The 121,896-nt window shown below is 33.1% G+C and overlaps 3 protein-coding genes and 1 pseudogene across 4 annotated transcripts; 2 read left to right on the top strand and 2 right to left on the bottom strand.

Annotated features, from left to right (window-relative positions):
- Positions 1-2,943: 2,943 nt before the first annotated feature.
- Positions 2,944-52,942, bottom strand: LOC129234553 (myotubularin-related protein 9-like). 2 transcript variants are annotated; one of them, XM_054868570.1, is made up of 13 exons: positions 52,890-52,942; positions 46,779-46,928; positions 45,626-45,785; positions 36,261-36,412; positions 33,653-33,781; positions 32,046-32,202; positions 31,769-31,873; positions 28,120-28,245; positions 23,693-23,940; positions 9,587-9,671; positions 8,957-9,026; positions 5,553-5,780; positions 2,944-3,222 (listed from the first exon to the last, which is right to left on the bottom strand). In XM_054868570.1, exons 2-13 carry the CDS (start codon positions 46,920-46,922, stop codon positions 3,135-3,137), a joined length of 1,692 nt encoding a protein of 563 aa, XP_054724545.1. In that variant the 5' UTR covers positions 46,923-46,928; positions 52,890-52,942; the 3' UTR covers positions 2,944-3,134. The 2 variants fall into 2 exon arrangements, with proteins under 2 accessions (XP_054724545.1, XP_054724546.1); XM_054868571.1 differs by lacking the exon at positions 52,890-52,942 and adding an exon at positions 52,481-52,653.
- Positions 52,943-61,189: 8,247 nt separating this feature from the next.
- LOC129229389 (procathepsin L-like) lies at positions 61,190-71,754 on the top strand (annotated as a pseudogene).
- An 8,881-nt stretch (positions 71,755-80,635) lies between these two features.
- On the top strand, positions 80,636-93,290 carry LOC129229398 (procathepsin L-like). Its single transcript, XM_054863700.1, has 9 exons — positions 80,636-80,729; positions 81,967-82,077; positions 84,525-84,674; positions 85,603-85,758; positions 86,589-86,712; positions 87,376-87,476; positions 90,691-90,851; positions 91,285-91,395; positions 92,981-93,290. Exons 2-9 carry the CDS (start codon positions 81,967-81,969, stop codon positions 93,078-93,080), a joined length of 1,014 nt encoding a protein of 337 aa, XP_054719675.1. The 5' UTR covers positions 80,636-80,729; the 3' UTR covers positions 93,081-93,290.
- Positions 93,291-95,523: 2,233 nt separating this feature from the next.
- Positions 95,524-100,943, bottom strand: LOC129234359 (uncharacterized). Its single transcript, XM_054868353.1, has 2 exons — positions 100,300-100,943; positions 95,524-95,782 (listed from the first exon to the last, which is right to left on the bottom strand). Exons 1-2 carry the CDS (start codon positions 100,941-100,943, stop codon positions 95,524-95,526), a joined length of 903 nt encoding a protein of 300 aa, XP_054724328.1.
- Between the last annotated feature and the right edge of the window lie 20,953 nt (positions 100,944-121,896).

The raw sequence follows: 121,896 nt of genomic DNA, 5'->3' as shown, positions 1-121,896 counted from the left end.
CATCCATCAGTTTCTGGCTTTGGTTGTATGTAGCACATCAGAAATTTGTTTGCGACCAGATGTTCAATTACAATTTTTACTTGTTAATGTCCCCTCTAACTCCCTTCAAAATTTGGCTGCACATTTTGCAATCACTCTATATACAGAAACTTTTAATTTATATTTATATAATGCAGAGCTGCCAATGTGGCAAGTTGAACATACATTAGTACAGTTAGTTTCAAAAAATTGTGCAATTAAAAAATTGGTATAGTTAAAAAGTATTTGAATAATGTTATTAAAATATTGAATACATCAGAACAGAAAAAAAAAACTCTCCTTTCCTCCCCCTCCCTCTAAAATTAATTAATTAATTAAGGGCATTTCCTCAGAGCAGGAATTAGTAACTGGAGAAACAAATTCAATCATTGGCTTAGGAAAAGCTCAGGCAAAGATCCAAAGTCCCGTGGTTCGACTACGACGAATGGGGGGCCATCTTTTATGTGAAACTAGTGAAAGAAACCAGATTTCCTCCAATACTTTACTTTAAAACATATCATGTGATTTAGAATAATTAGTTCAAGAACTAAAAGCTTCACTCTCTCTACCTTTTGACACTTTTCGATGGACACTTCTAATGATGACTACCAAGTCGTTTTAAACATTTAAGTAGTCTGAGGTAACAGATTATCCTTCAAGAGCGGTTTTAATTTCTCATACAAAACAGAAAACAAAATTAGATCCTTTCCTGAACTTAATTATGAACTAAAAGTCCATTGAATAAGATTCTAATAACGCTTAGATGCCTATTTTGATTTCCACATAGAAATTTTATTCAGAAATAAATTACTGAGAAATTCAGGACAGAGTTGGATGGTGTTTGAAAGTCTAGCACTTGCGTTTTGAGTTTGTGGTGTAGTTTCTTTTAAGCTGTTAATAACTCAAAAATAGTATAAAAAGCTGGCGAAGATACAGTATCTTACTTTTGACAAACTTTTATCACAAAATAATGTCAACTGATGATAACTTGAAGCCTTATAACTAGGTCTATTCTTTTATCTCGAAGTTTTTATAGGACCCCAACCTCTTGAGAAGGCTGTGGAAAATTCCCATTACTTGAACTACCTATAACTCGAAGGTTTTAAGGCGATCCCTTGGGACTTTGAGCTATCGCAGCAATCGGGGTGTTAACTGTATATGAAAGATTTAATAGTAGAAATGCCCAAAAGATTATGAATATGAGCAATCTTTTGCACAATAGTGTCACCAAATCAAAAGTTAAACATTGGACAATTTGAAAGCTCTGCACAATTTATCCATATTTTCAGCAATGCTGGTTTTTATAAATTTTAATAAACAACTTACACATTTAAACAACCACTTTAATCACATTTCAAAATTGTAAATGAGTTACTCTATAATGCCATAATTATCTTGAATAATGTAAATAATACATAAATCCTTAATCATCTGCATATGTAACACAAATTAAATACTTTTCATATCAAAAGCTGTACATTTTTATACTTAAAACAAATTGTTTACTTTTCTCTATACTTAGTATTCACAAAACATTTTGAAAGCTCATTTTTTTAAAAAATTAACCAATAAGTTGTGAGATGTAAACTTGTGTAAGGGCGCCCATATAGGGAGGCAAGGAGGGGTTGAGCCCCCTTTTGAAATTAGAACTTTGATTTTAGTACTTTTTTCTTTGAAAAAATGTAAAAACATTTCTTCTCCAGCCGTTAATGAATAAGTTATTAAAAATGGCAAATTTTAATGACTCTAATCTGTCCTGAAATCGGTTTCCACGTGGAAAATATCCAGCTAAACCACGATGAAAATATTTGAGCTCCCCTTTTCAACTTTGCATATGGGCGCCCATGAACTTGTGTCTGGGTTTTTAAAACCAAATATGATTTCAGTCTTGGTAATAGCAGAACTGAGGTTGCTTCCGTACCCAATGGCAAAAATTCATCAATGGGACTCATGCAGTCCCTTCATTTCATGTTTTTCAGGGAGAGTCCAAGGGTATCTGCTCAATGTATACTAAGCAGAGAAATAACAGAAACCAAGCACACATAAATGCAAATACATTTATTCCTCACAGCCAGGGGGGAGAGGGGGACAAATGCATCCTAGCCCTTCAAATGATGGACGGGCCTGTGTCAGGTCTGCCATTTTGAAATTTTCTGGGGGGGGGCAAAGGGTATGAATTCAATGCATATTTTAGGAAACAATTCAAAACACAAGCAAGATGCATAATCACGCCATATTTTTTAAATTCAGGGGGGGGGGGAATTCCCACCCCCAAATTCCAGGCTTGGCCTAGACTCATGCTCTTTTTGAAATAACTATCTCAAATGAACTAGGGCTTTTCTTTAGATAATGAAATTAATTACATATTCAGTAAATGTTTCACGTACAAGGAATATTTCGAAATGAAGTGTCAGATATATTTGATACAAAAGCAAGTGCTCCTCCACTGTCCCACCACCAAAAAAAAAAAAAAATCTCATCAAGAGTGCCAAATCAAATAGTTTCTGCCATCCAGACACCACTGGCATATCACAAGTCATGTTGCTTTAAATCATAAGTTTCATAGCAGACTGCTTTGGCCAAGTCATATGAAAAGTTTAAGATTTATCAACAATGAAAAGATTTTGTTTTTCGCTTGTTCTTGTTTGTCCTGTTTCCCTCTGTTGTTTCATTGAATATGGTACCTCTTCTGTGTGGTGACTGTGAAGTGAGGAGAGAGGCACTTAGGCTAATGGATTCCCTCAAGCAACATGTTTTTATAGTCCTAATTTAGGTTTTCTGTGCTAAGGAGATATGAGCAACCTTTATTTCAATAACATTTCAGTCTGAAAACCTAATGCACTAAATGCGAGTACAACTCATAAATTATCTCCACACATAGTAAAATTACTCAAGGCAATTAAGAACACAAGACTCAAAGAAGAACAATAATCATAAGTTCTGAAGAAAATACGGCAGACAAGACAAAATATCATTAAAAAAATAAATAAACAAATCTAATGCATAATGTAAAAGTAATTATAATTTTCAATTTATTCTTTTTTATTTACATCTTTAAAAACATAACAATACAAAAAACGGAATACATTTAAATCGAGATTAATAAACGAGTCACATCAACAAGAGTCTAAAGAAAGCAAATCTACTTCAGGAGGATTTATAATACCAGCCAATTCAGCTTCTCTCTCCAACTCCAGCAATGTCCTAACATAAAAGAATACCATGAGTGTCAATGCATATGATTTTATTTAATTTTATTTATTTAATTTATTCATGTATTCTCTCGAACATATATGATAAATTCGTGACCATCGACAGTAAATGAGAGCTACCAAAATATTTTAAACTTGATTTTATAAAAATAAATATATTTTTTTTAAAAAGGGGGGTAATGAATCACTCATCCTAAACATAATTTGGCAAGTAAAGTATTATGCAACACTGAACAAAACAAATACAATACAAGAAATCATTACAAAAAATAAATGAACATTTAAAAGTAAATGATAATCTATATATATAAAGGAGACGGGGTTTGTTTCTTTCTTTGTTTGTACCCGATGGCCAGAAGACACCATAGCACCTACAGCCATGAAACTTGGCACAAAACTTCGAACGTACCCTGGGCCCGTGCACCTCAAAGCTGAAATTCTAAATTTTGAATTAGTTTTTTTTGTAATTAACTAATGAAGCTAAATTTCGGCTAATTAGGGGGTTAAAAATTCCTCCACCCCCAAACATTATATATTGTTGGAAAGGGTTTTCCTTCCCAAACAAGATGATGTTTGTTCCATTTTTCTCAATTAATTATAACAGGAGATATAAGCGATTCTAATTGAGCCAATTTTCAAGTCTTCTCTTTCGAGAAATTGCTGTAACAGTAGGTGCACTTTCCAGACAATTTTCAACTATAACACTAGGTCCATTTTCCAGACAATTTTTCAATTACTTTCTTTTTAAACATTTTGGAGGAAGTTGCCTTTGTTGCTTATGAATATTTTACTGTTATTACATTATTTTAAACTCATTGTGCATATGTTAATTGATTTTTTTTAAATTAGCAAGTCGCTTGGCGAATTTGCCGATGAATTATGGAGTTTTTTACATTTGAAAACTACTGGAAATGTAATTTTGATGTAATTTGTTTTTCCTTCATTAAATGGATTTTCTTTAAGTTTTTAGCACAGGCATCGCTGTGTGGGTACTGCGAATCAATAATATATAAGGATATAATTGTTTGTCAATTCTTTTGTGACAAACTTTTCTGTGATGAGCACTTGATGATGTGTGCTTTTGTGCTCAATTCTGTACCCAGAAAAAATGATATAACTATTTTCCTTTCACCCAAATTCTTTTTTATTTTACCCCCCCCCCCTGAACATTTTTGGAAAATGGATTATGTTCCCTTTTAATGAATTAGCCCTCATTTGGTTAACGGCTTTCACAAAACAAATTCTTATATGCACTCCGACACACCTACTCTTAACTCAATTAGCCAAAATCAAAAACACTTGCAAATTAAGAGCACACAACCTATTAACACTAGAAAGATGGAGGGGACTAGGGTGGCCCCTACCTATTTTGTTGTTTAATAAATATAATACAAACTGAACACAATGGAATGTTTAGATTTTTCGTAGCCTGACCCTATTTGAGGGATAATTTAAACATTTAATCATTAAAATCATAGCAGCATAAATAGTGAACTTCATACCTAGAAAGACAGAATGAGCCATAGTGATCCATAAGGTATTTTACAGCAAAAGCAGATAAATACAAAAGCAGCTTCCTTTCGGCAGCTCTATGTAATATGAAAAAGTGCTATTCAATCAAGTTTCTCCTTGAGCATCACGTTTTTTCAGCCAGTTTTAGTTTTCAAATTTACACACTACCCACCAGCTGAACACTAGTGATTGCTCTTCAAAACAGAAGCACATTTTACGCTTTGCCATACAGAAATGACACTACAGTACATTGTTATGTACTCATTTTTCATTTAAGCATATGAGAAGATGTGTCAGATATGTGGGCTCACTAAGGAAGAATTTTTTTAAGAACTCACTCAAAAACTTAACAAGGGACCAAACTGTCCCTTTCTCTAGTGTAAAAAAACATTCCCCACTGTATTCAAGGATTTTCAAATAAAAATGTACTCTTAACCCATTTCTGTCCATACCCCTCAAAATCACAGGCTGAGGTTTCATTTCCTATTTCTTGTGCTCATATTTCTGGGCTAGAGTGGACAAAGTTTAAGCTAAAAGGATTTCCAAAAACCATAAATGAATACATTTATTGTACAAACATCTTTACTGATATAATTTTCTTGAATAAAAAAGATAGGCACTTATATGAGCGTTTCCTTGAAAATAATATCCTAAGGTGTTAAAACTAAAGATTCATCAAATTTGAGCAACATATTACATTTCTTCAAAATTTTCAAAAAACAACATAACAATGTAAAAACAGTAATTCTACTCAGTTTGAACAGCCTAAACAAAGTATTAGTATAATCTGACTATAACATAAAGATTTACCTCCTCAGTTTAGCAGTCCTAGACTGCAGTTCTTTTTCCTTTTCCCTAATTTCAGCAATTGTAGTCCATGCTTCAAGTTGCGGCTTTTGGTCAACAACCCATCTCAAATACATTCCACTCCACAACACAACACTTTGAGGTGCCACAGTTGGCCATATGACACTATTATTTGGTTCATACATTGGATTTAAGTAGGTTAGAAGAACATTACTTCGATTAAGCATAGACCTGCAACAAAAATTAACCAACAGTTCCACAAAGATGAACTTGCAATTTGGAAAGTAAACATGCAAGAAAATAAATGGTACTGTGCAGGCTTGGAGTTAATTATGAGAAATTGTAATCAATTATGATTATAATTACAAGCATGAAAAATAGGAGATAATGGTTATAATCCTCTGCTAAAAAGTAATTACGATTACAGCAAATGATTGCAGTTGATAAAAATGTAATTGATTACAATTATTGTTCGCTGATTACGATTTTGATTAGGATTATAGACTTGTGATACATACTCATATTTGCTGTAACAATATCATAATAAAAACTTCGGGTTTTCTTAAAATATTGTAGAGATGATTTCAATGATGATTGCTACTATTGTGTCCAAATAACTTGAAAATTTTTACCATTATTATTTATTTATTTTGAATTATGACGTTGTTGCAGGAAAAGAGCAAAATATGAAAGATGGGCAGATCTAGATTCATTAATAACACTTCATTTCCTCATACTTAGAGATTTCTATAGGAGAATATTGTTTGAAAATCTTTGACTATTATAAAGAAAAATAATACGTAAATGGGTCTTGGTATAAATAATCAAAAAAATTATTTACTGTGATAGTTCAAACATTATTAATCACAAATAACCAAGAATAAATTCTCGCATATTAATTTCCTCATAATCATAGCTATCTACTATAGAGAAAAAAAAAGTAAAATTAAAATCACGCATTCTTAAACATGGAATGTATTTTGCAGTATTTACAAATGAATCATAAGTTTGGTGTACATTACACAACATTAAAAATTAAAAGACCAACGCATATTTTGGTCAAAGTTTTTAAAAAAAAATTACAAATCACGTAGTTTATTTACCTAATGTATCAGTAACAACAATTATAGAAGCAGGACAAGTAGGTTTTAAGAAAATCATTATGTTTTCCACTGTAGAAATTATTTCTCTAGGTTTAATGCATTTAGGAATATAAAAAAATCATTTTAATTAAAAGCCTCAGTACAAACTTAGATGAAAATACTCTTTTAACATATTTTAATAATAAAGACTCATAAAAATTTAATGTTTATTGACTCGTCCACAGTTCATACATGAGACTTCTTTTATTATACTGAGATTTAAAAAAAAATTTTTTGAAAGATGAAAATTTGGCATTATTTTTTTTTTTTAAACAAGCAGAGTTACATGAATGTTTTCGGTTTTCATAATTTGATACATTTTCTTTTCTTACTCTGACTGCATTGTCCATCGGGGATTCAAAAAGTGAGCAGGTATAAGCCCAATTCTATACCTATTCTAAGTGTTCTTGTACTTCTTTAGTGATTTTTTTTTCTCTTGACATTTAAATGTTCTAGTGTTAAAACATTTTCACATTATGCATCGTTTCAATGGTACATAATATCTACTTGGATTTTTTTTCATGCAATTTTAGAAAAACTTAGTTGTTCTGCCTTGTATATTTATATACCTAATAGAAAAGCTGCATAGATTTAAATAAGAAAAAGGAAAAAAAAAAACTATTTAGCAAACCTTATTATTATATTATTCCATTAACTTAAAAAATATAAGTTTCTAAATTTATTAAATCTGTAATTTATCTATAAAGCTTTACTTGTTACTTTGCACTAATTAGATTTTACTCTTGCAATAATATGTAAAATTTATGAAAACATTTGGGGAAACAATGAAATTTTTCAAAAAAAAAAAAAAAAAAACACTTGGTTTAAACCATGGCATGGTTTAAAATGACCTGATTTAAACCAAACAACCCTGTTTGTGACAGGCCCCAAAATTTCTGTGCACGCCCCCACCTGCAAGTATATTAGACCAGGGCAGATAATTTAAAATCACAGAAAAATTAAATACAGAATTCTGACACTGTGAAAAGGTCTTAAATCTTGTATAAATAAAGGAAAAAATTCGTGCTTCAGTGAATTCGTTAGGTAAGGGCGAAAGGATGGATTTTAGGGGTTGAAAAATTTTTCTTCTCATTTACGGCAAAACTATTGGTTTTATCAAAAAAAGTTAAATGTAAAAGTTGTAGATAATAAAAAAAAACCTAAAACATTTACATTTAAATTTATTTAAAACACTGAAGATTATTGACTTGAAGCTAATAATCTTTAACTAAAAAAATAAGGAAAAAATGAAAATCAAAAAAGGACATTTTTTAGTTATTTCCGTTTTTGGAATAATTTTTCCACGGAAACATTTTTTTTCACCATATGAAAGTTGACCTTTCAACGAATAAAAAGATCACTACTAAAGTTGAGTTAACTGAGGTTTCAACGTAGAAAAATTTGATTGAATATTAGGTCCATTTTTTGATTAAAAATTAAAATCAAATCAAAAAATTAATATTTTTTTCAGAAAAATTCCTGTTTATTTAAGATCCTAAAAGCAAACTTTCCACCAAATTTCATGCAATTCGGACTATTTTTTGTAACAGAAAAAAATCCAAAAACGAAAAATCGTTTTGTTTTTTATTTTTTATTTTTCTCCGAGAAGTTCAACTTTTTTAAAATTAATTTTAATCTAACAGTTATAGATTTTTTATTATCTACAACTTTTACACTTAACTTTTTTTGATAAAACCAATAGTTTTGCCGTAAATGAAAAAAACCATTTTTCAGCCCCTAAAATCCACCCCTTTCACCCTTACTTAATGAATTCGCTAAAGCAGAATTTTTTCCCTTTATTTATACAAAATTTAATACCCTTTCACGGTGTCAGAATCGTGTATTTAATTTATTTCACTTTTTGCTGTTTTTGAGCGCTTCTGCCCTGGTCTATATGTAATTCATAACAAATAATTATAATTTTTTCATAACAGAGATTTTTTTTTGTTTTTTTTTTTGTTTTTCAAACCACTACCAAGACATTAAAAAAAAAGGAATGGAAGACAATGATGAGTACTTTGCACTGTGTCCTTTCCCCAATAAAAGAAAACAAAATAATTACCTGTTTCATTGAAAACTAAGATACAGCATATGTAATGCACATTTCTGTACTCATAATTATAACAACAGAGCACAATTTTTAATTATAAAAAATATTTAAATAGACACCTTAAGAAATTGAAACTAAACAAGCACAAATAATTTAACCAAGTACACCAAAAAATATTTTACTTTTTTTTTTCAATATAAGCAAAGTGTACATACCATAAGGATACCGTCTTTTTTGATAATTTTAAATCATGCCTATCTTTATCACAGTTACCAAGGAATGTTCCTAGAAATGTTGGAAAAGAAATGAGATAATTCATTGGGCATTTAAAAGTCTAAATGTTTTCTGTTAACCTTTTTTTAATATGAACTAAGCATTTACATAAACATAAAATACGCGATAACAGAAAGTGAGATGACTTTTTTCTTCTTAAACTACTGTTGAGCAAGTCACCTTAATTTTTTTTACAGAATCAGCAAACTTGTTTTAGAATAAACATATGAGGAGAAACAAAGGGATTTAAGTGGTAAAATTAAGTGGTAAACAAATGGTAGATGAACCTCTCCTCTGTCTTAGAGCAAGAGAAAGTACAAGTAGCTCTGGTAAGTTCTCTTATATAGCATGATTTAGAAAAAAAAAATTTTTGATGAAAGCCTACCTAGGACCTTATCTTTAAACATGTTTTACTCAAAATTTAAAAATGTGCACTTACATCCCTTTGCTTCTCACTGCCTCATATGATCATAGCATTTGTTAGCTGAAGCTTATTCCAATGAGAAATAAAAATTGAGGCATGAGATTACTTCAACAAAATGCAAAAGAAATGTAACCACTTGATAACTTACCAAATTGAGATGCATAAGAATGTTCGAAGAGAGTGATAAGAAACTGTTCATTAAACTCAAAGGAACATGGAAATTGTTGATGAATCTAAAAATAAAGGACATAGGGTTATTTTTATAAAAAGAGCTATGCATCATGTGTCAAAATTTTCATGCTAACATAAACTAAATATAATTACAGTGCAATCAGTTGGTATAGTTAGGGTTTTATTGGACTCTTGGAAAATGAGCAAAATCGATTACAATAGAACAGCGGTTCCCAAACTTTTTTCCCTGGCGAACCCCTTCTAAAATCCAGAAGAGGTTGGCGAACCCCTTGCGTAGTAATAGGCAAAAAAAGAAAATACACACTATAAAATTCGGTAGATTTTTTTTTTTTTTTCAGTTTGATGTTGCTCATCACCTCATAACAAGAACAAACACATAACGGCAAACTATAGAGGTACAAACATGGCTACAAACTAAAATGATAGCTCTGTTTTCTAAGGCAAAATTCCACAAAAAAGAAACCCAATTAAAGCCTGAGTACTTTGAAAAAACTCTTAAAATGGGATATTTGTGTAACAAAGAAGTTAAGTTCAAAGTTTAGCTCAATTGTCTGAGTTTTAGTCGTGCATTAAGTTCAGTATTTAAGTTGGTTCTGTATTTATCTCTAAAAATGTTGAAAATTCTTCTTCACATAAAAACGTTTTAAAAATAATTTTAAGTTTACTTATTACAATCGCACTTCGCGCATTTTCGCATAAGACAAGAGTAGTGTTCGCCGCACTAAAATGATAAGTTAACTAAACATCAAAAATTAACTAAAGATATTTCATATGCTCGGACATGCACTATGTAATGTTTCCATCAATTTTTAACTGAATTTTCTGGTCAAAAGCTAAAGAGAAACCAAATCACCAGGCTTCAATTCTATCATTCTCAATGAAAGCATGCGCCTCGTAATGACAGACTTAATTCTTAGAAAGTAAAATATGCCAGCCAATATGCTAACATTTTCGTGCAGAATGTATCGAATGTTTGAGAGACAACTGAATAAATGTTGAACATAAAACCGCTTGACCTTAAGACTTTACAACAAACAAGTATCCTAAAATTCCGCCATTATAATATTATTTTCGCGAACCCCCTTTAAATCCCTCACGAACCCCCAGGGGTTCGCGAACCACCGGTTGGGAACCGCTGCAATAGAAGGAACTATTCCATCTGATGCCCTGACCTTTTCAATTACAGAACAAAAACTAAAGGCTAACTCATATTAAAATTTATCTTTATCAGAACATATGACAACACATACTCTAAACAAGACGGTGTACAAGTATTTTCAGTTAATACGAACAAAACCAAATACTCATTAACAAGAGAACTTATACAACTCTTGAACTCATATGCCCCCTTCATTTTATCTCACAAATCATCTAAATGGAATGAAAAGATCTAAAACTAAAACATTGAAATAATGTAAACTCTTACCCCACTGACCCTAATTTTTTTATCTGAAAATCAAAGTTAGGAGAATTGAAATCGAAACTCATTCAAAAACTTATGTATGCTCAGAACTGTTAAGGCTGCTCTTCAGTGGAGAAGAAAAACGATCTCGCTTGAAAATGGGCTTTTTCTTTAAACGAAAGCAGCGTTCATCAGTGAAGTGATTGACGCTTCAACAACCAATAGAACGAACGGTGACCGATGGAAGTGTGGATCATGTGACCTGTCACATTTTGCAGGGGGACAGACCGGACGCTACCCCTGCTGTGCAGAGTAGTCGAAGGAGGTAATAGCTGACGGCGAAATGAAACCGCAGCTTTTTACAGATCCTTCCAAGGAAATTCTACTTCTTTCCCTCTTGAGTCTTGACTACATAGGTAAAAGAAAAATAACTAAATGTAAAAGGTGCGGCATTTTACATTGCCGCGCATTTTGCAATCCTGCTTGTGATATTAATTTATTTGTATTCGCACTAAAATTAATTTTTGAAACGAAGATTTTTTTCCTCATTAATACGGTTCCAGATCTCATCTAGGAAAAATTAACGAATGAATATTTGCAATAAATAAATTTATAAATTCGTTTTATTTTTAGAAAAATGTTCGTTATTGAAAATTGATGATTTCAAAAAAGGAAGGAAAAAAAAAGATAGCCTGCACGACCACACTGAATTTTAACGAAATGACTCCAAATTCTAACTAAAAAAAATTATTTAAAAATGGATGATCCTACTTGATATACTTGAAAAATCGAGTGCCGAATAAAAGTGGGGACCAAAAATACTAGTTATCGGTTGGCGAAATTGTTTCGCTTCCGCTGCCTGTTTGCCACTCTCCCCAACCTCATCCGAGTTGCCAGAAAACATTCTTCATAAAAATAAAACTAGATCCTCTTTGCATAGTAAATACTTGATTGTACAATAAACAATAATGCCTTTAATTAGTTGCATTTACCTTTATTTGAACTGATAATATTTATATTTTAGTGCTAAATTAAATACTACTTTGTTGGTTAGTTACAAATGCAGTGGCGACTAGAAAAAATGTGGCTACTATAATTGCTTTTTCTCACCACTGGTGACCAGAAAATTCCTCCAATCTTTATCTTTGAATCCTTTTCTTTTTGAAAAAATATTTATTTATTTATCTAATTACTATATGCAGATGGGAAGGCTACGATAGCATATCTCAAGGGGTTGTTATGGTGAAAGTTCTTTCAAATTGAGCATAACAACGGCAAAGTCGCGGACGGCTACGGATAAGGATTTCCTGAATTTGAAAAATTAAAGATTTTTCTGTGATCTTTGTTTGTATGCAGGGGTGCTCACCCTGCTCCAAGCTCAAAGGCAAAAATCACCCCTTCCCCCCACTCTCAATGTTTGTAAACTATCTTACAATGAAGTTTTGGAATAAAGCTAAACCTAGCACTTTTAGAGTCTCAAATTCCCAGTTACTAAATTCGGCAAAATACATGAGGTATTACATACACTATATGACCAAAAGTATTGGGACACTTTTGAAAATTCACAATTTTACGGATTTCTCGAGAAATAAAAGACCAATTGCTCTCTACTCTAATTTTTTTCACATGAAAAGTATACTCCAGACGTCAAATCCAATAACAATTAAGTCTGCTATTCATTTAGGGGACTAGCAACAAATAATCCGTTCTTATCATGAATCACTCTGTAACGATGGCAGGAAAGTGTTGCCAGTTTGCTAACGATCCCTTAAGATTCGTCGCCTATCCTAGAATTATAGAAATTCGGCTCATTAGATCGCTGATAACTTTTTAAATTTTAAAGAAATTGCGGTGGAATTTTTTTCATGGATTGTAGCATGTATCTGAGCTTTGGATTATGAACGTTATAAATTGCTATCCTTCGTAGATGCGCAGATGCGCAGTGAAAAATTAATAGCTTTAATTGTTCATATTAATTTTCAATATTTTAACTTCAAATTTTATTATTATGTTTCTCTAAAATGCTGTCAAATATTTTAAAAGTTTAGTAGCGTTTGACGAAATACTCTGCGTAATATGAGTCGAAAACCTTCAAAAAAATTTTGCATTTTTGAGAGAAATGCTTATATTTCCATGGGTATAAGACATACTTTCACAAAAATATAAAAATAAGTTTTTGATAGATTTTTAACTCATTTCAGAAAATTATATATATATATACAGAATATATATATATATATATATATATATATATATATATATATATATATATATATATATATATATATATATATATATATATATAAAGTTCCTAAGGAATCAACTTGCTCAGACTTATCTGAGCATTTAAAACCAATAAACCAAGCAATTGGTAGGTGCGAGGGTCTCTGCAAGTGTCAAATGTAGGTGCTGGGCAGCCTCAAGACAAATAATCAGAACAGAAAAAAATGTCTTCTAAGCCATAATTTAAATCAAGAGGGATGAAAAGTATTCTTAATCTAAAATCATGAATTTTAAATTGCCTTTTGCAGCTAATTTTACCTTCAAGCTTTGAGATGTTGTTTACAATGTAATTCATTTTCATGCTTTGATGATGTAACAAAGACAAGCATATTTTCTTTCCCAAGTTTGTACCAGGGTATTAGTTATAAGCTAAAAAATATTAGGTTTTTTTGTCAGCAATGTTTACTAGCAGTAACTGATGTAAGTACTCTTCATGTGTGAGTTAAATAATAAATAATTAGAGTAAAACAAACAAACTAGAGTAAGAGCTCTAGTAGTCGGCCATGTAAAACAGCGATTGCTGTTTTTTGTCAAGCTATAAGTTTTAGCAATCAGTACATCAACAAAAACATTGTAAGGCTTTAGTCTATACCTTTCTGATAATGATTCACTTAATTGTTTCAGAAATAAAAACATTTTTATTTTAAAAGCTAACCTAAAGTACAAGAAAATGCTCCAGTAGTCTGCTATTCGGAACTCCAGCGCTCGAATACGCTACCTTGCAGTGATTTACAAAACTGCAAATGAAACTAAAACACCGCCACGTTGCATTCCACGTGTGTGTGTTTACGTAAACACAGGCAGTTTGTTCTGAGTATTTATTAACGCAATCGATGTGTCTTAGTTTGCTTTCAGCTACAGAAATTAATTTGTCCCTTAGTAGTATTCTCGAGCTTCTCAAAATAATGTTAGTTTTCCTTATTTCTTTCAAAAAAGTATTAAATGGTGGAAGCATAAACAAGAAAACTCTGGATTAACAAAATTGGATAACGTTATACCAGGTAAAACTTTTTATTGTTTTGTATGAATTTGTAAGAATATGAGTTTTTTTTAATCTTAAATTAATTTAACTAATCATATTTTACAGCAGCATTTAGTTGGAATGGACAGTATGCAAAATATTTTCTTGAATTTATTATCGTAGAACAAAATGAAAAATGTTTAACCGAGAAAGAATTTACTTTATTCCTTTTATTCTCAGCTGAAAGGTTTCGCCAAATTTGTTTAGGGTTATAGTGTTAGTATTGTGCGAGCAAAGTAGCCTTGGCGAGATTTCGCGTTTTTAGTTAAACCATTTTTAATTTTTATCATGAGTGGAATAAAATGATAGTAAGATTACAGAATTCGATAAGTAAAAAGAAATAATGGTCAAGCAACTGAAAAGAAAACTACAGTAGAGAACCAATTATCCGGGAAGTTCGGGACCATAGCTATCCCGGATAGCTGAATTTCCCGGTTTTCTGGATCGCTAAAAAGAGTTTTTGGCCGATTGTTTATAATACTTAAATTACTATAATAAATAGTAATATGTATTAAAATAAGAAGAAAACAGTTCAGAAATGCTTATCAATATCGAAACATTAAAAACTACTAATGAAAGAATAATTTAAACACCAAAAACTTAAGTAATTTAATAAGACCTGAGACCCTCACACTCATTTTAAAAGGAAAGAAAAACACCAATTTTCGATGTTTTAAAATGAAAGAGAATGAAGGGAAGGGCAATAAACAAGTTTTTGAACGTAAATGTGCGATTCTTCTACTATAGTGTATAAGAGATTTTTTTTTTCATGAACGGTTTTTTTTTCTTTTTTTTTTCACTTTTTTGTAAAGGTTTGGTGTTAGCGATTATTGATAACTACTGCTTTTGCATTAAGTTAACACCAATTGAAATTTAATTTATGTGTCCCTGCAGCCTTATTACAGTCTTGCGTTTAACGATTTCTAGATTCCACCATCAACTATCCGGAAAATTCGAGAATCGCGGCGTTTCACGCGCTTTAGCGACGTCACTTCCGCTCTAAACGGTTTTAATTAAAGGTCATTCAATAAAATATTGGATTATAATGTGACAATATTCATTTCTTTAGTTTTTAGTTGGAATAAAACAAAAAAATTTCAGACTTACGTTTGTACTTTTTAGTTCAAGGAAATATTCCGAGTTATAGATGAGTAATATGGTATTATTAAGAAACTGCTCATTTTCTTTTGGGTATTTCAAAAAAAAAAAAAAAAGCTTAGTTTTTCGAAAATTGCCAAAAATACGTATTTTTAAAAAATGGAGGGAAAATCAGCAAAAGGTTGCCGGTTTTCTGGTTTCTCGGTTTTTTGGTTCCCGGATAAAAGGTTCTGCACTGTACCACCATATATAAACTGTGAGTACACATTTTATTTATTTTTTTCTGAGTGAATTTGAATAAACATCAGTTTTTCAATTCGATGAAAAAAAAAACGAACTTAACAACATTGACTGGACACTTTTCCTTAATCTAATTCCACATAAATGATTTAAATAACCTTTGTTACTACAGTATCCTACTGAAATAGACAGTATGCAAATAAATTTTCTTGAAAATATTTATCGCAGAACAGATTGAAAAATCCAGAAAGAACATTAAGAATTTGAACAATAAAAAATAAAAGTTCGCCAAAAATCTGTTTATAGGGTTATGGTTTTAAAATTGTGTGAAAGAATAATGTATCTTGACAAGATTTCGCATATCAGGTAAATAATTTCCCTGACGAATGAATTAAATGCATGATTTCTTTGGATGTCCAATCATATAGTCATAGAAATAAATTATCTAGTGTTAAACGTTACTCTTGACAGTCTGCCACGTATGTGCACTATGTGACAAAAATGTCAACAAATGCCGGAAATGTCACGAAACTGAACTTAATATGTACTAATGTATAGAAAAAACGGTACAAAATGAAAATGCCGTTCGAAGCGAACCAAAAATTTATGAATTCTGAATTCAACATCGTGAAAATGGCTGCTTCAGAACAACTTACTGTGTGTTCTGCATTAATTGTTTACTTTCGTAATACTTTTTGGTTTCTAATCTCTTTCTATATGGGTCAGAATAACCAAAGGACTTTGAAAAATCTTTTCAAATGAAATAAAGCGAAAAAATCATACATACGAACAAAAATCACAACACTTTTAGCATTTTCTTCGTTACCACATGCGTTTGTTTTAGTTTTTAAGTCGGCCATTAGACAGTGACTGCAGTGCCCCCTATAGTTCGTTGGAGTTGCGAATAGACATCCAGTTTTCGGCCATGTATAAGCCCAGTAATTCGGCCGTTTCATTTTCATTGATCTAATGTAGTGGTTGGAAAAACTTTTTTTTTTGTAGCGAACTACAACTACAACTACTTTATTACAAATGTAGTTAACTACAACTACTTTTTTCAAAATGTAGCAACTACAAACTACTTTTGAAAAGTAGTCGTTACTTTGCTACTTTTTAAAAAATAAATAAATAAAAAGCATACACTTGCACATCGTCTCAGGATGGAACGAAAAAATTGAAAAACTGGTTTGGATTAATAAATTGGCTCATTTTGAAAATGGAATATTACTAAGAATTGTTTACTGTTTCATTCCTTCACTGAGCCAATTTGTCATTCCAAACATGTTTTCCACCTCTGCGCTGGGATGATGAGTGCTAATAAGCATGAAACAGCAGTCCTCAGCTGGAATTGACTGAGCTGGCGGTCTATTTCATGTATTTTTTACGATTTTTACTAGAGTCGCTGCAAGAAAGGATTTAAATAGTTGAAAGAATTCAACCTTCAAGTTTTTAATCCTTCTCTGGCAGTGAATATTTCATTTAAGAAGTGCAACTCGGCTACTTGAAAATGTAAATAGTAGGTACAGACATAATTTGATTAAAACTTTCTATATACCTACATATGTGTACACAAAATTGATTTAGATGGTGAAAAACATCTTTTAAACAAAAGAGAAAAACTTTAATTTTCATGATAGGAGTTAATTTTACAGGCACTTATATTTTGTAGGTACTAGTAAAAAGATTTCGAGTTTCAAGCTAGGGCCTGGATACCATCTCCTTTCTTATGTTACTGATAAAATTAAATAAGAGCATTTTTCAATTTTAAAAATGACTTTGAAAACTTACAATGTTTAATAATTGACTTTTACCATGTCGATACATCAACACTCAAATAGTAAAAAAGAAAAAATTTCAAAAATATCCCAAACGGTACGAGTATTTGTAATCGAATGTTAATAAATATCTGAAATATGAAACATAACTAAAAATGCTTACTTTGCTTCAATGTGCAAGTGTCGACTAAAATGGCTAACTAGCGAGCTTTTCTCGAGTAACCAATTTTGGAGCTAACGCGAATTCCTCATCCCGTAACACGACAATTTTCGGAAGGGAATCACAAGGCTTAGGTATCACCTCCTTTATTGGGTACTAAATATTAGTTTCATGAATGGACTTGTCTTTTAGCATCACTGAAAGCAAAAGTACCCTACACTGTACTAATCGAAACATTGCTCTGTTAATTTTCAAAACACCACTCTGCATCGTTTTCATTCTAAATATGAAGTTGATGAAACATTATTTCACATAAGCGGGCTGTTTATCTTAAGCTTTAAAAGGAATAATAGAAAGTTTCTGACAACTAAAGAAATTTAAAGATTTTCGATATTCTTGAACAACTAAAAAGTGTGTTGAATATAATTACTGTATCTACTGTACAGTACTATAGTAGTGCTGCATTTGATTATTGCTACATACTATACGTACCATACTGTTTCATTTTATGCCATTCTCTCTCATTGATTTTGTGCACCTTAACCATATTTTTATTCAATAACACAGCTTCTTTTTAACTACAGTAAAATTTCTGTTCTCTACCATTAAATTCGGAAGAATGAAGTTAAGAAATGTGGGTTAAAATAGTTTGAGGGGGTGTTTACAAATGTCTAAAATAATTGGTATGTTCGTAAAAAAAAATCGTATAGATACTCTTCTCCTCAACGCAAAATTTCAAACTAAGTAGGGACTTTTGAAACACATCCCTTGCGTAAGTTGAGATTCAACTGTAAATGCGAATGACATTCATACCTTTTTGCTAAACGAGCAAATTTTGCATGAAACGGAAACATTTATGTTTTTCTACATTTCTATGACACTGTAATATTTATTGTTAGACAGCCGGGGCAGTTCAGTGTCATCCTCTTCCATAACATTTACAGTAGCTTCCATATTAGGAGGATACAGGCTCAATAATCTCATTAAAATCCAAAATGTTCATCCACGGGACATTCTCTGCTGACAGAAAACACAAACAGGATACTAATTGGCAGTTATCGCTAATTCTTTTCTTTCTAAGCAATGCTCTATTGAAGGCAAATGTTGGGGAAATGTGAATGTTTCGATGCCAAACACACTAATGGCATCTAACAGATAGAACATATGGCATCAAAATATGTCTGATGTCAGCTCGTATTTTTCAGAGTTTTGGGAATCTGATTAGTTCAAGTTTTACACGCGTAAGACTTGCACGAGTCAGATAGTTTGAATCCTCGTTTTATTTATTTACTTTTTTTTTTTTTTTTGCCTTTATTTAAAAGTAGTTTTCAGAAATCGCTACAAACTCCATTTTTTGTAGCATGCTACACTACAAACTACTAAAAATGTAGCTACTACAGTAGCGTCGCTACTTGTAGCAAGCTACTTTCAACCACTGCTTTTATGGAATATGAGCAGTGGCCTATATATGTTTTTATTTTGGAGGGGGCCCAAACAACTAAGATTAGCTCCCCCCCCCCCCACTTTTTTTTCTTTTCTTTTGTAATTTCAATTTTTTTGAGGGAGAAGTAACAGTGCCTTGATCTTCTCATTTTTTTGAAGCAGGGAAAGGACTTCATTCATACTGTCAAGTCCTCTTCATGCTGTCATACAATTGCGCAACCAAAAAATAGTTTTAGGAAGGCACTCTTAAAAAATTCTTACACTCTTTAAAAGTAGGTCCGGGGTCCTCCAACGGAATTTTTTTGGAATTGTGGTAATGCTATGAGAGAAAAACTTTGGGGGGGGGGGGGGGGGGTTGCAGAAATTTTAAGAAATTGAAATCTTTAAAATGCCATTATAGGCCATATTTGTTCACGTTAGTGCAATGAGAAGAACGGGACTTTCTGAAGTTGCCCCTGATTGATTTTTTTTAAAAAATGGAGCAAAATCCATCACCCCTCCTCCCAATTTTTGGAAATTGAAGTTCTAAAAACGCAGTTTCTAACTTCGATGATTTTACGGGCAGGGCGGTTCTGGGGCACTCCGCAAAAAAGCAATTAAAGTCCTGAAAAACGAAGTTTTGAAGAGATATTCTTACGGGAGCAGTCAGTCCCTCGTCCGAAATTTTTTTGTAACTGAATTCTTAAAAGCGCGACAGTGGACCATACTTGGTAATGTTTGGGTTTCGGTCATTTTTTGAAATTGAAGCTCCATAAAAGCAATCTTAAACGATTTTCGATGCTTTCAGAAGGCAATTTGTTAGGTAATTGTCTCCTGGAATTTTTTCAACATTAAAGCCCTGAAAACGAGGTTTGAGAAGCTCTTTAAGTTGTTTTAGTGGGTGAAAGGATCTTGCGAAGTGAAGCCTTTTGAAGACTTTTTTATTTTTAGACGGATTAGGGGGGGGAGGGAAATGGGGCGGAAGGGGTAAAAGAGAAATAAGAATGTTGGACGTAATTACCTGATCAATAGTCAGTAACTTTTGAAATTTTTATTTTAAGGTTCTTTTCAAAAGTAATTCAGATTTTTTCCTCTACATCAGGCAATCTTTGGAAAGGAACAGTTTGAGAATCCTTCCCTGAAAGGTAAAACGCAATTTCAGGTCATCTTGGCAACGTTTGAGGTAAAGAGCGGTTTTAGGGATCTTCCTCCAAAACTTTTCAAAATTGAAATCTTAAAGGCAAAAATTTTAGTCTATTTTTGGAATTAACCTTAGTGAATAGGGGTTGGTTTGGGGATCCTTCTCCAGAAATGTCCGAAAAATGCATAAATAAATGCATTTTCAGAACATCAATTTCCATTATTAGTACTTCAACCAAACAATTAAAACTTCTTTTAAATTTCTTGCAGCGGACTTGCAGCTTCTTGAGAGTTAAGAAGAGAAAATTTTTGAAGAGCCTTCTGTTTAGACTGATGAGGAAGAAAAAAATGGGGGAGAGGAGAGGGGAGAAAGGGAACGGAACTTACTTCGCTAAGCAATAAACTGCATCTGTGAAAAACATTTTAATTTAAAGACTTCTTTTTGAAAGTAATGAGATTTTTGACCAACATTATTTGCTTTACTTTCTGTTAAAATAACTTCGCTTTTCCAAGACGAGATTTTTTCTTGAGTAAGGAGTACAGGTCAAACTTTGTGGCACCTTTTGAAGAATTTGAATTTTCTCACTGCAGAATTTTCTCACGGCATATTAATCTAGTTTTATATACATACTAACGATACCCGCACGGCTTTGCCTGTAGTAGAAAAATTAAAAGGTAATTCCGTTCGTCTGTATATTTACAAATAATGAATGATGAATTTCTCTCCAATTTGCCATGTTAATTTGCTCGCAATGTTACAGTTCCACGTAATGATAATTTGGTAATTTACTCGTCGATGCTAGGATAATTTGCTCGGTAAAATGTTCTTAAAAGGGAATAGAAAAAGAACAAAACTGCATTTTCGAAAAATCACTTCGAGGTGCACACCCCCATGCTATACACTAATTTTGTGCCAAATTTCATGAAAATGTGCTATGCTCGTCACAGACATCCAGACAGAGATCAAGACTTTCAGCTTTATTATTTGCAATAATAATAATAAAGATTACCATGGACCCCCTCATCTCTTCCTGCGGCACCCAGTTCAGAAATCTCTGATCTAACGTATTGTGATTATTATCACTATCATATTTATTTATTTATTTTCGTAGTTAAAACTTTAAAAATTGTTTGTGAGCCACTAAAACCAAAAATAGCTACCTTTACCTTACTTTTTTTTCCAGATTTTGGAGGGGGCCGGGGCCCCCTCAGCCCCTCTCTTATATAGGCCCTTGGATATGAGTAAATAAATTTAAACAAAACTTAAAGCAAAACTTACAGCACAGCATTGTGCACACAAAATTAATTATTCCAATAATTGCGAAAAAATTCTGCATTCTTGATGCCTTCGTAACATTTATATTTATATTATTTTTCAATTTGCAACCAGTTTGGATATGCATCACATGCAATATTTTGTTCAATTATTTATCTTCTACATCACTTACTAATGTAGTATCATATACTGCAAAAATAGAAATTAAAAAATGGAAAAGACCCAGGTTTTTTGGGAAAGGAATTTTGAAAACATGAGAATGTAGATTCGCCCTCCCCGCTCCTAGTGTAAAAAGTTTTAACTGTGTATGCTAAAATAAAGACTGAATAAAAGAGTTCATAAAATTCATGATCGAAAAAGAGTGAATTAATGATCAATACAATTGACACTTGTTTGGTCCATGTACATTAGAAAGAAACTTCAACATACGGAACATAAAATTAAAACTGTAGTTTTGGAAACAATTTCACCTCAAAACAAAGCAAGTAAAAATCCGTTCAAAAAGTCCTTAAAAGATTGGCAATTGTAGGCACATCTAAAACAAAATTTATTAGAAAAAGGTACTTTGTTTGTGAACAAACAGGAGTAAGATGAATTATGTTGGCAGGTCCATATTTTAATGTTCTCGGGGGAGGGGGGGAGCAAAGAGTATGAATTCAATGTATTTTATAAGAAAAAAGCATCAAAATAAAAGCAAAAATGCCTATTTAAATTATGTTTTGAAAATACAGAGGGTCAATTGCTCCCCCCCCCCACTTATGGTCCAGATGACTGGTCTATATGTGGATACATTGAAATTGAGAAATGGGGGATGTCATGAAGATAAGTTTACAGCTTTCAACAAGAACATTAGTAAACATTGAATAAACTACAATAGAGTGGATAGCAACGTAATGCAACTTTTAAAGAATGTTATTTTAAAACATATTGGGCATACTTTTGAACAAGAAGTAAATTTTGATTTCCTTGTAAAGAAAACCCAATTTATTAAATATTTGGTTAGAAGCAGTAATAAGAAGTGGTACCAACATTTGGAATAATTAGTCTAAATGGAATACAGGTATCTTGAACCTTTGGTGAAGCAAGTAGTTTAGCAAAATGAGCAATGATTTGAGCTAATGTAACTATTGAAGTATTACATCTTAATTCTTAACACTGGGAATGTTTATTCATTGCCTATTAAATACTAACTGCAATCAGATCCTTTCTTTTTTATCAATTTCATCAACATGTCATGACTTGACTTTTAAAAAACCCCGATAAATTACCATTTGGTAATAACAAGTTGAGTATTAGGACTTATATTCTAAACGCAAAGACGAACTGAATTCACAACATATTTTCAACCCTGTTTTAGAGAATTCTAAACTAAAATCAACATTAGAAGCGGTAAAATGATGAAACAACTCTTTCTGTCAAAAAAAAAGCTAAGGCACAAAATTTAAACATTTTCTTTTGAACAAATAGCTTTAGAAAGGAAATTTTTACTCAAAACAGCTAAACTGCTGCTGCATCAATACTTTATTTTAATTACTATTTGATGAACATTAGAAAATCAAATGGAAGTACGCAGTCGACTATTGGGTAGATCAACCAAACTGTATAGAACCAGTAGTCAATCTGCCATGGATGATTATCGGAAATGCATAAGAATTCAGTACCCAGTGGTCGGCCACCCCTCTAAAAATAATCGAGTTGAAGAAGAAGTTTATTTTTTAATTGAAATGTTATGTTATACAATCTATTAAAACATAAGTAAAAGGAAATTTACAATAGACCTGAAAAAGGAAGGGTACTTAACATTTAAAGATGATATGTCTTCTTAACAAAGAAATAAGCAGAATCGTCAACTAGGATGATGGGCACACCATTTAAAATAAAATGACTCATTATTACTTAATAAAAAATATTTACAACTTTATTGTCATCGAATGACAATTGCGGACTGGTAAAAGAATGTGGGAATGCATCATATCCGATTTTGAGTTATATATATTCTATTTAGAAGCAGTTTTATGTCCTTGTGGCCGACTAGTGGAGCTCTTACCCTATATAAAAGAACTATCCAGAAACTATAATGAAACTACTATATGCAAGAAATGCATTATTTATGTTGAATCCTATTGTATTGTATACAAAAGAAGTGCATTCAATATCATTAATAACATATCTTGTGCTTAAATATAAAGCAAGCTGAATCTATAAACACAAATTACATGCCAAATTTAATCAAAAATCAAGATACCTGGTGTACACAATCAAGAAACATTAAGAAAGTAGGACTCTGATCTCTGCTTCTTGAATTAGCAGAAGCATATGCACCACATTGGCACCTTGTACTGAAGGGATGTCCGGCTTGAAGAAATTCTCTTTCTATAAGTGCCTCAAATCCATGAACAGTACGACAGTCAGGGTTCAAAATTATTTGCGTTAAAGCACACACAGTTAAAGTGGCATCTGTACCCTCAGCTCCATGAACAAGGACAGATGAGCCTATCATAATATTAATGAGTTAATCAAAATATTTTAACTAGTGCTGTGATAGTTAAAAGTTAAAATAATTGGTACAGAGACAAGATCAACACAAAAAAGAATTATCAGATGAAAAAACAGATGCAATATCACATTTCAAAAGATCAAATTCTCATGCTCCACAACATAGCTATAAGACTGATGGAAATGCATGCCTAAATGAATCATAGCATGCCTTAATACAATGTTGCTGAAATTCCTTTGAATAAGGGCTAGTATTTTTTGTTAACTTTTTAAGACAGCCCTCATCTATTTAAAGAAGCAGTTATCATATTTTCTAACTTTTGAGAAAACAATCTATATATAAAGTACTTGCAAGGGGTGTGGTATGCTTTATCTACAGTTTGCGTGTGGAACGCTTCTGCAAAAACAGTAAGGCTTAGAAGCATGAAATTAGGTATAGGGGATACCGGGGCAAGATGACTATGTTAACAATTCTCCTTGTTTATTAATTTATTTTTAAGGGTAGTAAAATTAATTTTACATGAGCTGTTAGAGTAGTCTTTTGTAGTATTAAATTTATTACTATTTAATTTTTCGAACGAAAATAATGAAGGATATTTTTATTTTTTCATAACCTTAACAAATAGTCATCTTGCTCCATAACTGGGGCAAGATGACTTTCACGTTGGGGCAAGATGACAACACTGAAAAAGGTTGAACATATTTTGTGTTTTGAATATGTTACCTAGTTTAACAAATGATAACTGTGTTTGTACATTTTACAAAGTATCCAATTAAGCGTAATACATTATAGAGTAATGTTGAAGTATTAAGCTGTGCAGCAAACAATCTATACATATAATAAAATAAGATGTTTGTGTGTGTGTGTGTGTGTGGCGCGCTTCCCGGGAAAACTGTAAGGCCTAGAAAGATGAAATTTGGTATACTGGTGCAGCTTTTGCTGAAGATGTGCACCTCGGGCTTCGATTTTTTATATTTTAATTAGAAAAAAGTTATTTAATGTTTTATGTGTTTTTTTGCACTTTTTAGTACTTTTTACCTCAGACCCCAAACTAATCGCACCACACAAGTATTTTTTGTACTATAGTATAGGAAAATTAATTTTAAATATGATGAATGAAAAAATTTTGAAGATAGAGCAATTTTTGTATTTTTTATAAATTTGAAAAAACCTTTATTTCGCATTTTTTTCTGGGTTTAGTTTTTTTCGAAACCCATCCTTCAAAAAGTATTGAGCCCTCAATTCCAAAATTTTAGTTGGTAATAGTAAAAACATTCCGCCCCCTTCAGAAGAAAAAAGTTTTTAAAAATACGCAAAAGTTTTTTTTTTTACAATTTTTTAAATGCAGAACAGGACGCGACCTGTAAGCATTGCCGGCTGAGTTCCGCACTTCCTCATCACGTGACCTAACTGAAATCGTTTGCTTTCTCTTCACTTTTTTTTTGTTAACGTTCAGCGATTTCATATCTTTATTTTTCCAACTTTTTTTTTCTGAACTGTTTGCTATATTTATTTTTGGTCAAATATTTTTGCGCATTTTAATTCAATAAAAGTGGTGATTTTTTTATCATTTGCAAGCGCTGCTTTTTGCACACTACAGGGAACATAGAGCCTTTTTTCTTTGCGTGTAATTTTAAGTAAATGAATAAAGACCGCGCTTTTTTGCATGATTTTTGTAGGGATTGGTGGTTATGTTTGATAGATAGAGAGATGATATTAAGTGGGCAAAAAATGTTTTTTTTTACATAGAAAGGATTGTTAATTACTATCAGAGGTAGATATGCATGGATCGTATAGATAGATAGTTAGAGAGAAAGAAAGGTGGACAAATATAGAGGTGGATACAGTAGATGGACAGTAAGAAATAGAGGAACTTCAACGGGGGATCAATAGTCCCCCACCCACACACAAACACACACCATGACTTTGAAAAAACAATGCTTTCACATAAAAGTGGAAATGCTTTTTGTTATTTTCCGACAAAATTTGCATGAAGAGTATGCCCTTTGTGCCTCCCCTCCCCCCTTAAATTTTAAGTAAATAAATAAAGCCCCCGGTTTTTTGCATGATTTTTGTAGGGATTGGTGGTTATGTTTGATAGATAGAGAGATGATATTAAATGGGCAAAAAATGTTTTTTTTTTACATAGAAAGGATTGTTAATTACTATCAGAGGTAGATATGCATGGATCGTATAGATAGATAGTTAGAGAGAATGAAAGGTGGACAAATATAGAGGTGGATACAGTAGATGGACAGTAAGAAATGGAGGAACTTCAACGGGGGATCAATCCCCCACCCACACACAAACACACACCATGACTTTGAAAAAACAATGCTTTCACATAAAAGTGGAAATGCTTTTTGTTATTTTCCGACAAAATTTGCATGAAGAGTATGCCCTTTGTGCCTCCCTTCCCCCCTTAAAAATATGCCAAAGGACATAACAGGAGGTTGATCTAGAAAATACTTTATTCAACACAAAATTTATTTAAGCAGCCGCCGATGGCGGCAACCTTGGCGTAAAAAGGCGAATGATAATTTTGATGTATAGAGAAAAAGATTGATTAATAACATTGACAATTTTTTTAAGCAACCACCGAAAAAGTCAACATTGGCGTAAAAAGGCGAATGATAATATTGATATATAGAGAAAACCATTGATAAATACCGTCGCTAAATTGTGTACGCAGCCGCTGAAGGCGGCAATCCTGGCGCAAAAGGCGAATTGCGTAAAAAGGTGGACCAGCTGGTCGCCGAAGGCGGCTAGTAGACACAAATAAAAATGCTATTTTCATAAGTGGAACATTCCTCATGCCTCCATTCTTGGCTTTTACAGCACTGGATCCATTCTTCTGTTAGATGGTTGCAATATTCCTCTGGATAAGCAGGGCATATTATAACATCATCCTTTAAAGTTGCTGCAACTGGATTGCTTGACTTGATTTGTATAGATTTGGATCTACAGGAACTTAGATTGAGTTTTCTACTCCTTTTTAGCTTCACGAGCTTATTTTCCCTATTTTTTTTTTTTTTAAATATTCCTTTTTTCCCCTTCTGCTTTGCTCCTTGTTCTGACATTTCCTTGATAGGTGTGTTTGTAAAAATGTTTGAGCTCAGTTTTCTGCTTTTCCCCTTTTTTCCCCTCACATTGTGTTGCTGGCAATGCATTGAAATCAGAAACATTAGCAGCCTTCTTTGGTGCAGCAGCGGAATCAGCATTTGCCACAAGCTCTGCTTTGTTTGGAGGGTTTATATGTTGACTACCAAGGTCTGAGGATTAGCACTCATATTCTCAGTTTCATCATCAACAAGCTTGTCATCTTACCCCGCGTTTTAGCTCGTCATCGTGCCCCAAACTGCCTATTTGAACAGATTCTTCTCCATTGCCATAAAGGAAGGCGATTAATTGACATTTATTGATGGTAATAGGTGGTATTTGAACTAAGTTACTTATAAATACTAAAGAGGCATGGGAAATTTTAACTGTATCTGTAGTAGAGCTTATTTACATATGCATAAAAGTTATAACGGGGCAACGATAAACAATCAGAGCTTTAGAATTAACACAAATATGGCAATTTTAGCATCTCTATACTATTTCTGAGCGGACAGCAGATAGGAGAGCCAGTAGTATCCAGTTGATGCTGTTATCGAATGGGAAACGGAAAAATTAAGGCATTCGTCATCTTGCCCCAGTCTCCCCTACGGATGTAGGTTTTGATGGTGGTTTGAACAAGTTATATATTTTATGAACTAAATATTTCCGAAGTAAAATCTTTAATCTTTAAAAAAGGAAATTCAGAGTCAAAAAATAAATAAATTAATAAATAAAGAGGGGGAGAATGCTGTTTTGTTCATAAATAACTGTCACAGGAAATTTACAAAATGTTTCAATGGTATGATATCTTATAAACTGAAAAAGAGAGTAACGGAAACCAATCTATCAGTTTAATATTTCACGCTCTTGCTGATTATGAACCAATACTGCAGATTAATCGGTGCATCCCTAATTTTCACTCAAGATGTGCCTTTCATTCATCATATGATTAGTCCTCTCAAGTATTTGTTTTTTGCAAGAGTAAAGGCCAAAGTGAAATGAAAGAAAAAGCAACATTAAAAGCAAGCTAATAATGTACACTAAAAATCAATTAACTTAAACAATGTTAAACTTACTATCTTGCTCTAAACACTGAGCAACTAAACAAGCACACGTTAACACATCCTTCACATTAGTCAGCCACCCAGATGATTCCAAACGAGAAAGCCACTTATCCACACTACAGGAGTTATCATTGCAAGCTGCATAGAAAGAAAAGATTTACATTATAAAATTTTCACATTAATAAGTTTATGCATTATTGATTAAATTCAAAACCCTGATATGACAATGGATAAGCAGAACAGAATGAATGTTGAAGGTACAGCTAGCATGAGTAGGAGTTAACCCCGCCAGCCCCTAGTTTTAAACCATATTGCCAATCCTAGAGTGTACCATATAAAATCCGTTTGACCAAACCTTATTCTAACAGGAGAAAATTCTAGATGTGTTAGGGCATGTGGCTAATGTTATTAATTATCATTAATGAAACAAAATGACCATTAGATCAGACATTATACAATTTTTAAAAGAAGTTATTCTTATGTAATGTTCATCGATTGAAATTCAATGGAGAGATTTTGAGCCCCTCCCAATACATTCAAAAAATATTGCTGAAAATGACAGATGCTAGTAACTGAACTTAAAATGATGCAATTATTTTTTAAGTTAAATAAGCTTTAGAGATTTCAGAAAGACTTAAAGAAAATGAACAAGCATATTACTCTAATCAAAAGAGTAATCACTTTTCCCTCAAAACATTTTAAACTACAAAAAACTCCTCAAAGCATAATGCAAACAAAATATTTTTACCAGAAAATACTATTTGAAAAAAGTAATGAAAGAATAATTTTAAAAAATGAGAACAGCTTCAAGGCGTGTCACACTTCTAAGAATGAATTGAAAATATAATTAACACAAATGGTCAAAAAAAAAAAAAAAAAAAAATCAAGATGGTCATCAAGTCTTTTGCTGATAGTAAGAATTTGTTGTACAAAAACTAAAACAATTTGGGACTACCTTGTTTAAATACAGAGGCAGATTTACAAGACTGGGGACCCTTTACAGATGAACCGAAATATCTAAATATTGCTCATATGCCTTTTTGGATCCCCTTTGGGGTCCCTCCCTATTGCAACATGGTAAATTTGCTACTGTACAAATATACATTAAAACCATTTATGAAGTCTTTAAGAAAACTACTCACATTAATAAATTTCATTGTGAGCACGCCAGGGAATTTGAAGAATTTCAAGGTAGCTCTCTAATTTTCACCACATACTGTTCCAAAAGGCAGATTGTCATTCAACTGATATTATTCTTCTAGTTTTTCTATTGAGAGTACATAGGGTACAGAGTGGTTACAGCACTAGTTCAAGACACTAGAACATTCAAGGTCTCTAGGATACTCACATTGAAATTTATTGACACAGGGGGTAAAACTGTTTGGAGGGACAAAAATACTGACTTTATTCACCAAAATTTATAAAACACTGACCAATACTGACTAATAACTGACCAAATACTGACCAAAATTTAAACACTTAACAAACTTTGGCGTAACAAAAAAGAGTATCATACTTAGTGAAATAGATGCTAGTTTTATTTGTTATGTGCAGCTTGAAAGTTGCAAGTTTAATTCATTCACTGAATAATGAATAAAACTTTTTGAAACTAGGAAAATAAATTGAAAGATCTTCTAACTGGTCAATATATTATTAAATGATTAAGAGCAGTGTTTAATTACAATTTTTTTCTTTGAGAACTCACTGGAAAACACAACTTTAAGAAAAAATTCTAATATCAGGAAATACAAAGTGAAAAAAAATCTATCAATTGTACGTTTAACCCTGTTAACTTTTAGTTTAAAAAATATTATAGTAAAACCCAGAACACATTTAGAAGCTTTACTTACTAGTCAGCAAATATTTTTTTTATGTACAGAAAATAAGGTCTTACACCCAAAGCAGAATACTACTAAATTTGCGACGTACGTCGCAGAACGGATGCCTGAGCTGCAGAACAATTCTGTTCAAATGTGAGAGGAAAACAAATAAATTTTCTGCAGAAATTCAGCAAATTTCAGTCAAATTTCTGCAGAAAATCTGTAGAAACAGCGTTGCAGAAAATCTGCAGAAACAGTGGTGCTGAGACTGGATGATTTGATTTTGACTATTTAAGATTTGTACACTTTTGTCAATATACTTTCTGTGTACTTAAAAATTTGTTTTTTTTTTCTTTTTTGACACATACAATGTTCAATTTTGAGCACATTAGCATTATTTCTAACTGCACCTTACATAAAGACAAGTAGGAACGCTCGCCTCACATTATATGCCGACTAACCCCACTACCTATGCCAAATAACCCCGAATCAGGGGTTAGTTGGCACTGTTGAGATGTCTTCGCCCTTATAAGATTCATGTACCCATTTGGGAGTCACTGCTATATATCAAAATTCACGTTAGAAACACAAAACAAATCTAGGTTACTCTAAACAGGTTTGTAGTATAGGAGAAATAAAATAATGTAAAAGGGTGTTATCTGCTTTTGGGATAATTAAAGTGCAGTTAAATCTGAGGAGCAAAAGAATTGGACTGATTGCCTTAAAATGTTTACCCATTACATACATAATTTTGGGGATCCAGGCCTGGATCCCCAAAAGCAAATTACCACTAACCGTTGACCTTTATTTGCATTCCCAATGTTTTCATCTTTGCATGGATTCCTTGCAGATGGGAATGATCATGCACAGTGGTGGTGGGGGGGGGGGGGAGAGAAGGAACACCTGTTGGCCCTGGCACAGGGCCTAAAGGGAGCCTGAGATTTTACAATGAGGGGTGAAATATATGTACAGACGTAAGAGTAAACAATATAAAGGGGGACTGTAAAAGTCATTTGTGACGGGCCCCAAAATTTCTGTGCACGCCCCTGCAGACGAGAATAGACCCTTATAAGATTCATGTACCCATTTGGGAGTAACTGCTCCATATCAAAATTCACGTTAGAAACACAAAACAAATCTAGGTTACACTAAGCAGGTTTTTAGTATTGGAGAAATAAAATAATGAAAAAGGGTGAGTTATCTGCTTTTGGGATAATTAAAGTGCAGTTAAATCCGAGGAGCAAAAGAATCAGACTAATTGCCTCACAATGTTTACCCGTTACTTACATAATACAAATATCACATAAATGATTGGCATTGATAACATTGTCTAAAACTATTCCATCTGATAATAAAGAAATGAAGATATCCTGCCTTTATTTTTTGAACTGTATGCATGCATCATACTTTAAATATGAATTAAATAACATGGAATTAAGCTAATCATTTATTTTTACATATTCATTTTATCATTCAAAACTTTCCTACGTGAGAAAACATTTAGCACAATTCCTAAAGGCAGGGGTGTCCACCTGTGGTGAGAGGGTCATAGTACACACCACACCATTGGAATTTTTAGGGGCATTGTTTGTATGGGTATTTTTCTCATTTTTTGGGGGGGGGGAGGGCTCTTGCTTTTTGAGGGGGTCTTTGTGATATTTAGGGATGGGAGCGCACCTTGCTCTAAGGGGGGCACCCCTGTTAAAGGAAAGTAACGCACATCTTGTTAGTGCTCATGATATAAAACTAATTATTTAATCTATTTTGAGAGAAAATTTTCAAAATGTGCTTTTTTTATGCTTATTTCATTTTTTCAAAAGTATTAACAAACAATAACTTGCCTTCAACTAATTTGGTTAAAGATTCTAAAAGATTAAAATATCTATCAATAGGTTTATGCATGCGCTTCCACAGAGGGTAATTAACATCTGGTTCAAATCCACCTCCTAGAAAATAAAAGGGTCAAATTAAATATAAAAAAATATCAACATGCAAAAAATATGACTGATGTTAGTTTTAAGGCACAAACTAAACTAAAATTCCAAGTAAGGACCAAAATAAAATTTTTTGAATGACAGAGGCAAACTAAAAGCACAAACTTTATAATTGTACTTATACCTTTAGTTCTCGCTAAGAGAGCAATGTTCTGAGATCGAGTATCAATGATGTACCCTTTCTTCCCAGATCCTAAAACAATATTCAGTAAACGTTCATCTTCTTTGCAACGTTTATTATTGGCACCCACCATTGGCTGACTACTTCGTAACAAAGCTGCCTAGAGCAAAGGAAGATAAATGAAATGAGTGGACTGTCATATGCACAGCAGGAGAAAAAACAGGTTCAAGTTAGTTATGACAATTCTTTAAAGAAAGAAACAGCTTTATTTTGACGAGGTGGCATGGTTAAGATGCAGCTTCATTACACAATTAAGATTGCAACAATATAACTTTTATAAAATTTAAAAATACCCTCTCCCTAGATTACTAAAATCACGCAATAGTAATGATTACAAGTTAAAATACATTTGAGTATTATAACTGAACTTTACACATGTTAAAATAGCGTCGAATAACACGACAAAGTAACACTATTGCACAAAATTAAAGATCTTACGTAAGTCCTTAAAAGTTCACACAACAGATGGGGAATCTTTTGAAAGAAAGCACGAAATGCAAAATATCCAAATGCCGTAAAAAGGGAACCAATACGAGGAACCGCCTCGCTTCACATCTCTAGCATGGACGTTTTGAGAATCTGCCAGCAGCACCAAATTCCAAAGCCCACTACTATTTTCACGGGTCACACAGCTCAAACTTCCAACCATACATTTCGCTCTCTGGCCCAATTCAACTTGCATATCAGGCTTTCGATATCGCCATGGAAGAACATTCCTGCAGAAGACACTGGGTGTACATTTATTAGCTTAAGCAATATTGGGACCTCACATTTAGCATTGACCACTTATCAACTTATTAACTCTCAACAAAAGTCATCTTTACATTCACAGCTGGCCGTTATCGAGCGTTATTTGAGCAGAACTTTGAGTGGCAGTTTCGGCAATGTACGCAAGGCGATGTGATATGCGTAAAGTTCCCTTCAAAATCCTCCATACTGCCTTAATATACTTTTTCTTCATTTCCAACTGTTGCCATTACGCTTTTGAGCAGTACATGAGTACAATAATAAGTTGCACACATTTCAACTTCTACATACAGTAAAACCCCTCCTAATGGATACCCTATTATGCAGAAAGTTTTTTAATTCCTCAATTCCAAAGCAAATAACATTATTAAACCACTGTCCTGCGGACACCCATCTATTGCGGACAAGAAAAATTGTCCTGTTAGTGTTCCCATTAGAGGGTTTTTACTGTACCTTCTAAAATTTTTTCAATTTCTTTTCATTTATTTTAATTATCATAATTTCTTAAGGTGTTTTTTTTTTACTGAATTTTAAATAGCATGATCTGTGAAAACTGGAACAGAATTACTTTCTGGTATGTTTTTCATGAGTAACTTTAATTAAAAATGTTTGTTTATTTCTTTCTCAGATTGGGCACCTGAGTTCAATGGTATATTGCTTTAGAAGTACAGTAATAGTTAGTTTTCAACAAGACATTTTTACCCTTTGAACAATTTTAAACTCAATAATGAAAAATAGTTAGACATAGCAATATTTAAAATGCAAAACTAGTCAGTATTTAAAATGAAAAAAAGAAAAATTACCTTATTTTCCTTATGGTAATAACTAAGGATTGGAAATCTACCAAATTGACGAAAACCAGCAACTACTTTCAGAGTTTCATCGTCAATACTTTTCGGTACAATAACCAATTGTGGATAAGTAGGACAAACCTGAGCAAAATGCAAAAATAACAACAGTAATAAATAATTAAACAATAAGATTAAAACATATTAGCATTGATAGCAGAAAAAAAATATGAGCAAAAACTAAAACTATTAACTTCTACATTAATATTTTGTCAACACAAAGCATTTACAGGAAATTTTAAAGAACGGTGATTCATGACTTGGTGCCAGGGGGGATGCTTTGACGGCAGGTCACTGAAACCTCCCAAAAAATGCCCTTATTTGGCAAATTTTGTCCAATGATTTGTCAATTTGGAGACATAAGTGCAATATTTCAATTTTTAAATGCCGAAATATCTCTTTTTATTAGATGTGTGCACATCTACATTTTATAATTGGGCAAATCTTGGAGTTCCCTTCGGCAAATTGAGAAATTCTGCCTTCCCAAAACTTTAGTTTGACGCGTCTTTGCTTGGTGCCAGAGTATACGAGAGGCCATGTCAGCCTAGTTCGAAACTAGGGGCCCGGTTCTGAATAGGAGTACAAATTTATCAAGTTATAGGGGGTGGCGAAGGGACCTCTGATCAAACTGACAAGGGGCCTGCCTTGGTTATCGGCGGCCCTGCTTGCTGCTTATCTTCATAACCAAGACAAGTCTTCAAAAACAAGTAGGGTCAATTGAGTTAAAAGAAAATCTATACTAATAATATAAAGCTGTAGAGTTTGTTTGAACGCACTAATCTCAGGAACTTCTGGTTTGAATTGAAAATTTTTTCGTGTTGAATAGTCCATTCATTGAGGAAGGCTATAGGCTATAAAACATCGCCCTTTCACTAATATGAGTGGAGCAGCAATAAGAAATGTAATGAAAACGGGAAAATTTATACCATTATATAAAATGCTTTTAATGCCGAATATATGTATATTTTTGAAGTAGACTGTGCAACCCTGGACAATGCAGCTAGTACAGGATAAAAGGAAACAAAACATTGCTTGTTTCACATAATTCGAAACAAATGTGCAGGCATCATCATTTGAAAATGACACTAAAAAAACAGGCTTTTAAAGTTTAGAGGTCTTACCTTTTCCTCTCCAGCAGGCTGCAAATGTGAAAAACTGGCTTCATCTAGTTTTACTTGTCAAGTGTAAGGTTGCTAAAAACATTTGGATATGAATTTCACCTTCCAGTTATTTTTGATGTGCAATTTTACTGCTCCTATTCACTCTATAAATCTTGCCCTCTGCGATAAATTGAAACAACCATGTTTTTCATTCTTCCATTTTTTTTTTTTTTTTTGGAAGTTTAACTTTGAGGTAAGTTATACCTTTATGTGTATTTTACATAAATTTAGAGCATAGTAAAATGCTCTAAATGATAGCTTTTTGAAAAGCTTTTTAAAAGATGTCAAGTTACACTTGAATGATTCAGAGGGATGCATGCAATCAATGAGACACAGATTGAGCGAGCATTGCTGATGTAGAATTTCTTAAGTTTCTCTGAACTGATTGCTGGCAATTTGGGGTGAGCTGCTTCACTTTTCTAACTGTACCGTAATTTGGTGTTATGTCCGACTTCCACAGTACACACACATGCCATAGGGATCCGTTTATAGGGTAGCAACCATTCACAGCACAACAACACATTCACAAAAAGGAAGGACAAGGACAGGAGAGAGAAAGTACATCCATGCCAGAGCTGGGCTTCGAGCCCAGGACCACCTCATTGCAGTCAGATTCCTTTGACACTGACAAGGAGGGCAGCAACTGAATGTGTAGATTGTGATTATGTAATTACATTGACCTAACTGGGAAAAAAATGAGGTGTTTCCATTTACCCTTTAGTCTCTGAGATAAATGAAAACATGATTTCATTTACTAACAAATAGCTATAAAGTCTATTTTTTTCATATACAGTTAATTTTAGACAAAACGCGCAAAATTTAATTCCTTAACTCTTCCAAAACAAAGGGAAGGATCTAAAGTGAAACAATAAAATTCTGATTTTCTTTACCTCAAATGACCCTACCAACATTTTATAAAACATCTATCAGTATGAGTCTTATAAAGTAAAGTTTATAACATCCACAAATGATATGCAGGTTTTTAAAAAAATCAAAGTTGGTTTAATTTGTGATGAAATAAATTAGTTTTCATACCTAAATTTGGGGTTTTGTTCTTGATTGGAATAGCACATTTCTAAAAGGCATCTAAAAATTGATATCCCCCCAGTTGCTAAAAAATATTTTTATTATTATTATTTTACTGATTTAACAGGAAATGAATTTTATTAGTTTAAATAACCAATATTTATTTACATATATTAGATTTAACTTGGATAGTTCTCAGTTGTTAGTTTAACAAAGCAAATATGCAAGAGATGATATTATGAAAAGGAAGAAATGGTGTCACCAATTTGCAATTAAAAAAAGGAAAGGATATTTTTCCCCCTTAAGTTGAATTAAAACATAGTAAAAGCTTGAAACCTTATTAATAATATAAAGAGAAAAACAGAAAATAAAATTACAGAATAGTCTTTATTAACTTGACTGATTCTCCATTCTTCTTTATTTTGCAATACTTTATTATATTCAATTTCAGGTAAGAAAGAAGTCCAACCATCTTCAAGAATGTCAAACAATGCTCGATAAAAAAATGGATAAAATGATCTTGGATCCTCTACAAAAAGAAATAAAAAACACTATTCTATGAATGGGAAATAACAATAGAAAAAGAAAATCAACTGTCATACAAATAGACAAATTAAAATGCAACTAAATAGTAGAACCATAATGAGAAAACCTTAAGACTGCAAAAGCATATTTGCTAAGTTTTGTTCATTATTATTATTTATTTTTTTTTAATTTACTAGGGGGCTCTGCCCCCCCCTGTTTGCTGACGCTCACCAACCTCCGAAGATTGCCTCTCAATCTTATTTGATTCGCAAAGATTTAAATCGTCAATTCGAAAGAAACAGATTAAAAGTGCATTATGAGCTTTGTTTGGAACAAAAAGCACCCCTTCCCCAGGTTTCAAATAATTTGTACCAACTTGCAGAGGGATAAGGACTAAGAGGCTCTTGAGCATTGAAAAACTGCAGTTTTGTACATTTGAAAAGTCGCTTTCATACTTGTGGTCTCTAGTAACATATTTTGCTCTTTAGCTTGGGGCTTGAATTGAGTTAAGCCAAAATCCTTAAAGTTTGTGAATAAGAAAGAAGAAACATGCGAATCCAAAAGAGACGTAACTATGGCAATGCCAAATAAAAACATCAATAATTTTAATGGAGATGAGATTATTCTAAATTGATTTTTAACGACTTGTATTTTTTTTTCTTTGGAGATAGAAGTTTAGTTTTTCGACCATAGGTCAAGTTAGATCTGGAGTAAAAAAAGCTGCTCCTTTCAGTGGTGTCAAAAAGAAAACTGTAGGGCAATTCCTTCGCTTTTTACTGATAGATTTAATGAAGAAAGCAATGTCTAAATTTTAGTTAAGCCTAAAAAAGGTTGAGCTAAAAACGCAAATAACTCCCGCCGTATTTAAGTTAGAACATTGAAACAAATTGCGTAGAACGCGGAAATTTCTACCCTTTCTAATGATATTAATATGAGCAAGTAATTTTTTGCCTCTTTAATAGGCAATAGTAGACAATTTATGCAAAATTTGAGCTTAAAAAATAATTACAAAGAAACTAATTCAAATTTAAAGATATAAAACTCCAGGTGCACACCCCTGGGGCTTGAAGTAATTTTGTACAAAATTTCAAGGCTGTAGGTGCTATGGGGTTTCCTGGAGGCACTTCCGCCAAAGACTTCCTTCCAGAATTTCTTCGAAACCTTACTTTTATTTACTACTAGCCACGTGTGGCGACCAGCTGTTCCGCATTTTTACGCCATTCGCCTTTTTACGTCAGGGGTGCCACCTTCGGCGGCTGCTTAAACAATTAAGCGAAGACATTAATCAATGTTTTTCTCTATAAATCAGTATTGTCATTCGTTTTTTTACGCCATAATTCGTTTTTTTACGCTTAAATAAATTTCGTGGCGGTGTCAATCAATCTATATCTATCTATATCATTAATAATTTGAATAAAATATTTTCTAGATCTGTCTCCAGTTTCGTCGTTTGGAATATTTTTAAAGGAGGGGGAGGGGAGACACAAACGACGTACTCTTCATGCAAATTTTGTCGAAAAATAACAAAAAGCACTTCCACTTTTATGTGAAAGCATTGTTTTTTCAAAGTCATGGTGTATGTGGGGGAGGGAGGGGGGCATTGACACCCAATGTGCAAGCAGTCACCTAAGGCGGCTGTTTGGCTAACTTGTCATTTACCTTTTTACTTCAAGTTTGCCGCTTTCGGAGGTTGTTTAAATAAATTTGGCAGCAGTATTAATCAATCCATCTCTATCTTTTTTTTTGTGCCATTCACATTTTTACGCCAAGATTGCCGCCTTCGGCGGCTATCTACCTTTACAATCTATCTCTACATTTTCTTATCCATCTCTATTTATTTTGACCTCCTCGCACATTTCCTAATAAAAACAAAGAACACTCAAAAAACCGCTTTTTTTTTTATTTAAGTAGAGCAAAAAAAAAAAAGCTCAAATTCCCCGTAGTGTGCAAAAAGTAGCGTTTGACAAAGAAAAAAAAATCTCGCTGTTTTTATTGAATTAATGCGCACAACTATGAAATGTAACGTAATATAGCGAAAGGTCCAGCTTGGGGGGGTGGGGGATGGAAAAAGAAATAAATGCAATCCCTAAATAAAACAAAAAAAAAGGAAAGAAAAAAAGCAAGCGCTGCCGAAAAAACACGTGGTCATCACGTCAGAAAATGTAGAAATAAGCTATATAGTAAAAAAACAAGATTAACATTGCTTGCGATTAAGATTCCATCGTAAATATCGAATCGAAACCCAAGTAGTGACGTCACAGGCATAAAAGATTGAAGAACGCTTTTTTCGCCTGATGCATGAAAGGACATGATGTGTTCAGTATTAAAAAAATTGTAAAAAAAAAAACTATTGCGTATTTTTAAGAAATTTTTTCTTCTGAAGAGGGCGAAATGTTTTTACTATTACCAACTTAAATTTCAGAAATGAGGCTTTGATACTTCTCGCAGGATGATATTAGAAAAAAATAAAACCCAGGAAAGCATGCAAATTAAAGGTTTTTTCAAAAATTCATAAAAATTACAAAAATTGCTCTATTTTCAAAATTTTTTTGTTCATCATATTTAAAATTAAATTTCCGACACTATAATACCAAAAATATTTGTCTGGCGCGATTGGTTTGGGGTCTGTGAGGTTAAAAGTACTAAAAAGTGTTAAAAATCACATAAAACATTAAATAACTTTTTTTCTAATTAAAATATCAAAAATCGAAGCCCGAGGTGCACAACTTCAGCAAAAACTACACCTGTATACCAAATTTCATCTTTCTAGGCCTTACCGTTTTCCCCGGATGCGCGCCTCACACACACACACACACACATACACACACAAACATCTTATTTTATTATATGTATAGATAAAGAGATTATTACTATTTTATTTTAATTACTTATTTTTTGAATTAAAAATTTAAAAATAAGCAAAAAAAAATCTTTTACAGTATTTCATTAACAATATGTAATTGAAAAAAATCTGAGATGTTTTCAAAAATTTTTGAGATTATGTGCTTCAAAAAAACATAAAGGCTCTAAGCTTTTGTGTGCAAAATGACAGGATATAAAACAATAAAATAAACATTTAAATTTTAATATTGAAAATATTTTTACTACAGAGAAGAAAAAAGAAGAAAAAAATCTTTAGAAAGGTTGCAAAGCATCATTTAAATTTGACTATCAAAACATTTTCTAACACAGAGATAAGAAGAAATAACAGATTTTTTTTAAAAAAATACCAAGCACTTTTCATAATCCGCTCAAAGGACAAAATAACTTTTCTGGGTCAAAAGGACTATTGAAGAATTCCTGTAGTTTTCGAAATTTCCAAGAAAATGACACCAGAAGCGAAGAAAAGTGCGTCTCAAGTCATGAAGAGGGTTTCTCTTATCATTATCTAGCTTTCAATCATAACCTTGAGTGTTGAAACATGCACATTTTTCTTATTGGGAAAGTTTGGTTTGAAATGACTAGAACTGCCCTTTTCTTCATTTGTGGTGTCATTTTCTTGGAATTTTTGAAAACTACAGGAATTCTTAAATTGTCCTTCTGACCCAGAAAAGTTATTTTGTTCTTTGAGAGCATTATGAAAAATGCTTGGTATTTTTTAAAAAATTCTGTTTTTTTATTCTTTTTAGTGTAAATGTATTTCAGAAATAGAATAATTTTACCCTCACTATTGCTTCACCTTATTTGTTCATATAAATGCTCGATACTAAAAGGGAAAAAACATATATACATGTCTAAAACTTTAAGCAGTTGGCACTAAAATTTAATCCTTGTTCCTCTCTAGGATTTATGCTTGCTAATTTCATGCTTGCTTCAGAGAAGCCTTGATTCAAAATTTTCATTACGACTGCTTTTAACATTACTGTTGCAAGGCAACAAAATTTGTAACAATGTTTTATATTTAAACATTTAATAGGGAAATTACATGAAATTTGCTGTTTTCCATCCTAACTGAAATAATAGTTTTATTTTAGAATATTAATTTTTTCAGCGCTAAATTGTACCTTAAGATTAAGCAAATCATTTAGTGAAATCCCGAAGTCTCTAAGTGGTCTAGCTGCAGAAATATAAGCAAAACCAAGCTTCAGATTACTCCGTGACAATCAGGCCAAGTATAATAAAAGTGCTTAAAAAATAGGTTTACTTCAGTAAGGATGTATAGTAAAGTGTATCACGAAAAACATTTTTGGGAAATTCTAAATTTTAAGTTAATATAAAAAGTTGTTACTATGATCACATATTTACCACTAGCGATATTTTTGAAAGTGAAAAATATTTAGGTCTCTCGGAATGAGCTTTAAATTTCAAGTTTTTGGCGTAAATTGTATATTTTTTAAATTTTTTAAATATATGAATATAGACTAAAGTTTGCTTTTAAATTTCAAAGATAAATCTTCAAAAATATTTTTTGTGGTAAATATGTGATCATAGTGACAACGTTTTATCAACTTGAAATTTTTAATTTCTAAAAAAAAAAAGTTTTTCGTGATACACCCAAATGAAAAATACACCACAGAGAAAAATGCTCTTAAAAAAAGTTTTTTTTTTTTTGAAAATGTAATATGAACTTTACAGAACAATTTCTTTGGGGAATGAAAATCTCCTGAAAGGGAAGTTTTCAGTGCAAAAAAGTAGTTTTATTATTTTTTGAACTATGTAATCTGACTTGCTATCTTTGCAGTTTTAAGGCGTAAGAATGGACTCATATTAGAATACACACCTATGTCACAAGATATTGCATGAATATATTGTAGCTGAAGAGTATGGTGTAACTGCAAAAGCTCTCGAGACCTTACAGCCTGCTTGACTGTAAAATAGCTATCATTGCTAGAACATAAGAGTCCATCATGGTTAAAGATTAGTAGAAACAAAAAAGAGGAATTCATAACTGTACACTGTGAATTAAGGATTCATCAGTGCAACATAACAGCCAGAGTGTAATATCAGCAGGCTCCAAAAAGATCTCTTCTTTTTACAGAGCCAAAATGAATCCCCATAGGTTTTGGTGGGGAATGGGCAATAATGCTGAGTTCAGGTTCAGACACATAAAAATTTATGATATCCACTATCTGGTTCCCTGAACATAATGTGCAATACCATTTCGGTGCCTAAACTTGCTCTTATTTAACATTTACACAGCTCAAACGAAGTTTGTTACACTTTTCCACAAGAAAGTGTCTTTTTTTTTTCTTTAATATCATTTCTCTACAAGCAAAACAAAATTATTCATGATTTTTATTTCATAAACATGCAACAATTCCAGCAAGTAAAGCACTACTGAAGCCAATTTCTGATAATGAAATGAAATATTGATTTTAAAGAATGAAATTTAATGACATATTTTTCAAAACTGCATTCTCAAATACAGTCGGGCACCAGTTTAACAAATCTCTATTTAATGATTTTTTCTTTTTCTCCGACTAAAATGAAGGCAAAACCCCCTATTTACTGAATAATAAACCTTGAATTAGCAAAATATTTTACCAGCCAAAAAAAAAACATTTTGGTTAATTTGATTTAGGAAAAATTGGATTGTTTTCCAAATGATACATCCAGCTTGCCCGAAGCAGAAAAAGACTTTTCTTGGATTCGGCCATTTTTAACGGGTGACGGGGCAACCAATGAATAATGATTCTGATGCAAAAGGCAAAAATGAAACTCCCATTAAAACTCACTTTTTCAAATGCTTTGCATGACCTGGAAACAGTGAAAACATATCTCATGCAACAGACTGTAAATGACACAGTATTTTCTTCTCCCCATTAAGTCAAAAGAGAACTATTTAGAGTCAAGTATCAAGGAAATTGTCAAACATCTACTACTCAGTACTTTAAAATTTCAAATTAACTAGTGAGTAATAAGTCGTGGAATGCTGAATAAAAAGTTTATTATTTCTAATCATTGATAGTTTTGTGCAGTTGCTTATTAGGGCATTTAGTTAAGGTAATAGCATTTTTTTTTCACATCCCGATATTACGAATAGCACCGATTTAATGTACAGTCGAGTCCCAACTTACGCGAGGGGTACGTTCCAAGACCCCCTCGCGTAAGTCAAAATTTAGCGTTGTGGAAAAGGGTATGTGTAAGAACTTTTATAAACATGACCAATTATTTTATACACTTGTAAATGCCACCTCAAACTGTTAAAAACTATGTCTTATCTATACATTACTGTTTCTTACATAAAGAACTGAATTTTTACTCATATTTTAAATTAAAAAAAACTGTTTTATTCAACATAAAAAAATGCTACGATGCACAAAAAAAAAAAAGAGAAAAAAAAGATCAATGGGAAAGAAAGGCATAAAATAAACCAATACGGTAAGTACAGTATGTAGTAAGAAAAACAAATGCTCGATGGTTTTACTGTGCAGAAGATCCAGTAATGATATTTGTAACTTAAAAAGATGAAGGGATGATGATGATTCATGCTGCGTGTGATCAAACCGTTACTTTTATATTTTTAAATACACAATAGTTGCTTCACAAGTTCTTTTATAACGTTTCTACATGGCAACGCCCCTCTTCCTGGTTTCTCTGGATTTCCTTTTCTTGACTTTTAATTGTGCATATGGATGATTCACGCATACCTAATTGTCGTGCTACCTTCGACGCATTTTATAGTTTTTCAAGCACATAATATTTAGTTTTTGTTTAATTGTGTGTGAGAAACTTTTTCTTTTCCTTTCGATTTTTACAAGGTGAAGCATCCCTATTAGGTGTGATTATATTTCAACAACTTTCACATTTAGAATGAAAAAAAAAGGAAAATGAGTTGTTGTGAGAACTTCTGCTCTCAGTGTTGCTAAAGGAATGAAGGTGCATTCCCGAAAAAAAAAAAAAAAAAAAACAATTAAGTAGTCAATAACAAAGCCGATATTTACAAACGGCGATTCTCTTCCGAAAGTTTTCGTGTTGCGGACGAGAAATTCGCGTTTTGTCCAAAATTCTTTACTGGTGAAAAAATTCGCGTTATAGCCATTTCGCCTAAGTCGGATCACGTTGTAGCGGGAGTCAACTGTATACAAGTTTCGGTCCCGATGAATTTGTTAAATCAGGGTCTGACTGTAGATTCATTTAAAAAATAGACAGAAACTTTTGAAATGCTAAGCAAAAAAGAAAATAAAAAAAATGTTAGAATTACATTTTTAGCTTGATATTTTTTTTTTTTTTAACTTTCACAAAAATATAAATCATATCTATTCAATTGGTTGGATCAGAATTGGATTTTGCATTGTTAACACTAGAAAGACAGAAGCGGTCATTTTGACCTCAAAGGGTTTTGAAATGCTCATATTTACTGGGTTGAATTTTCAAACTCTTTTACCTTCATTGACTTTTCCTAACTATTTATTAAAATCTTACAGAAGTTAATTTTATTTCTTTAGGGTTATTATTATAGTCGCTATAAGTGTACCTAGAAAGATACTGAGGTCATTTTGACCGCTCAACAAACTATTATTTATGCATCCAGTTTTGTTCGCTTTTCCGTTATCAGAAATGTACATGATAGTTTTTGTGGTAGTTTTCAGATGAGTAACATTATTTTGTAATTGATGGGTTTGAGTAGCACCTGCTGATCAGATGTAGTTCTTTGAATAGTTAGGAAAATGGGAAACACTTGTTGGTCACATGCATCCTTCTTTCTCTTATCAGTACAGAGGGCACAGTTGAAAGATTTGGATTTGAAAAGCATGTTACTGGACAAGTAAAATTCTTTTGGTTCTGTAAAGAGGTAGCTCTAAATAGTTGGATTCTAAAATCTTGGTTGGAACTATTTTGTGCACCAGACCATGTGTTTTGCTTGAGAAACATAGGCGTTTCTTTCCTATAATGATCTGCAAGTGCCCAGCCACATAATTCTCTTCACGATGCCGCGAAGGACCGTTAGTAAACAAAACTTATCAGAATATGAATTCCTACAACTGTTACAGGATTTGTTGAAAATTTATTCTGATTCGGATGAACAGTCTGACTTATCTGAAGAGGAGTACATTTAGTAGAGACCAAAATAATTTACTTTCATCAGATGATTGTGAATGTTTTTCAAAACCTAGCTTTGCACAAAAAGATTCTTCTTCAAAGTCAGAATCAGACGAAACTTTGCTAATAAACACTGATGCTTAAGCTTCAGAAATCAATAAAGAAAAAGGAATGGAGTCAGGTGACAAAGTAAAAGTGAAAAATTCAAAAACAGAACTCTCTTTCTCAAAGTGCAGGAGGGAGAAAAAAAATTAGCCACGTATGAAACAGTTTGGAGTAGAGTTGACCGATGCAAGATTATTTTAATGTTCTTGGTCGAGTAGCTAGAAATGCTTTGACACATTTACAAAGAAATTACTTGCACAAAGATTGAGTGTCGAGAATGTGTTAAATTTAACAGACGAGCACAAGTATTTTATTTACTCCAAGACACGTGCACTGATCAATTTTGCTACAAATGATAAAGTCTCTACTTCAGGGAAATAACGAAAGCAATGTCAAATTAAACAATCTGGAAATAAAACTACGAAAATTTGTTCTGATCGCAAAAAGACAGTTTTGGCTCATGTACAAGCAAAATGGTAAAGATGAATATTTGTAAATAATGTAAATATATATTGCCATAGTTATTCATTTATGAAAATAATCACAAGTATGGTGGAAAATACTTGTTAGTTATTTTATAACTAAAAACTGTATCATATTTTGTACATATTTACTCTTCCTCAATGTCATTTTCATAATGCAAATGAGTATTTCTCTTGATCGAACATAAAATTTCAAAACAAAAAGGGCCTGAGAGTTATTTATAAGTTATATTATGATTAAAGTGTTAAATCAATTCATTAAGTATCAAAACAAATCCTTTTCTATGATGAAAAATTATGAAAAGAAATAATTTACGATCTTTTATGTATGGCGGTCAAAATGACCGCTACTAGTCTTTCTAGGTATACGGAAAACGTAGTCTTTCTAGTGTTAAGCAAAAAAGAACAAAGGCATTAAGTTTAATTTGAAAAAATTGTGTTGATCAGTGTACTAGACAAACTTGATATTTTCTTCAAATGCTAGCAAATGCATATCAAAATATTAAACTTAAATTTCTGAAACGTTTATGCAAAAATACCTTGAATATTAAAAATAACAATGTCATTTGCTACTGATTTCAATAAAAACATAACATTGATTTAGAAGGAATAGTTTATGAAAATAATACATAAGTATAGGAGATTACCTAGATTCATTAAATATTCAATGGAACTGGCAACATTATTGCATTCTTCCACTCCTGAAATGTCAAGCTGAAGTATCCGAAAATCTTTGCATTTCAGTATAATAGTGCCATTATAAAAACTTAGTTTCTTCTCAATAGAATCTACCATACGATGCAACATCTATAGAAAATAACAAGAGTATTTTGTAACTGTTTTTAAATACTTAGTAAAACATTTTTCAGCCTAAATACAAAACACTTAAAAGAAAGGTATAAAACAAGGCTTTAACGAGGTACTGTAAGTCATGCTTTATGGTTGATGTAATATATTTCAGCAAAATAGAATCAAAGGTCTTTAAAAAAAATGCATTATTTGATATTTCTTCGACAAACATATTTAGTACTTGTAGGTAAAATGTGCAATTTTTTAAAATAATTTTACTTTCATTTTTGTCAAATTTTCAAAGTTTTATTGCTATTATTTGAATTTCTTATGAAGTTATACTTTATTTTCCTTTATTTAGTTATTTGAAAATTATAAAAACATTTTTGCAAATTTCAAAAATAAATATCTCATATCTCCTATAATCTCAGATCTTATTTTTACACGTTACGCAAATGGGTTGAATTTTGTCTGAAATGAAAAAATTACATAAGATCAAAGAGAAGTGCAGGAGATCAACTCCTATGAGCTCCCAAATTAAGCTCTGAAAAAAACATAACCAGTTTCAAAAGCGTCTTTTGCCATAAGTTTCTTTAATGAGTCCATAAACTATCCCTATACATCACATCCTTAAAAGATCGCACTGGATGAAACATTTTACAATTTATTCATTTGGAACTTTTTCCAAGAGAGGTGTGTTATTGTAGAATATACGCAAACAAAATACAATATTGTAGAACACACATGTTGTGCTACTGTAGAATATGATGCAGATTAATAAATACTGGATTTAGTAAACTCACTTTCTCCATTTACTAGCTATTCAGTTCTCTAATCTACTTTTTCCCTATCGTGGTTTGCTTTGATTTCCTAACATGCTAATCAACCTCACTTTCTCCGGCATGCCGGTTAATGCTAGGTTATACAGTAACTAAATGTCTACATTCTGTTTAGATTGTTAATCAAGCTATTCACAAAAAAAGAAAGTTTTTATTTAAAAAAATAAAATACCCATAACTCCTCTTTATTTTCTCTTGATGATATAATAAAATGATGTCCAGTAATACACAATGTTCCTTCAAGAGGCTGGTGAAATGGCCTATGGAGAACTACGCCTTCTGTGTTTGGAGCACTAATATAGTCAGCGAATTCCATTTTTATCTATTGGAAAACAAATTTAAAATATGAATGCAGTGAAGAAAATTTATCTAAATACTAGTTAAATGAGCTTTATAGCATTTAATTAGTAAATTTATGAATAAATACACATATGACGACCAGCAATAGGCACTGGATCCAGCTAGGCTGGTCAAAGTCAGTTTATATGTCCCCAATGAAAATCAATGGTCTTTTTAAGACTATCTACCCCCTTGCTCAGTAGACTCTTCCTTTAAGCTGTTCCAAGTGCCCACAACCCTACTAAAGATGTAACTTTTCCTAATTTCCAGGTAAGGGGGTACCTATTTCACAGACCATAGATTGAATCATTGTCATAGAGAAATAGGTACATTGTTAATAATTTAAACTTTATATTCGGTATTGTCTCCATTTTCCTTGGATTAAAGAGGTACTAACACTTTGTGTTTAACTAAACTCCACACGGAAAAAGTACAAGGGTCAGATCTTGAACCTGGGGAACTTGAAGGCCAAAACACAACAAAGGTAAAGCTTGACCAAGGGGAGATGGCAAATGACCTTGAAGCGAAAACATGATTTGTATCATTTGTAAAAGGTAGAATCAGCCACAAAGCACCAAGTATAAAAAGCACGTTCTCACCGATCCAAGAAATTACAAAGTAATAACAAACAACCTATTACAAATAATGTTCCCGCTTCAATGTCATCTGCCATCTCTCAATGGTAAAGCTTTATATTATTTGACCCAGCAACAACAATCTAGCCATGGGGAAGACTATTAGTCTGAAACTGTTTCACCCACTGTTTGATGATGGAACTATGTAGTAGGGAGAGGTGGAGTACATTGGACCGTGGGGCATGCTGGACTGGTCTCCATTATTTTAACACTATTAATATTTTTTATTTTATTTTATGACCAACAAGTAGCACCAATGGTCATACAGATCCAACAATGAAATTGTATGGTACAGTTATATTGAATAAATTTTATTCCAGAAAGCGTTATTTCAGTAGTCCTGGGCAATTTTTGGAAAACTGCAACTTAATTTTTTTTTAATGGATTTCATCAAGATTGAGGGAAAAAAAAGTGATTTCCTTTCTTAAAGTAAGTTCTTTTTGTTCACAATAATTGGCAATTTTTTCATTTTTTGACAAAAAGAAAAAAAAAATATGATATCACTTTTTCAGACCAAAAACGTGGGGTAGGTTGGTCCACTCTTTGTGGGGCAACTTGTTGGACCGGACCAACCTACCCCACATATTTTAAAAACTTATTTTTTCTCTTAAATCTCAATAATTATAACAATATTCTAAGTGTTTGTATATCATAAATTTATTTTATTTCATGTTACACATGTTTGGAAATAATAATATTAAAAACTTAGGGGGGGGGGAACAAAGATATACAGTAGACTCCCGATTATCCGCGAGCGGTTTATCCGCTTGGCGGATTATCCGCGAATCAATCAACAATCACGAACATGTATTTTCGCAGTAAAAAGCAAATACCAGTATCTGTTTTTTTTTTTTTTTTGAAAAATTGTACATTTACACTCAGTTGTTTTTGCTAGATTGATTGATTTGATTTAATTTTATTATTATTATTATTTTTGTGCGTTCTTCATCGTACATACACTTGTTTGATATTGATGTTAAGTTCGGTTGTGCAAAAATACAAAACATTTGTACTGTACTCTATATATATTTTCACAGTTTGCAGAAAGTGTTATGCATCAATACAGTTAAGAATTTGAGATAGGACAATTTTTATCTGATTTGTCCCCCATTTCAGTCTTTTTGCGGTTATCCGCGATTTTTATTATCCGCGGCACTTGTGCCACCCAATTCCGTGGATAATCGGGAGTTTACTGTATCTCATAATTATTTAACAAAAATTTTGCTAAATCAATTTCACCAAAAGATTTATTTCCTATCTGCACTTTTTTACTATTTATATTTTTGAATATACTTCAAAATTTTTGCAGACAATTCTTTTCTAAGAGTAAAATATGCAATACATGCTATAATAAAGTTTCTGTACTAAAGAATTTTTTTTTTTTTTTTGATAAACAAGCATTCTACATAGAAACAAAATAAAACAAATAATTGATTAAAGGAATAAAAAAAGTTTACTTTTACTCAAGATTATCTAATTCCATTTTTTACATCTGATCTTAGAACACAAACACATGCTATTAAAGTTGTCAATTTTATTGTACATTTTTATTTGATATTAGTATAGCAGGATTCTTTTCTTTTTGGAGTTGTTTCATGCAATGTAATGAAGAAAAAAAGAGCTCCCCCCCCCCCTAACAAACATAGCATAAAAGTAACATATGGCTTAGCCTTCCAAATCCCAGTCCAATAAAAGTGCTTCTTCCAAAGCTCTGGAAATAGCACTTTTATATTCCCAGGTATCGCTTATCTTTAGTTAACTTTAATTTGCATTAATTGCCTAATGAATATTCAATAAATGAGTTTTCTTTTGATTTTTAAAAATAATTGTGTCCTAATGGTGAATGTGGAATTGCTGTTTTTCATTAAAGGATATTTATCCCTTAAAATCAATTTAATATGTTATAGGTTGATCTTTTAACTTCATATTTTCACTCTACTGACAAAAGAGAATAAGGTTATTACAATGTTTGACAGTATTTATCATTAAAATTATGACAAATGTTGTTCGAGTTATGCGGTCCAAAGTGCCCCACCAGGCGGACCAACGTACCCCACCCGTGCGGCACATTGGTCCACTTTACAAGGTTCAGTTAAAAAATTAATACAAAAAAAAAAAAAAAAAATTACCAATTCAACATTTCCAAAAAAATCTGTGATGTAGAGAAGTGTTATGGTAGGAACTCGCATACGGCCATTTTGATTAATAGCACCTCTAGCAGCAATTTCAAAACCAAAAGATTCATATGCTGTGGTTATATGAAACTTTTATGGTTGTAGCTTCAGATTGAAGTAGTTTTGGATGAATATAAATAAGTTGTAGAGTTTGTACTGTTCCATTCTGCCGTGCTAAGATGTGGTATCTGCACATTTTATCAAAATTGAGTTATTGTCACCAGGTGGTCGTTAGTAATTTAATTTACCTGAATCTCAAGTTTTTTGGCAATTTGCAAATGCGAAACATTAAAAAAAACTTTAAGAAAAAAGTCGTAGCTGCACAATTTGCGGAGTTTGCTAAGGCAATTTTGAACGTAAGTGAGAAATACTAAGTTTTTAAAGTGGTATCTGCGCAGTTGCCATTTTTTTCCTTAGTATTTTTTGTAGATACGACTTTTATACCTTAGTAAAGCAGCATATTTAAATAATGTAGCAGTTTATTGTAACACAGAATATTAAAATCAGTTTACCGTTGAATAGTTGATAAAAACTAATGCAACTTTGCATAATTGTTAAAGTAAATATTCAGCTTTTTCTATTCAAATGTTTATTTAAAATGCAAATTCTAAAAATGAAATGCATGTAAAATATTAATATCTTAATTGTTTTGCATTTCATTCTACGGCCAGTAATATTTTTATTTAAGTATCGTCTGCTGTCAAAATTATCTTCATGCTCGGTAAAAATGAATCTAGAAAATAAAACATTACAAAAAACATTCTTTGAATGTAAAAAACAGAAAATTGTTATGGATTACAGTTTTAACTGTCCGGAGTTTTGAAAATGGTATCTTTCAGAAGGTAGATTCTGTTAGATTTGTATTAACAAATTAAAGCGAAACAGCTAAGTCCAAAGAAAACAGATGTTTTCAGTATCATTTAATGATACTTTGAACACGTTTTACTAAGCTATTTTTTAGAGACGTACTGAGTAGCACTTTGGCCGAGTAGCCGAGTACCGAGTACTCGGCCTTTTATTACTCGGCCGAGTACCGAGTTACCGAGTACTCGGCCGAGTTCCAAGTACCAATTATGTTTTAAGAAGAACCACCGACACACATGTGATGAATTTTGAACTTATTGGAATAGTAGTATAAACCTCCTTGTCCATATAATAGTTTTTAAAACTAAATTCCTGCTGAAATTTAATTACGCATTATATATATACAATTTTGTTCGTGTCAAAAATTTTACAAAAAAATAATTTTTTAAATTAAAAATAAATAAATAAAATGTATGATTAATCAAGTTGGAATTAAAACAAATTACAGTAAAATCCCTCTAATGCGGACACTAACAGGACAAATTTTTTTTTCTGCAATATAGAGGTGTCCGCAGGACAGGGGTTTAATAATGTTATTTGCATTGGAACTGGGGAATTAAAAATTGTCCGCATAAGAGGGGTGTCCGCCTTTGAGGGGTGTCCGTTAGGAGGGGTTTCACTGTATACCAATCAATTATAGTTCTAATCTGCCAAACATAAATAATTTTTAAAAGCAGATAAAACAAATGTGCAGGAACACTCCAGACCACGTGTTTCTGCCCCCCCCCCCCCCCCCCGTTACAAGGAACGTCTTTTTCAGCGCATAACATGTGAGCTAAAGAATGTAAAGACATTCAACAAAAAAATACGACTTTTGTTGGATGCCTTTAAATCTACGAGCCCCCATTTTGTGCATTGAAAAAGGAATTCCTTGTAATGCCAAAACACGTGTCTGCAGAGTTCCTGCACTGTACTTTTAAGGTTGTTTTATTTTTTAAGCAAAGGTATTTTTACATTTTTTATAACTAATTTTTGTTTGTAGCAAAAATCCATTTTTAATATAAAAATTCCATATTTTCTATACTTACATTTTTTGCGTAATTTTTAATAAATAAGTTTTATTAACTTTGGGGACATTAAAATAAAGATTTATTCCATTGAAGCATTACAAACTTCATTATTCTCAAAATTTAAATTTGACTTATAAATTTTAATTGTAAATGATTGCAGAATATAATGCTTGCTCTTTTTTTATAAATTTTAGTATCTGTCTTGGACAATATTCAATTTTTTGCAACTACTCGGTATTGGCCGAGTATCTGATCAGAATTTGGCCGAGTACCGAGTAGTTACCGAGTACTCGGTACGTCTCTACTATTTTTGTCGTATCTGTGCAGATACCCCTAAAAATGCCTAGTAATTGTCACTTACGGTAAAAATAGCTTAGTATACGAAAAGGTTTTGAAAAGAAAATTTGTCGTAACTGCATTTATTAATTTTAAATTAAGATTTTTATAAAAATACTCTCTTACGGTTTTTAGTTAAGTTATTTATGAAACAACTACCGCAAGTTGAGCATTTAATTAAGTCATAAATCAAAGAAATGAGTTGTAAAACTTTAATCGTCAATTTCTCATTTCGAGCTCTACTGCAGATACCACATCTGCGCTTAGCACGGCAGTATTCTTCTTGTCCCATTTTATAATAAAACACTCTGCATTTTAGTAACCTTTATACCCCATATGTTTTGGTTTTAAACGATGAGAAGATAATTTGATTTTCTGAAGCAATTTTTACTCATTTGTAACAACTATTAAAGTTTTAATTTCTGAAGCATGACTGTTAATGTAAAATCTTCGTGGATAAAAATTAAAGTTGCAGATAAATTTTAAAAAACACAGCTAAAATTCAATGCTTCTCACCTTTTTTTCAAACAAAATCGAAAACTTTCTAAAATGTATCGATTACTATAGCCAATAATACATAACTCAAACAGCAATAGAATCTGGGCCTGTTAACTATTACTATTCAAAGCAAAAGAAAAAAAAAATGAGAGAGAAACTAATAAAATGTATAAATAACAAAAATCTATACAGTGACGTCGTGCAACAGAAACGAATACAGAAAAGGAAGAAATATTTCAAATAGAAAAACATTAACGACTTGCGAAATTTTGTACAAAAATGATTGCAGATTTAAAGCTATGTTTCTTTTCTTCTGCAGCTATACTTCTCACTACACATATCTTGAACATTAAATCTCGGATGCAAATTCTTAATAGACTGTAATAATACAAATACATTTAGAAGAAACGCCTTGCATATCACTAACCTGATAACTTCAGTGCTTTTCGCCAACATTTGTTTACAGTTCTTTCATTCGTCAACACAGTTACAGTGAAAACTGATTTGCAGGAGAAGTAAAACTAAAATTAAAAGGGCTTGTATGGAATGTGTTCGAATACCGGTTGACCGTGATTAACAAACAATTAACCGGTTGCGCCCGGTTTTTAAATTTTACAAAGGTTATGGCGACATAGGAAGCATAAACTCTCTCTCTCTCTTTATGAATTATAGAAAAGGAAAAACTACTTGAAAATAATACTTGCGCAAGAGCGGACTGAGTCTCTCAAGAGGGCGTCAAGCTTGACTCCCAAAGGGCGCAGGAAGAAAAAAAAACAGCAGGAGCAAATAATAATAATAATAATAATAATAATAATAATAATAATTTGAATTCTGAAATTTTTAATTCAAATTATGTTTTTCGCAATCACGAACTGCGACAGGACCCTACTCATTGTAGTTATTGTTTCAAGAAACGGCTCCTGTCCCCCCTAGAGTCCCTCTGCCCCTCCTCCTGGGCGGTTACGTGTGCATAGTTGTGTGTGTGTAGGCTTGTGTGTGCGTAGACCTCTGTGTATGCACGTAGGTGTGTGTGAGTGTATGTGAGTGAAGTCGTGGGTGCGAAGTCGTTTGTGTGTGAGTGTGTGAGCGTGCGTGTGTTTAGGACATGGACGCCTCCGAGCAGGAGAAGCGGAGAGCTCAGAACCGGAGGAACCGCGCCTGCAGAGGACAGTGGGCGATGGTGGTGCAGAGGCCCCAAGCTGAAAAAGGAACCGGACATCAAAGACGGTCAAGCAAGGACAATAAGCAATCGTGATTGCTCAAAAAAAAAAAAAAAAAAAAAACATTATAAAAAAAATATATATAAATAACAAAGTAAAATAAAATAAAATAAAAATAAATAACAAAATAAAATGAAATAAAATAAAAATATCCGCAGACACAAAAAATAAATCAATAAAAATAATTTTAAAAAATTAGAAAAACGACGACGACGAGACAAAGGCGCACAAGCTCGGAAGCGCAAGATAAAAGAAAAAAACCGATCGGTAGAGTGTCGGATTTGGGGCCGGAGGGTCCTGAGCTCGAACCTCGATGGTCGAAGATCCACCGTCGTCATTAAAGGGGACTGGGCGACGTTAAATATGCTCGTGGTCTCAATGTCCTCCAAGTGAAACGATACCTCTGGGGGTGCCAGCACCAGGTAGCTATTAGCTCCTGGACTAGTTCTAAATTCTCATTAACTGTACGATCCGGTGATGTTGCTGCCATCTATCGGTATATAAAAATAATGGAGGCAAGGCACTTAGTATGCAGTCCTCGACATAAATACAGTTGTAGTCAGTTGTGACTCGGAATCGAATCGAATCGAAAAGAAATAAAACCGAAAGCCACAGGTGTGCATAAAGAAATAAAACACGAAGGCGGCACAGGTTTGAGGGTGCAAAGAAAAAAAAAGCGGAAGCGCACAAGTTCGAGGACGCAAATTAAGTAAAATGAAACAGAATTAAAAAAAAAGGGCTCGAGAGCGAGGGGGGGGGGGGGAATAAGCCGCACACGTTCAAGGGTGAGGAAAAAAACCGAAGAAGCTCAGGTTAAAAGGAGCAAAAGAGAAAAAGAAAGATCGTACAGGCGTGGCGCAGGATACAAAAAAAGGGGGGGAGGAAGGGGGGAAATCACAGTTTTGAAGGAGCAAAAAAAAAAAGGCGTACATGTTTGAGGCCGCAAAAGAACAAAATAAAAATAGAAATTTTCATGGGCGTAAGAAAAAAAAAAAAAAAAAAACTAAAGGTGACCAGGTTTGAGGGCGTGAGAAAACCGAAGATGTTCGGATTTGAGAGCGCAGGAGAAAAAACAAAGTCGCACAGGCTTGAGGGCTCAAAAAAAAAAAAAAAAAAGAAAGAAAAAGAAAGAAAGAAAGAAAAAAGGAATGCGTTTAGGATCAAGGGTGAAAAATCCCCCTTGGGTGCATAGGTTTGAGGACGCAAAAAAAGAAGGTGCACAGGTTAGAGGGTGCAAAAAAACTCTAATGCGCATAGGTTTGAGGGACCAAAAAAAAAAAAAGAAAAAAAAAACTGAGGCGCGCAGGTTTGAATGCCAAGAAAAAATGATGGCGCTCAGTTTCAAGGGTGCAAAGAAAAAAGAAAAAAATATGAAAGAAAGAAAAAAATTCGCACAAATTTGAGCGAGCAAAAAAAAAAAAAAGAGGCAAAGGCAAAAAAAAAAAAAAAACACAAGACGCGCAGAGGGCATTTGAGAGCGCACAGGCGAAAGGTCCGGCGGGCCCGTCTGCCCCTGCATCAGCAAGAAAAAGAACACAATTTACAGAAAAATTCAATACAAAACTTTTTAACTCTTTTTTTTTTTTTTTTGAATCACAAAACAATACAGTTATAATATTATACTAAGAATAAAAGCTATTGTAGATACATTAGCGCACCGTTGACATTCAGCAATATTCAGGGGGACTGGGTCCCGCAAGAGGGCGCCAACCTTGGCCTCCAAAGGGAGCATAAAAAAGGTGCAAAAAAAAAAAAAAGTAAGAAAAAGAAAAGAAAAAAAGATGCAGGAAAAAAAAGTGGCAAAAAAAAAAGGAGGGGGGGACAAAAACGATGGTGCATAGGCTTACGAGTTTAAAGAAAAGGGGGAAAAAAGCGAAGTGAAATCGCACAAGTTTATGAGCGCAAAAAAAAAAAAAATAAATAAAAAATAAAAAATAAAAAAAAAAATAAATTAATTAATAATCAAGTTGCAAAAAAAAAAATCAATATATTTTTTTCTTTTTTTAGGTGTGCTGGCTTGAGAGCGCATAGGCGGGAGGTTGCATTGGCCCGCGGGCCGATGGGCCGGCAGTCAGTCCGCCTCTGGCAATATTAATAGCAAAAGTTGACGACTGAACTTAAGTATAAACTATGTGTTACATCTGTATAATGCTCCATGATATGCAACCACAAACTACTGATAAAAAACGATAGCTATTATTTTATTTAATCATTTTGTTATTGTTTGAGAATCGAAAATAAGAAATTGTATTCATTGCATATAGGGTAGCTACCCCAGTAATTGGCACTTTAAGAGTTTATCCTTAAACTTACCTCTGTTTTCATTTCTTAGAAAAGAAATATTTACTTGCAAATATTTTTGTATCAAAGAATACATATCTGTGCATCGATTCAATTCACTAAAAGCAAAAATAACTGAATAGATATTTTTATAGAAATATATGTATAAAAAGTTACCAAAATCACTAGTAATTGGTACCTGATACCCCAGTGTATGATGTCTTGTGATCCAGTGATTGGCACATGTTAATAGAACTGGAATATCACTTTGATTTTCACTTTCAGATTACATACAAATTTCATCATCAGAAGAAACATAATTAATGTTAATTTAAAGTAGATAATTTTGCATAAATTAATGTTTAATCCCACATCTTGACGTTAAACACATATTTTAGAGAAATAAAAATTTGGAATGTTACATGAAAAAAAAATCGAGATTATTGCTGTTTCATCAGTCGGCATGCAGTTTTGATTTTAAGAATTATAGCTGTTTTTACATAAAAAGGAATAAAAAGGACGGAAAGGAAATTTAAACCGATGATTCAAAGGAACCACAAAAAAAGGAACAATTCTCCAGAGTCGCAATGTCCGGAAGTGATGGCCAAACAAATATGTTTTTATTGTTTTTTTTTAATTTAACAGTAGATTCTAGAGGATACAAATCAATAGTAGAACCCATATAATATTTTTGCTGCAAAAGTATCAGAAATCAAACTATTGACACATTGCACAACACATTAGAGACTTTAAGCACATGTGCCAATTACTGGGGACTAGCAAAACTGAAGCACCAATAAATGGCATTCATGATTTCTTCAAAACCCCAAAAAGAAACAAAAATTTACTTCTACCCATTCAAAGTAACATCTGTCATCTAAACAAAATTTCTGACGACCAAAATTTAAAATAAATTTTAAGTCAGATTTTAATGGATTGATGAGTGTGCATGCTTCCCTTAAGCCAGAGAAGAAGCATTTGCTACAAAAATGACTGATTCGACACAAGCCACAATTGTTTCTCTTTCCTATGCACTGCTACCATTTAGTAACATGAATTGAAGTTATAATCTTTAAAGTAAATGTACATTCTGTTAATATATAGCCTTCTACTTTTAAAAGATTGGATATGAATCTTATTTTAGGACATTTTTGTTGGAAGTGCTAATCACTGGTGACCTGCCAATTAATGGGGGTGTTACCCTAGTTGTTTAAGTTCAAAGTAGCTCCCATAGATGACGCCACCAAAATAGATAATCGCATATGTTTCATTATAACGAGTTTTTCGTTGAAATATGTTGTTCGTCCTACATTTTTCAGTCGTGTTCACATGTGCCCTGTGTTCACATGTACCTCCCTAAACAAGGCCATATCCAGAGAGCGGGGGGGGGGGGGGGGGGGCGAACCCCCCCCCCTCGAAATACTTTGTACAGTAAAGCAGAAGAAAGGTTTTTTTTTCTTTCTTTTCTAAGAAAAGGAAAATAACGAAGTTTTTTTTTTATTCTTAATTTTGTAACTATTGAACGAGTGAAAATTTGAAGAAAAACAGAAAAAGCAATTCTAGCTCTCATTAGCTGCAAAGCATACTTGAAATATAGACCTTTAATTAGGACTTCCTGCTCTCTTTCCCAATTCAATTCAGGGCCGTCCAGTGCCAAGGCAGGCCCCTTGTCAGTTTGGTAGACTTGCCCTCTTCCAGGGGTGTGCACATAAGTTTCGGGACCCGTCACAAATGACTTTTTCGGGCCCCCTTCATATTGTTTACCCCTATTTTCAACGTTAGTTTTGAAAATATTGGGCTCCCTTCAGGTCGGGCCCGGGCAAACAGGTGTCCCTTCTCCTCCCTGTGTATGCCCCTGCCCTCCTCCCCCTAAAACTCTTATAAAACTTACACTGCACCGATTTCAATCTGGGAATTCTCCAAGGGTCGGGGCCCCTAGTTTCCGATTAGTATCTGGTCAGGCCCGTGCTGGGCCTCCGAAGAGGGCGGTGGAATGATTAGTTTTGGGGGGCACCATGTAAATATTTTCAGGTGAATATTAACACATCTTGGGGAGGGGGATCATGAGAGAGAGGAAATGGTGCTCCTACAAGTGGAGAGTGGAATATACCCAAATTCCGGGGGTTTCTCCCCCGGAGGAAATTTTGAAAAATAGATATGAAATTCTGCGTTTTGAAGCCTCATAAGGGGTATTTGGAACTACAAAAATATGGGGGAAAAAAGGCAAACAAAGTTTTTTAAAAGTTATATTCTCTTTTGCAAATCAAGATAATATAAATTAAAAATTGTTTTGGTTTGATAAATTAATGTCAGCAGTCGAAAGTGAGAGAGAGTGATGGAGGAGAAAAGATAATGAATTGTTACTTGCTCACATCGGCTTTCGGTTCAATTAGTTTTTGATCACCCCTCCAACCCACCGACAAATACAACAATGAATTAAATATAGAATGATTAATAGCAGAAAATGCTTTAAAATAAATTGTGCACAGATTTAGAAAATTGGTAATCAGATAGTAACATAATGATACTGCCCATTTAGACAGTTCATTATTTAAACATTTCATAAGAAATAAATTGAAACACTTTGCTTAAGAGTTTCAAAGACTTATCTAATTATTCTGAAGGACTCTAGAGCAATTAAAAATAATTTAAGGACTTCATTTACACTTTCCAGTCTCTGATATTTTAGTACTTGGTTGTCTAGTTTCAGTTTTACAGAATTGTTCCAACTTTGTAAGAAACAGCTATTTAAAAATAAAATGAAAGAGTAAGATATAGATTTTTTATTGCAACAACTTTTTTTTTTTAATTACAAGTAGTTCAGGCTAGAAAATTAAAAAGAATAGAGGTTGTATAATTTTTCCTGACTAACTGAACAGATTGACAACATGCAGAAGTGAGATAAAAGCAAGCAATACAAACGAATTCCAAAATACTGCATTCGGCAGGGGTTCTCTGACTGGGTGCCGCGAAATGTCCATAGTACCAATGCAAATGTGCATAATAAATGTAGACAGAGTGCCGTAAGAACAATGTAATTCTTCAAAGGGTACTGCGATTCGAAAAAGTTTGAGAACCCCTGGCATTCGGGATTAAATAAATGGCAAGATATGAAACATGTGAGTCATAAAAAAAATTTCTCAAGTAATGTGTAACAGAAATGTGATAACCGTGATTTTTACATTTTTGATGCAGAATGTAGTAATTAGATGAATTTGACATATTTTATCATTCCTCCCCTCTTTCCTCTCCCATTTGATAGAAATTTTAAAACTTAATGTTTGTAGCCAAACTTTTCTAAATTTTCAAGCAGGGGCCTTAAACTGTAGCTTGTTTAGCTGATAGGTAAATTCGGCCCAGATCATTAATATAACAGTACTGATGACAGAGCATTTTTATGAGCATGATTATATGCAAGATATGCAACAATCACAAAGTAATAAGTGACCGCAAATTGAAAACGTAATGGAAAAATAACTTTTTAAACACTGAGACTTCGAATCTGGACTATACATCAGTATGGGTATACCATTTAAAACATGAAAAAAAATAAAATAAAATAAAAATAAAAATAAATAAATAAATATTAATAATAATAATGAAACTAAGAAAGATATTAACATTAACTAATTACATAACAAAAAAAAAAAAAAAAAGAAAAGAAAAAAAGAAAAGAAAAGAAATCGACGAACTGAGAAATAATGACCGCAGATAAAATATTGTGTTATTACTAAGATTACTTTCACAAACTTCGCAAAAACAAACTTTGTATTCTACCAAAACACTATTAGTAACAAAACCGAAACGTTCATGCATCAATTTGAAATTACGTTTGACGTTTCATTTCCGAGCTGGTTTCAAATTCATTCTTATATTTTGTTAATTGTTAGACTGACAGTACTGATGACAGAGCATTTTTATAAGCATGAAAAACCACAAACTAATAAGCGATTGCTGAAATTAAAAACTATTTGAAAATAACTTTTTAAACACTGAGATTTCGAATCTGGAATGTCATGTGTAGTGGAGGTTGCTATGAATGCACTACAAAGGAGCTGCAGCACTTTTTTTTACTAGTTCTTTTAAAAAGTTATCATTTAGGCTTGAAACGGAACAGAGTTTCGAAAATTTTATAAAATGTTTGGAAAACTCGTTATATGTTTTCCAAGATGCATTTCTTTAGAGTAAATATTAAGTGCTCCTATAATTTCAATATTCTCTATTCTTGGTATTCATAGTCTTGCTTTCTCGGCCTGGGTGTATACAGAAGGAGGGAAAGGGGGGAGCGCACCCCTTCCAAAATAAAAAAGAAAAAAAGAAAATTAATTTGAATTCTGAAATTTTGAATCCAAATTATGTTTTTCGCAATCACGAACTGAGACAGGACCCTACTCATTGGAGTTATTGTTTCTAGAAACGGCTCCTGTCCCCCCAAGCCTGCCACTCCTCCTGGGCGGTTACGTGTGCATAGTTGTGTGTGTGCGTAGACCTGTGTGTATGCCCGTAGGCGTGTGTGAGTGTATGTGTGTGAAGTCGTGTGTGTGTATGTGTGGCAACGTGCGTGTGTGTAGGACATGGACGCCTCCGACCAGGAGATCGGATAGCTCAAAACCGGAGCAGCCGCGCCGCGCCGCCAGCAGAGGACGGTGGACGGTGGTGCTGCAATGGCTTCTGGTCCAAGTTGAAAAAGGCATGGACACCAAAAACGGTCAAATGAGAACAATAAGCAATCGTGATTGCTAAAAAATATTTAAAACAAAACCAAAAAAAAACAAAAAAAAAAATTGTTGACGCCGAATGATGATAATTTTGCCAAATAAAACTTCAAACTGTCGCTGAATGATGATAATTTTGTCGACAGAACAGAATGTCAGACAAAATTTTACGAAGCAGGAAAATTTTGAGGAAGTCACAGTGACCTCTCGTGATTGGGGCTCCCCTGTTCCATGTTGAGCTGTATACGCCTTTGTTTTCCGAAATTCTAAGTTAATTTCAATTTTCAATATCGTTCAAGATAAATAGTTCAATTACTGTTTTGACGATTCGGCATGTCATGATGAGTTTAAAGCCCATGTGATGACTCTTTACGATTTTTTCTTTTAAATCGGTGACGCTGCACTCTTTAAAATAGTAACAATCTCGAAACGTTTGATTAGAAACGTAACGTTCTGTTGTTTTACGGTTTGATAACACTTTGTTTCGATATCGCAGTGTTATCGATTCAGATCATGAGTGGAAAATTAATCACTTGTTTGTGACACAAAATTTGTATATAAACTTCCCTTTTTCCCAATACCGCACACGAACAGATCTTCTTTCACGTATTGAAGGTTCAGTTCCATTGGATACTTTATCGTAAAGGTAAGCTTTCTTTACTGAATGTCGGAGAAATAAATCTTTTATTAACGCTTCAACTATTATTATAATTTTATTATTTCTATTAATTAAAAGAAAAAGTTCTGTCGCAAAAAATGTTTTTTTGACTGTCCCAAATCCAGGAGGACCAATAGCATTTACAGCCTTGAAGTTTGACAGAAAATTGCTTCAGATCCCGAAAATGTAAGCCGTAAAGCGGTTTTTTTTTTAAAGTTTCAAATTAGTTTTTTTTAAGAGTTTACTCTTAAATGAACATTATATTTCATTCGAAAGAGCTATTTTATCTGCACAAGATGATATTAGTTTAAATTTTCTCAATTATTTAAAACAGGAGGTATCAGACATTCTAATTTAGAGAATATCCTGGCCTAAACCGAATTTAAGTACACAGCTACAGAGCAAAATGTTTCTGTACACTGACGTACACTTTGAAAACGAATTTGAGCTCGGAAGGTACCGCGATTCGAATGGAACTGATTGCAGTTCTCGGAAGTTAAAGAGTGATAGCGAACAAGTGACCGGTAACTCTCTAGTTCCTTTAGTTATAAAACAGTTTAAGGTTCACAATGAACTGTATGAAGTCTTCTGTTTACTCTAAATTGAACAAGAATTTTTTTTAAATATTACTAATAATTTAAACGTTCAAAAAAATTAGTTAATTAATAAAAGGCTGTTGTTCACTTTAAATTTGATTACATGGATAATATAGTTTAATCATTTTCGTTTGTCTACTCCAAAAAAGTTTCGGAACATGTTCCTTCGTATTTAGTGAATATCGTCAAAATGATATATTTTAGCGACAGTTGTAGAAATCTAATTATAATTAAATATCAAGGATTTATTTTCTTTTTGTCTAAGAAACTAGTCGTTAAACGGCCATCTTTAAGTCAACACCACCCCAGTTTTAAATGTATCTATGGGTTTTTTTCAAACAACGGATTCATCTCAATAACACATTTAGAAGAGGAGAATTAATTGAGAACTTTTCTTTTCACTTTAAATCAATGAAAATTTATAGGTCATTTCGATTTTTTAAGCTAATTAATTCTTAACAGTACACTATCATTTAAAGAAATATAGGCATGTAAACCTATCTTTATAAAACGGTATAATTGATAGAAAATTTGCATTTTGACTTCATTATATCAGTACCAATGACATTGCTCTTTCAAAATCTTTCCAGATGGCTTCATTCCTACAATTATTTGCTGTTATTGCAGTTTCAGCTGTTGGGATTAACGCTGCTTCTGCTCCTTTTGACCCATTCTTTGATCAACATTGGGCAAACTTCAAGGTAAGTGCTAATATTTATTAACAGTTCTCTCAAAATTTCGCGTAAATATAATTTTGTGAAAAATATTTTTATTTCAGTTATAATTACACGAAAATAAGTTTTAGCAAAAAGTCTGACGGGGTTGCTCCATTGCACTCTAAATTTAGTTAGGAATATACAAATATATATGCTTGCCTTTGATAGGTCCTCGTTCATAAATGGACACAGTGGGCACTTGCAAAACTTCAGTACTACTAGAAAATGTCTAGGAGACTGGGCGTCCATTAAGATTTCTAGTAGCGATACAGCTCCTTCTCAAGTAACATTGACAATGTTGTCATGCAACGTTGTCAATGTTACTTAAGAAGAATCTATATTGTTTCTTTTAACCTTTATGGAAATCCAGTTTCAATGACATTTTTTAGCAGTACTACATTTTTTCTTGTTTCGAGTAGCGATACAGATTTTTCTTAGGTAACATTGACAACATTGCTGAAGAAGCTGCATCATTGCTAGAAACATTTATAGAAACCAAGTTTCAAAGACATTTTCTAGTAGTACTGTACTTCTTTTTATTTCTAGTAGCGATACAGCTTCTTTTTAAGTAACATGGACAATAATGCTGAATAAGAAGCTGTATCGTTACTAGAAACCTTTATGGAAGCCCAGTTTCAAGGACATTTCTAGTAGTACTATCTTTTTTTATTTGCGGCGCAGGAGAAATGCTTACTACCAAACGGCACGACCTTGGGAGTCACGGACTTGGACGAAATTCTGGATTTAGGTCAAAACCCACAATATACCAGCTCAGGTGAAGCGGTTTGGCTGCATAGGTCCAAGTTCAGCCTCAATTTGGGTGAGAATTTTCTAGTTTGGCTCCAGAAAAGCAATGGTATTTGCCTTAAATTCAACCTTTTTTTGCCATTTTTTTGATATTGCATTGCAGTATCGAACAACTGAATGCATTTACAGTATAGAGTAAATTTCACCGCCCCTACGTTGTACTAACAAGAGACGCGACATACGTTAGCAGAGCAAGTATTGTGACAAATTTTCAAATTCCAAAGAAAATGCTATTGCAGTTCCGCAGCCAAACAAGCAAATTTAGACCTTCCTTGGAGCCAAACTAGAGTCTATGCACTCAAACTAATTTATCTAGGCTCATATCTAGTACGAGTTGACCTAAATCCAGAAGCGTATCCAGATTCGTCACCTTCAAGCTTTTGCCGGCTAAACCACACTAATTTTCAGAACTCCAGAATTGTAATAGCGTTTTCATTGGAATTTGAAACTTGGGACAACATTTACCCTTCCAAGACTATCGGTGTCTCTTGTCAGTACAACGAAAGGGGGGGGGGGCGGTTTATTCTATGTTGTGATAGCATTTAACTGGCTCATACTGCAATGCAAATGCAAGAAAAGGGGAAAAAAGTTTAATATCAAAGGAAAATTCATTGCTTTTCTGGACTCAAATAACAACTTTGGACCCCCGTTGCAGCTGAACTAGGACCTATGCAGTCAAACCGCTTTACCTGGGTTCATATCTAGTGCGAACCGACCTAAATCCAGAATTTCATCCAGATATCCTCAAGGTCGTGCCGTTTGGTCATAAGATGTGAATTTGGGGCAAATAATTACCGAATAAGAAAAAAATAAAAACTTATTATTCTTTGGCAAACAGTACTAATAATATTACGATCCGGATAAAATTAATTATTTAAACATATTATAAATAGTAGTAACTCTGAAATAGAGGAAAGTAATCAAATTGTTGCGTGCTAACGTATTCTTATTGGTTTTATTTTTTAGCAAACGTTTCACAAAGAATATAAAGGAAGCGAAGAAGCTGCACGTCGATTGGTGTGGGAAAACCACGTCGCCCAGATTGTCAAGCACAACCTGGAATACGATCTTGGAATTCACACATACAGAAAAGGACTGAACGAATATGCTGATATGGTAAGTATCAATAATTATAACTTATAGTTCGTAAAAAATAAATTACGATCAATAGTAGACGATCAAAGACTAAGATGTTTAGGTAAATTCTCGTGTCATCTATATCTATTCTAATAATATAAAGCTGAAGAGTTTGTTTATTTGTTTGTTTGAGCGAGGTAATCTCAGGAACTACTGGATCGAATTGAAAATTTATTTTTGCATTGTATATTCCATTTATTGAGGAAATGTATAGTCTTATTGTTATTATTATTTTTATATATAAATTAGATTGGCCGAAATATTTGTAATTGCAAGTTAAATGTTTGATTAATTGTTTAGTTCTATGAATTCCTAATAGATGGTGGAGTAAGTTTAGTTATATGAATTTCTAATAGATGACGGGGTAAGTTAACTCATCGAGAGGGCGCTGGCCGACAGTGCCGATAGCTGCCAGGAACCATGCCGCTCGGCTCAAACGCGTGGTCGGCTACGCTGTTGTGATCAGCAAACTGATTTTTGAATGCGTTTTTTTTTTTTTTTTTTTCGATATCCAAGTACATAATTTGATTTTGCAGGATTTTTCTATTAGGTTTTCTTTTCCTTATTTCTTCAACGTTTGTTTTTGTTCTTATAGTTGAAGATAATAACTTATCTAAGTAAATAATTTGATTTGTCGTATTATTCAATTGTGATTGTTCTTTATAACGATTTTATTATAGTTTTTTTTTACTTGGCGAAACGTTTTAAATTACGGGGGGGGGGACGCTTTACTCGCTAAAGGGCAGGGTTGCGGTAGCGTTGTTGCTTGGTGCGTTAAGCGATGATTTGTACAGCTGAAGGAATATTTTTGTTTTTAAAGCTACTTTGAATCTTTTTATGTGTTTTGGCGAATAGTTTTAAATTCAATAGACACTTTAATAGATTTTTTTTTTTTAAGGAGTGATTTTAGTCGAACGAAATGATTATTTCACATAAGAAAGGACATAAGAAGGGAGGGGGGGGAGGCGTTTTTTTTTTTTTAAATTCAAAGGACTTCCTTTAGATTCTTAGCATGGGCATCACCGTGCGGGTACTGCTAGCTATGAATAATCAGGCTTTAAGACTAAGCTTGTTCTTATCCTTTCAGAGATGAAACTTTGGAATGAATCACCAATCATTTCAATCATGATAACAAAACCTTTGAAATTATAATTCAGCACATTCTTTCTGTTAATTATATTTTATTTTGCATGAACATGTGTTGGTTGAATTTCCTATTGAACTTTTTTTTTTTTTTTTGCTATTTTAGAGTCATGATGAATTTGTGAAAACTCTCAATGGATACAAAGGAACTCGATTGACCACATCCACTACTACTTTCGTCCCGCCATCGAACATTAATCTTCCTGACACCGTTGATTGGAGACAGCAAGGACTTGTCACAGGAATCAAGAATCAGGTAAGAAATATTTTTGAAACTTGTTATTTATAAATCTGTAATTCGTTCATTATATTCTAACCAGGGGTGGTTGGGATGCACCCGAAGCCCTTTCCGGTATGACTTTTCCGGAAAAATAAATCTTCATTTAACATTAAATTGATTGCGACATCATTCTGCGAATGATCTGCGAATTCAAAATCATCCCCTGGTTCTAAATCATTCGTTACATGCCTCTCATTACAAACATTTAATGAAGTCCTGTACTTTGAATATTCATATCTGAAACATCACGGTTCCAGAGTTCAGTACTATGTAATGTATTATTAAAAAAAATACTCATAATATAATGAATACTATGAAAAAAGAAAGAAAATAATTGACCTTACTTTTCAGTTTTTACCCTTAACTCAAATTATGGAAACTCTATGCTCGACATCAAATTCATGCTCATTCAGGAATATTTTCAACCGAATGTTATTAGAAAGACAAAAAATAATTCTCACCAGGAAACAAGTAAAAAAAGGAAATAAATATTGACTTTTTACATTTTATTTATGTAACTATTTTTAAATGTTACTTCAATGATCAATCTTTAAAAATTATACACATTTCTTATGACGTGTAACTCAGAAATGTACTACTGGTACTGGTATGAAAAATATTTGTAATGGTATTTACTTTAAAAACATATGAAACGGAAACTGATACCAAGTGCTAATATGATATAAGAGGTCTGTTCAGAAAGTATCGAAACTGAATTCATTCTATCTATTCCAGAAAACCCATAGAAGTGAGACTGTGCGCATCATGTATGTGCATATTTCACCTCGTCTCACAAAAATCGGCAGGTGTGTACAGTGCGCCGTTCAGTCACACTGACTTGTTTCATGTGGGGTGTTAGTGTGAGATTGTGGAAAACAGAAAATGTGTGAAAACACGGAGCAGCGTAACTGTATCGATTTTTGTTTTAAGCTCGATAAAACAGGCATCGAAACCTACGTGATGATGAAAATCGCACAGAAAACGACCGGTGCTGTGGGCGTCCTCTCGCTGGATGCTGTCATCATCACCGAGCCCTAACGCACACTAGCAATCTTGGGCAGCAGTTCCTGACAAAACACGAAGCAACCAAAGTAACACATCCTCCCTACTCGCCAGACATGACACCTCCAGATTTCTTCCTCTTCTCGGTTTCCGGACACTGAAACCATGAAACAGAATTCGACACAGCAGCTTCAGGCCATCCCATAGTCAGAGTTCCAGAAATGTTTCAAGGACTGGAAACGTCATTGGACAAAGTGTGTATTGTCAATGGAGCATATTTCGAAGGAGATTGACTCAAAACCTTTTTATGTATGTGTGTTTTTGCACAATAAATTCAGTCTCGATACTACAGCCCTCGTACACAATTTAATCTGATTGAAGCTACTCTAATAATTTTTACTATTTTTCATCTTTACTAATAATAAAACTGAAAGTCTCTCTGTTCGGATGTCTGTTTGTCTGACAGGATCTGTTTGAAGCGCATAGCGCCTAGACCGTTTGGCCGATTTTCATGAAATTTGGCACAGAACTAGTTTGTAGCATGGGGGTGTGCACCTCGAAGCGATTTTTCAAAAAATCGATTTTGTTCTTTTTCTATTCCAATTTTAAGAACATTTTCCTGATCAAAATTATCATAAGATGGACGAGTAAATTACCAAGGTATCATAACCTGGAACCGTAACGTGGGTAAAGCCAATTGGAGAGAAATCCCCTATACATTATTTGTAAATATACCGGCAAACCAAAAGATCTTTTAATTTTCTACTACGGGCAAAGCCGTGAGAGTGCCACTAATTAAATGAATATGATCAACTCAAATAAACAGCAAAAAGCACAAGATCAACAACATTTTTGTAGTTGGGAGTTATCACATGTCACCATTCCAAATTCTCTCTGAATACCAAGCTTTTTCAAAGTTAAACTGTGTAACCAGAAAGAAAACTACTAAAAAGTTAGAATTTTATAAATACGAAGAAAAAGAATTATGTCTGTACTTTATTTTTGTAAAGTTTAAATTTCTTAACTTATAGGGGCAATGCGGCTCTTGCTGGGCTTTTTCAACCACCGGTTCTCTAGAAGGTCAGCATAAGAAAGCTACCGGAAATCTTGTTTCCCTGAGTGAACAAAATTTGGTTGACTGTTCTGGCCCAGAAGGTATGTAAGCATTTTCGGCTGGAATAACATAACTTGCTAATATTAAAATCTTTATCAAAATTCTTTACTTCTCAAGCAATTTGGTTTCCAGCACCTGCATTTTTTTAGATGACTAAATGATGCTCTACACATTTTAATCCAATTTCGAGCATTTTATAATTGGAAAAATACTTTTTAGGTAATTTGGGATGTGAAGGTGGACTCATGGATTCTGCTTTCCAATACATCAAACAAAATGGTGGCATTGACACCGAAAAATCCTATCCATACACTGCTGAAGTGAGTATAGCTTATTAACTAAAAAATAAAAGTTCAGTGGACGACTACTATAATTGTCGCTTCGCATAAATTGGAAAAAAACGACGAATGTAATATCAAAAAATGAAAATGAAGCTTTAGGGAAGAAAATAATTCACAGTTTGTTAGGATTAAACTCGTTTGTACACAAGTATGTCAAACTAATTTCTCTGTTGACTTTTGCGTATAAGGATCAAACTGAATGCACAACAGAAGGTAATTTAGAACCAACAAGAATTAGTTAAAATTTCACTTCTGACGACAATAAAGTCTCCCTTATAGCCGTTAGAAATCATGCATGGAAAAATCATGAAGAATGAAAACGAACGTTCTGAACTGTTGAACTTTTGAAAGGATCTCGTAAAATGTTTTCTTAAGTAACGAAATGTAAAAATGAATAATATTCAATTTAAGTTATTAATGTGACAAACTGACATCTCTTTGCACATCTCCCCCCCCCCATAATTGATGTCAAATTACCACTTAAACTGAAAGCATTCCCTTGTTTTAAATTGTAACGTAACCTATGAGTTTAGATAATTCACATATTTAATGCGATAAATATTTCTCCAATAATTTTTTCAATAATGTTTATAACGTCACTAATATGCCAGAATTCAAGTCGAAACAACATTATCTTTTCGTCATAAATGCAATGTAAATATTCATTTAAAAAATTCTTTTTGTTTATAGGATGGCACTTGTCACTACAAAGCTTCCGGCAGAGGCGCTGGTGTGACCGGATATGTTGACATTCCGACTGGTGATGAAAGTGCTCTTCAGAAAGCTGTTGCCACTGTTGGACCCATCTCTGTAGCCATTGATGCCAGTCAAGAAAGCTTCCAACTCTACCAGTAAGCAAGAATGCTTCTTAACTTTATTGTTGGGGAATGCATATTTCTTTTCGATGAATTCATTCTGACTCAACTGATTCAAATTATTTCGCATGAGGTTTTGATCTTAGTTAGTAAACATAGCTTTTAAATAATCCCATTCTCTCCAAAGTAAAACAAATAATAGTTTGAAACTTGCTATTTTTTATTTACCATTACTTATATCTAGTTTAAATATTATAATGTAATGTTTTGAGCGAGATCTATTCATGCAGTAATTAATACTCTCGTCAGGATCTGGTCAGGACACAGTTTTTATGCAAATCACAGTCCTTCTTTTTAGCCTCACTAAACAGTCAAACGAGTTTCTGTTGACAGTACTTATGCGCTAGACATTGTGAGTCACTTCATAGACTATACCCTACGAAGATGATCCTTGATAATACTGTAACTTCTCTATCGATTCGGTCGATATTAATTTTCTTTACTGACAACAACAATCTCTTAACAATACTCTTAACAATACTCTTAACAATTCTGTTAACGATATTGACCTTCTAACTAAACTACACAATTAACCATCATACATTGCATGCAGCGACTTTGTTTAAATCATCTGCAAATATAGAAGCCTCAGCATACGATATTGCGAAAAACGTTCTCAAGGAAATGAAAGCACTACGAACCAAAATTATTTCTCTCTTAATTTCAAATCTAACAGAAGTCGCTTCTGATACATCAGTTCAACTAATTTTCAAATACAAAACTTTACTTTTAATACTTAAAAACTCCTCTGAAGGATAAAAAAAACACACACACACACACAAATACCTTAAATAGGTACATAAGAGATATGTACAACTTTTTTGCAGTTGGAAAATACAGGAATTTATTTTTTCAGTATTTTAAAGTAAGGTACATAGGGAAGCAGGCAAGAACAAGCTTATCAATTGCTGAATGTAAGAGTAAACTTATAAGAAAGATGATAGTTAAAAACTTTCGCCCGCAGTTTTTAGAGAGAAAATGAGAGTTTTCTGAAATGTGAAAATATATGCTATAAAATAAAAAGAACCACAGAAACTTCTTAGCTGCACAAACATTCAGGATGCAACGCAGTTTAGTATACATACAGCAATAAATGCATAATTTTAAAACTTCAAATGTTATATTATGTAGGGGAAAGAGATGTAATAAACTTTGAGAAATGGTGGAATGTACCAGAACAAACTCATTTCGGAAATAAATGAATGGTAACAAATTCAGTTGTTTTTCTGTTTAACGATGCTGTTTAACGATTTTCTCCCCTTAAAGACTTTTCACGGTTTGGATGCTCCACTGTAGTTTTAGAAGCATTCTATTTAAGGACGCGTTCTACTTAAAAGGACGATTTTTTGTGGTCCCTTGAAAGTCGTTACATAGAGAGCCAACTGTATACGTTATTTGAAATTAGGAGGATTTCTTCAGGAATACTCTTCGGCTGTACACATATAGGATTCTAGCTTGAATGAAACAGGTGTAATAAATGTCTCACTGCCAAGCCTAAATGTAGGCAAATACAACTTCGTAATGTATCAATTCAATGTTTCAGAGGTGGTATATATGATGAATCAGAATGCAGCAGCACATTGTTAGACCATGGAGTTCTTGCCGTTGGTTACGGAACAGAAAATGGCGTTGATTATTGGCTAGTAAAGAACAGGTAAGCATATATGCTGTTTTTCTATCTTAAGGGATTGGTTTAATGTAGAGGTCATTTTTATGACTCTAATTTTCAGCAATACTGGAATATGAATATGAAACGTATTTTGTTGTTCAGGACAGAACATACAGAAATTTTATTCGTATTACAAGTGTTGTTTCGTATTTTATAGGAACACACATATTTTCGTACTTCCTTTCAAGCACGTGTTTTCTTTACGCTATAACCAATAAGCTTTCAATAAAGTTATGTGATTAATTTTAGGAATTATTCCAAAACAGTTTTTAAGTTCTTAAATAACAACTCACTACTCTATAGTAGTCTGATTACTTAGAAATCGAAGTTAGACACAGAAAGAAAAAGGAAATCAATACTATTTATTTATTGTGTATTTAAAAAAAGAAGAAAGAAAGAAAAAGTGTTTATTTAGTTAATTTTATTAAATTAAATGTTTTATTTTGTTTTCTTCGAATAGCTGGGGAACTTCCTGGGGAGATCAAGGCTACATCAAGATGTCCAGAAACAAGAACAACCAATGCGGAATTGCTACACAAGCCAGCTACCCTCTCGTCTAAAGTTATTGAAGATATAGAATTAAGCTGATTTCTGGACTTTTATTGCTGCTATTCATTGAATTTTGATGATATAATTCATAAGATTTAAAGGATTTTTGCGCTCTTATTGAATGATTATGTTTTTAAGAAACGTGTGTACGCAATATTAAAAGCGTTTTTAATAAATAAATACCAAAATATCTGCTTTTTTCTATGATTTACTTACTTCAACCCACATTTCAATTACTCCCGCCGAGTAAAATAAACACTATATAACTACCCTTAGTGTTCAAAATTATAATAAGATGTGGATAATTATGAGAGAAGAAATGTCGATCAGTAAATGATTAAAACTACAAACAAAATAGGAAGAGATTTGTTTGACAATTAAAGAAAAAAAAATCAAATATTTTTAGATCAAGCAGCTTTTAAAAAAATAATAGTTAAAAGGGCTTGAAAGTTTTAAATAAAATAATTTAAAACATTGCCTTTAAAATATATTTCAGCATTATTTATCATCCTTTGCACCCTAGATGTCCCCGTGCCTTCCAAATTGTTTGGACTATCCGTTTTGGATTAGTCTCTGAAGGCTGTGAATATTCTTAAACAATATGAAATCCTCATGTCCATATAAAAAGAAACATCTGGTATTTGTAAATTTACTAGAAAATCGCCGTCAAGGATAGACGGGTGAAAATTACTTCTATATTTGAACGAAGCCATTGCCCTTTGACGATATTTTGATAGTTTAAATGGTAACACTAAACTCCAGTGGATTAACCCTAAACTCCATTAGGTAGCGTTCATTATTGACCATTCTTTCGTTTCTTCATTCCCCTGAAATGACACAGTCTTACTAGTAAAACAGTTAAGTTACCGGATCCAGTTCAGCCTTGTCAAAATAAAGCATTTCCCTGCTTATCAAACACCCAAAAAGTAATCAAACTAAACATAACTTACAGAATTTTTGGTGCTTCAGTAATGAAATAATGCTGTCACTCATGCTATGGCGGGAATTCATTGTTGGTGACATCTGAGCGTTACTCAATCAGTGATTTTGGCTTTTATATGTGAGAGGATTAGAATTTAATTAAATATAGTTAGCAAAGCGCGTAAGAGTAATAGCAGTTTCAATGTGAAACCTTTGTTGGTCATAGCGTAAGTTCTACATCTAAGTGAACTTCGTCATCTCTTAAATAAAAAACAATTTTTTTTTGTCGTAATCAGAAATTTAAAGACTGCGCTAATTTTAAACTAAACAGTAGCGGTAATTTTTTTTTTAAAATCCTAAGTAAGAAATAAGTAAAGTCATTTGTTTTGTACAATGGCATTTGGTAAAAAATCATAGTCTCTCATTTTTAAGGAATAACTCGCATTTGTGATCTAAAGAATTTAGAAAGAGTTCTAGTACAATCAGAGTTGCACACTCATCACAAATATTATGAAGCTAGAAAATCGCCCGTCAAGGTATGACGGGTGAAAATTGCTTCTTCATTTGAACGAATCACTTGCCTGTTTGGTAATATTTTGATAGCTGAAATTTTAACCCTAACTCCGATGGATTAAAATTCAACTCCAGTAAATAGCGTTCATTGTGGACCACTTTTTCGTTTCTTCATTCTCCAAAAAATTTTCTTACCAGTAAAACAGTTATGTTACCGGACCCAGTTCAGTCTTGCCAAAATAAAGCATTTCCCTGCATATCAAACATTATTAAAAATACTATCAAATTATCATGCTATGGCGCGAGTTTCATTGTTGGGGACGTCATAGCGTTACTCTATCAATGAATTGACTGTTATATACATGAGGATATAATCATAGATAAGGTCCCATCTCGGAACGCCTCATATAATACCATTTCAAGTTCGCAGGAAAATATTTGCAAAATGTAAGCAAATTTGTTTTATTATATAACTGCTCTACTCTGCAGCATTTTTGTCTTAAATGTCTCCGTCTCTTAAAATTTTCAATGAGTCTTACATCCCAAAGAGATAGCCTTATGGTATTCAATTCCCTTTTAAATTAGAATTTTAAAAAGTGAAATAGTTAAGATACTGTTTAACCGCGGATTGTATGTAATTTGGCAATCTGCCAAGTAAAGACTATTCCATCTGAATGAATCTAGCAGGGGAAAAGGAAAAATAACGATGGGATTTCGGGCCATGCGTTTTATAATGTCACTAGTGCCTTATTCATTTATTGCATTCTCTAAAATAAAATAAGGGAAACAAAAAGTTATATGGAAACAACAAAAAGAAAAGATAATATTTTCATTTCGTTCAGGAGCGTAAAAGCAAAATGGAAAGCTGAAAACTTTGTTGTGAATTAATAAATCAATTAATTTTTGCCGTGAGAATATAGATCGAATATACTTTAGATTAAAAAAATGTTGCTGAGAGAGCAAATTTTCATTTTTACAAAACTAAGGCTAAATAATAGAGAGGCAAAAATGCATATCTGTAACAAACCAACTAACACCCCTATAAACTAACAGATACGTCCATTTCCGCCTATAAACCGGATATTAACTTTTCCAAGTAATCGATGGTTAGACAGTAACATATATTTTTCAAGATCAGCAAATTGGAATTTTGTTTAGAAAATAATATAAAATAAGAGCAATGTATTTTATAATAAAATTAATTAAAACACTATTTTCTGTTCTTGGCAGTACATTTATACCTTCAAAAAAGGAAAAAAAAAGATGGGGAATGTTTCTTCTACGTTTGTTTTCATGGGCAAAGGAAAAAATAAAATATTTTTCTAATGAAATGTTTCTGTTTGTTTATTAAAAATATTTTTGCCAAACTAAGGAATAAATAAAAGAGTGAATGAAGAAATAAGTAGATATGAATCAATAAACGGATTAATGAGTAAATCAATTAATCAATATCTGATAAAAAATAAACGAGTGACTGAAAAAGAAACGAAGTGAATAAATTAAAAAATAAGGGAATTATTAAATAAAAAAGGGCAGACCAGGTTACACATGGGGCCCATTTAAGCAGTGCCCTTTTTTCAAAACGAATTATAACTGAAGAGCCAACAGTCATAACAGATTGATGCTACTCCCTAGCAAATATTCTCACAAGTTTTTGAGCTTCAGTCGAACTTCGGCCCATCATGCAGACGTAAATAATCCGTTTTCTACCAAGTTGAGTAAATTTTGTGTTGAACGTTTTGAAGCGCATTGTGAATAAATAATACTTAGTTAAGTAAAAATCAAATATGTAAAAAAATAGAATTTTATCCATTTTTGGGAATTGTATTTGTATGAGAATTATTAACTGAAAGGAAATGTTATTAAATTTTTTTCCACGCTAAAAATAAATCCAAATTTGGCGATGGGGCAAGTTTACACATTGAACGTCGGAGTACCTTTACGATCGTTCTTACTGTGTCATACTTAAACGTGCACATGACATTTTTTTTCGCTCCAAACTATCTCAAACATAGTATTTTCCGGCTATTTAGTTTTGAAAATTACCATTTAATTTTTAACTAAGTTACACATTCGTATCTTATAGCATAGCTTACAGCCATATAATGTTGCATTCATGCCCCTTCAGCTTCAACTTTATACACTATTCAGTCTGTAATAAATTTGCTTTATTTTAAAGATGGTAAGACATTATGTTCAAAACACTAACAGAACCACGTTAGGTGTCAAAATAAATATGCGTAAACGGGCCCCGTGTTCGGGGCAAGTTTACGAAACCGACTTGGACTAAAAATTTATTTCCAAAGTTAAAACATAAAAATTAGAAAATGCATTTTAAAAAATCCGCGTAAACATGCCCCGTCTACATTATATAAATGATTGCATAAGTAAACGGAATTAACTATTTCACTTTCCCCATCCACTTCGCCCCGCATGCTCTTGAATAAATATTTAATTCAATTTTAATTAATATTTAAAATATTTAAAATAACAATGAGCTTAATATTAAATAAACAAATACTGCACCGAATATAAGCTGGTTTCAATTAATATTTACAATTTTAATAACAAGAACTTTATCATGTTGGATTGCAAATTATTACAGTATAAATATCATTTTTTGAAAATGGCTAGTGTTATTATACGCTTTGAGCTTCAGAAATATTTTGCTTTATCATATCAGAGAAAGAAAGAGAAAGACAGAGAGAGAGTGAAACAGACTACTACTATATAGTGAAAATTATTGTCACATAGGTCGCGCCAAAAAGAGTAAATATTTCGCCCCTTTTCTTAGAACTTTTCTCTTTACAAAACTTGGCGACCAAACCTTGGCAACATATCGCTAAGTGTTCGCCAAATTATAGCATCACTTGAGTTTGCATTAAAATTAACACTGATTTACCCCAAAAAGATGTAAAAGACACCTTTTGGAATATCCGAATGCAACCAAAAGGAGAGGTGGACAACTAGTCCCCACTAGGAGTCTACATACCGAATTTCAACTTTTACGTCATACCGTTTTTGAGTTACGCGAGATACGTACAAACGCACATACGCACATAACGTACGTGCACAGAGACGTCGCGAGAAAACTTGTGGTAATTAACTCGGGAATCGTCAAAATGGACATTTCGGGTGTCCATACGCTCCTTGGTACATATGCACGTGGGGTAGGACAGGAAAAACAACTCAACATTCGTTCGGGGACGAGCAAAATAGAAATTTAGGCTGGTATTTGAGTGCAAATCTTTTCACAGATACCATAATGTACAAAAAGGAAGTGAAACGAGTGTCTCATATCTTGCTATTGTCTTTGCTATACTAAATGATAATAGTTATAAAAGCTCCCCCCCCCCTTCTTTTTTTTTACTGTTTACGAAATTATATGAAGCCTCTACATTTTCTCCGAATCACTATCGATACCTGATTTTAAAAAATAATTGTTACTCACTTTTTCTAGTTTTGTAAAATTGAAACTAAGTGCTCAAAGCTTCTGTTGTAGTAAATACAGTCGAACTTGCTTATAACGAGAGCGAATAGACAGCCGTATTTGCTCATTATAACCGAGTGCTCGTAAAAAAACGAGTTTGAAAAAAAAATCATGAAAATTTGTACATGCTCGTTTTGTTGAGATTATATTTCTATACAGTACCAAAGAAATTGGTTATTTGATTTGAACTGTCTTATTGTCTCTTTCTTGTTATTGTTTTCGAAGAACGTGGGATCCCAAAAACTTCGTCATTTGCATCTGTGGCAGTTCGAAACAGTTTGAAGTTTTCTTACACTTTAGAAGCCAATTATGTCGAATGCTATTTAACTTCAAATTTGTCGTGATGGTGGTTGCGCTTTAATTTTTTTCTATCTCTTGACTTTCAGATACAACATCATCGGAAATATAGCTCGGAAATAATAACGTTCTCCTCTACAAATACATAATTTTAAAACACTGATCTACTCCACGAATTTAAAAAAAAAAGAAAAAGGGCCTCGTCATCACTCGTTTTCATGATTTGTGTCCTATCTCTAACTTTCGGTTGAATTCAAAATGCTAATGGATTTTTTCCAAAAATAGAATAGCAATCTTTTTTGAGGTAGAAATCAACAGACGTTTTATGAATTGCAAAAATATTGCTCGCTTTAAACGGGGTTTGCGTAAAAGCGAGTTTTGTTCCGATAGACTTAACATTGTACCAACCAACTCTTTTTGATTTCCTCGCTACATCCAAGTTCTCGTTAAAACAGGGTTCGCCATAAATGAGTTCGACTGTACGTTGCTTGGATGTCACTAAACTTCGGACAATACTTTATTATGATTACGCGATAATATTATGATAGATCACAGAGTCCATTATTTCTTCAGTTATTTTTGTTAAATTAATATCGTCCACAGTATGACATACATTCATGTCTAGCCAAGCCATTACATTTCCCTTTTAGAATTTGTAGAGACCTAGGAAATGGACGATGAGAATTAGATTAAGTGCAAGTTGTTGTAGTAGATGTTAAACTCTATGTATCAAATGCTTACACCTAAGTGTCGAACATGATGGACAACTGACAATTTTAGACATTTATGACTTTTTTCCATGTTCTTAGAATTTCACCTAAAACAATAAAATCAAGAATGAAATAGAGGAAAATAATGACGCTAAAAGGAAAATGATTCGATGTTACAGTGCTGGTAAAAAAAAAAGAAAAAAATGCATCACCCTCACATTTTCACAGCAATGGGATTATGTGAGAAGTTTTGTCGACCGATTAACGATGAATGTTTGTGAAATTCTGCAAAACTTATGAAATAAATATTTAACAGTATAAATTCGATAATTGTTTACGTAGATCGGGGCTGTTTCCGGGCCAAGGCAAACTGCTGACCCCATGCTCATTTTTCCATTTTTGAATCTGCGTGTGAATTTAGAGAAAAAATATTACTTAACCCCATGTCAATTTAAGTCTAATGGCCGGATACAGGTTTTTAAATTGGTACTTACTAGTTTTGTCCCATAGCACGGAGCAGAATCACCCTGGTAAATGACGTTTGGAACTGAAGTAAAGTGATCCCGGATAGTAGGAAGCAATTTCTCCTCCAAAATGCCAATACACACCTGAACGTTTACTGTTCCTTGCACTAAGTGAAGCCCACCAACTCCTTGATCAGAAATACAACCCCAAATCATCTGGGATACGGGATGCTTGACTGTTTGTTGAATGCAGTCGGGATGATACTTCTCTCCTTTGCGGCGCGTGTGATGAAATGTTTTTTACCACTACCGTATTTTCATTGGAATTGCCTGGGAACTTTGATGAAGTAATGTTGTAACTGAAGTGTTGTTAAAAGAAGACGTATTAAATGAACAAGGCTCTATATTCACATTTAAAACTGTCATTGATTACGTTTTTCAGGGAACTGATAAGTGCAAGAAAACTTACTTTTTGACTTGAAAAAAGCATTAATAATGACTTATAAATTTATTTTTTGTTTATTTATTTATCTTTTTAAGTTCCTTAGATTCATTTCTGGAAAAGATGATAAGTAAGGAATACTCACAAGCAATGAACAGAAATGTCATTTTTCAAGAAAACATGAATAATAACGTTTTATTAAAAAAAAGCATTATAAATAAGAACTCTTTATTAAAAGGTCAATTTCTTCATTAAAAAATCAATATTTATTAAAAAATCAATTTCTTCATTTTAAATTTCCCACTTCCTCCCATGTACACCTTTCTCCACTCCACATTTGTCTTCATTAATTTTCTTTATTATCAATTTTCCATTTTTTTCTTGATTGAATAAAAACTTTTACCCAATAACATACAAAAATTCAATTTCACCACTCAATGTTTCATGTACGGTTCTTCCCTTTTACGTACCATTTTTCATGAATGCTCTTAGAATCACATGTGTTGCCACCGGAAAAGTAATTTTCTTCTCAGCCGGGAATTGAGCCCACGTTGCCTAGCTGGAAGGCAGAGAATGTATTCATTAGACAACGTGGGACACATTTACTGCATACTGAACTTTTATTTTTTAAAAAAACTGCAAGGATGAATTCGCATATCGAAATACGAACTAATTATTCACGGAAACAAGTTATAAAATATTTTCTGCAAGCACACAAAATAACACAGAAATAAATAGTATTTAAACAAACTAATCAATACTAAAGTAAGAAAAAACAACGTCAAAAGAGCACAAATTGCAGGTTACTGCAGACACGTGTTTCGGCGTTATAAAGAACGCTTTTTTGCGTATGGATGAAAAGACATCCGACAAAGGTCCGTCGGATGTCTTTTCATCCATAAGCTCATTAATTTTTGCATTGAAAAAGGCGTTCCTTGAAACTCCGAAACACGTGTCTGCAGTTTGTGTTTTTTTTTTTTTTTTTTGACATAGTTATTTCTTACTTTACTTTTCAGAATGAAGGTATTTATTTATCTCAATCAATACTAGTTCTAAAAATCGATGAGAAAAAAATTAGCAATTTGGATTTTCTAAAGATTGCTTTAAAAAACAAATCCACTCCCACGAATTAAAAAAAAAAAAAAAGATAGCACTAAAGTAATGAAGGTTGAAAAAGAAAATTTTAAAACTTTTTTTAAAATTTAGTCTATTTATTTACATATTCTAAAAGAAAAAAAAACATTAAAAAATCTTAGGGAAAATTTTTAGGCATTCACATCTATTGATTATTCTTCTCAATGTTAATAAATGTAATTTTAAATGTTTGATATATATATATATATATATATATATATATATATATATATATATATATATATATATATATATATATATATATATATATATATATATATATATATATATATATATATATATATATATATATATATATATATAGAGAGAGAGAGAGAGAGAGAGAGAGAGAGGCAGTATAATAAAAGCTATTCGTACAGAGCTGTATACACCGCCTATTTCTTCGCTGAAATTTTAATATTAATTTTATATATTGGGTGCTTTAGAGTCAACATGAAGATACATATATTAAGATCAACTTCTATTTAAAAAAAAAAAGGCGTTGCGATTAAGAAACCATATTACTTAGTTTATTTCATACTTTTTGCGCATTCCAAGCTTATAGAAATAGTCTTTAGAGTTAAAAAAACAATTTTTGTATTTTACGTTAGATTTACAGTTACAGTGAAACTGTCTTTATACGTTTTTTGAAGGGACTGAATATAAAACACGTATAAATGAAAACAAAAAAAAAAAAAAAAAAACATATAACAAGTTTACGTTAATGCGTATCAGACTGTGTAGAGACCAATTTAAAAAGCGTATAACTGATTAAAACGTATAAAAGAGAAACGTATAAACGGTGCTTCACTTAATTACAAATTGATGTCACACAAAATATTTTATTCAGACATATTTTACAAATGGGTAATATAAAATCGAAATAAAAATTAGGAAATGAAACGATTATTTGCGAAATCTCGTGATACAGCTTTGGTAGTTCCTTCTAATCACCGATTTAGCACTGCAAAAGCGTGATTATTATCAAACTCTGATGTAATAAAAACATTAATCTGCCATTTCATCGACTGATAACAGTTTGTTTCGGTATCACACCTAACTTATCAATCAACATCATGAGTTAAAATAGCAATCATTGTTTACATAGAAATTCCATATATAAGCCTCCACTTTTTCCAGTAAATTATTTTAACTCCTTCTCTCATCGTTGAACTTTCTGGGATAGCTGAAAAGGTGAGTATTTTTTTCTCATAGCTACAACGTAAAAGTTTTCTTTTACAGACATTTGCGTTTTCTGAAGATTTTATAAACTTAGTTTAAGCACATGTATGTAGATTTGTGGAGTACTTGAGTACCATCTGTGCTTAAGATTAAAACCCTGGGGGTTCCGCGTTCTGTTGACCACCACACGACTGGAACATCTGATTTGCCCTTGGTCTTGAAAACTGAAGTGGGCACGGTAAGCGTCGAGTCAACACGAGTTGAGTTTTTTTTACGTATAAATTAATGAGTTACGCAGCTTCTTATAATATTTTCAAACAATTTAATTTTGAGGGAAAACTGTAAGTTGGTCAGACTTAATGCAAAATATATTGTCTAAAATGTCATCCGCTTTCATCATTTTTGATTGATTCTAAATGTATGCTTTTATCAATCAAAATTTCCCATTGCTTGCTTTTTTCATTCGCTAACTCTTTAAAATTCAATTGTTTGAAAGATAATGGAGGAAATGCATTTGCTATTATGTTAAAACATTCAACTATTGCTATGTTTGCATTAATTGACACAGTTGTATCTGTGGCTATGCACGTAATAATTAAAACTTATTCAAAACATGTTTTATTTATTGTTTGAAATGTATCTAAAAATCATTTTGACATTTTCATTTACTTATCAGTTCTAAGATGAGACAGTCACTAAGAATTTTATTGATACGTCTTTTATATAGTTAAATAATTACCTTGGTGCATGAAAAGTGAAAATAAGAAATAACAAAGAATAATTGCACTAAAACTGCAGCTTACTGCATACACGTGCTTCGGGGTGACAAGAAACCCCTTTTACAATGCAAAATAAGTCAGCTTGTTTTTAAAAAGACTCTAGACAAAAGGTTTTGTCTCAGATGCTGGTTAGTTTGTACTAGATAAATGTTCAAAGGTCTAGCAGTAAACTTTCAGTAAATTAAGTCGTGAGAAAATATTTTATTGTTTTTACTTATTAAACGTAATGTTAGTGATTTGTTAATGAGAAAGAAAGGGGTGTGGAGAAAGAAAATGGGACATTTTTTGTCTCCCTACCCCCCCCCCTCTAAAAAAATGATTCTAAGATCTTTTATTAGTTGCCATTTAAAGAAAAAGTAAATAAATAAAATGTTACATGAATTTTGGTAAATAAATCGTTAGAATAAGTTACATCTGCGAATTTTTCGATAAGTTATCAATTGTGCGCAATATATTTATTTCAATTCTAGATGGCTAAAACAATGCAACTTCTTGCGGTTTTTGCTGTGACAGTTCTTGGAATTAATGCAGCCTCAGCTCCATTTGATCCTTTCTTTCATGAACATTGGGAAAACTTCAAGGTAATATATCTTGAAAGATTTTTTTTTAAAATTAAGTGATGGGGGCAGAGATTCCTCAATACTCGCAATCTCGTCAAATATGGCAAAATTCTTGGAACTTAAGTTTTAAATTGTGCTGATGGAGCGAAATGTATTACATAGAAGTAGGCATGTTTGTAAGAAACAAAGCGATCTTAAAACAAAAGAGGATCATATAATTTTGTGCGTAATAATTATAATGTATTACTAGCTAATTGAGTAATTACAAAAAATACTCTTAAACAATCAGACAGCAAAATTATTTATGCTGGACACTAATCGAATAACGCTCCTGACGTCACCAACAATGAAACTCGCGCAGTAGCATAATAATTTGATAAAAAAAATTGTTAGTAATGTTTGGCATGCAGGGAAATGTTTTATTTTGACAAGGCTGAACTGGATCCAGTAACTGAACTATTTTACTGATAAGACTAATTTTAGGAGAATGAAGAAACGAAAAAGTGGTCAACAATGAATGCTATCAACTGGAGTTAGGTTTCATCCACTGGAGTTGGATTAAAATTTCAACGATCAAAATATCACCTAACAGGCATTTGCTTCGCTCAAATGTAGAAGCAATTTTCACCCGTCATACCTTGACGGGCGATTTTTTAACATTGAAATAAATCATAATGTGTGATAAATTAAATTAAATTTAATGCGAAAGGATACTTGATGTATGTATTTTTTCTTCAAATAAATCTTCTATTTCCGTGTGAATCCCACAGTTAAATTTAAGTATGTCTTATAAAGCAGACATTTTTGCAAACACTATTGGTTGCAGTAAAAAAATATAAAAAAAACATTTAAGCGCTTTAAATTTAGATAAATTAGCAAATCTTATTTTAACAACTTCAAGATTTTCCCTTTTTCAATGTACACAAAAATTAGTGAGATTGCAGAAGCTAACTTATTTTAGAAGTAAACCAATTTCGTTTTTATTGAAAGTAACATAAAAATTTATTGCATGTCAATACAGCAAAATAATAATAATAATAATAATATATTAGCATTTAAATGTTTGTTCTCAGAATGAAAAAATTTAAAAAGTTATTCTTGCTTTTCAGATTTTAATAAAATACTGTTTGAGCTCACATTTTGTTTCCAATGATCATGTTGCAACATACGATCTGAAATTCCACTATTATTACTCATCTCATAACTAATGTTGAAATATCAAAAAAAAAAAATTAAAATTTCTTCCTTTATCACTAGTTCATCATTTGAAAATCAGTTAAACGACTGAACAAATGCGGACTTAAATGTTAGCTGTACGATGAATGAACAATGAACTTTCTAATGAGCACGTGTAAGTAAAACTTCATACAGGGTGTTCCGCTTTAACTTGCAAGACCTTTATTTTCGCAACCGTTAGTCTTAGATGTATACTTCCATTTGCAAATATCTTCAAAATTAGATGTGGAGTTACAATATTGAAAGTTTGAAGTAAAAATAAAAATAAGTCAAAAAATACAAAATTTAACTTTTTATATGGACCCCAGATCCCCTAACGTATATTTAGGAAAATCATCTCCATTGAAAAATAATCCCAACACAAAAAGATTGAAATTAGTACGATCAATATTCACCGAAATATGAAACGCAGCGTTTTGTGACTTACATCAATTTTCACTCGACGTTTTGGGGGAAATATAGCGGTTAACAAGTGTTTAAAATTGTATGTTAGCATAGAGTGTGGTTTTTTAAATTGATCGAGGTTTCGTCGTGTATTTTTGTGTATTACGGTATAACATTTGCAGTTACTTTTGAATAGCAATGAAAAACATAAATACCTTGTTTTTCTTGCTTTGACGACCCATCATTCTTCTGAAAGGGCGACAAGTTCCAATCTCATCTTCTGTATGGTCCTTTAAAACTTTGAACTGGAATATCTCCTTGAGTTTTGGTCGCACAAATGTCAAGTTTTTTGTGTCAGTACTAGTTTTCAATGGAGATTATTTCTCTAAATATTAGTTAGGGGACCTAGGACCCGTATAGAAAGTTAAATTTTGTATTTTTTGACTAATTTTTAGTGTTGCTTCAAACTTTCAATATCTTAACTCTGCATCTGATTTTGAACATTTTTGCAATCGGAAGTATACATCTAGGACTAACGGTTGCGAAAATAAAAGTCTTGCAGGTTATAACGGAACGCCCTGTATATTGAAAAAAAAAAAAAAATGTCCATTCATTAAGGAACGTAATCTTAAAATAGTACTTTTTTTTAGTTGATATAACACTTCCCAATCGTTAGTTATCTACATGAAGTAATTTCATTACTACTTCTTCTTGCTCTTGAAACGTCATTTTAAAGTTGTACCTCATGACTACTTGGAGAAGCAGCGTTCTTATTTAAGTTTTGCGTACAAAAATTGCTTCAATCAAGCGTAAAACCATGAATTTTATGATTTATGCTTTCTTTTCAGCGAGTTTTCCACAAGGAATACAACGGAAGAGATGAAACTGCACGCCGAATGGTATGGGAAAGTCACGTCGCGGAAGTCATCAAACACAATTTGGAATACGATCTTGGTCTCCACACTTACAGAAAAGGAATAAATGAATATGCTGACCTTGTAAGTGAATCGGTTTTGGTTTTTTGAATAGTTAATTCTGTCAGGAGAAGTGAGATAGTGGTTTGACTAAGAGAATGAAAAGGTATTAATTTTTTACATTCAATCCATTTTATGCATTCGATAGTCCAAAAATAGTTTTTAAGCATGAAATATCTACAAGCTTATGAAATATCTCAGTCCGAAATGTCCCCATTGCTAGCCCATAGGTTACAATTGTTTCAAACCACACTGCCGTTCTAAACAAGAAGGTATCCCAATTGTTTTCTTGAAAAATTTCTTTTTCATTTAAATACAATTTATTGTACTTACAATAAAATTATAAATGTGTATTGTATGTAATGAATCAAGGATAAATGATTCTAACATCAATGGTTTAAAGTATTATAATTAGTAAACAGTTGCGAAACAAGTATTTATAAAGACTCTCATGTCCAGTAACTAATTTCTAAAGATACTCCTTTTTTACCTAAGATACACAGTATAAATTTTTTCAGTGTTTAGCTAGGAAATATATAGTGTGAGGGCTAAATAACTTCATTTCTCAAGTGGTAAGTACCAGAAATGATCTCAGTGGTGTTTAAAACTGCCAAGTAATCCATCAATCAATCAACAATAAAAATAGTTAAACACGTTGTTATTTAAAAAAAAAAAAAAAAAAAAAAAAAAAAAACCTAATTTGGATCAAAAAGAAACTCCCGCGTTTTCTAAAGCTTTTTTTTAATTGAGTGACAGAGACGCAAACTAGTGTACATATTTTTCAAACGACAATATTTCCAGAAATAAATATTCCTTAATATTTTCTCGATCTTTATATTCGTTTTCCGGATTTCATACAGATATGTTTCGGCTCTTTACTTTTGTTATCGAAACATTTGTTTTCCGGTTTACTTCAGAAAGAATTTCAAACCAAATCTTAATTTCTTTTCAGACTCATGCGGAATTCGTTAAAGCTTTCAATGGTTACCGATCAAGTGGCAAGGTGCTCAATAGATCCAACAGCACTTTCATTGAACCGTTCAACATTGATTTGCCAGCTACAGTCGACTGGAGGAAACAAGGACTCGTTACTGGTGTCAAAAATCAGGTAAAGATTTTAGTTAATATGAAAATCAAGCAGACAGTGAAAGAAATAAATAAATGAAAAGTTGTGAAAAATCCTTATTGGTAACAGACACATGTAGTTGCAGTAAAGCTTACTCAGTGCGAGAGAAGTCAGTTCTGAAAAGGGCACAATGAATTAATATTTTTTTTTAACTCAGAAAATGCAAGAGTGTCTATCCTCCCAAGGATGGTGGGGACCCCCCCCCCCAAATGCAACGAATCATTTACTAAAAACGATATCTCCCAAAATCAAAAACCCTCTAAATTTATCCACCCAGCCAAAACAATAGTGGAGTCTGCATCATGAGGCCCTCCTCCCCTTGTGGACTGTGGACACCCCTGATATGTCTCCATGTTTAAGAAAACTTTAAAATGCTGATAGATAATGACTACACCACTTCTTTTTTTAAGAAAGAAAAATGATAAGTTGAGAGGAACTTTTCGAGGTGAAGGATATGTACCATGAAGTTTCTGTCGTTTCCAGCTGTGATCCCAAACTGATTTTTTGCTTCATTTACTGCACTACAGTCAACAACATGCGTATCCCCCACCTGAAGGGACTACAAGTACCGCAGCTACAGGGTCCGGACTGAAAAGGGACCCTTGATTAAAAAAAAAAATAGGAGAAGCCCGAGGCATGATCTGGCGAGAAGGCCTTGTAACAAATGTGAGCCTTTCTCGTAAAAATGTGAAGGGCCCATGAAAAGAGGCCAAGTTTAGCAAAACAAGTATCATTAATCTTAAAGGCTATCAGGTTTTTTAATGTTTCAAAATTAAGCCGAGTATTTATGTGCCTAATGTCTGTGTTTCTAGGCACAATGCGGGTCTTGCTGGGCGTTTTCCACTACTGGTTCTTTAGAAGGCCAGCACAAGAAAGCAACTGGAAATCTCGTCTCTCTGAGTGAGCAAAATCTGGTTGACTGCTCTGGTCCTGAAGGTAAAACTCTCTGTGTTTATCTCATTGCTCATTTAAAGACTTACATGTAAAATAAATATAAACAATATTCTTAATTCATGAAATACACCACCAGCTCAGTCAATTCCAGCCGAGTACTGCAGTTTCGTGCTTCTTAGCACTCATCAGCCCGGCATAGGAAGTGAATGAGCTGGAGGTGGAAAACCTCTTACGGAAGTCAAGAGTGCACAACAAACTGGTAGCTAACACAGAATTAGCACAGACCAGACGAGTGACCGACACAATGGTTCGGTTCAACTCGTAGATTGAAAACAAGGCAGGCATATTCAGCAAGTTACCGCCCTACTCTTGGCTTCCGTAAGAGGTTTTCCACCTCCAGCTCATTCACTTCCTATGCCGGGCTGATGAGTGCTAAGAAGTACGAAACTGCAGTCCTCGGCTGGAATTGACTGAGCTGGTGGTGTATTTCATGTATTTCTGCCTTAGCCCTGGCTGTAGGGCGGTAACTTGCTAAATAATATATTCTTAATTGTTCAGATGATACTCTCTGTTTTTATCACGCATATTTATATGTTTTCATTTACATTCAATCCTTTAAATAATAATCTTTTCTAATAGCAATAAATTCTTCAGAATAATAAAGATATATGTATTAATACCATTATTCGAAAAACCTTGTTTCAGGTAATATGGGATGTGAAGGTGGACTTATGGATCAAGCTTTTGCATATATAAAACAAAATGGCGGCATCGATACTGAACAATCCTATCCATATACTGCTGAAGTGAGTGTATTATTGATTTCTTCCTTTTAAGACCCGGAAAATCAATAAATAAAAAAGAAAATAAATAAATGTAGAAATTAAAAGTTTCTGCTGTCAACATTTCCCGATTATCGTTTTAATGTTTCTAACGATTTCAAGAGCTAATTTTTTAGCTTTTCAGACGTCTGAAGTTGTGTTTTTTATGTTGAGAATATTTTCAGATTTCAGACGATATGTTTTTGAATATCTGGCAGTATTGTTTAGGTATCTGAAGTTTTGATGATCAGAAAATACTTTCAGTCTTGCAAAATATTTTTTAACTTCATGTTGTATTTTCGGACATCACAGTATGTGGTTTTTAATCAAACATATATTTTTTAATGTCACTGAAAATTTTATTTGAATGTATTCGCATTCTAGGAAAATGTTTTCGATGACAAAAAAGTGATCGTAAGTCAAATGTAAGACTTTTTGATTTTAGATCATGCAAGTCACGAAAACTTTCTTTGCGGTACTATTAAAAATAAAATAACGATATTTTGAAATGTGATGATTCCGATCAATTATCCATAAATAAATCATTGACTTTACTAAAATGGCATAATTGTTCATTTTACGAATATTGAAAATTTGGAAAAAAGAAAATTTTCTCTCTACATAAATATACTTCGATTGCAATGATGCACAATATGGCACAAAATCTTGAAATATCAAAAGTCACAAATATTCGATAAATAAATGAAATCAAATGAACTTAAGTTTTTAAGCTGATGAATTTTCAAGAACAGCTTATATAACAAGAAGTTCCGTCTAGAACTAGACGAGCCTACTTTCCCGTATACCCATACTACTTTCTAGTACCTGATCAATATTCTCAAAAATAGCTAAAATCGCAAATTTTTTCAAACATATTTTTTTTAATATTTTAAGCTGATTTCTAGGAATAAAATATTCCTTACTTTTCTTCAAAAAAACGAACAAATAAAATAGCAGCACCTTTTAAACAAAGCAGCTAATACACTTCTTTCCATTAAAAATTTTTTTTAACAGCTTTCAAAACGAAAAAATAATAATAAGTTCATTAAAATAAATACATCTTATAAAAAAAATCGTTTCTTTTTCCCCTGTTGACGAAAATAATTTTTTAAACGAATTAATGCACTTACCAAAATAAAAAAAAACAATAAAATGTCAACTTAAAGAAATAATTTTCATTGTCAAAAAAAAAAAAAAAAAATCGTCTGCGCATATTTTTCGAGTTTATTCACCGAAAACTAAATACCTAAATTAAAACTTTAGCGTGAAAATAAAAACAAATCATATCAACAATAATTATTTCACAGTTAAAACCACAGCAGCGGAATCGGAGTCGGAGTCAATCTCATTTTGGGATAAAAGAGTCGGAGTCGAATATCCAAGAATCGGAGTCAGTCATTTGTCCTCCGTGTATAAATGTTTGCCAAAGCTACGAAGTCAGAGTCGAAGTCGGGGAGTCGGAGTCCGATTAATTGTCGGGAACAGGAGTCAGAGTCGGTGTCAGGTCCCCCTAAATTCTCGGAGTCGGAGTCGGGAGTAGGTCGTCAAGAGCTATTTCCAACAAAGTTTGTTTGAAGTAAATCCGCCTTCAAGTACGGAATCTGCATTGACTTTCAGTTTCCCCGTAGGCGCTAATATTAAGGGATTTGAACTGTTAAAAATTGAACGGAAAATTGTTCAAATCAAAAAGATATCTTATATACAAGTTTTTTATCAAAAGCTTTTTCCTACAAAGTTTGTTTGAAGCAAATTCGCCTCACAGTTCGGAATTGCTTTGAATTTCCCCGTAGGCGCTAATGTTAAGTTTTTTTTGAACTGTTCAAAATTGAACAAAAAATAGTTCAAATCAAAAAGTGAAATATGGGAATGAGGTGTCCTCGCCGAGATCTTTCGAACAAAAAAAAGTTTGTTCGAATCGGACTATTCATTCAAAAGTTATTAGGGGGGGACAGACAGACAGACCGACAGACAGACCGACAGACAGACAGACCGACAGACAGACAGACCGACAGACAGACAGACAGACCGACAGACATTTTTCCCCATCTCAATACCCTACTTTCCAATTTTTAATTTTTCAATATTTATTTAATTATTTTATTTATTTTTGACTTTTTTTTGTTTTTCACGATATTTTTAAGATGCATTAAGCCTTTTTTCATGCTTTTTTCTTCTTTTTCTGACTTTTACTGGGAAAGTAGGCTAAAAAGTGCTATAATTTTATTTTGTGATGTTACACTCTTGTTGCTGTTACGAGGATCAAAACACACATTGTATAAGGAAAACTGTTGAAAAGAAAAGTACAGCAGCAATAAAATTCCGTTGCAACGTATTTCAGGGGACCACAAATTTTGTTCGTTATAACGGAACTTTTTGTACATTGGAATTCAAGAAATGAAATGGCAATTAAAATGGAAATAAACATTTATTTCATCGTAGCGGATAAAGGGTGTTTATTTTGGAGGTATAGAACTTTAGGTTCAAATAAAATACAGTTAAATGGTGTTAATTGCCATGAATTTGGCTTTATTCGAAAAATAATTCTTGGCCTTTTTTATTTAAATATGGTTTCCGGCATATGGCCACCTCGGCTAGCTCGGAGAAAGTCCACTTTTCTATCACTTTTTTGCAGCAATGGAAGCCGATGTCAGTGATAACGTGGAAAAAATTCTCTTCCAAGGTGTCAATTATCTGTGACTTATCAGCGTATAACAGAGACTTCAACAGTGTTGAATCGCGTAATCTTGCCGGTCAATTGACTGGTCCATTACGCGAAATTATTCGTTCACCATAAAATGGACGAAGAGCGCGATGAGTTTCTCGAACTGAACCATGTTTTTCGTAAAAAATCTTCACAATTTGTAGGCGTTGTTCAGGTGTTAGTCTACTCATGATGAAATGGCAAACCAAACTAAACACAAAACAAGTGACAGCTATCAAAATGGCTCAGATATCAGTGTTTCAACTTAAAGTTCTATACCTCTAAAAAAAAGACTCTGTATTTTGCAGCATTGCTATTCACTGTGATGATATTTTACTGTACTTATATCAATATTTTTTAAAATTACAAAATCTCAAAAATACGAAAAACATAGTATAACCATTCCTGGAAAATTATTTTCCTTTTCTTTGCACGAATTAATTAAACAATTTCTAGCAAAATATGGCAAACTTTTACAAATATTTGGGATATTTTCAGGATGGAACCTGTCACTACAAAGCTTCTAGCAGGGGTGCTGGTGTCACAGGATACGTTGACATTCCATCCGGAGATGAAGCTGCTCTGCAGAAAGCTGTTGCTACTGTTGGACCAATCTCCGTTGCCATCGATGCAAGTCAAGAAAGCTTCCAACTTTACCAGTGAGCAAAATTATTTTCCTGTTAGCAGACACGAGGCAAGAGTGTTCCTGCTGAAAAGGGTTATCAACAACGGATGTCACATTTTGTTTCAAAAGATTTGACCCTTTACCCCCTTGTGTGACAAAGCGTCACACTTCGTCTTACATCTCCCTCTCTCCCTTGTCACATGCCACGGTGTTTTTCATAAGCATATTGTTATTAAAAATATGTGATGTCACACTTCTTGTTACCCCCGTCCTTCCCCTTGTCACAAACTGTCACAATTTCACGAACTCCCCCTTCCCCATCAGAGTTTGACATCATTTGTAGACAGCCCCACAGTACTTTATGCATTGATATCTTCCGGTTTTTACGTTTGTTCTTTATGAATCAGTTCATACAGTCCTGTATAAGAGCAGAATTAGTAATGTTTTTACTGTATTAATTTTTTTAGAGGAGGCATTTATAATGAGCCACAATGCAGCAGCCAATTTTTAGACCACGGTGTTCTTGCTGTTGGTTATGGAACAGAAAATGGCGTCGATTACTGGCTGGTGAAGAACAGGTACGAGTGAAATTGATTATTATGAAACCTGAAAGAGTTTGTTCACACCCGAGACTGTGACGAAACATTTTCTTGATCCAAAACTGACTTAAGTAAAGCTGTGATGTGTTAAAAATAAATAAAACGCGCTAAAAATGTTCACACTTCCAGAAGAAAAAAAAAAGAGAGAATTGGAACGGAAGAGGTGCAGACACATTACAGTGAAGCACCGTTTATACGTTTCTCTTTTATACGTTTTTATCAATTATACGTTTTTAAAATTGGTCTTGCAAAGTCTGATACGCATTAACCTATACCTATTATGCGTTTTTTCGTTTGTACGCTTTTTTCATATAGTCCCTTTAAAAACGTATAAACGGTGCTTCACTGTAGTTGAACTATGATAGTCTTAAAACGGCTGTTTTAGTGTTGTTGTATGCACATTAAGCTAGTTGTAAGTAGTAGTAAGTTGCGAAATTAGATTTCAGCAGAAAAGTGTTGCTCGGTGTGATTACATTATTACTCATTGTAGTATTGCGTAGATTCCCCAAGTAAGGCAGAAATTATTTTAGCTTAAAATTTACTTTGTTTATTTGTTCTCGGGATAAGGTATTTGCTTTGGGAAACCATTCAACATAGTTTTTGCACACTAGAAGTTGGTTTCATTTATAACGAAGAGATTAAAAAATGGCACGTTTTGTATCTTTTAATCATTTAAGAAACCAGGATTTTGAGAGTGAATTTCTGTATCTTCGATTTATGTTTTATTTATCTTTGTTACTACTACTACTGTTATTTCTGACACTGATATAGAAACACATAAAAATGAAATAAAAAAAGCTGTCAAAAAAAAAAAAAAACAAAAAAACAAATGATTCATGTTGTAAAAGACTTAAAAAAATTGGAATTATGGAAATTTGTATTCTTGACAGTTAGAGTCTAAGTTGTAAAAACATAATAGAAACAGGCAGCTACTACGCAAGAGTAAAATACTTTCCTTTCTGTATTATTAAAATTCAACGTGTTTTTGCTCATCAGAATGAAGAATGGACTTCTTTTGGGAAACTGTAGTAGTAAATGATATTTTCAAAAAATTGTGCTAAAAGTTGGCACACATTTTCTATTTCAATAGATACTTTTATCGGAGCGCAAGCACAACCAATTAATTCTCTAATAATTTTCTAGTTAAATGAATGATGCACCAACGTTCTGAAGTACAAAATTGCAAATTACTGCTGACACGTGTTTCAGTGTTACAAGGAACACCTGTTTCAATGCAAAGGGATGAAGAGTCGTCCGAGGAATTTGGCTTTCCTCGGATGACTCTTCATTCAAAAGCTCACACTTCTTTGCACTGAAAAAGGAGTTCCTAGTTGCACCGAAACACGTGTCTACAGTAATTTGCAATTTTTGTGCATTAAATCGTTGGTACATCATTCATTTAATTTTAAAGCACAAAGGCATTTATTTGTTATTAATTTTCTAGTTACAAAAGTTTTCTAGTTCAAAGTTGGAAAAGAACATAAGAATTAATGCTTCAATAAAATTTAAAAGCAAATATGTTTTCTGATTACTTGTGTACTAACGTATTTTTTCCTTTGAGCAGTTGGGGAACAACCTGGGGAAATCAAGGTTACATCCAGATGTCCAGAAACAAGAATAATCAGTGTGGTATTGCTACTCAAGCGAGTTATCCTCTTGTCTGAAGTATATCACGTTGTGGTGCATTGAAAAAAGCGTAAAGTTGAGCTTATTGGTGCTATTCCTACAGACAGTTATTTTGAACGTAATTCACGGAGATTAAATTTAACTGTATTGTTTTAATGAACGCATGTATGTGAATGTGTGTGAGTAGTCCTTTTCTGCAGAATTTGTTTCGGAAGACAATCTCAACTTGAAACTAATAAAAATACTCTATGTTATCAATTTTTGCGTCTTTACTTTTTAAATTAAACGACTCAGTATAAAAGCACTTTGGAAATCATGTACTATTTTAAGTACAAAGGAACTGAGAAAGAGAAAAAAAAATGATTATGTCATCAGTTACAAGTATTTTTGTTTAACTTTTGAAATAATTACGCAGGGTATTTATTTTGAAGAAAGAAGTGCAAAAGTGTTTAAAATAATCACTTTTTTCTTTCTTTTTGCAAGTTACGCTTGCAAATCAGCTTGAATTTCGAAGTCTGAGTTTCAGCCTTTTGCAATCAGTTGAACAACTTTCTCATGATTCTACATTTGCATATTACCCACACATGTCCAAATAATACACTTTAGAATGCATCCAATAATAAAGAATATATCATCGCCTCAGAGCAACATTAGAACATCTTTCTCTTATTCCCGGAATTAGATGTCTTACTCTTGCTCTGAGCGAAGATATACACCCCTATAAGAGGAAAAATAATTATCGGTCAAAGATGAAGCTTGAGAGAAATAAAAACCCGATGATAAGAAATAATGATTAAATCCATTTATACTGATTTATTAGCCCAATTTAATGTTATCCCGTCAATGAAGGTAGTTTAAACTACATCAAAAACAGAAGGCAAAATAAATAATTTTAATAAACGTAGTGCAACTTTAGTGCAACAAAATAAGATTTCTAAATGTATAACAACTCTCTTTTGTAATTCACAATGTCCCAAGAATTTTATCATTAATATTGCTTCATAAATATTGCTATGTTGAAAGAGCATTTTTAGCCAGCTAGTTCAAAAATAGCTCCCAAATAGTAACTTCAGAATTGTTGAAAGATTTAGCTGACAATGCAAACTACTGTACTATAAGAAATCAATAAACACCTTTGCGCAAGGAAGTAAAAGAAAATAACCAGCGTTGTGAAGCACAGAATTATATACTAATGCAGACACGTGTTTTGGGGTTTCAAGGAACCTTTTTTTAATGCAAAATAGTGGGCAATTTCGCATTGAAAAAGGGGTTTCTTGAAACCCAGAAACACGTCTCTGAAGTGATCTGTAATTTTGTGCAACAAAACTTTGGTAATTTCCTTTTACTACAAAAAACCATTGTCACTCTTTATGTAAAAATAAATAGACGAAAACTTATTTCATAACATCACTGGGTGAGTATCGCACTGGGTCATGTAGTGTTTCTTTTTTAAGTCAAATGTATCAGAAAGTTTTAACCAGTGCAAAGTTAATCGGAATGACTCAAAGTTATCATGAATAACTAACTATTAGGCAACTTAAACCTATGCAACACACGATTAAAATTATATCGTACATACCTTAAATGCTTCTTTGCATATATTGCAGAATCAATAATGTTCAAAACGGATTTCTAAGCTTTAATCTTCAAGTTCTGTTTTTTATAAGATATGTGTCCTAGACACATTTCACGATGCCGAATGTAGTATAGAACTATATAAAAAAAAATATTTGATGCTGAAGCTAATTCATTTTTAGTTTATAGCAAAACAGTAAAAATTTAAATTAAATTGAGAGTCTCAAAATATGATTCAAAGTTTATTGACATTCATAAAGACTAAATCATTGTACACAGAGTAGGTCATTACAAAATGGTAATAGACTAGAAGATTACAGTTAGTAATGTCAAAGAATAATGAAAATAAATAATTCAATGAATGACGCACACGGACAAAGGAAAGATCCCGCGTGAAATTTTCTGCCCAGTAACGATGCAGATTTTACACATTAAGAGAAAAGGTCAAACATTTGGTTACTTTTTAAATTCAATAAAAAATATTTTCAAAAAAGAAACATTGAAAAGTTGCTTTCCGAGAAAACAGCCGAATGCCTTTAGTACTTAAATCAACCCCTGAAGTCAAAAATTACCTGAAGACTAGTGATCTCTTTCTGGTTTCCTTCACCAGATCGTCAATGTACGAGGTTGTAGGTAGTAACGTCAGATTTTAACTCTTTTGACTAAATAACTTTCAAAATTTTTATCATGCCAGCATCCACAATAGCTCACATCTGTAACTACTCACTGAATCTAGGACCATGCATCAAAATTTAGTGGACTTGTCAGTAAATTGTGGCATACTATGAATAAATTTCTGCTCTTCCTATTGGTCAAAACATAAAAACACGACGTAAGTATCTACTCAGGTACCTGTTCCAGAAAAAAAAAATAAGGAACCCTCTTTATTTGACAACAAAAATTAGTTCAATTCGATCCATTCTTGAGTGACGTTTCTTTCGTGTTGGTGTCTTTTCCTTGATCCTTGGTAGTGGACTTTTTTGAAGGTTTTGTCTCTTTTTCTTTCTTGAATCCATCGTCCTTAGGATAGAGACTCAGATTGCATTTAGGGTAGAAGGTCTCGCATTCATCTTGTTCCATGCCCATTCGTGCAGCGGCGAAGTAGTGCTCATATTCGGCAAGAAGGTGCTCTGCGGCTCGGCCTGCTCTTCGCTGTCCACCTCTCCTGAAATTGCAAATTATGTTTAAAAATCAAACAGACAAAACAGATATTTGCCATTGTTGGAGCCACCCGCCTTGTCTAGTAGTTAGAGAAATCTGACAACGTTGAGGAGGTCCTGGGTTCGAATCCCGGCTCGGGCATGGATGTACTTTCTCTCTCCTGTTCTTGTCCTTTCTCTGTGTGAATGTGTTGTTATGCTGTGAATGGTTGCCCACTCTATAAACGGGTCTTTAAGGCATGTGTGTACTGTGGAAGCCAAAATTATACATCCATATCACATAACGTTTCTTATATTTCACCACATGTTCTTTACTTCTGTACATATTGCAATCCATTAAAATACTGTATAATTAACAACTTTTATTTGTAAATACAATTGTTTTTAAACTTTTTGAAACGAAAGCTTTCGTACAGAAAACTAGAACAAGATAAAACAGCTCAATATTTTAAAAACTTAGAATTACTTCGTGAGCAACATTATATTTGTTTAAATACTATTTAGGGTCTGGTGGGGTAAAGTGGTCATAAAATCGTAGGTTTTCAACTTAGGTGGATAATAAATACAACAAATTCTTTAAACACTTCAACTTTTTTTGTTGTTATTTTACATTGCATTATTAAAGAACACGGTACATTGAATTTTAAGAAGAAAAATATTGATTTTAGTAGTTTTATAGCGTTTTCTTTTCCCTATGTTTTTATGACCACTTTACCCCATGGGGTGGGGGAAAGTGGTCATAGCATGGGGTAAAGTGGTCATAGTTAAAAATAGATGCAAAACCATTATAAATAACTGTAATACTTGTATATTTCGGCTATATTTATAGTTACTAGTATATTTACGAGTACAGGCGTGTATACACGAATATATACGTGTCGTGTGTTATACACGAATAAACACGTTCCTATATGAGTAGATACATGTATACATCAGATACATGCATGCACATACCTACTCAAGTATACTCAAGTATATAACATATATACGAGTATATAAGCATCTATTCGTGATTACCTACAGGAGTGTATATGTGTCTACATGAGTACATACGTGTCATAGGTATATACGTGTCATGTGTATACACGTGTCACGTGTATATACGAGTATATACGCGTATAAACGAATATCATATGCGCGTATACACTTGTATCTCGAGTAAATACGTGCATACTTGAGTATATAAGTGTATAGTAAACGTATGTACGCATATATAAGTGTACATACATACATATACGGCTATACACGAGTTAATTCGTGGATACATCCAGTGAGTCTTTGGTACGTGTCTACTCACGTATATATAATATGGAAGCACGAGTATATACGCATGTATATGTGTAAACACGATTATATACCTGTATAAACATATATACGTACATTTACGTGTATACACCAATACATGTATGTATACACGAGAATATACGCTTATATAGATTTCGGCCTACAGAGTGATTCTAAGCTCTTGAGCAAAAATCAAAGGGGTGTGAGAGGGGAGGATAAGAAGCAAAGAATCATAAGGAAGTTATAATCACTGACGCGCTACATGCACACAAAGTCAGAAACTGATGGATGCAAAGCAGGGCACAAATTTGTTGAACAAAGATTATTTCACCTTACATTTTAGTTTTTAAGAAATATTTAGAGCAGTTGTTAGAAGTCACGGCCTGTAATATCTCACGCATCACAACAAAGGCGCAGCGGCTGATGAAAGTTTTTCAAAAGTCTCGTTACTGCAACGAAGAGTGATCTGTGAATACGACGCATGTATTACTACTGCAGGCCGCAAATTTCTTCAATCGCATTAAAACTTTCCTATTCCTATTCCTATTCAGAGTCGCAACTGACTACAACTGTATTTATGTCGAGGACTGCATACTAAGTGCCACCGATAGATGGCAGCACCATCACCGGATCGAACAGTTAATGAGAATTTAGAACTAGTCCAGGAGCTAGTAGCTACCTGGTGCTAGCACCCCCCAGAGGTATCGTTTCATTTGGAGGACATTGAGACCACGAGCATATTTAACGTCGTCCAGTCCCCTTTAATGACGACGGTGGGTCTTCAACCATCGAGGTTCGAACCCAGAACCCTCCGGCCCCGAATCCGACACTCTACTGATCGGGATACCACGGCCCGAAAACTTTCCTAAGACCTAAAATGTTGTGTAAAATTCTTTGCGTAATAAATTTGTGACTTTTTTTGCATCCATCAGTTTCTGACTTTGCGTGCATGTAGCGTGTCAGCATTGTGTTTGTGACCATATGTTCCTTATAATTCTTGCTTCCTATCCTCCCCTCTAACAACTTTTAATAATTTGCTCAAGAGTTTAAACTCACCATGCATGCTTGTATTTCTTATGCTTGTATGTGAGTGTCTACTCGAATACGTACGCGTATATACGTGTCTACCTGAGTATATAAGTGTTCTTATATATACGAGTATAAACGAGCATATGCGTGTGTAGTAGAATGTGTAGCTTTATGGATAAAAAATACTTGTAGATACCCATATACGTATTTTTTCACGCATTTATGTGAACACGAGTATATAGGCGTATATATACGCATATACTCGTATATTTAACCCCGTTTACTGTAAAAACAATACATATTAAGTAAAATTAATATTTAATTTGTGTCTGTCTTATACTTAAAGATTAAGTGACATTAGAAGAACAATATTCGTTAAGCCTAATATTATGACCACTTTACCCCATCTTACTTAAATTGTTCTAAAAAATTATCTAAAATAGATTCAGCTAACTGCTAATGAGTAAGAGTTCTTGAGACATGTAGGAAGCTTCCTGTGCAGTCAATCTGCTCCTAATTCTAACAAACAAAATTTCCCAAGGAAGTTAAAAGAGGTGTTTAGATTTTAAAATTTTTCATATTCACGCAAAATATTTTTTTTACCTAGTAAAATTTGGCCAGTTGTAAAATTTTGTATTCAAAATGTAGTTTCTAACTGCCCTACTCTAAAATAAAATTTTCACATTCATTCGAACATTTATTTCCAAGTTATAGCCATTTATTTGACGTATGACCACTTTACCCCATTGACCACTTTCCCCCACCAGACCCTAAGTCTTTTACTTAAATCTTCTACAGCTTTAGATTCAGTACTTTAAAAAAAAAAACAGACAAAGAACTTATAAATTCATATATTTTATATTTTTGCATAAATATTTTGGTAAGATTAAATCTTACTACAAAGAACTTTCTTTGTTTTACTTCAAATCATTATCTCATTGCAAAATAGGAGAAAGGATCGATAGCAAACAGTAACTTAAATTTGCAATATTTGTTCAACTACAGCAATTGTAACTCGATCATTCAATTTTCAATCCAAAATGCAATAATTTCATGTTTTTAATCATTTAACTTTAATGAGACGTATATGTATATTATAAAAAAATGTATACAAAATATTGCATGAGCTTCCTAATTCTCCGTGGCAACCCTAATAGTAAAAAAATACAGTAAATTTTCAAACTTTCTATAATTATCTTTGTTCTTACTCTAAAATGACATAATAAACATTTGATGAACTTCCTAGATCTCTGAGAAATGATCTGCTACTAAAAAAATAGAGTAAATCTTCAGATATCCTAAAATAATAGAAATACGAATAATAGATGTTTAATGATACACACTTAATTGGAGCAGTCTTATTGTGAGGCTCTGAGAAGTTGAGCTCCGACTCTGACAATGTTTACCTCTGTTTCGGAAAATAGGGACGGGTAATTGGCGCTAAGTTGAGTAGAGAAACTTTCTTAGTAGTTTTTCAAAAATATTCCAACTAAAATTCAAGCCAATAATACGTCTATTTTTCACTTAACTCCCCTAAAACAGTCAAAGTCACAGCTCATCTACCCAGAGCTGCACTATATAACGAATGCAGCAAGATCTGATAGTAGAAGTAAAAAAAGCGACATGTGACACTTAGCAATACAGTCTGCTAGGCGCTGGGATGAGGAAAACAGCTCCGCAATCAGATAAGCGAAATGTTCATAGATAGTAGCGCTAGTCCAACGAGTAATACATGGAAGTGCCAAATCTTGTACAACAACCCTCTTTAGTTGTACTTCCTCTATCACTTTTCCCTGAACGCACTTTAGTGTTGTATGCGGAAGAGAATGGCTGTAACAATTGTAGTCATACCATAAGCGTTCAGAAGACTTCGTAGTTTTACAGGAAGGCATTTCTGCATTAGAATCTGCTAACGATATCTGAGCAAAAGGAAGTGTACCAAGTGCAAGTATCTAATGGATTTTTTAGTTCTATGGAAATATGAACTAAAATACATTACTAGAACACGGTAAATATCATAATGTCTCATCAAAGTATTTATAAGCATTTAATAGATTTGAGGTAAAATACTAAAGTTATTTGTAACATAAAACCTTCAGTCTATATACTTACAACTAGTAAAACATTTAAATCATGATTTAAAAATGTAAAAAATATATTCTTAGCTTTAAAATATGCATCGCATTGAAAAGCAAATTAGATCACTTACTCTAAGATGTGAAGCAAAGCTTCTTTGAATAAATCCAAGTCCGGTGTCACCCCGTTACTGGAAACTTGTCTGTACATCTGGCATACAAATAACTCTTTGCAGTTTACGTCTGCAATGTTCCATTGCCTGAAAGCCGATTGCAACATCTGGAGGAGTCTTCTGGTCTGGGATTCAGAAAGCAGAGGCATCTTGGCTGAACTAGTCTCTGGTAAAGCTCTTTTGCTCAATCCTAAAGAGGAGAGGACCCCACTCATGGGGAGGCCGTTGCCGCCAAGTGCTAGCACAACAGCAGGTATCAGGGACAATCCGTACAACATGCCGCCCATCATGACTGTCCTTAAGCCACCCATGGAAGCCAAAGAGCCAAACCCTCCGAGGTTGGCCATATTGGCCAGACTAGAAAAATGACTAGCTGGATTGTAATGAGTTGGATAAAAAGCTTGGCGATCTTCCTTCTTGGAGGTGGCTACAAGGGATGTATTGTCGCTGATTCTGGGCGTTCTCACTTGGGTTATCATAGAGTCCATGTTATGTGATTCAATAGGATCTGCGAAACCACTGAACACTGGTCTTCCACTGGTACTTAAAATAAGAAGAATTATCTGTATAGAGGTAACAGGGATGCTCTTTTTTGAAAACTGCATTATATCGGTTCTGAAAATATATTTATAGAAAAAATTGACGATAGTTTTCTCGTACATTTATGCACTCATACAATTTTTATACACCAAAAAACAATTTTTAAATTGATTCAAATTTTCAAACACAAGGTGCTGTAAGTATCGTCATGTGTTGGGGAAGATCAGGGATGTTTTTTGATTACTTCTTAGCAAGACTTTAACATTCGGTTCCGATTTCGGGAGACATGATCCTGTTACATATAAGAAAAAAAAATGATGTTTGGGTATCAAACTTTAGAACCGCAGGTACTATTGCACCGGGAAAAAAAAAAAAAAAAAAAAAAAAACGAGCAGATCACATCACATGACTTTCTTTTACGCCAATGTAATGATAATAGCGCCTTCGAATAAGGAAGGAAACAGTAAATGTTTCCCATCCCTACTTTCTTGACAACCGAAGCAAAAAAAAAAAAAAAAAAAGTTTTACACAGATTTATTTCTTCGTTATTGGCAATGTTAATGTGATTCAGTTAACTCTTTAAATACCACCAACATTAGCCAAATTAGAACCAGATTTAAAAATTAAAAAAAAAAAAAAATTGCCAAATTTTTCACCAAGTTGGCGACAAAACACGGCGGCCAAAAGCTTGGCGACATATCGCCAAGTGTTCAACAAATTATAACACCACTTCAGTTAGCATTGAAATTAACAAGGATTTCCACCAATAAAGGTGTAAAAGACCCCCTTAAGAACATCCGAATGCAACCAAAAAGAAAGGTGCACAACTAGACCCCACTAAGTGTCTACGTACCAAATTTCAACTTTCTAGAACATAACGTTTTTGAGTTATGCGATATACATACGCACATACGTACATACACACATGCGCACATACATACGTACATACGGACGTCACAGGTAAACTCGTTGTAATTAACTCGGGGATCGTCAAAATGGATATTTCGGGTCTGTACGTTCCTAAGAATATATCGCATAGTCGGGTCGAAAAAAAAAAAAAAAAAAAACTCAACATTCATTCAGGGGGGGGGGGAGCAAAATGTAAATTAAGGCCGATTTTTGAGTGAAAGTTTTTTTGCGAATACGATACTTCCTTTTTTGTAAAAGGAAGTTAAAAAAAAAGACCTGGCCGATCTCAGGCCGTTACAAGCCAGAAAATGTGGCTCTCGCGAGAGCGTCCATATAGGAATCTCCGAAGTGTTTATCATTTAAACATGCAGCTGGCCAATTCTTAAATACAATTTTCTTAAAGGAATGTAAGAAAAGTCCTGGATATTGATCTTAAAAACTTGAATAGTTTTTCTAACCGAAGAGGATCATGTCGGTCACGTTGGAACCGAATGCCAAATTCTTGCTGAGTATTAATCCAAAAACCACCATTTCGAATACGCTCGTCCACAACACATGATGATGCTTACCGCACCACGCCATTACTACTAAAGCCTTGGTTTCCTAGAAGCAAACAAGCCGATTGTCGGCGTCGCTCCTCGGCGAAGCGAAAACTTGATTCTTCTGTGCATGCGCGCCCGAGCAAAATTGACGTCGTGAATCCACTTGACTTTGATTTCAGCGTCACGGCGAGAAGCGACGTCGAAGATCGGCGATTCGCTTCTAAGAAACCAGGGCTTAACGGCTGTTGGCACGTACACTGATATTTGTCGAAATCACTTCCACCTGGCTATATCCTCACCACAACTTACACATCCCCTCTGGAGGTTAATATGCCGGACCCTGTATCGAAAAAAATCTTGCTTCATTTTTGCGATTTAGGTAATCCGTTCTGAATTTGCGAAAGAAACAACTGCGTGATAAACGTAGCGATCAGGTTTACTTACAAAAAATATTCTTACCATTTTATGCCTCTTAAAAATACCAATTTTTATCCCAAAACACTTTTCTAAACTTTTTTTTTTTTTTTTCAACTGAAAATAGATTAAAATCTGATCTTTACTTGGAAGGAAAATTCTATCTATTAAAGGCATAAACATACAATTGTGAAAAACATTTATATCATACTTCGAATCTTACCCTTGATGTAGTCATTGAAAAATTCTAAATTTTCAGTAAAAGCAAATGTTTTTCGGCATCATTTAAAAGATGAAACATTTTAACTTGTAATTCGCTGTTATTATTATGCATAAAGCATTTAGACGAATAAAAACTTTTAAGTTTCAAAAGCAAAGAAAAACATCAAATCAGTGAACCAGGTCCCCCCCCCCCCTTAAGAACGTTAATTGCATACAGAAAAAAAATAGCGGGGGGGGGGGGGTGAATAATTTGTCAAAGTGTTTTTCTTAAAAGCAATTTTTTTCTGCTCCAGTCTACTTTTTTACCCATACATTCGTCTGCTGCAGTGCCTAATTTATTCTTTAGTTATTGAAAAGAAAACAGATTGGGTAGTAGTTAAGCTAAAGAAAACAAAATGGCTAAAAGCATAGTATGTAGAATTCGTTGTAAGATAGAATGGCGAATTTATTTGTTTTTGACTAACACATTTGCGTACGCATCTTTGAAGTTCAACCATAACTTAACAAAGAAAAAGGCAGTAAAAAATAATTAGTGTACGATCAAACATACACAAGTTGATAGCTACTTGATTTCGAAATTGAGGTTCAATTTTCAGAAGAAAGTTAATAATTTTATTACAAAGAGAAAGACATTTTTAGAGAAAAGTTGCATATTTGTTCTTACGAAAAAAGTTTCATCAGGTATGATGTTTTATTCAAGACGAAGCTCTTTCCGTACAGATAATCTTCCTACAGTTTGCTTCCAGTAACTGAAGGCCTGACCTTAAGAGAGTTCATTAATTCTTGGGCAATTAAATTAAATTGGCGCCGATTCAAGTTGGATTACCTTTGCAATGGTGTTGCTACGGTAACCGAATCCAACCCAGTTGTAAAAACACTTTCCTCTTTCAGTGAATTGACTCCCCAACAAGAAATAGCCATTAATGTCAAGGTTAGGAGTCAACTTGCTACAGTAGAACTATAAATACATCTTTTGATTCGAAGTGTGTGATTCCAAGAAATATTTTCCTACAAGACTGAGAAATTTATTTGCAAATTTTGGAACAGAAATAGCGAGAAAAGTAGCTGAATACTGTATTAAAATATTGCTTTGAAAAAAACGTATTCTAGTTTTTTTGAAAAGCTGCCTCAATGGCCGAGCGACCTGAACAATTAACTGGGTGTGCTTGCACATTGTATTTCAGCCCGCGTTTTGCATGTGATTTTACTCTTTGTGCTCAAAATTCCTCCCTGTATTTTCTGTATGTGTCTGTATTTTATGGAATAAATATTATCACAGTTAAGAGAGGTGAAATACTGAAACTAGTCATTCATCAAAATAAACCCAAGCTGTAAGCTCAAAGAAAAACAAATTTATCCGGAAGCGAAAAAGTACTACAACTTCAGTTTAACTTAAAGCTCGGTTTTTGCAGCGTAGGTTGTGTTCTTCGTTGTTTGTGTGCGTGTGTTTATTTGTATATGCTCAGGTTGTATTTTGAAAGTTCTTAAAATTCCTGCAATGTTTTTTCCCACCATATTTTTGTGAGTGTTTGATTTATCGAAACTTTCATTTCAAAAAGTAATCGAACATGTCCATTTTTAAATTGATCCGACGAAAAGCACAGTAACATTCGTTCGCACATCTTTTAGGTAAGCAACTTGTTAAAATTTGTTAATATAGTTTGTATTAAAAAAAATTTTTTTGAAGCTGTTGTAAAATATCTAGCAATTTATACTCCAGTAGCAAGTATCGTAAAATCGTTTTTCTTTAAGTTGTTCAGTTTACAATTCATGATGGTTAAACTATGTTGCCTGGTATTGTAGAGTATTCACGGTAAAATAGAATTTTATTCTCAGAAGTCAGCACATGGATCTATAGTTTTTATTGTTAGAACGAGGGCTGGTCTTTTCTTCTTTTTTTTTATTTGAATTAAATTGAACTTTAAATAATTACTTAGAAACTCTATTCTGAAGAACCGGAGTTGATTGGATTCCATGTTGTAAATATCTTCTAAAAGCAAAGTATTTTGGTCGGAACGATGTGCCTCCCATTTTTGAGACGGATAAGTTGCATTACAGGTGACTTCCGTAAATTTATTTTAGGAGTTGAAAAAAGTCTTGATAAATGTACGAAAATTAGACAAAGTCAAATTAATGGCATAATAACGCAAAATCAGTAAACTATATCGTTAAAAGTCTTCATTCATAATCCTTTGAACGTTTTTAGTTTTAACAGTTTCATAATTCTTACATATAACCAAATCCACATTCCTACATCACATTGTTCAACTCGGTTATCTTCAAAGGAATTGAGTGAATTTGATTTTAAACGTTTTGTCTCCGATTTCGGTATTCATCTGAAAATTTACAAATTATTGGCAATTCCGATTTTTTTCCCTATCCTATAAAAAGATATAGTAATTTTCAGTATAAAGAAGGGGACTTACCTCAAGATGTATCACCACTTATCCAAAGCATGCAGTATAAATTCACTAAACCACTGTTACTGAGATCTTGTGAAATATGTGACGATTCCAGCAGCAAAATCACTTTATATACCAAAATTTCAAGGGTGGGAACATACGAAAGGTCAGTAAACCGTCCACAACAAAATTCGGTAGCGATAAGAAATCGTTCTTTTTCTTCGTTCGGTCCGGAAGTTCGAACTTCCAAGACAGCCGGAGGTCAAGCGTAGAAATTCATGGTAAAACATGGGCTGCCTTTGTGATAGTTTTTTATTCTTGAGATATTCGGTTGGGGGAACAAATGAGCGCAGACTTTGAAGGAGATCTGCCGGTGCGTGTGACAGATTCTGATATAAAAAAACAGTTTTATACAAATTACGGGCAGCCGGAAATCTTTTTATGTTTTGCCTTTCTCGATTTTTTATAACAGCAAGGATTTTCTTTTATGCACTGTGTTTTGAATTTAAATTTAATAAACAACGAATTAAACAATGGAATATTAAAACGAAAATCTATCAGCAACTCTTGATGTTGAAGTTTGACTGTTTAAGAATGTACACTTGCCCCTGAAAACATTTATTGTCTCCGAAGCTTTCTTAAATCTTTTGAATGCAATGTTTCCACATACCCTTTTACATTTGGAAACAAAAAAAATATATATATTTGGTAAGCACAAATAATTTCTCAAGAAACTGATTCTTAGTTCTCTATATATTCCCCATTTCACATATTTTCATATTCATTTTCATTCCTTCTTATTTTCATAATTCCATTCGTTCATTCAATACTAATGTTCATAATGCGGGAAACTCACAACAAAAAATTAGTCTTATCTATCTTTGAGGCTAATTTTCATTAGTGGAACTAACATTCGTATTACTTTAGCAAAATGACTTTTGTTAATCATCAAATTCCTTTTTTTTTTAAATCAATGTCAAATTTTCTGTCCTGTAACTGTATGACACATTTAATGTTATCACAACAGTCATCATTAAAAAAAATGTTTTTAACTATATTTTTTTCTCAACAACAATTATGCAATTTATTTCCACAATATTCCTCGTATACATTTTTATGCCTTAGTTCCCAAACTTGGAACAGTTTCCCAAATTTGGAACGTATTTGAAATTTCAAAAATTTATAAATAAATAAGTTTTTTGAATTAGTTAAGTGGAAATACATTTGCACAAATAAGGCACAAGTAGGGGAATGTGAGGGCAAAGTGAAATAGTTAAGCTTTTTCAAAATGAACAAATTAAAAATTTGTTTTGAAAATTACAGTGTATAAAGAAAAAACATTGTATTTCGTGTAAAACTTGCATTGAAACATTATGCTTAATTTTTGGCAGTAAATTTGTGCTTTCAAAAAATTGGAAAATTTTCATTTTTTTTCATGGGGCAAAGTGAATAATAAAATATTTTTTCTAATGATTGTGTATTTTCTATTGGATCATAAAAAAATATTTTTGATCAAATGAATCAGTAAATAAATGGTTGAATTAATAAATGAAACGAAAATGACACAATAAATGAATAATTTAATAAATATATTTATTAATATCTGAAGAAAAATGAGTGAGTAAAAGAGTGAATGAATAGAAAATAGTGAATAAATGAAAAAAATAAGTAATATGAGTATCATTTTTTTTAAATGGCCTGTATTATCATATATGCTTTAATCTTCGGCGGTATTTATTTCTTGTGTGTTACTACGAGGGTCAGTCAGAAAGTTAGTTGCACTGTTCAAGAAAACAAAAAAAGGATTGAAATTTTACAATAACTTTATCGTTATCCTTAAGTTTCATTCAGAATCTAAATTTTTAACGCAACCACATCCGTTATTTCAGCAATTGTCGAGGCGTGGTACAAGTTTTTCGATGTCTTCTGCAAAGAAATCCCGTCCAATCTCCGATAACCATTGTTGGATTGCAGCTCTCACTTCAGCATCCGAATGGTATCGTTGCTTTGAAAGTTCTTGTTTTATCGGACGAAAAAACATGAAAGTCAGGAGATGAAAGGTTAGGCGGCTAAGGAAAGGTAATCCCACACTTCCCGCCTAAACTTGATCTTCCCTTCCGCTCAGCTTTGTCAATATCTGTAAGTCCATTCTCAAACATGTTGCACCATTTCACCATAGCTTAACGTGATATTGCATTTTCACCATATGTTTCATGCTACTGCCCATAAATTTCAGTGCAGTTGCATTTTTTTTGCCCACAAAATCAAATCACTGCACGCATTTTCAATTTAGACGCTACTTGCAGCTGTCGAGACATGTTTGCGATTGATTATCAGAAAAACTAAACTAGCCTTGGGGAAGCCGCTACGTCACAAGATGAAGGTACACGTCTGAAGAGTTGCCACAGAGTTTTATCAAATTTGTCTCAGACGGAAGACATTTACGAAGTAGTGCAACTAACTTTCTGACTGACCTACGTACATAGTTAAATTATTACCAGATAGGTGACGCTAAAAGCAGAGTAAATATATCACCATTTCACTTTGCCTCACATTACCCTACATAGCTGAGAAAAAGTACGACGAAAATTCAAACTGCTATAACTTTTCCTTTGTTCTGTAATTTACCATTTATTTCTTACTATTGGAATACTGACAGGTGCACCAGCGCTCAAAACAAAATTCGGCAAGATCTCGCAAATTAGGGTACTGTACCAAGTATGGGCACTTGACTGTATATGAAACCACACAAAACGTGGGAACGGGAACTAAGAGTCTATTTTTACATTGACGAAAAAACCGGCTCGTATTTGTAATTGTGAATCTGTGTAAAACTTTTCCTTTCAGCCTTTAAGAACTATGATGTGTAAGTACTTAATATCGCTGTTCCGGTGGAACATTCACGCAACTGCAAAAAGTAATTTTGTTAGAGAACCAACAAAATTATTTTATTCATTACCTCATACAATGAAACATAGTTGAGTTACTGCCCGGTGGCTAAAAGTTGAAAAAAACAAATCTGTCAGTACTTAAAATACACCGCCAGCTAAGTTATTCCATCCTAGGACTGCAGTTTCGTGCTTTTTAGCACTCATCAGCCCGGAATCGGAATCACATGAGCTGGAGACGAAAAATCTCTTAAGGGAGCCAAGAGAGCCAAACAAACTGGTAACTAATGCAGAATTAGCAAACCAGATGAGAGTCAGATGAGCGACCAGATGGTGCGGTTCAACTCAAAGATTGATGGCAAAGCTAACGTATTTTGTAGTAATTTACCGTCCTAAAGAGTTGAATCGCACCATTGCTGCGGTCGCTCATCTGGTTTGCTAATTCTGCATTAGCTACCAGTTTGTTTGGCTCTCTTGGCTCCCTTAAATATTTTTCGCCTCCAGCTCATGTGATTCCTATTCCGAGCTGATGAGTGCTAAAAAGCACGAAACTGCAGTCCCCGGATGGAATAACTGAGCTGGCGGTGTATTTTAAGTATTTCTGCCTTAGCCCTGCCTTTAGGGCGGTAACTTACTACAAAATCTGTCAGTGTTCCTCCGAATGGGGTTACCACGTTTGGACCCAGTGACGACAACAACTCATTTGCAATTAATTTTGCAGGAACGTCAATGTTCCATTGGAACAGCGATATATTCTTTCTGTCACTGTAAGGGAATTTTCTACTGTACTAGCTGCGTTGCCCGGTCTACCTTTAAAATAACAATTGCGCCAAATGACGCATAACAATCAGGTTAAAATAAAAGGAAAACACAGTGTGAAATCTCCCGTCAACGTGCAAGAAAAATAAATTTTATGACTCACAAAATACAAATTTAGACCACTTTGGGCGTTCTTAAAATTCCAATAATTCAGTCATTACTAATAATCGGTAAATACATTCCGTTCCACGGATTTTCTTTTTCTCCCCTGCCTAGGGGTTGCCCCCCCCCCCCTCGCCGCCCCAGCCCACTATGTGAATTTCTGTATAAAGAACATACACACACAGCCGTTTTAGGTGTGTATAACGCAGCCATTTTTATATACGCGAATTTTTGTTCCTTTTATAAGCTATATATATTTATTGTCTTCGCAATTTCAGATTTCGGACGCCAGCAAAAGCTTTACCTTTTCTTTAGATAGTAGAAAAGCGTTATTCTCTAAATTTACCTCATTGTATGGAAGTAAGAAAGTATCAAATAAAGCTTTATAAAAATCCTAAATATTTATAAGATGCTTACATTTTGGAAGTATAACTTTTAAAGATGCGTACCTGAGAGATTTTTTTTTTCCCTTTCTAGAGAAAGGGGATTATCAGAAACTTGAGATTTCACCAAAGTATTGAGCTTCGTTTAATTTTTGTCTAATTTAGCAAGTTTGATCTCGAAGTGAAACCGGAAATTATTTATTAAGTGATTTATAATTCACCCATATTTTCATACGTTCTCACAATTTTGTGTCTCCGCAAAGATTAAAATGCAATTTAAAAAATTTACTAAAATTGTGAAATATGCATTATTTTGACTATTTAAGCTCTCATCTGACATCAAAAGTTATCCATTGATTGGTAAATTTAAAATTCCGTATGGATGTTTTTTGATGCCCTTCCGTCAGTTTTCCACACTAACGGGAAAATAATTTATGCATATATTTTTTTTATATAAATTCTCCGATCTAACATAATACCATGACAAAAAAATACCATGAGCTGCTGAGCCTGTGTCGGCACTTTGGAAACATTCCATTTCCAAAGACAAAACTAATCTTTTTTCGTGAGAGCAGTTCATACAGTTTTCATCTAGAAGTTTTTTTTGCAGCGCACACCAGCAATTCCCAAACTTTTCATCATTACTACCCACTTTTGAGAAACGAATTTATGGCGACCCTCACTTTAGTCTGAATCGTAGTGCCTTGATGTTTTCTGACACGAATTTTTGAAACAACCGTTATGGACAACCGTTCGAAACAACCGTTATTAAGATTTTTTTTTTAAAACGAAACGGACTTCAAAGAAAATCGATTAAATTTAATTTCGCAAAAAATAGTTCCAATAAAGCTTTTATGGAAGGGTGCACTTGTTTCCGATTGCTGTTGAAAACGACAAAGGAATAAATCTGTTCGAATTATTTTTAGACTCATTGAGAATGAGAATTAATGCTACATTGATTCCTCTCTTGGTTTCAATTCCAACCATTTCCAAGAAAACACTTCACAGAGTCAAGTGAATGTAAAACTTAGTAAAGGGCTGTTAATAAATAATGTCACACTCTTTCCCCTCAAATTTGCCCCTCCTCCTCCATTTTGTCACAATGTGTCACACTTCATCTTACAATCCCCCAGCTCCTCTCCCCTTGTCACATGTCAAGTTGTTTTTCATAAACATCTTGTTATTTAAAAAATGTGTGGTGTCCCCCTTCGTGGTTTCCTCTTCCGCCCATTTGTCAGAAACTGTCACAATTTCATGAATCCCTCCCCCTCAAAGCGTGGCATCATTTGTGAACAGCCCCTAATGTCTTTAAAACCCCAATAGTGAGAGTTGATGGAAGTTTGTTAGACAAATAACCAGAAAGGTATCAATATATGCTAGCTGACCCGTACAAAGCCTCCGCGCTCGACTGAAGGCATTCAAAAACTCTGGTTTTAAAGCAACAAAATAAATGTGACTTGTGTACTTTTCACTGACATCAATGATTCGTTTTTAATTATATCTTACTTTTGACGTTTAATGAAGTATGTATTAAATAAATTACGGCGTACCCACAAAAATCACCTTTGAGAAATTATATACATGATACTGCGATTTGTCATATTAAAATAAACTTTTTTTTCTGATTTCAATGCAACAGAACAAATTTATTTTAGAATCCTTTCCCCAATGAGATAACCAATTTTAATTCACGGAAAATTGAATCAGAATTCAGTTGCGAGTATTAGGCGTTCAAAAACTACATTTAGCTGTACGCTGTTACTAACTGAGCTACTAGACTTCAGTCTCGGTATATTATACACCAAATCCAGGCATAAAAAAGCAACAAAATAAATTTAAATCGATGCCTTTATTTCGTTAAAATATATATTTTTTTAAGTTATACGGTTGAATATACGCTATTTGAATTGCAATGGCACGTAGACAATTTTAAGGAAAAAGTACTTTCATTATTGTTATAGAATGCTTAATTAATTAAGAAGATTGTCTTTTATTTGGCCCACACAATCAATTCTCTGTAACTGTTTCTTTTTTGCATTAATAGCTGAAAGTAGTTATGAATGTTTATTCCCCTGGCTTGCATTTTTTTTTAACTTTTTATACAAACACGTCAACGTTCTTTTTAAAATTTCCTGGAACAATGTTTTTTACCAAAGTCAGACACCTAAATTAATATCAAAGCATATTTTGTCGAAACTCGTTGTAAAAATATTTATTAACATATAAGAATATATTTATTTTCATGTCACTTAATAATGATGTCACCCTCACCCGGCGAAATTAAAAGACTGTAATTTAGCATTAAAACTGCTTAAGGATGTCCTTGATCGCGAATAACCAGCGTAATACAAACAATTGAGCTGTAATACTAAGAGGAGAGCGAACTAATCGGTCCGTTTTTTGCCCAAGCGAGTATGGCAAAAGAATCGCACTTTTAACATTTAAACTCAAGTTTTATCATGTAAAGCCTTTTGCCATGCATTTTTCAAATCCTTAATATGTTCAAATCGTTGTGGCAAAAGAATCTTTTTCCATTAAACAAGATGTTTTATAATGCAATTGGTTTTGCCAAACTCGCTCGAAATTCAGACCGTGAGTCTTAGTGTAGAAGAATGGGAATAGTCCAGTCACTATAGTAAGTTCACCTTGGAATTCGAGATACCCAGCTGTAAGTCTGTAAATACGTGTATATTGACATCCAAAAAAATGTCTCAAAACCTACATATGGTAGGGTGTACGCAACTATTAAATTTCAAGGTCAAAGGTCACAAAAATAGTTTTTTTTTGTGCTTTTTTTGTAAATATCTCATTTCCTATGGGTTTTTTGCTATTTGTATTTATTATCAATATTGTAGAAGACAAAATTCTCTACATTTTTTTTTTTTTATTTTTTATACGGTGAACCGTTTTTGAGATAGAGGGCGGATAGCGCGCGGTCACAGGATCATGTCAGGTCAACCGGTGCCTCCGGTCGAAAACGCGCCATATATAGTTGATGAACTATCGATAAATCAATGATTATAAATATTTGTCAATTTTTATTAACTATTATATTATGTTTGTCAATTTTTATTAACTATTATATTATATTTTATCATTTTTTTTCCGAACCTATCCACTTTTTATTCAGTATTAATTTACTTAACAACACTTACCTGCCCATGTAATTGCAGAATTGTTAATGAAAATATAGAAATTATATTTGAATTTTAAACTAATTAATATTAATAAATTCTTACATGATGAAAAAAAAACAAATAAATTATGAATTAATCTTTTTATTAAAAAATATCATTCAACACATTTATTTTGAATTAAAAGTAAAAAAATTGAAGAAAGGGTACAAAAACTACAATTTATAATTTTAATCATCTTCTTCCTCTTCATCGTCGTCTTCCAGCTGCTGGTAAATTTCAAACTGGTCTTCAATTATCGTCTTCAACGACATTTGTCTCAAGTTCTTCCATGATTTCAGGCTCAAAGATTCCATCCTCGTTAATGTCGCTCTGATATGGTAGAGCATTGAGACAAGCTTGCCTATTACATTGGCCACAAGCTAAAGAGCATTGCAAGCCCGCTTTCCTGCATCCGCATCGCGAACCACAACCACTCTTGCAGTTGCAGAAAATTGTATTTAGCAAATCTTCTGGAGCAATTGGTAAAATTGTCATGATAGGCTCCAGAAAATCGTTTCGCATTGCCCAACCCCATACCTGGGGTTCCAAATCATGTCCTAACCAAGTTTGAACTTGATAATATACACGTTTGAAATGTTGATAAGCAGCTGCACTTGTTGGTGGAATATTTGAAAGCTGCACAGGTTTATTAAGTTTTGTAGACTTGACGTAATGCATATAACAATGATCGAGACTTTTCACAGATTTCGGAGCATTATAGACTGCCAATAAAGTTTGAGTTCCACTCTCTAATAATCTCTGGGCCGAATAATTTTCTTCCTCAAATGCTTCAGCTAGTTCATCCAAATTTGTCAGTTTCTCAACAACTTTTTAAAATGATTTTTTTTCCCTTTTCAAAAATCGCAGAAGTTGTGTCACAGCCACTTAATGCGTGCAGAAATAAAATATGTGTTTTGGAATGAGGATAATTATCAAAACTTTTAGTCGAGTATTAGAAGATGCACTTAATTATTTTCTATTAAAATGTCATTAGTGTAAATGGGAATATAATTATATTATGATTTAAGTTTTTCTCTTAATTATTTTTTAATTTTAGGAAACGGTTATCAGTATTATTGAATAGGTATAGATTTAATGCATAAAGAAAATGATAAAATATAATATAATAGTTAATAAAAATTGATAAATATTTATAATCATTGATTTATTGATAGTTCATCAACTATATACGGCGCGTTTTCGATCGGAGGCACCGGTTGACCTGAAGTGATCCTGTGACCGCGCGCTCTCCGCCCTCTATCTCGAAAACGGTTCACCGTATAAAAAATTTTTTTGGACAAAATTTGTAGAGAATTTTGTATTCTACAATATTGATGATAAATACGAATAGCAAAAAATCATAGGAAATGAGATATTTACAAAAAAAAAGCGCAAAAAAACCGATTTTTGTGACCTTTGACTTTGAAATTTAATAGTTGCGTACATCCTACCATATGTAGGTTTTGAGACAACTTTTAGGTTGTCAATATACAAGTATTTAAAGACTTACAGCTGGGTATCTCGAATTCCGAGATTCTTACCTAATTTAAGCTTAAATGACTAGACTAGAAGTTCTCTCTCCTCTTAGGGTTATAGCTCAATGATACAGTATAAAGTTAAAAGCAAGATAACGGAATTGAGCAAAATTCAAATAATTTTGCATCAATTCTCTTTGCACTGCCACAAAGCGTTCTTGTGCCAGTTGCTGCAGAGTCATTTCATGGTTGTTTTGACATTTATGTAGAGTCCGTAACGTGACCTATTTTTTGCCATAACTTTTTTAATTTACTGTGTGATTTGCAAATTATTTTAATTTTTGTTGGTGTGTTGGTAGGAAAAGCTCAAAATACAATAATATGCTAATCAAATAGTAAATTAAAAAGTTAAGGCAAAAAAAGGTCACGTTACGGACTCTACATAAGTGTCAAAAATACCGTAAAATGACCCTTCAGTATTTCCCCTGGTAAGTATATGTTTTGAAATTTTATCACAACCGAAATCTAAGTTTGTACAATGCATGTTTATTGTGTGTAGGCATCACGGATTACGCTTAAGTTCTGATATAAAGAACGCGTGATGTTGTATTAATAGGTTATGTGTGATTTTGTCGCTTCTCTGACAGTTTTTATTCCCCCTCCGCCACTCCTCTGACAGTTTTTGTTCCAGTCGTGACTCCCACTGGTAAGACATTTTCCCCTGGTGTTTATAAAACTAAAAAGTTTAGATATCTTTCGGACTTCATCTGTACAAACACAAAAATGACGGTAACTAGTGAAATAATGAATATTAAACTAAAAAAAAACTTTTTCTTTGGGACATAAAAAATTAATTTACCGTATATTCACCCATATTGCGAGTTAAAATGTTAAAAATTGCGTCTCGTGTCCTGATTTTTCTACAACAGAAATTAGTGAACAAAACACTGTTACCCTAGTTTAAGTCTGTTAATTTTTCATATGAGTTGTATTTTTATGGCGTATTAGGATTTTAATCATTGACTATGGCTCGGGCGAACCTACCCTGGCATCGTCGTAATGCTGTGATTAAGATCTGCAACGCAATTTTCGTAAAATTTTAGCTTGAAAAAATAATTATAAAAAAACTAATTCAAAACTTAAAATTAAAAAATCTAAGTGCAAACCCACGGGGCTCGAAGTAATTTTGTACCAAATTTCCGGGCTGTAGGTGCTATGGGGCCTCCCGGACCCAGACGCGCAGCAGACTTCCTTTCACATTTTCTTTGACGTTACTTTTTTTAATATATCCTTACACGTATATTAACTAGAAAGTCTCCCGTTAAGGTATGACGGGTGAAAATTGCTTCTACATTTGAACGAAGCAATTGCCTGTTTGGTGATATTTTGATAGTTGAAATTTTAACCCTAGCACCAGTGGATTAACCCTAAGCTTCAGTAGATAGCGTTAATTGTTTTCGTTTCTTCATTCCCCTGAAATGACAGTCCTACCAGTAAAATTATTAACTTACCGGATCAAGTTCAGCCTTGTCACAATAAAGCCTTTCCCTGCATGTTAAACATTATCAAAACACATTATCAAATGATCATGCCGTGGCGCCAGTTTCATTGTTGAAACACGCGGATTACTCGATCATCTGCTATTATTTATTTGAAGATAGGCAAGCTGTTTTCTTTCGGTACCATTTTCTCTTGTGTTTGTAAACCGATTTTCTTCATTATTTTTTTGTTCAGTAGCTATTGCCGAGTTTCAGTGCTATCAATAAAAAAATTTGAAATCAGACGCTAATTAACGGAGATATTAATTAAAAACCCATTTTCGTCCTAAATAGCTAATGGATGGACCAATTTTTTCGAATCTGATGTGGTTGGAAAGCTTTTTTAAAAATGCTCGAAACAAAGAAATTGTCAGAGCGCCCAGGGTCCAATAACTTTTATCTACTATAGAAAAGAAGTTATATGCGTTTTTTAGTTAGCGAAACACAAAAATTTAAATTTCTACTCTTTTTCATTGTTGAAATTCATTGTTGGAAGCGTGAAACATAAAGTTTTAATATTTTTAAAATGCTCTTTCTACACGAAAAATGCATTTTAGTGCTTCGTGCTTGGTACGGTCGGAAAGCTCGTAAAAAGTACTTTTAAAGACGTTTAACTCAGTGTTACGGTTCGAAAACGCAAATCCGTGAAATTGACTAGAAAAAGTGCTAGATGCAATTATAAGTTAGCAAAAATTCATTCTAATTTGCTTTTTCACGCGACATAGTTAGCGTGAAGAAATTGCTGGATAATATTATGTGTTGCCATTTCTCGCTGGAGCGTAAAGAAATGAAATTCTTGCATTTGTTTTTATTATGAGGCTTCGTAGGTAACTATAGGGACATTTAACATCTTTCCCTTTTGATTACGGTTTCTCGATTTTAATATTTAATTATTTATACGCTGTCGCAAGTAGAGTTTGTTTAGATACTCAATAATATTGAATAAGTTGGCATGATTAAGTAACCTTTGTTAAAAATATTGTTTTTTTTTTTTCAGAATTTTTACGAATTAACTAAATTTTGCGATATCATTTCATCAGGAAGCTATCGATTTTTCTGGGATATTGGCGATCCTTATTCTTAGGCGTCAAATTTTTGGCACCAATGCCAGTGTGAGAATTGTTTTTGCTTTGCATAAGTAAACAAATAGTAGGGAAATATCTACTTGCACAGGGTTATCACAAAGCAGGGTGTTGTCCAAGAATGAAGTCTTGCTTTAAGGTGGCGTTCATGAGATTGTAGCAGTGTGTGACACTGGGAAGGAAAGAAATTACAAAAGAGACATCCAATGAGAGAATGTGACATTGCACTTTTTTTTAAGAATGTTTATGAAAAACAGCATGACATATGCCAAAGAGAGAAGAGGTGAGGTGAAGTGTAAAACTTTGACAAAGGGGTGCGGAGAGGGTTTCAAATATGTCGAAAAAAAGTGTGACATCAGCTATGCACAGCCCTTAACCATAAAAAAATCACAAAGACAAACTTTTTTAAATTGTACTATTATTGCGATGTCCAGTGCTTTCGTGTGAACAATTTTCAGTGCAGCAGGTAGGGTTGGTTCATTTGACTGTTCAAAATTTTACACTTTTAATGGCAAAGGTAAAGGTAACTTAATCAATGATAATCGATTTTTCATAAGAATTTTTTTATATACTTAAGTTATACGTATAAATCGAATCATTTCATTCGGGAAGATTTCAATTATTGGGAAATTGGAGATCTTTATCCATTGGCGTCAATTTTTTGGCACCAATGCCAAAGCGAGAAATGTTTTTCCTTTGCATACGTAAACAAAGAGTAGAGAAATATATACGTATAGGGTTATCAGAGGGCAGGGTGATACAAATGCAAATGTGACGACCAGCAACAGGATCATGGCACAGCTAGGCTGATCCTACTCAATCTATTAGTCAAAATAAAATTATTCCCGCCAAGAATTTGACGGCCACGACAATTTTCCAATAATCGAAATATTCCCTTTCTTCATTTATTTTGAGATTAACATACAAAAAGCTTTGGTTCTATTGGGGGGGGGGCAAAAGTCTTATTAGGCTGCTACATACAGAAAGCAAAATTGGAATACATTATTACTGTTTGGTATTGTGAGTACGTACATGTAAAAATTATATGTTTCCATATATACAGTAAACGAATGTATAAGAGTAAAAATAAAAATTTTATAAGCAGGAAAATTCATATGTTTTCTCAAATATTCAGTAATTAACATGTCGAATTTCGACTGCTGGGCATATACTAGTAGAGATAATTTCCCAGCTGTAAAAATGTGCCTCAATGTTTGCGTTTTACTTAATATAGCTTTGTAGCAAGGTGAACTTCATCATGTGTGCACAAAATTAATTAATGTTTAGTATGTTTGCTTCCGAGAGCTCCAAGGGGGTGGGGCTGCTGGGTCCTTCATGTACTTTAACAAGAATTTTTTCATTCCTCACTAATGAGGCAGTGAGAAGCAAAGGGATGCAAGTGGACATTTTCAAGTTTTGAGTAAAACGCGTTTAACGATTACCTTCTAGGTAGTCTTTCATTGAAATTTTTCCCTAAATCGTGTTGTATAGCAGCAACTACCAGGGCTACTACAGTCAACGTTCTATAGAACGACCTGTTATTACTGCGACTCTTCCGTTATAGCGACCGATACATGCAACCCCATTTCCTGTTCCATTGATGCAATGTTATTTTACCGTCCATTTGAGCATCCAAATTGAACCGTTCCTTTCAATATAACGTACAAAACTAAGTTTCAATTTTTGTATTATGCTCAGGCATAACTATTCTAAAACTAATACTTAAAACTTTTATGGGTCTAAAGGTAAAATATTTCCATTGAAAAGAATTATCTGTTGGTATAGGGTCAAAGAACTGATGAACACCAAACACAAATGGTAGACATCACAAATTATATTTTTTTGAGAAAGCCAAAGAAACGGAAAGCTTCTACAATAATTGCAGCATAAAATCTTTAGAAAGAGAAAGAAACTAACAAAAAATTTTACAAGTTATTTTGCTAGTTCCTTGATTTTGCTTAAAAACAATGCATTATTATGAGAAATTATTCATGTATTTTAAAAAATGAGTGAATAATACGCAATATGTTATAACGACCTTTCGTTACAGCGACCTATTTTGTTTTGAAGACAGGGGTTTTGTTTAACAGAGGAGAGGTTCACCTACCATCTGTACTGGTTATCTCCAAATTTTTAATTTTGCCACTGACATCCCTTTGCTTCTCACTGCCTCAAATGTGTATTCTTTTTGAATTGAAATATCGTTGCTTGTCCTTCAATCTCCATTATACTTAACATTTCAGCTGGATAACACCACAGACCCTTTGGTATGGACTCACGGACCCCGGTAGTCCGCGGACCACAGTTTGGGAAACTCTGGTTTAAACAATATATTCAGGGAAATTTGGATAAGAATTCTGAAGAAAATAAGTCATTAAAAAGACAATTTTTCGGCCCGTAAGAACTCAAACTAACGAGTTTAGCAGTACTGACACGACTATCTAACTAACTGTGGCAATGGATCTTCATGTTGGGATGACACCCATTAAAGCAGTGCTTATCCCCCCCCCCCTCGAAACAATAGTTTTTTTCCTATAAAACAACCAAAAAGTGATTTCTTTCTTTTTTTTCCTTGCCGAAAGTTTTCAAAAAATTCTTTAAAATAATGTCTTTTTTGTGATGTTTGAAAATAATGAAAATAATTTTATTACATTTACTTAAAATTTTCTTTTTTGTCAAAAATGTCACTCGGTCACATGCAATTGCCCTGAATTGAAAGGCAAGTTTTTTTTCCCTGCAATAATCAACGTGGCAGAGCTATTGATCACTATGAAGTAAAATACTTTTAAGAAATTAAAATAAAAAAGAAATAATAAACAAAGGAATATTAAAAGACGTAGCCATGGCAACAAAAATAAAACGTTAATAACTGGAATGGAGAACAGATTTTCGAACTTCAGATTAAAACGCTCGTAACTTTTTTTTCTAATTGAGATAGAAGTTTAACACAAGGTCGAGTTAGTTCTAGAGTAAAAATAGTCTTTTTTCCAATGATGTCTGAAGGAAAACTGTGGGACAATGCATTCTCTCTTTCTTGATAGTTTCATTAAAGAAAGCAGTGCCTGAAGTCAGGCGAAGGCTTGAAAAATTCGAGGTAAAAATGCAAAAAACTTCCGCCGTAGTTAAGTTAGGGAATTGAAACAAATTACATAGAACGCAGAAAAATCTGCCTTTTCCTAAGATATATAATATTAATATGTGTGGGTAAATTTTTACCCCATATTCGATAATGTATGTGAAAATTGAGCCTAAATTAGAATAAAAAAAGAACTATTTATCGTACTTGTTTCGAACTGGTCTGCAAACCTTTCCGGTGCTAAAAGGAAGATAATGTGAAAATTTCAGCGAAATCGGTCGGTTATTTCTCGATGTTTGAGTGTTCACACCCAAACAGACGCTTTTTGGAGACTTCATTTTATTCTACGTAGAGATTCACTTGTGACCTACTGATAGGTTAGGACTCAATTTTGAAAATCCTTTACTTAAGTAGTTTTTCTCCACTCACAAACAATTTGTAGCTATGTGCAAAATAGAGCTTTAAATATGAACACATTAATAAGCGATACAAATTGGAATTTAAAAGAACATAAATCACAAATAAAACCGTCCTTTAGATAATTTTCTTTTTTACAATATAAAAAATTATCATTTATAACATTTGGGTCAAACTACTAGTTAGTTTCAGAGACTATTAAATTAATAGACATACAATGTAAGACAAAAACATGTTATGAAAATTTTCTGGGCAAAATTATGTCACACGTAATTCTTTGTAATGTTTCACCGCACTCCAATTAAGCTGAAGACAACTAAATAGGAGATAAAAAGTCATCTCACAATCGAAAAATGGAAGAATGTGTGAATTAGATTATAAAATCACTTTAAGGTCATTACCACAGAATGCAAATTGTTCTTCCGTTACGAGCACTGGGTAGAAAAACGTACCGAAAGATACGATCTTTGTATGAAACGGTAGTTTGATTACTGTGTTTAGTGTTTCTTTGTTAAGATTGGGGTTTTCATTTAAGTTATCAGTGTGAGCATCGTGTGATTTAGCACTTTGTGTAATGATAATGCATCTCTTATTCATTGAAGTGTTAAATCTCGTTTCTATGTCGTTGAGAAACGAATGTAAGAAATGTTTTCGTTCTTCATGATACTAAACGGAATATGAGCTTTCTTAATTTGAATCAATTTTTTACGCTTTTTTTAAGGCGTTGGTTTTCTTTTCTTTTTCTTTTTTTTTTAATAAATCTTTAAATAATACTTTGCGCAACAGTAGCTCATTTTCGAAATTTTCCTTGCATCGGAATATGCTTTAAAGACTAGCGGAGCCAGAATTTACCATCTGGGAACAGACTGGAAGATCATACCAGTCGTTTCATGTTAGTCAATAACCAAATAAAGTTTGGCAATAAGTGTTAAAATTAAGGGCTGAGGAGGTTGACCCCAACTCGCCTCGCATCATATCTGGAAGTGGTTAACATTGGTGTTAGTTCCTTATAATTAACTAGCTGACCCGTGCAAAGCATTCGCACTTGATAGTGGTTACTTAAATATCCGATTTTTTAGCAACAGTTATCGAAAAAACAGTAATAATGTGAGATGTTTGTTCATTTTTCGCCGATGGCAGTGAAAAAGAGAATAAAATGCCTTACTTTTGTAGTTAGCATTGTAGAAAATCAAGGTTTAACGCAATAGTAGTTTTCAGTGATTTAGTCTAAAGTATTACAATTACGCGTGGAAAATATGATGTGATGTTTACTGGCTAGTTTATGCTGTCTCTAAAGTAAACGCATATTAAAAGTTCGAAACGTTTTCGACCAAATTTTGAAATATTAATGCTGTATACTGAGCTGGCGGTGTATTTCACGTATTAATGCTGTGTCACTATTGATGGTATCTTTTTTTTTTTTTTTTTTTTTTTTGCCGCCACGCACCAGTTATGTAAGCTAACTTAGTGCGAGTTTTGTGGTAAGAAAGAGCATTAAATTTAGATTTTAAATCAATAATTAGTTAGTTTCCCCCAAATTTTGAGTTTTCACTTTCCTTGCCCGAATGCGATT

This window comes from Uloborus diversus, chromosome 1, assembly GCF_026930045.1.
Source record: "Uloborus diversus isolate 005 chromosome 1, Udiv.v.3.1, whole genome shotgun sequence".
Taxonomy (NCBI): Eukaryota; Metazoa; Arthropoda; class Arachnida; order Araneae; family Uloboridae; genus Uloborus; species Uloborus diversus.
Note: the sequence above shows the minus strand (reverse complement) of the source record. Positions and strands in the feature narration are given on the sequence as shown.

Coding starts and splice junctions, on each gene's coding strand:
- LOC129234553 (XM_054868570.1), bottom strand. CDS start 46,922: ATGGAATTCGCTGACTATATTAGTGCTCCAAACACAGAAGGCGTAGTT. Junction 32,203..33,652: donor ATTACCATAAGGAAAATAAG/GTAATTTTTCTT, acceptor CCTTTGCTCTAG/GCAGCTTTGTTACGAAGTAG. Junction 28,246..31,768: donor TTTAACCAAATTAGTTGAAG/GCAAGTTATTGT, acceptor CTTTCTATGCAG/CTTGCAATGATAACTCCTGT.
- LOC129229398 (XM_054863700.1), top strand. CDS start 81,967: ATGGCTAAAACAATGCAACTTCTTGCGGTTTTTGCTGTGACAGTTCTT. Junction 84,675..85,602: donor TAAATGAATATGCTGACCTT/GTAAGTGAATCG, acceptor ATTTCTTTTCAG/ACTCATGCGGAATTCGTTAA. Junction 86,713..87,375: donor TGACTGCTCTGGTCCTGAAG/GTAAAACTCTCT, acceptor ACCTTGTTTCAG/GTAATATGGGATGTGAAGGT.
- LOC129234359 (XM_054868353.1), bottom strand. CDS start 100,943: ATGCAGTTTTCAAAAAAGAGCATCCCTGTTACCTCTATACAGATAATT. Junction 95,783..100,299: donor GCTTTGCTTCACATCTTAGA/GTAAGTGATCTA, acceptor TTGCAATTTCAG/GAGAGGTGGACAGCGAAGAG.